General features: G+C 40.7%; 1 protein-coding gene across 7 annotated transcripts; it reads right to left on the minus strand.

Moving 5' to 3' along the window:
• Positions 1 to 29,681: 29,681 nt before the first annotated feature.
• On the minus strand, positions 29,682 to 121,279 carry zdhhc21 (zinc finger DHHC-type palmitoyltransferase 21). Of its 7 annotated transcripts, XM_069938866.1 has the most exons (10): positions 121,121 to 121,279; positions 119,400 to 119,461; positions 97,884 to 97,967; positions 94,927 to 95,143; positions 91,596 to 91,694; positions 44,652 to 44,763; positions 43,434 to 43,572; positions 42,089 to 42,205; positions 31,944 to 31,987; positions 29,682 to 31,236 (listed from the first exon to the last, which is right to left on the minus strand). In XM_069938866.1, exons 4-10 carry the CDS (start codon positions 95,078 to 95,080, stop codon positions 31,104 to 31,106), a joined length of 798 nt encoding a protein of 265 aa, XP_069794967.1. In that variant the 5' UTR covers positions 95,081 to 95,143; positions 97,884 to 97,967; positions 119,400 to 119,461; positions 121,121 to 121,279; the 3' UTR covers positions 29,682 to 31,103. The 7 variants fall into 7 exon arrangements, with proteins under 7 accessions (XP_069794967.1, XP_069794894.1, XP_069795123.1 ...); XM_069938793.1 differs by lacking the exon at positions 119,400 to 119,461; XM_069939022.1 differs by lacking the exons at positions 97,884 to 97,967; positions 119,400 to 119,461 and adding an exon at positions 104,226 to 104,367.
• Between the last annotated feature and the right edge of the window lie 4,829 nt (positions 121,280 to 126,108).

Below are 126,108 nucleotides of genomic sequence, written 5' to 3' on the forward strand. Positions count from 1 at the left end.
AGAATATAGATATTGTTAAGGGCCCCAGGCCTTAACATGTTTCTTTCATCACACATATTTTTAATGTTTTATTTTGTGACAATAATAGGAGCATTTGACCTTTGAACCTTTTGATCAAATGGAAAGATGAGCCTGAGCATTCTCAGATGGAACTTAATCTTGGCAAGTGTAAAGAGTTGCAATTTGGAAAGTCAAATGGGGTAGGACAAATGAAACAAATGATAGGGCACTGACGAATGTTGATGAATAGAGAGACCATGGTGTACAAGCTCACTGACTCCAGAAAATGGCAACACAGGAAGACAGCATGATGAAGGAGACAACTGACATCCTTGCCTTCATAGGTCGACACTTAAAATACAAAAGTTTGGATATTAACTTGAAACTTCATAAAATCGCTGGTTAAACCACATTTGGGAATATTGTGTGCAGTTCTGGTCTCCACATTGTTAGAAGAATATGGTTGTGCTGGAGAGAGTGTAGAAGAGATTCAGCAGGATGCTTCGTGGATTGGAGGTCTTTAGTTATACGGAGAGATTGAATAGGCTGGGGTTATTTTCTTTAGAGTAGAGGAAGACAGGAGAATAGCCTAAGAAAGGAATGCAAAATTCTGAGAGGCATAAATAGGGTAGGGAGCCAGAATTTATTTTCCCCTGGTAACGGTATCAAAAGTAAGAGGGACATGTTTAAACTGAAGAGGAGGATTTTAAAAGGGTATTTGAGGATTTTTAAAAAAAAACACAGAAACATATGGAACTTGCTGCCAGAGGAGGTTATGAAATCAGATATAATTGTATTTAAGAGGTATTTAGTCAGGCACTTGAATAGACAGGCTATTGAAGACAGACCTAATTCTGGCAAATTAGCAAACGGTTCATCATGAACACAGTGCTCTGAGGTGTCTATTTCTGTCCTGTAAAAATCTGACTATTTCTTTGCACACAAAGCTCAAAACGGTCAACCAGTTTACCTATCTCGGCTGCACCATTTCATTGGATGCAAGGATCGACAACGAGATAGACAACAGACTCGCCAAAGCAAATAGCGCTTTTGGAAGACTACACAAAAGAGTCTGGAAAAACAACCAACTGAAAAACCTTACAAAGATTAGCGTATACAGAGCCATTGTCATACCCACACTCCTGTTCGGCTCCGAATCATGGGTCCTCTACCGGCATCACCTACGGCTCCTAGAACGCTTCCACCAGCGTTGTCTCCGCTCCATCCTCAACATTCATTGGAGCGACTTCATCCCTAACATCGAAGTACTCGAGATGGCAGAGTCCGACAGCATTGAATCCACGCTGCTGAAGATCCAACTGCGCTGGGTAGATCACGTCTCCAGAATGGAGGACCATCGCCTTCCCATCGAGCTCTCCACTGACCACCGTGACAGAGGTGCACCAAAGAAGAGGTACAAGGACTGCTTAAAGAAATCTCTTGGTGCCTGCCCCATTGACCATCGTCAGTGGGCTGATATCGCCTCAAACCGTGCATCTTGGCGCCTCACAGTTCGGCGGGCAGCAAATTCCTTTGAAGAAGACCGCAGAGCCCACCTCACTGACAAAAGGCAAAGGAGGAAAAACCCAACACCCAACCCCAACCAACCAATTTTCCCCTGCAACCGCTGCAACCGTGTCTGCCTGTCCCTCATCGGACTTGTCAGCCACAAACGAGCCTGCAGCTGACGTGGACATTTACCCCTCCATAAATCTTCATCTGCGAAGTCAAGCCAAAGAGAAAAGAAAGATTTCTATACTGTACTAGATTTATTACTGCACAAACTGCTGCCTGGATAGCACACAAGTCAAAGCTTTACAATGTTCATCAGTAGGAATGAACAATTCATATCACATTCCAGCATGTGTGAAAAAGGCAGCCCTGGTAGCAATCTGTACAATTAAAGCAGCTGTAAATTCTTCTCAGGAAACAGGAATATGTTAATTTTATGCTAATATTTCTGAAGATGAACAACCAATCAGCTCTCGGATCAACAAATATTTTAGGATTAATAATAAACAGTCCATTCACTAGCAACTGGGATTATTGTTTGAGAAGCAAACGTGAAAGACAGGAACAGGAGCACAAGTGGGCCATCTGACCCATCAAGTCTGCTCTACCATTCAAATAAGGCAGCCTCTACAGCTTCCTTGGGGAGAATTTGATAGACTCACCCCTCTCTGGGGAAAGCAATTTAGAACCATAGAATACTACAGGACAGAACCCACCTTTCTGGCCCATCTAGTCCATGTCAAACTATTATTCAGCCTAGTCCCATCAATCTGCACCTGGAGCACAGTTCTCTATACCCCTCCCATCCATCTTTTTCCTAATTTCCATCAAAAATCTACTCCCCCAAATCCTGAGGCTATGTCCCAAGTTCTGGTCTCACCTGCCAGTGGAAACAACATTCCTGTCTCATCTCATGCAAGGGCTTCTCTCAGATCCCCATAAGAAGTGCATGACCGGTGGTGTTCCACAGGAATCAGCACTGTGACCCTTGTAAGTGTGCAGAAGCACAAAAAAAATGATGGGAGGTAGTATAGAGGGCTATCAAAGGATACAGCAGATACTGACAAATAGCAACATAGAAATGGCAGATGGAGTTTAATCCAAGCAAATGTAAGGTTTGCACTTTCAAATGTCAAATATCACAAGAAAGTATAAAGATAATCATGAGACCTCAAGAAAACTCATGGAACTGGGGGTCCTTCCACAGCTCCTTGAAATGGGGTTTGCAAATAGATAGGAAGCTGCATAGCCTTCATTAGTCAGGGCACTGAAGACAAGATGAAGAACATCATGTTGCAGCAAAGAAAAACTTCAGTAAAGCCATACCTGAAGTGTTATGTGCAAACCATGAAGGATATCAAAGCTTTGGAAAGATTTGTGAGGATGTTGTCTGCATTAGAGGTTATAAGCTGTTTTTGATCTCATGGGTACAGGGTTCAAATTAAGAAAAAAACTTGGATTTTTTTTCTGATATGTCAGTGGCTGAGAGCAGACCTGATCGAAATACATAAAATTCTGAGAGGCATAGATCAGGTAGACAGACTGAAACTTTATCCAAGGGTGAAAATGACAAGTACAAGAGAACCTGTATTTAAGTTGAGAGGGGGAAAGTTTAAAGGAAATGCACGTGGTACAGTGGTCATAGCGGAAACAACAGCAGTAATTTTGGACACCTGAATATGCAGGGAATGAAGGGATATGGATGAGGTGCAGGCAGGAGAGATCTAGTTTAATTTTTCATCATGTTCAGTGCAGATATTGTGGGCCGCAGGGCCTATCAGGTGCTGAGCTGTGTTTCCTTGTCTCCAGATCTTGGCAAATCTTTTCAGTCAACTGCAAGTGTCTGCAAGCCACTCTCATGCTAATGCAAAAATTGCTGAATAAGTTTGGTTTTATTTCTTCCATTTGGCTGCTGGAAGCCATCTTGCTCTGGAATATACATTTTGTTTTAATCTTCTACCTCCTCAAGCATTAAATATTGTGGCTAGATTGGGGCCCTAAAAATTAAACCATTGTTGAAAATTTTACATGAGCAATAAAGGACTACTTTTCCATGTTCTATAGTAATTTTGTTACAGGGCAGATTCAAAGCAGAGCTAGGCTTAGATCAAAGATTGAGGATTCAAGACTGCATGTTAATGTCCTTGTTGTAGAACAGTGAGACCAGGGGGAGCAATTCCACGAAAGTGGCCACACAGTTTGCATTTATTGGGCAGGGTATTTAATGCAAAAGTTTGGACTGTATGATTAAGCTCTACAAGGCATTGGGGAGACCACACAGAGAACTGTGTGTCATCCTGGGTCACTTAAATGAAGGACATCAATAAGAAGTGGCATAGAGGAGATTCAGCAGGATTTTGCTGGGACTAGGGGGGTTGAGTTGCGGAGAGAGGTTGGATAGGCAGGCTTGTTATTCCCTGGAGCATAGAAGGCTGGAGAAGTGATTTGATGGAGGTTTATAAAATCATGAGGTGCATGGATAAGGTGAATGCTCACACTCTCTCTCTCTCCCCCCCCCCCCCCTTCCCCAGGTAGATGATTGCAGAACTAAAAGGCTTATTTAGGGTTCTGATTGGATGGTTTTGAGACTCCTAGAGTGATCTTACAGTATGGAATGATCACAGATTGTTGGGGTATGGTACAGAGCGGCTGTCATCAAAAGCATTGAGGGCCTAGATTTTAGGTGAGAAAGGAGAGATTCAAGTGGGTCCTGTGGTGCAACTTTAGTGTGTAATCCATGTCTGGAGTGAGCTGCCACAGAAAATTGAATAATCAGCCACAATTCAGCCACAAAAGATATTTGGACAGATATATGAATAGGAAGAATGCAGAAGGATATGCACCAAGCACAGGCAAATAACACTAACCATCATGGTTGGTGTGGATGAATTGGGCTGAAGTGCCTGCTCCTTTTGTATCACTCTATGACTTATTTATTCCAAGATTTTGGACCATTGTGATACAGGCCATAATTGTGCAAGTAGGACAAACACCTCCCACCCAGGAACAGCAAACGACTTGAAAAGCCTCAGAACCTTCTCAGGAGCCAATCCTGAGGCGGTGATCGGGTCCGGTGTTCGAATCCCACATTGTCTGTAAGGAGTTTGTACATTTTCCCTGTGTCTCCATGGGTTCTCCCGGGGACTCTGGTTTCCTCCCACCATTCGAAACATACTGGGGGGGCTAGGTGGGAAGATTAATTGGGCGTAAATTGGGCGGCACGGACTCATGGACCAAAATGGCCTTTTACTGTGCTGTATATCTAAATTTAAATTATCAAAAGTATGTGAAACCCAGGGTCCCTGACCACAGGACCTGTCCTAATCCTCCCCTCTCAATTAATCTCCACCACCCCCACCATCCAAGACTCATAGTCCCACCCAGATGCACATAACATCCCACCTCAAAGAATCCTTCTGATTTCCCCAAGGCCAAGTAAGATCACCCAAGTTCAAAATACTCCACAAAATCTTGAATCCTGAAACCTATAATCTCCATGTTCCATCTGACCCGTGATCACCCCTGCCAGTCCTAATGATTGCAAACAGCCTTTCTTTTCTCCTGCATGAAATATTACAATCCAACTGAGATTACCTGACACTTGAAATTTGTGATCCCTTGAGCCCCAGGATCCACAAAACCATCACCGTCTCCAAGAGTTTGGTGCTGTCCTGACCAGCAATCACAGTGAGGCTTTCTGATTCAAGATCCCATGAGAATCTCAAATCCAAAATTCTTTAGACCAGTTTAGAATTAAAATTAGATAGATTTCAAATTACTTTTTTTTTAAAATTGGCATTAGCTGTGGCTAGAAAATGTCTGGCAATTACTTGGAAAAATGAGACTGATTTGAGTATATTCAGAGATAGCGTAAGGTCTTGTATTCCGTTGGAGAAGATAAAAAATAATTATCATGTAAATTATGTTATCATAAAACTTGGATCCCATATTTGGACTCTATGGGGTTGAATTATTAAATCCCCTCACCACACAGTAGAGGTGTTAAAACCATGGTAATTAACTGATGAATTTTGTTGTTATGGGTGATCTCTTCTTTTTTCTTCTTTTGAGGTAGGTTAGAGAGGGGTGGGTGGGTTAGGGAAGGGGGGTGGGGTTGTAGGGGGTTAGTTTTAAAATATCATATGTATTTTTGAATTGGTTTTTTAAAGTTTTTTTCATTAATTGTATGTTTCAATATACACATCATGATTCAATAAATATAATTTTCAGAATTCTTTAGACAACCATGATCCTGGAGATACAGGGCAATGCTTGAACCAGAAATCATTCTGAAAGTTGTGTTCCCTCTGAGAATATGCATGGTTCAGAATAGAAATACCCAATGATCAACAATCCTGACAGGCTTACAATTCCCATGATTTCACCTCCAGATAATCTTGAAATTATTTACTAATCGTTAAAACCCATGTTGCTCCCAGATTACCAAACCATATGAGAACTGACATCAACAGCTATCAGGTTCCTAAAAGATCCCCATAACAGTGCTATCATACTGCCCTTAATTGATGCCAATTGATCATTCATCTCATTGAAATACTAATACTCTATATCTGTGCTCTTCACAAGGCTGCATGAATGTTATGATAGCCTGTTAGATTGCTCACAGAAGAATTCTTCTCAACTTACAGGGTGTTTTGCGACAAACTTAACTGAAACAACTGCGACCAGTGGGCCTAATGATTGCTAATCTTGATCCCTTTTATTGCTCACTCCCTCACACCTGATGTCCTCCTCATATGCCGAAGATTCATGAATGATTCACATTTTGCCAACACCTCAGACCTATGAACACTAAGGTTCCCCACAGCCCATGATCCTGTAGAATCTACGATGACCCAAGTGCCATGAAGACCACAATTCTTGCTGTTGTGTGAGGAGCTGAGATCCCCTGTGAACTGCAATGAGCTCAAGGTCCATGTTATCCCCAACTCTTCTCATCCCAAAAACTTGCAATCACTCTGGAACCTGAAATGAACCTTTAGATCAATGCATTATCCTGAGAATATCAATAAATCAAAATCCTTCTGAATGGCAATATGAATTCATTACATACCTTTCATAAACATTCCATTTTTATATTATTTCCATCAGTTTTTATCAATTTATTATTCTTACTTTATACTAATTGAGTATTTAAAACAGAGCTTAGAATATTCTCATTTTTAAAAAATCCAAAAAACAATTCTACTGAATTAGGACAAGATAAAGCAATAACCTTGGGCATTAATTAACCATCTTTCTGCATTGAGAACTTCTTTAAAACTCTGTATTAAACACAGGCTTTGTTTTGGAGGGACTCAATGACCACAGACTTCTATTAAATTGTAAATAGGAATTAATTCCTCCTTGCGCTTATTGTAATTTCCTCTATTGGTAGATTTTACTCCTCTGCTGATTGAAAGTAGTCAAAAAAATGTGTGTCAACGTTAGATAAACAAGTGCAGATCTACATAAAAATCTGACCAGGTGTTCAATCCACACTGCCCATGAAGCATGAAAAAAAAATGACATGACCACAGTTGAAAACATTGCTCATAAGCAAGGCTTGTTGCATTGGGATTTACAATTAGTTGGAACCTATCTAATTGATGTACTGGGTAAATGCAAACATTTCGAGAAAGCACTTACATCTTCAGATTAATTATTACATTTGTGGAAGTTATGTCAAGTTACTTTATTTTAATCTTTCTTACTGATCTTACTGTACAAGAACGTAAAGAAGAGGAACAGGGCAGGCCATCTGGTTAATCGAGCTTGCTACACCATTCAACTCTGCTTCAATTACCTGCTTTTTCCACATAACCCTTAATTTCTCTACCATGCAAAAATTGATCTGTTTGAGTCTTAAATATATTTGGTAAGGCTGTCTCTACTGTTTCCTTGGGCAGTAGATCCACAATTTACTACTCTCAGGGAAAACCAGATCCTTCTCGCGTCTTAAATTTACTTCTCTAAATCTTGAGATTATGTCCCCTTAAGACATTTTAACTGGACCTAGAAACTACTATTAAAATAGCAAACAAATAAAAAACTAAAACTGAATATTTAAATTTGTTTTATAGTGAAAAGAACAATTTAACTGGGGTTAAAGCTAAGCAGGAAAGTCTGCAGGCACTATGATTGTAGGGCATTCAGCAGGGACCCTTTGGTTTATAAAATGTAGTTCCACCACTACGCTCAAATTACTACTGTGAGCCATTCCATCTCAACAAGGAATAAGCAAATGGTGAGTTCAAGCAGGTTTAGAAAATGCTACTTTCATTAAAGGTTTCCAAATGTTCCTTTGTTTTGAAACTCCACTACCTTTGAAATTTAATCTCCCTCATAAACTTGGTTTTCTACTGTACTTATCTAAAGACAATTTACTGATAGTGATTTTGTTTTAAAGTTGTTGACATTTTAACACAGGCAGTCTTTGTAAATCAGTCCTTTGAATTAATGGGAGGTACACTGTCTAAAGAAGTAAGAGCATTTTTAAATAAACTAAGGTGCCATAGGGTCACAGGAGGCAATCATGTGCACTTGCAGGTTCCCTGTGAAGTCCCCTGCCTTGGCTGAATCCACGTGAAATGCTGGTGAACAGGGAAAAGGTCTTTCCCACAGATATGGCGGAAGAATCAACGGACAATCATTTCCTTCATTCGCCAGGTCAATTTTCAAAGCCTTCTAACCCCTGACACAAAAGCATCATTGAAAAACTCTGGGGGAACATTATCTGGGAAATAAAGGCTAACACAGAGGTGAAACTCATTCAAAGCAAGACAAAACAAGATTTTAAAAAACTATGAAGCTTTCAATTCTATAGCACACTCCGCTCTCTCATTACAAAGCAAACAGTTTGAAGTATTATATTGTTGTCATGCAGAAAAAGGGACAAAATGTGTGGAGCAAAATTCCACATAGAACAATGATATGATCACCAAGCAATGTCTGTAAAATTAAGCTGCAAAGCCTGTTGTTTCAGGTGATCATTTGATTCCAATTTTCCTGCTGACACAGTACACAAAAAAAATTGTTGATTGCATCAGTTTTCTTACTGCATCACTGTTACTTACTTCATCAAGTACTCCATTGAATGTTGGGTGTTAATCAGGCATGTGAAGGCTAGAGTTTATCTGTGTGAAACCTAACAACTATGAATGAGCAGATATTTGAAGAGAGGGCAGCACAGTTAGTGTAGCAGTTACCACAATGCCATTAGAGTGCTAACAACCTGGGCTTGAATCTGGCGTTGCATGCAAGTTGATTGTACGTTTTCCTTGTTGACCACATGATTTCCTCCAGGTTCACCCACGCACATTCCAAAGGCATATGGGGTTTGCAGGTTAATCGATCAACTGGGTGTATTTGGGTGGGACAGGCGTGGGCCAGAAGGAACTGTTATCGTGCTGTATCTCTAAATTTAAAAAATAGAATTGTTTAACCCATGTGTGGCTGCTTAATTGTAACTTTCTCATCGCTAATCTACACATCTTTGTATGGGGATGCAAGTTCCAGTATGTGAAACAGAAAGCAATCTATGGGGGAGGAGGGGATAAATTGTTGATATTTCAGATTGAAAGGAAGTGGTAAAACTATAATGTTCAAAAGATGTTTGGACAGGATAGGAAAGATTTAGAGGAATATGGAGATAATGCAAGGAAATAGGACTACCTTGGTTTGTATGGACATGTTGGGGTGAAGGGCCTATTTCCATGTTGTAGAATTCTGGAATGCTATGGTACTTTAATTCTCCGTTGCACTCCCACAGCCACATCACTGGTTGTAAAAAGAAAAAATCTCTATTCTTTAAGCACCATCTATACTCGAGGACATGGAACTTGCTCCAATGAAGAACAGTATAAACCTGAGCAGTAGCACCTCCTCCCACCTGGACACTTGGCAGCCTTTGGACTTCATACCAAACTCATCATCAATTCCATATAACCAGCATTGCCTCAGGACTAGTTAGTGCTGATGTAAAGTCACCTGCCTCTAACATTGACTCAGCTTTTCTCTCTCCACAGATACCAGTTGATCCGTTGAGTACTTCCAGTATCCTCTTTAGATTCCCATTTCCAGCAACACCTGCTTTGTGTATCTTGCTGTTCCAGGATTTGCACCTCCCTCCTGCCCCATTCATCCCCCTTCATTTGAACATCTCCAAACAGAACGGCTGATTAACAGCATTTATCGCCATTCCTGAGAAGGCATGGACAACATTTATGTAGTTGTGTCTCCTGAACATCTTTGCTCTTCACTGTGTCACAGACAGTACCTTTGTCATCTTTTTACATCGGTGACAAAATATAGATAAGTTTTTGGGAGATAAATTGGGGCAGGTTTTAGTGTAGGTCACATACAAACACTTTAAAACAGATCTTATTTAAAATACTGGAGCTCTGCTCATGCTAGACATGTTGGGGCCAACAGTCTTTGCAAAAGCTTTGGAGAGTGCCCAAGAGACTTCACTAATGGATTGTTGTTTACAAGGATTAAATGCTCAAGTTATCAAGGGTTAGGTAGTCGGGCCAGTGAATTTTAAGTATTATGAAAACCTTTTTCTTTCCCCAGGGTTCTAATGAACCGGTGCGGACTCAAAAGGCCAACATGGCCTGTTTCCGCTCCGTAAATGGTTATATGGTTAAAAAGGCAACAGATGAAAGAGCTTTTCAGAGCCGCATTCTGTCTGGAGTGGAACTTGATTTTCTAGGAGTGTCATGTGGATTTTCAAGCAGAGAGAGTAAAACAGGCTGAGAGAGAGAGACAGAGATCAGTTCTACAGTTTTACAGTCAGCAGCAGCAATTGGGACTGGAACAGGACAAGCTGGAAAGCTTGTGGAAACCCCATTTGGAAGATGGGTTGTGAGTGCTTAGTTCAGCCTGGTCAAAGCCCTTGTGGTTCATGCAAGAAGAGAGGACTGGCTGCCTAATGCTTCACTTGAAATAGGAGAAACAAAAAAGCACTCTGTGGTGACCTGAAAGAAATAGGTTGTCATCTGGAGAACCCTGAGAGGGCAAGTTTCATCAGCAAGATACTGAAGTGGCTGATAGAAATAAATCAGTTGTGGATGTCCTAAAATAACAAATCTCTCTCAGAAAACTGACAATGAGTGGTAACCACTTACCCTTCAAGCACCAAAGCCTGGTGAATTTCATAAATGTTAAATTCTGTGCACAGTATAAGAATTGCCTGCAACCAGTGAATTTGGAGGAAGGAGAAGTGAGATTGGACTGTGAACCAAAGAACTTTTCTGAACTTACACACATATTACATACACGTGCGCTGAGAATTAGAAGGGGGTTAAGTTAGGTTAGTTAAGTTAAAGTGTGATTCTGGTTTCATGTTTAAAGATAATTAAAAGCAACTTTTGTTTAAATAACCAATTGTCTTGGTGAATATCTATTGTCCTCTGGGCTCATAACACCTCTCCATCCCTGCAACCATTTTCTCAATTTCCTAGTTATAATTAAAGGTTATTGATTTGTAATGTTAACTTTTGTCCATCTACAGATGCTGCCTGACCTACAGAATATCTTGAGCATCATCTGTTTTTATCTTATCCAAAATTCTATTGCTCCCATCCAAAGTTACACTTATGCATTGGGATTCTATATTGGCTCAATGATTTTAAAATGTTCACACTCATCTTCCCTGTCCTCACCCTTCAGAAATTGTTACCTTCTCCATGACATCTCATAGCCTCCTCCATTGCCATCAATAAAATTAATGTATTTGTTCACCTTTTAATAGCCCCATGTCTCCAGCTTTCCTGAATGTCCAGGAAACTTCAGATATTCTCTGCATTTGTATTTTAATACATGTCATTGTAATAATATTTCAACTTCCCTTCAATGAATTGTGTACATCAAACAATTTCACATCCTCTGCTCAAATACAGATGTACCATAATAATCATCAAATAAAATAGCCTCAACACAAAAATTGACATCTAACAGCATTTTAATTTTTTTTTAAATAACAATTTGATACTGGAACAGACAAAATCGGGAGAGTGTACATACTGTAGGACATGCATTTAAATAGGGGTGGAGAGTTTAAAGGAGATGTATGGGGCATAAGTGTGTGTGGGTAATACAGAGAGAGATAGGTGCCTCAAATTGGCTGTTCAGGGATGATGGTGAATAGTTGTGGTCAAGAGGCTCATTGATAGAGGCCTGAGAATGGGCAGAATAGAATATATGGATCATATGCAAGCAGCAGAGTTTTAGTTTAACTTGAGACATCATGTTTGTTTCATTGAGGTGGCCTTGTTCCACACCATTCTACTTCTGATTACCAAATTTCCATCAAGAAATTGCATCGACAGAACTTTTTTGTAATCTGTACAAAAATGCTAAGCATGTTTCTAAGTCATTTTGACATCAATTACTCTCAACTAATTCTTCCCTTCACCTGCTGGTTTTACATCATCATTGAGGGCCGGACTGATTTAGTTCCATTTAGCCGCCAGTCTAACGCCTGTAAATACATCTCTTTCTGCACCTGCACAGTTACATAAATGTCCCTGGGATCTAACCTTAGCTTCCTTCCATCAATTTGCTAACTCACCACAATGATCCAAACCTACAGATCACGGTATCTGGATCAAAGATAAACAAAATGCAGGAGGAACACAGCACTTCAGACAGCATGCATGACCTGGTCCTGAGGCAGGATTTAGACATGAAACATACACTGTCCATTTCCCTCCACAGATGCTGCCTGGCTTGATGGGTTTCTCCACCAATTTGACAAATCCATTTCAACATCACCATCAATCTCTTTGATCCCTTCAATTCTAAACTACCAGAACATAGAACACTGCAGCAAAGTACAGGCCCTTCAGCCCTTGATGTTGTGCTGAACCATATATTCCTAAAAAAAAGAACTAAACCCTCCCTTACCTGTAACCCTCCACCCATCCATGTGCCTGTCTAAGAGTCTCTTAAATGCTCCTAATCTTTTAGCCTCCATCATTACCCCCTGGCAAGGCATTCCAGGGACCCACAACTCTCTGCGTAGAAAAACTTAACCCCTAAATTTCTCTCCTTTCATTTTGTACTCGTGTCCTCTGGTGTTTGCTATTCTTGCCGTGGGAAACAGGTGCTGGATGTCCACCCTATCTATGCCTCTCATAGTCTTGTAGACCTCTATTAAGTCTCCTCTCTTCCTTCTATGCTCCAAAGAGAAAAGTCCCAGTTCTGCTAACCTTGCTTCATAAGACATGTGTTCCAATCCAGGTAACATCCTGGTAAATCTCCTCTGCACCTTCCCTATAGCTTCTACGTCCTTCCTATAACGAGGTGACCAGAACTGAACACCAGATATTTGTAGAGTTGCAACATGACATCTCTACTCCTAAGCTCAATCGACATTAATGAAGCCCAGCATCCCATAGGCCTTCTTAACTATCTTGTCAACTTATGTGGCACCCTTGAAGGATGTATGGATTTGACCCCAAGATTTATCCACACTCTTAAGTAATCATTAACCCAGTACTCAGCCTTCTGCTTTGTCCATCTGCCACTTTCAGCCCATCTCTGCAACCTGTCAATATTCTCATGTAACCTTCAACAAGTTTCAGCTTCATCCACAACTCCTCCAACCTTTGTGCCATCTGCAAACTTACTGACCCATCCTTCTGCCTCTTCATCCAGGTCATTTATGAAAATCACAAAGAGCAGGGGTCCATGCTGCACCCCACTAATCACCAATCTCCAGGCAGAATATTTTCCTCTCTTCTTTCTTCCTGCAAGCCAATTTCCTTTTATCCACACAGCCAAGGTTCCACTGCTCCAGTGCTTCATGACTTTCTGAATGAGTCTCTCATGGGGAACCTTGTCAATTGCCTTGCTAAAATCTCTGTAGACCACATCAACCACTCTTCCCTCATCAAATTTTTGTTACCTCCTCAAAATCTCAGTTAGACTCAGGAGACACCACTTTTCCTTCACAAAGCCTTGCTGACTATCCACATTGTCCAGCACACAGGCCAGTTCAATTCCAATCTCACCCTGATCAAGGTCTTTCTCTCTTGAGAATACTGAAGCAAATTATTCTTTTAGGACCACCCAACCTCCTCCTCCGGGCACACATTGCCTCCTTTCTCCTTTAGTGGACCTATCTTGATTCTTGTCATCCTTCTGTTCTTCACATATACACAAAACGCCTTGGGGTTCTCCTTAATCCTACATGCCAAGGCCTTCTCATTCTCCCTTCAAGCTCTCCTAAGTGCTTTCTTTTGTTCTTTCCTGGCTACCATACAATTCTCAAGAGCTCTTCCTGTTTCCTAGATCTAATATATGTTTCCTTCTTCCTCTTAACTAGCTGCCTCACCTGTTTTGTCAGCCACCATTTCCTACGATCTTTTCCTTATCCCAATAGGACAAACCTATTCTGAACCCAGCACAAGTGGTCCCTAAACTTCATACATATTACTTCTGTGCTTTCACCTTTGAACAATTGTTTCCAATTTACTCTGGCTAGTTCCTGCCTCATCCCTTCATAATTAGCCCTTCCTCAATTAAGCGCTTTGCCATTTTGTCTGTTTTTAAAAAAAATCCTTTTCCATAGCTATGCTGAAGCTAAGGGAGTTGTGATCACTCTCACTACAGTGCTTCCCCACTGAGAGAACCCCCACCTGCCCAGGTTCATTACACAGAATAGATCCAGTATGGCCTCTCCTCTCATCAGTCAGTCCACATATTGTGTCAGGAATCCTTCTTAAATGCACCTGACCAAGATAACCATGTATTTCCTCCAACTAAATACGCCGGACAACAACTTTCACCCCCCCCCCCCCCAAAAAAAAGGTTTGTTTCCTGAAAAGAAATTGGGGATTATGATAGACAGCTTCAAGATGAACACAGATAATTTCAGATTTTCTGTATTATGTAGGAAGTTGGAGAAATATTAAATAAACTTTTATTGAATTTAACATGTTTCACCACAAAATGATGCTGAGCCAAGCTCTCAGGTTGACTGCACATGTTGACCAAAAAAAAAGTGAGGATCTCAGAATTTGTCTTGGTCCCTAATTTTACAAATGAAGTTGAGCTCATAGGCTTTCTTAATGTGCAGTAATGTTGCATATTGAGCCTTAAGCAAATGTAACAGAATATAACGCAGCTGTTGCAACATAGAGAAGACATTTCTGCTGCATTGAATCTTCCTGAAGACAATAAATGCTACTAAGTACACTCACTATGCTATTGAATTAACAACATGCACATCAACATGCGTTCACTCTATAATCAATGTAATGCACAGCATCTGCATATGTGAACTGCTTTTATAGCTTGTCTGCATCTATTCTGACAAAGCATGCCCAAGCCTTCAACAACACTTGCATAGCACCTGCACTGAATGCATATCCAGGTCAGTTTGGAGTACCAAAATAGAATGCTTTTGTGGGCAATATATTAGTAGACTTAACATATGATCGAAAGTCACAAAAATAGATTGAATCTAAAAAGATATGTAATAGGAAAGTTTCAATGTGATTTTCATGACCAGCAGCCTAAAATCCAGTAAATCTTTGTTGTCCTGTGATAGCGGGAAACTGAAATCATCATATCTGGACCCACCACTAACTCCATTCCCTTACCATTAACACCTTCCCTCAGTCATTCAGTTACCTGGATCCGCAGCACATAATTAGCATCACGAAGGCACCAATGAGAGTAGATGCCGAGTCCAGACAGTAGATGCCAGTTGATGAAGTAGACAAAGACAATGTGGTCAAACAATAATCACGGCTTTTATTAGCAGAAACTCATGGTACAATAATGAAAGACAATAGATGCATATACAGTTATATCCAAGGGGAGTGTCCTTAACAGTAGAGATAATACACAGCCAATGTTAGTACAGCAAGGCTCGCCAGAGGGGAGACAGGCAGCTTGGCAGACATTCACCACAGTCTCCCCCCAGCAGAAGAAGGGTTAAAATCAAAAGGACAGCTGCTACTAGGAAAGACTGAAGCAAGCGATACATGGATACCATGTTTGGCATTGAGAATACTCTAACAGCCAAAATAAGCCAGTATCTAGCAAGCAATGAAAATATAATGAGATGTTTTATGAATATGTCAGCCTATCAGGTTGTTTACGAATTCTGGTGCTTCTTCTCAAAACAGGTGGCTCCTTTGCAACCTTGGGAACTGGTACAGGTCCTGGGTCTGTAGTGTGGGAAGGACTGACTTCTCGACCCACTCCAGAATCATCAGCGTGACACAGTGTAGCCTCAGTATGACCATTTGAAAGCTTACTGGGGTCACAAGCTGGGGGGGGGGGGTGGGTGAGTCCAACCTCTCAGGCTCACTCTGAGTAGGGGTGTGAGGAAGGGGTGAACCAGATCTCTTAGGGGTACAGTGTCAGTACTCCCGTCTGGGAATTTAACATGAGCGTAGTTGGGGTTGGTATGCAGTAGCTGAACTGGTTGGACTAGGGGGTCTGTTTTACGCGCCTGAGCACGGATCTTCAGCAGCACGGTTCCAGGCTCAGATAAACAGGCTGGCCAGTCCATCACAGTTCCTGATTTCCTAGGAAAGGCAAACATTTGTTCATGAGCTGTTTGATTTGTTGCAGCACACAATAATGACCGAATAGAATGTAGTGCCTCAGGCAGCACCACCTGCCACCGGGTAACAGGGTAACCACGTGTTTTTAAAGTAAGATTAACAGTCTTCCAGACTGTAGCATTAACTCTTTCAACCTGGCCATTGCCCTGCGGGTTGTAGCTCGTGGTACGGCTGGTGGAAATCCCCTTTCGTAGCAGGGCTCACCTCAGTTCAACACTCATGAATGCTGAGCCCCTATCGGTATGAATGTAATTGGGAAAACCAAAAATGCTGAAAATTCTGTCAAGTGACTTAATGACAGATGCTGACGAGACGGTAGGGCAGGGTATCGCAAAGGGAAACCTGGAATATTCGTCAATTATAGTAAGGAAATATACATTTTTGTGTTGGAAGGTAACGATCCTTTAAAATCTAAGCTAATCCTCTCAAAAGGTCAGGTTGCCTTGATGAGAGTGGTCTCCGGAGCTTTGAAGTATTGCGGTTTGCATTCTGCGTGAACAGGATAGCTTTTAGTCAGTTTCCTGACTTCTTCTAGAGTAAGGAAGGTTGTTAGCCCTTGTGTAGTGGAAAAATCCCGTGACTTCTGGGTGGCACAGTCTGCTATGGATCTCTTTTAGCCCCTCCAGCTGAGCACCAGCAGCAGATCGTGACAATGCGTCAGAGAGATCATTTTAACCTGCCCGATATATACTGGATCTCATAATTATAAGCTGAGAGTTCTATTTGCCAGTGTTCCATCTTATCGTTCTTGATTTTACTTTTGTGTTTAGCACTGAACATGTAGGCTACAGATTTCTGATCAGTGACAAGAGTAAATTTTCTGCTGGCTAGAAAGTGTCTCCAGTAGCGAACAGCTTCAATAATGGCCTGGGCTTCTTTTTTCAATGGCAGGATGTTTAAGTTCAGGTCCATGTAACGTGCAGGAGAAGAATGCCACAGGTCTGCCATTTTGATTAAGGGTTCCTGCCAAGGCACAATCTGAGGCATCAGTTTCCACTTGGAATGGGACATCCTCGTCAATGGATGAGAGTGCAGCTTTGGCAATATCAGTTTTAATTTTCTTGAAAGCCTTCAAGGCCATTGGAGAGAGAGGAAAAGATTTAATGTCAAACAGAGGGCGTGCCTTCATGGCATAGTCCTGAACCCATTTGCAGAAGTAGGAAAATAATCCCATACACCAGGGGTGTCAAACTCAAATTCACAGAGGGCCAAAATTAAAAACTTGGACTAAGTCGTGGGCCAAACTAAATATTTATTGAAAATTTTCAACAACATCTGCATGTTTTCTCTTCTTTCAACATATGTAATGTTAAACTTTTTCTTATTAAAATAAATGTTTAATAATAGTTTTGGTTAAACTTTTCCCAGAAGCATTAACAAATGAGAAATAAAATATTCAATAAATAATATTTCTCTATAGCCTTTAAGCTCCTTTTAAATGTATTTTTTTCACAAGCCAAGAAGTCAAAAAAATAACAACTTGCTTCAATGAAAGTCCAATCTTTCAACGATGAAGAGTCCAAAGTTAACCAAAGAAAATATTAATCCAAGCTTAGCTTGTTACACTGTGATTTACTCTGATGCACCTGGGTCTAAACCAGATACCTGGCATCTCTTCTTAGATGCAAGTTCATCAAACTCTGGGGTCAGAGTTTTCCTCCCACCTGTCTTGAAAGGTCCTGTTTTCTGTCTTTCGTTTGGCCATTTTCCATGAGGGGTTTATTACATGTGAGTTGGGCGACAGGTCACAGATGCTAATGAAAGTAAAGAGAGGAGGTGGAGGCGATTAGCGGGCTGATGGGCCGGCGCCAATGTATTTGCAAAGCATTCTGGGATTTGTAGTATTAGCTGTGCATGCGCTATACTGGCGCGGCGGCCAGCGGGCCAGCTCTAATACATATTTGATATGATCTTGCGGGCCAAATATAATTATATCATGGGCCAAATTTGGCCCGCGGGCCTGAGTTTGACATGTGTGCCATACACCTTTTAAGGGGTTTTGCTGAGTCTGGGGGTGGTAACTTCTTAAGGAGCCCATTCTTTACGGGTTTGGGCGGAATTTGCCCTTGCGGTCAATGTAGCCCAGAATGGGTAGCTCTGTCGTATTGAACACACATTTGCCCTCATTAAATGTAAGATTGAGTTCTTTAGCAGTTGCTAAAAATTTCTTTAAGTTGTTGTCGTGCTCAGTCTGTGTTTTCCCACAGATAGTGACATTATCCAGATAGGGAAAAGTATCCTGTAACTCATACGTCCTAACAATCTTATCCATTTCCCTCTGAAACACAGACACACCATTAGTGACCCCAAAAGGTACCCTTTTAAACTGGTATAACCCCCCATCAGTCACAAAAGCCGTATAGGGCCATTCCCTTTTCTTAATGGGGATTTGGCGATAAGCTGCTTTGAGGTCGATAGTGGAGTACATTTTGTATTGCACTGTCTGATTAATCATTTCATTGATGCGTGGCAGGGGGTAGGCATCCAGGTTAGTGTAACGGTTGATTGTCTGGTTGTAGTCAATAGCCAGCCATCTCTTAGTGTGATTTTTCACGACTACCACTTGGGCCCACCATGGACTCTTACTAGGTTCAATTACTTCCTCTTTAAGCAGTCTCTGGGTCTCTGCTTTGATAAACTCACGATCCTCTTTGCTGTAAGAATGGCTCTTAGTGGCAATCGGCTGACACTCAGGGGTAAATCACTAAAAAGGGAAGGAGCTTTGATCTTTAATACGTACAGACCGCAATAACTAGCACGGGATATGGTAAGTGTGGGTAGTGGCCCACCGAAATTTAATACTACACTGTTCATCTGAGATCTTCTATTCCTTTCACTCCACAGTTGCTTCCTGATCCTGAGTTCCCTCATTAGTCCAATTTTTGAAGATAGTTGGCAATTTCAGTTCCACATCTAAATTCTGAACTCAATCATATCCTCAACCAATCATTTCCATATCTGCGTCATGGCTAGTTTTCACCTGCTTATTAATTAATGTTTGCTAACAAAACCCCCATCTATGTCTCTTTATTTCAAGACGTTGATTACTCCAATGCACTCCAGGCTGGCTTGTTCTATCCTTTGAAAACAAAGCCATCATGAACTCTGTTGGCTGGATCCGAAATTTGTCCTTATTCAGCTTGACATCTTATTAATCAACATTGCAGTTTGAAAATTCTCATCCTAGATGTCAGATCACTCCTGGTTGCACCTTCTTCTCTTTCTCTAATTTCTCCTCGTCCTGTATGTTTCCATGGCATCTTTGCACCTTTACTTGAGATTCTTGATGAGAGCACTATGTATAATTGCTCCCCAAGTGGCTACACCTTCAACTACTAGTCGTGAGCTCTGGCATACTTTCTCTTATTCCCCCAAAAATACTGCATCTAAACCCCCACCGCATTAAGTACATTCCTAAAACCTTCTTGCATAAACTTTTGTCTTATAATCTAACTTGATGTCAAATTTTGTTTGCTGTTACTTCTGTCTTTGTCGGTGGCGAATTAACTGCCATCCAGGCCCTAAGCTAACCTTTCCTAAGGCCCCCAGGGACAGTGTCATGGGGGACAGTCGTGGCCCATGCCCACCCACTCAGTGACATATCTACAGAAATAGTACCTATGACGGGCACTGAAATTGCATCCCTGTCCAAACACCTGACACCCATCTTTCAGATAACTCTACCAACTCAACTATACAAGTCAAGCTGTCAATGTTGCGGGTTCTCCCAATGCACCAACTCCCTCTCCACCCAAGCCCACCCACCTTGTCCCTGCCAACCCCCTTCCCCAGGCTGTACCTGCAGATGCTTCTCCAGCACCACTGCTTCCAGACCAATGTTGAACAGTGCAACTCCGCAGACATCATTGCCTCGAGGTCCGGCAGCACCCCTGACCCCACAGCCCTCCTGCATCTTCGCTGCTTCCTATCTGCACCTAGCAAGCTCCTTTGCTCCCTCCCTCCTTGGTGGCACTAACACACTTTAGGCCAAGCTGCCATTTTGAGGGGCTGAGCAGCCAGCCCCACGTCGAGCCGTAACAGTACCGGAGGGCATGCTGCTTTTCCTTCTCCCCTTCCTTCCCCCTCACCGACCCACTGCTCTCCCCAGGCTGTGTGCAGTGTAGCCTAACAGCGGCCACCTGACGATCAACCAGGCAGCAAGCCAATGGAAAGCGAGCTCAGCACTGGCCCAGCCAATGGGAAGCACAGAGGGAAGAGCTGTGGCCAGTTGGAGGGATTTGGAGTCCTTGGCCCATGTATTAAGAGTGGATTTTTTTTAAAAAGAAGCATGATACATGAAGGCCAAATCAGATCAAACAATTTTATTAACATTAATTTTCCAGTACTCCCACATTCCTTCCCCTCTCCACTCATGCAACTGTATTGGAATAGAAAATAAAATTTCCTTAAATATATGGGTTATTTATACTTACCTGTGTTATGATTACAATTATTGAAATTATCATTATAACAACATTTGGGCATGTAGTTATGGATAGAAGGCAGCCAATGACAGGCATGCATGTTTCCCTGGCACTGACAGACAGAGCAGTTCCAGCTGCATGATGGATCATGGGTAACGAAGATGTCCATTGATCCCACATTAAGCTGCTATCATCCTGAGTAGGCCTGTTTTTTTAAATTTTATTGAATAGGTGAAAGTCAACCGACAGGAGCTTTGAAAGCTACAGGTTGTTGCAATTTTAAAATATTTTTAATATTGTGGCTTAGTTCCTTTTGGCATTGTTAAAGTAAATTTTCCATTATTGTATCTCATATCTACTGTGATATCTCTTATTTCTACTGTTTGATGTCGTGCCCTTAAGCTTCAGCCTACTCAGCCTAATGGCTAATTCGCCACTAGTCCTTGTACATTCTGTGATATATTGTGTCTTAGGACTCAATCTTGATGAATGGTTCTGGCCCAAATATTGGCTCCCACTGATACTGCTTGACCTTTTGAGTTCTTCAAGCATTTTGTGTTTAGTGCAGGAAAAATTGGCAGTGTAAATATCCTAGTGTCTGTAAAATAACATCCTAACCCTAAGAAAACAGCCCAGCTGGGTAACAAGGCAATGGCATTCAATGCCAGACATTAATCTGCAGCATCCAAGATTAAGGAAGAAAACCATTTTAATATAATGTTTATATTTGTTGTTACAGTGTTGTGAGCTCACTTGATACTGAAGAAAATGACACAGTAAATCATTAAAAAATCTAAACATTTAACATTTTTGATGAGAGAGGATTTATGAATACCTTTCATGAATGAATTAGCAAGACCACTGTAGGATTACATGCTATAAAATCGAAACCCCACAACTGAACGTAACATAGTGCTACAAAAGTCTGAAATTCCATCCTAATGGATTCTGTGCACAATAGCTTTATAAGAACATTAAAAATGCAAATTGTAGCCAAACGCAATCTCACTTTTCTACAATACATGATCTCATCAGTTGATGCCATATCAAACCATCAATTGTTTCATGAAATAAATGGAATCCTTCAGCACAACCTCGAATTCTGATGAACGTATCCACTTACACTTACCAGCCAGTCAAATTCGAACTCCTGATATAATGAGATCTACAAGGGGTACTCAACAAGCCAAATGGTGGGAGGCACTGATTGAAAACAGGATGGCAACAGGTTCTTTGGCCCACCATGTCCATGCTTTCCCCAAGTAGCAATCCTTACTAATCCCAATGACACTCACTGAGATCATGTTATTTGATGCCTTGCCATAAAAATCACATAATCTGAGATCATTTCTGCATTCCCACACTGTTCTCAGGTACAAGGGACATCATTGATGGAATGCAGAAGGTTCTTAAAACTTGAGTAGTCTACACATTTATTTATAATTCATACCATACTCTCCCAGTAAAGATAGCATTCTCCAGGACCATGGAGCATATATACATAAATATAGATTAGAATATTAAGGCTTGTACATTACAGACCACAGTACCTTATCCTCAGTTCAGGAGTCTGATGGCTTGAGGGAAAAAACTGTTGCCCAATCTGGACATAAGGGCCCGAGTGCTGCAGTACCTCCTATCAGATGGCAGAATGGAGAAAAGTTTACATTGAGGGTGCGTGGAGTCCTTCACAATGTTTTATTGCCTTTCACCTGCATCAAGTGTTGTAAATTTCCTTCATGGTAGGAAGCAAGCCCTAATGATTTTTTTCCCCGCTGACTTCACTATCCTCTGCAAGGTCTTACAGTCCAAGGAGGCACAGCTTCTAAACCAGGTGGTCGTGCAGTTGCACAGGATGCTCTCAATCCATTTTCTGTAGTATGTAGTGAGGATGGAGGTTGGGAGATGAACTTTCCTCAGCCTTCAACAGGAGGTAGAGGTGCTGCTTGGCTTTCTTGGCTATTGAGCTGGTGTTAAGGGGCCAGATGAGGTTCTCCGTCAAGTGCACTCCAAGGAGTTTGACTCTTTTCGATCTAATGGTGGAGCTGTCAATGGACAGTAGGCATAGTCCCCCCGGCCCCTCTTGAAGTTGACAACCATTTTGTTTTTTAAAAAAAAAATTCAGATACAAGTTGTTGGCTGTGTGATGACTCATCACTCTTACTGATCAGGGACACCACGGTTGTGTTATCAGCCAACTTGATGATGCGGTTAAAGCTGTGTTCAGTGCAGAGTCATAGGCCAGCAGTAGATTTTGGAATTGTGCAGGAATTACTTGGTTGTTGATATAGGCGCCTTCAACTTCCCTAATATTGACTGGCACTGACTGACTGCGAGAGGGATAGATGGGACTGAATTTGTCAGGTGTGTCAAAAGGATTCCTGACACAGTATGTGGACTAGCTGATGAGATGAGAGGTCATGCTGGATCTAATACTGGGTAATGAAACTGGTCAGGTGGCGGAACTCTCAGTGGGTGAACATTTTAATGAGAGTGGCCACAACTCCCTGAGCTTTAGCATAGTTATGGCTATGGATAAAGGTAGACAAAATGGGCAAGTGTTTAATTGGGGAAGGGCTAATTACAATAGGATGAGGTAGGAACTAGAGAGAGTACATTGGAAACATATTCAAGGGTGAAAACACAGAACTAATGTAGAACAAGTTTAGGGATCACTTGCATTGGGTTCAGGATAGGTTTGTCCCACTGAGACAGGGACAAGGTGGGAGAAAAAGGAAACAGTGGTTGACAAAACAGATGAGGCAGCTTGTCTAAAAGAAGCATACATTGGATTTAGAAAGCAGGAAACAGGAAGGGCTCATGAGACGAATATGGAGGCCAGGAAGGAGCTCAGAAAATTACTTAGGAGAGCTCAAAGGGGCATGAGAAGGTCTTGACAAGTTGGATTTAGGAAAACTCCAAGGCATTCTAGGCATATATGAAGAACAGAAGGATTATGAGATTAAAGGTGGGGCCGCTAAAGGAGGCAACATGTGACTGGAGGCAGAGGAGGTCCTAAATGAACACTTTGTGCTTTAGTATTCACAAGAGAAAAAGGACACTGATCAGGGTGAGGTTGGATTAGAATAGGAGGTGACAAAAGAAATTGATGAGTGTAGGGTAGATCGGATTAGAACAGGAGGTGACAAAAGAAATTGATGAGTGTAGGGTGGTAGATGTGGTCTATATGGATTTTAGTAAGGTATTTGACAAGGTTCCCCATGAGAGACTGGTCAGAAAGTCATGGGGCATGGGACCCATGGAACCTTCACTGAGTGAGTAAAAAATTGGCTTGCATGTAGGAAGCAGAGAGCAGTAGTGGATGGAATGTATTCTGCCTGGAGGTCAGTGACTCATCAAATTCTGTAGGGATCTGTTCTGGGACCCCTACTCTTTATGATATTTATATATGAGCTGGATGAAGAAGTGGAAGGATGGGTCAGTAAGTTTGCGGATGATACGAAAGTTGGAGGAGTTGTGGATGGTGCTGAAGGTTGTCAAAGGTTACAATAGGATATAGACAGGAGGCAGTGTTGGGTGGAAAAGTGGTAGATGGAGTTCAATCCAGATGAGTGTGAGGTGATGCATTTTGGAAGGTCAAACCAGAAGGCAGATGTTAATGGCTACTTAAGAGTGTTGATGAACCAAATCCATGCCTCTCTCTTGAGGTCACCGTGCAGGTTGATAGGATAGTTAAGACCTGTGGGATGCTGGGCTTCATACATAGAAGGATTGAACTCAAATCGAGAGGTCATGCTGCAGCTCTACATATCTCTGGTGTGATCAAACTTGGAGTACTGTGTTTCGTTCTGGTCACCCCATTATAGAAGGATGTGGAAGCTATGGAGAGGGTGCAGAGGAGATTTACCATGATGTTGCCTGGATTGGAAAATAAGTTTTATGAGGCAAGGTTAGCAGATCTGGGACTTTTCTCTTTGGAGCGTAGAAGATTAAGAGGAGACTTAATAGAGGTGTACAAGATTATGAGAGACATAGATAGGGCTGACAGCCAGTGCTTTTTTTTTCCCCAGGGCAGGAATAGTAAACACCTGAGGACATGTACAAAGTAAAGCACGAGAAGTTTAGTGGAGACATCGGGGTAAGTTTTTTGCAGTCAGTTGTGCGTGCCTGGAATGCCTTGCCAGGGCCGATGGTGGATGCTGAAACATTAGAGGCCTTTAAGAGATTCTTAGACAGGCACATGGATGGAAGAAAAATAGAGGGTGACAAGTTAAGGAGGATTTAGTACTTTTTTTTAGGAATATATAGGTCAGCACATCATTGATGGCTGAAGGGCCTGTACTGTGCAGTAGCGTTCTGTGTTCTAAGTTCTCTCCTCTGTTACTAATGGAGCCATTTCCCACACTTCTGTTCTCACCCCAACCCTTCTCAGATTGAACAGGTGCCTTGATGTCTCCAAGCTGAAAGGAGATGCAATTACACCTGGATATCAATAAATACATGGAAAATAATCAATTAGGTAGACATTAATATTGGTAAACTGTTTCCAGCAAGGATATGCAAATAAAATATAAACAAAAAAAATTGCAGCTACTGTCCTGTTGTGTATATATATCTACAAGGTGTTTCACTTATGGAATTGACAAGGGAGAGAAGGCCATTTTGCACATTGTGCTGCACCAATTAGCAATGCTTTTTCAATCAGTCACATGCCCCAACTCTTGATCCTGTGCTCTGTACCTTGTTAATCAAATAATCATGCCAGAGGTCTACAGAAGGAGCTCTTGTGATTTTTAATGAAACTGCAAGTGAAAAGGCAAATAAATGGAGATTATTGTAAGTTACACACACCACAGATGGGAGGATATGAGAATTAAAAGGGAAGTTTCCCTGGGCAGTGATTCAACATGACTGATGTATGTCAGGGATCAGTAGTGAGGATATTAGGCCAGAACAAGGCTTTACATTGTGTTGCAATAATTCCACTGATACCTTTTTCCGTGCTTTATTGCTAGGTTTGGAAAATCATCAATGCTTATGTCCTTTGATCCTTTAAAGAATATATTCTGACAGCAAACTCAGTACAATGGCATCTTACAATGAGATGATATTCCAGTTAAGGAATCCACAAGTTTTGATAATTTTTACTGGATCAAATCACATTACAAATCCCCTGATGTCTTGGATATTGGATGAGACTCAAGCTCTGGTTTTACTGAGTGAATGAACTTCTATGCCTCGAAATAAAAAAAACATTTTGAAAAATTGACCTGTTGTTTTGTACAATCCTCCCATAAGAATATTGTGAAGTAATGTTCATTCTACATTTGAAACCTTCACATTCTTTAAGCTTTTTAAAATAAAACAGGAAATCAAATAACAAAGGTCATTATTTTGATGCTGGTGAAATACAGTAGGTCACGTAGCATCCATGAGAAGGAAAAGGTAACCAATGTATCAGACCCGAGCCCTTTGTCGGGTACATCTTCCTCAGAAGACACTTTACCCACTTTCACCCACACCACAATGCCAAACTCTTTTTATACCATCTCTTTGCCTAATATTTTAAACAGGACACTCCACCCCACTGAAGACCCTTCCTTCCTTCTCTTAGGCACCATGTTCTAGCTTTCTGCCTGCTCTGGGTTTTTTTTATTTCCAACTGCTATCCTGGGATTTTGAGATATTCTCTCATTCTTTACTAAACCAAGTTTCCTGCTGTAGAAAATGAATGAAATTTTCAGGAATATTTTGCCTAGCATTTAGCTTTTCTGTGCAGGTAAATAGGACAATTTGGACCAGTGTTTATACAATCTCATTTGCTACTTCAGTAGCTTGATGTCATTTCTTGGCACCCTTACAACTGAAGCCTTCACTTGTTGAAGACTAACTTTAACAATCCAGTGAAACCAGTTTTTGACCTGGTGCAATTTGAATTAATTTCAATTAGAAGCTGATCAACTTGAACTGCTATCCACTATCTTATAAAGTAATGCACACAAAAAGCTGCAAGCTAACAAGGATTTTGCACATGTTACACAATCGGCAGCTGAGCATCATGTTGACAACAGTGAAGTGAATTAAGCAGGATATCTTATCACAAAGAGCTACAAACAGTAATACTCACCTTAGTAATGGTTGTCTCAGCTCAACTTAAATTAGCATAATTACCATACAACTGAATACATCATAATCAAGAGAACAGGTTCATGAGAACCAGGTATCAGGATCATGATTAATTTATCACATTCACCAAGGACAAGTGGGTCTATTCCTGTGCTGTACTAAATATGCCTGAGATTGTCTGATCTCAGAAGCTAAGCAGGCACAGGACTGGTCAGTATATGGAGGGGAGACCACCTAGATACACCAGGTTCTGAAGGTTTCTGTGAGGGGGCCCTGGACAAAGTCACAATCTTAGACAAAAGTTAAAGAATTTCATGTATGTTGCATTCTAAATGTGGTATTATGTGACAAAAATGGAACCTTTACCTTTTACTCTTTTGTGCTCTCGGTGTGCGAGTCTTTCTCAAATGGAGATGTAAGTAGAATCTTTTCATATTTTAAGATAGACATGAAAAGGAGATGCAAGACAGGAGTGGAGACATTCACAACCTTCATCCAGTATTTCAGTGAAAGGCTGTTTTGAGAGTTAAATAGCCTTCTCCTGCTTTTAATTTGCATGATTCCAAGTTAACAAGTAATCTTATTTCAATTATGTTATCACATTGGTTTTAATTGTATTTCTGTAGACTGAACTGGATTCCAGTAAAGGCATGGATTGTGGTTAAATAAGAAAGTCTTTAGATCAGTAGATCTCAACCTTTTTCTCTCCACTCACATACCACTTTAAGTATTCCCAGTGCCATAGGTGCTCTGTGATTAGTAAGGGATTGCTTAAGGTGGTGTGTGGGTGGGAAGAAAAAGTTTGAAAACCACTGTTTTAATCATCCCTAATTGACTCGTTATGTGCACGGTTTCATAACTCCAGATGAAATGGGCCAATGATAATTTTTCTCAAGCAAAATATTTCAGTAATAATTAGGTCTAGAGCAGTGACTCTCAACCTTCCCTTCCCACTCACAGAGCACCGATGGTATAGGGATTACTTAAAGTGGTATGCGAGTTGAAAGAAAAAGGTTGACAACCACTGCTGTAGATGATGGGGTCAAGTGCAATCCACTAAAGTTCTGGAAAACCTCAGCAAGCCACTCAGCATCCACAGGAAGGATAGGGTTGTGGAGGTCAGTATATTCCGAAGGGGTTAGACTGGAATAGGTGAATGGAGTGTTGACAGCAATTGGAAATAAAATAAAACCTGAGCAGACAGAAAGCTAGAACATGGTGCCCAAGAAAAGGAAGGAAGAAGGGGTCTTCAGTGGGGTGGAGTGTCCTGTTTAAAATATTAAAAAAAGAGATGGTATAAAAAGAGTTTGGCATTATGGTGTGGGTGAAAGTGGGTAAGGTGTCTTCTGAGGAAGATATACCCATCAAAGGGCTCAGGTCTGATACATTGGTTACTTTTTCTTTCTCATGGATGCTACGTGACCTACTGTATTTCACCAGCATGTTTGTGTATTGCTCAAGGCATTGATTGAACTATGGATATAATTCACTTAATGCATGTTTCAAGACTACCAGCTGAAGTGCCTCTGCTAAATGGATCACACTCCATCTCCCAGAAGGAATTTATTATTCAAATATGTTTCAATTCCTTTTGGAAGGTTTATCTTTCATTTGGCACTTCATTTTTCAGAATTCACCTGGGCTTTAGTGCTTTTATTTTATTACATGCACAGGTCAGGATTGTTCCAGAATCTGGATCATGAAGCAACTTTGTAATTTTTTAAAAAAGATTTGCATTATTTTCTGAAAGTAGAGGAGCAAAAATGCAACTGAAAAATAAAGCTATAGTAAGATGTTACTGATTCAATATAAATAACTATCATCAGGACTTCATTCAGAAATAAAGGCCAAACCATAAATGGAGAAATAGTGTTGAAAAAAAAGTTGCATGATATTTGAAGGATTATTAACACTAAACAGAAAACCTTGCACGTAATACATGACAAAACGTTGATTTCTTTCATTACATCAAGGCCAAGCACGAACAAATTTGCACATCTTGAATTTTGTGGATATCGTTTTAGAATGGCCAAAACTAATTGGTGGTTGATTGCAAACCTTATTACTTTTCCTGATGATGTAAATAACAGGCAATTTGACAATACAATTGCTGCTGGGTGCATTAAATCATAGGGTCTGTAGTTATAATGGACATAATTTCTAAATTACAATGTTAAAAAGGCTACCAGATCAAAGGAGGATCTTTCAGACCTCAACTCCAGACAAAACCTTGCGATACTGCAAAACATCTTCCTGGATGATTGAGAAAAAAAATCAGTATGAAAACTAGTCCAGTTTTGCAATGAGGTGCGAATTTTGTTTTGAAAAACTGGGTCTAACTTGTGCAACTGTGAAATTGATTGATACACTCTGCTTATGAATAGCTGCTTGGGTAAAGCGAAGACCTTGGATGGCTTAGGTGAGCAAGTCTGAAACTCTCTCACAGAAGGATCATGACCAGGCAGTTCACAACTAGGTGAGTGATGCAGTCAGTCACCAACCGCTAGTTTGTGATGCCACAGGTTTTCATGCCACTGAACAAAGTAGGTGTAGAAAATCAATTACTTTTGATGCTGACTGCAATCCTCAGACATCTGCAGGGTAGTACATCATGAGACTGTTCAGGCAGACGACAGTGTGTGATAGAGGATATATTCCTCCTGGGCAGCCTTTAATCAATGTTGATTTTCCTGATTTTATTCGACATCCACTCCAATCTGGTTCCACTAATTCCATCAACTCCCGTTTCTCTCTAACCTCTCCTCTGGCCTGGGATCTCTCCCTCTACCTGTCTCTTTGCCTCTCCCAATTTCTGTCCAATGTCCTATCGCCTCTGAGGTCCTCTCCAGCATCTTCCCACCCCATCCCCCTTGATAAAACAGATAACATTCCTTCTTTAGTTTTGATAAAGGGTTCTGGGCCAAAATATTGGCTGACCACTTTGCCCCATGGATACTGTCTGACCAATTAGATCCTCCAGCTTGCATTGTTTACTTAATGAATAACAGCAGAATTGTTACAACCTGTGAACTATTCTCCAACCTTCATAAGAGGAAGAAAACAGAGAAAAACATGATCTTATGAAATATTTAATCAAACATCAATGCATAATGGCAATGAAGTCAAGACTGTACACAATTTGTGGAGCAGATTTTCTACAATAATCCGTACCTGCTCTTTAACTCCTTGTTTGATTAGCTTCACTGTATGCCAGCATCAGTATTACTTCTGCTTTCATGCAAAATTTACACATTGGAAGATTGGCAAAAACTTACTTCTGTCGCCCACAAAACATTGTAAAGAACGTTTACTCTATATTACGATCATTCACAATCAGACGATTTCTCACAATTTCACCAATTTTAAAAGCAGACAATTGCCACAGAGATATCAGGATTAATGTACCGGCTAATTATTCGGATACAACAAAGTTACTTCAACAATTCATTTCAGGTCTTGCTAAAAATATTAATTTATCATTTGCAAGTTAAATAACATCTTTGGTTCCTGAACAATTCAGGACAAGTCAAACAATAAAAGTCTCTAAATTATAGGCACTTGATAGAACAATTTCACACTCTGAATTGCTACTTTGTAAACAGCTTCCCATAGGACTGGCCACCAAAGATCATATTTCACCACCCAATCAGGTACATCTGACATTTCATTATCCTTGATAATTGAGAATTCAATACTTTCTAAAAGTTCTGACACGTGATTTCTTTTCCCCCCTCCCGTGAAATAAATGATCTGTTAACAGTCAGTTGCACAAATCGTACATAACCAAGTCAAAAATGTTTGGTAAAAAAATTAAATATTGGTATAAATGAACTGCAGGAACACAACTAACAAAACATTTTAAAAAAAACTTGTGAAGCGACACCTTTTTAAAAAAAAATGAAACCTAACCTTTATTCCCCCCACAAAGCAGCTAATTAATCTAAAATCACTTCCTCTGCAGAAACGCTCACATTATTTTAGTGACCTGCAGAGGTTGAGCATGGTTTGAAACCACTTTATATAAAACAATTTTCAACATCCAAAATTATGACAAATCACTTGTTCATGACTACTGCAATAACCTTTCATAAACCAAGGCATTTCAAGTGCTCATTCAAAGAAAATAAGCCATAAAAAAAACTGAAGGATTAAAATGGTTATCCTGCTAATCTTCTGATACAAATCAGACCAAAATTAGTTAAGCAAAGTTCCATCATATAAACGGACCGCCAACATTTCTATATATTAACGTTGAACATTTCCAAGTCAGTTGTGTATTTTCAGTGTTGTATCCAATACTCCTTGGTGACCTTTAAATACAATTTATAGTGGTCATTAACAGAGAAAGGATATTGTTAGGATTGTGGCTTGGAAGGCATTGCTGTTGCTAGGAAATCAAGAGTCAAGTTTCAAACTGAATTTGAGGATAGGAGCAATTCTGATAGGTTGCTAAGTACTTCCACACAGGAGGACTCCTCTTTGCAGTTTCCATCTATTAGACGTGATTGGCATGATGGTAGGAGATGCGCAGCGGTTCCCTCTGCCTGAATGGAATGAACCACAGGATCTTCCAGCGAGTGCCAAACACTTCTGAGAATGTTTGTTGCCAAGGCTTTCTGGGCTTTAATCTACAGATAACAGTATTAGTCAGAGGCTGCACTCCTACTGAGTTCTGCAGTCAGATTAGAACAATAGTTTGACCAATATAGTGCTACTGGCTCATCATGACTTCAAACAGATTTAAAATTAAATCCCAACATTTTACCAGGCTTGCTGAATTCAATGGGTTTCCTCATTCTTTCTTTCGAAGCATCAACAATGAAAGCAATATTTTCTAATTATGCAATGAAAGTACAGTATTTATGGCTGCACATTTCAAAGGTGCCTTTTTAATATACTGGGGCAATGATAAATGGTGCCCTTGAACAAATCAGAGCAGAATTCTATTCACTTATGAAGGAGTTGCCACCATTCAACCTAAGCCACTAACCTTATTTTTTTTTCACAAACTATTTCAGCATTAGGCAGTGTGTATTGTTTATTCTCTGGTGTAATCTCTTCTTGGTTAATCGGAAGTTGATTCTGTACATAGAAAGCTAAATGTACCCAGTTTTGTTAACGCTGTTTTAATTTCACTGATTTCCAGGCACCAAATCATCAAAAATACAAAAGTGTGATGTAAACTATGTCGTTAACATGGTGAAGTGCTCAAGGTGCTGAAAATGTAATCAACAAACCATTTGAATTAAATTATACATCTTCAATATTCAACGACTTCAATATACAGTATTATGATTTCCCCACAAAGTTATAAAATATACAATTCTACACTCACGTCTCCTCGAGGCAATTTGACATTTTTTCAATCGTTGTCACATCCTATTGGCAAAAATGGACAGTACTAATGAGTCATTCAAAAATTTCAGAAGCAGAACTTTATCATTTACATTCACAGTAAATGGCAATAAATCTATTTGCAGCAACTTGCTTGAAATCAGTCTCTGTTCCAAAAATTCTTATTTGACAATGCTCAGCTTCCAACATGAAGGCATTCTGAATAATTGCTCCAAAATTTAAAAAAAATGATCGTGCATATCCTTGCTGTTCAGATGTTGGCTTCTTCGTTTATTTTCACAACTTATGCCATCAAATCCTCAGTGCAGCTCAGGCAGCTTTTATTCTTCAGCAACACCTCTATTTACGATGCCCACCTGCACTTTGCATAATGTTCTGCCAATTCTCTTCAAAATGGGAAAAAAATAAATAGCATAGAGCAGCAAAAGAAACATGAACACACAAAACATGAAGGCTAAAAATGCACTTTGGTCATGTTATTTTAGAATAACCAGTTTGTGGCAAAGGGAGAATGTCACAAGCATTGCGTACATTCCCTTTGGCCTCGTGTCTGCATAGAGCATCACACCCATTCATTCTAATCTTATTTTATTCTCATATGTCCACTATCTCTCCCCCTCCCCCCTCGATTGTAGCACTCATTTACATGCTCAGGGTGATTGAACTACCAACCCATAGAAAGGAGCATTCTCTCCCCATTTAGGAAATTGTCTCCTTCCTTATTCTTTCTCCCAAAGTTCATTCCCATACATTTTCTGTACTCCGTCTGCCCCTTATTTGCCCATTCTCGTATTCAAGTCTATCTGTAGTCTCCTTGCTTTCTCAACACAACTTGTCCCTCATTTATCTTTGTATCATCTGTAAATCTGGCCACAAAGTTAATCAATTCTGTCATCCAAATCATTTACATACAGCATGAAAAGTAGTGGATCCGACACGCACCCCTGCGAAATACTACAAGTTACTGGCAGCCATCCAGAAAAGGCCCCTTTTATACCTACTCTTTGCCTTCTACCAGTCAGCCAATCTTCTATCCACGCTGGTACCTTTCCTGTAAAACCATGGGCTTCTTTAAGGGAGTGAAATATGGAAGTCTGTAGATGCTGTGACTGTCATCAAAACACAGAAATGCTAAAGCAACTCAGCGAGACTCGCAGCATCCATAGGAAGTAAAGATATATTACCGACGTTTCAGGCCTGAGCCCTTCCTTGAGGTATGAGTCATAAAACACAGCATCTGAATTAAAGGTTGGGGGAAGGATGGGAGGGGCTGGAGTACAGACCAACAAACAAAAGATGTTAATTGGAGAATAAGAGAATTCAGTTCTGGATCACCTCGAAAACAGCAATTGATACATACGGCTGCTCTTCATCAACTACAGCTTAGCCTTCAATACCATTCATTATTCCCTCAGTGCTGGTCAAGAAGCTACAAACTCTAGGCCTCTGTACCTCCATCTGAAATTGCATCCTTAACTTTCTCATAGGAAGACCTCAGTCAATATGAACTGGAAACAATATCTCCTCCTCACTGACCATCAACAAAGGCGCACCCCAAGGATGCGTGCTTAGCCCACTGTACTACTGTGTGGCCTGGCACAATTCCAATGTCATCTACAAGTTTGCTGATGACACCACAGTTGTTGGCAGAATCACAAACGGCAATGAGGAAGCGTCCAGGAGGGAGATAGATCAGCGCGTTGAATGGTGTAACAACAAGAACCTTGCGCTCAACATCAGAAAAACCAAGGAGGTGATTGTGGTCTTCAGGAGGAAGTCTGGGGAATATGACCTAGTCCTCATTGTGAGCTTAGTAGGGGAGAGGGTCAAAAATTTCAAATTCCTTGGTGATAACATCTCTATGGATCTGTGCTGCAGCCTCTACAATGATACAACCACAAAGAGGGCTTGCCTGCAATTATACTTTGTGAGGTGTCTGAGGAGATTCGGTTCGCCACCGAAGACTCCCGTAAACTTCTACAGGTGTACTGTGGAGAGCATTCTGGCTGGTTGCATCGCTGCCTGGTATGGAGGTGCCAACTCTCAGGGGACAAGAACAAACTCCAGAGGGTTGTTAACTCAGCCTGTGACATCACGGGCACCAGATTTCACACCATCAAGGACATCTAAATGTGGTAGAGTCTTAAAAAAAAAAGCAGCCTCTATCGTCAAAGATACCCACTACCCAGGCCATGCCCTCTTCACTCTGCTACCTTCGGGGAAAAGGTACAGGAGCCTAAAGACGAGCACTCAGCGGCTCAAAGACTGCTTCTTCCCCGCTGCCATCAGATTCCTGAATAATCAATGAACCAGAGACACTGCCTTACTTTTTGTCCACTATTATTATTTTATTTTTTATAGAAATGTCATAAGATGGTTATAATATGAATGTTTGCACTGTGATTCTGCGGCAAAACATCAAATTTCATGACTTGTTCATGACAATAAGGGTGACAATTGATTTTGGCTCTATGAAAGGAGACAGAAATGGGAACAGAAAGAGAGATAAAGTTAGAGGATGGGAGATGGGGAAGAAGATGGGGGAGGAGTTTAACAAAAAACTAGAGAAGTTGATAATAATGCCATTCGATTGGCAGTGATTCCCAACCTTTTACTTTCCACTCACATATCACTTTAAGTATTCCCTATGCCATAAGTGTTCTGTGATTAGTAAGTGATTGCTTATGGTGGTATGTGAGTAGGAAGGGAAGCTTGAGAATCACTGCTCGAGACCCAATTATTACTGAAATATTTTGCTTGAGAAAAATTGTCATTTGCCCATTTCCTTTGGAGTTATGAAACTGTGCACATAACAAATCAATTTGGAATTATTGAAACAGTCGTTTTCAAACTTTTTCTTTCCACCCACATACCACCTTAAGCAATCCTTTATTAATCACAGAACCCTTATGGCATAGGGAATACTTAAAGTGGTATGTGAGTGGAAAGTAAAAGGTTGGGAACCACTGGGTTAGAGGATGCCCAGGTGGAAGATGAGGTGTTGTTTGTCCAATTTGCGGGTGGTCTCGCAATGCATGACACCATGGACAGACATCTCAGCAAGGGAATGGGATGGGGAATTGAAATGGGTGACCACTAGGAGATCCAAGCTTCTGTGGCAGTTGGAGCCGAGGTGTTCTTATCTTGTTTATTCTTGTCAAAGGCCTTCTGAAAATTCAAGTGAACAACATCCAATCACTCTCCTTTGTCTGTCCTGCTTGTGACTCCCTCAAAGAAATCCAGGAGGTGTGTCAAGCATGATCTCCCCTGAAGGAAATCATGCCGATTTGTCTGATTTTACGTTGTGTTTTCAAGTACCCAAAACCTCATCCTAAATTACGAACTCTAGACTTGTGGAGTATTTCCAGCATTTATCACTTCATTTTCAGATATCCAGCATTTGTAGTTTGCATTAAATAACGAAGACTACAGGGAGGGAAGGGTTAGATTGATCCTGGAGTATATTCAAATGGGTCAGCATGATATTGTAGTCCAAAGGGCCTTTCCTGCATTGTACTGTTCTATGTTCCATGACTGTTTTCTGCTTCAAACTGCCTCCAAATTCTTCCCTCACCCACACTACTGCCAAATTAATATTTGATGTTTGGATAAATCATCCTATTTGTCTATGCCGAACATGATGTCCAAATCAAACTAAAACTCTGCTGCTTGCACCTGATACTTATCCCTCCATCCCTTCATACGTCAAACACATTCTCATCCAAATCTTTGATAAAGATGATGAACAATGAACTCGGTACTGGTCCTTGTGACACTCCACTGGTCACAGGCCTCCAATCTGAAAAACAACCCTCCACTAACACCCACTGACTCCTACCATCAAGCCAATTTTGTATTCATTTGGCTAGCTCACCCTGCATTCCAGGTGATCCAATTTTCCAGACTAGCTTACCAATTTGAGATCTTGTCAAAACCCTTGCAGGAATACTGCTGATAAAACTGGGGATCTTTACCAGTCTGATTACAGCAACATAGCTTTAAATATCTCCATGGTTAAGAGAAAACAAATGACCACAATAAGGATGCCTAATGCCCTTTAATAGAGGATATATTCCATGCTAACCTGGTGTGACTATTACGTGCGATGCCAGCACAGTATTGCCTTTTGAAAAGGCTGGACAAGTCACCTTGTTCCAGGACAATTAGGGATGGAAAATAAATTTTGCCTCTACCAGAGATCTCAGACCCCCAAAAGGTTGATGTAAAGTAATGATCAATGTAATATTCACATTGCCACTGCCTCTTATCAAACTTTTGCGTACACACTACACTTGATTAGAGTTTCAAAATCCACATTTCTTCATTGCATTAATCCACACGACGAAGAGGCTGAAAGTGTTCTTTATCCTTTCTGAGCACTTTCCTGTCACCAAACGGAGGCCACTTTTATCTTTATTCCATTTGTCAGCAAACCCTCCTCATTCTTAAGTATCCAAGGAGAACTGAAAGGTGTTGATTGGATGTGATAAGAGGCGAGGTAAGAATTTATCATGTCTGTGTGAAAGGAGATGGACCACCGAGGTATCGTGTGCAGTTCTGGTCACTGCTAGAGGAAAGTTATCATTAAGCTGGAAAAGATAATAGGCACTTTCAAGCAGGGAAAATACCAGTCGAAAGGTGGCGCCGATTGCAACTCTTCTCTGCCACCTGACCTGAATTTACAGCCGCTACAAGCGGCTGGTTAGGGGCGGCCTGACACCCATCTCCCCACTCACTCCTCTCCCTCCAAGGCAGGGCAGTGGGGGCCAATGGGGCTGGCAGAAGCCATCAGAGTGTGGCCTGTGTAGGCTGAGACAGCCACACCCGGGCCGATTCGGCCTTTGAGGCCATTCTCTGCAGCTCAAAATGCGAAAGAGCAATGGTCGTCTTCCCTCACCAAAATCCCCCACGCAACTGGAACTGTTCTGGGAACTACAGAGCGGTTCCAGCTGCGTGGGGGATTATGGGGAGGGAAGACGGCCATTGCTCTGCCGAGCATTTATAATGGGTGGCCCTATAGCACCAGTTGCCCTGCCTCCATCGGCAACGGAAGGTGCTCCGAGCCACCTATGGATCTGAATGGGACGCTGGAGTAGCCTTTTAGGGCTAGTGTCTGAAAGGTAAGTTTTAGATCTGCTCTTATAGCCGGCCTGCAGCCGGAGGCCTGCAGCCGAAGGCCTGACATGAAATGGCCTAGAAGTTTGTTAGCAGGTTGCGCAGACTTGCAAAACAAAAGGCCTTTTTTAAGGTGAAACTCCACATTATAGCTCTCGCTTTTTTTAAAAAGTGATTTTACCTTTTATGCTGATGACCAATAAGGTGGATCCCACAGTCCCTTTATGTACAGCAAAGTCAGGAGCTGGCTTCTAGAGCTGCAGGAGGTAGGGCGAGTGGTGCAGTAGTGCTGCCTGCCCCCGTGACATCCAATTACGCACCAATAAGGGAAAGTGGCCTATACTTAACAATGGCAACCAAAGAGCAGGTAAGAGCACTAGTAGAGATCTATGCAAGCAGTCTTAGGACTCAGGCAGATCTCCTGCGCAATGTAATAGCCACTATTAACCATATAGGCTTTTTTAAAATTCACGCTCCTGCTGATGGCATCATCAGCCCTCTCCTTTGCAGCTGCTCTCAGTGGCATTCATTTTATGGAGGAGGTGGAGTGACTACACCCCACCTTTAAGTGTACCCCCCTAAGCAGATGGAAGCTAGAGAATATTCCAGCAGTCCATCCACCTTCAAATCTTTAATGAAGGTCAGTGCAACGATGTAAAGATGGAGAATCTGTCTTTACATTCACCTTTATTTCCTTCTCTAAATGATAGGCTGGATGGGCTGGGACTTGTCTCCCTGCAAAATAGTGAGGGGTGTAGGCAAGGTAAATGGTCTTTTTCCCTGAGGGTGGGACAATTTAAAACGAGAGGGCATGGCTTTTGGATGAAAGATTTAAACGTAAATTGAAGGATATCTTTTTCACAGAGGGTGATGGATGTATGGAACAAACTGCCAAAGAAAGTCATGGAAGTTGTACAAGTATAAAATTTAAAAGACATTTAGATAGATATATAAAGAGGAATTAATTAGAGGAATAGAGGGCGAATGCATGCAAATGGAATTAGTTTGTCAACGTGGACAAGATGGAACAAGTTTTAGAACTTCAAATTGTACATTTAAATTATATATTGTTTTTAACACAAGAATATAATGCAAATTTTTTTCCCATCATAGCATCTGAAATCTTCATCATGGTCCCACTCATTTTCGTTCTGGTATGAATATGCAGTCATTTTACAGTGCTATGACCCACAGCTATCCCAAGATTCTCAGCAATCCCATCAAGTTACCGAACATAACTGGCCTTGGTAACTGGCAAAATATCACATCAAACAAATCAAACGTAGTCCTCTCCACAGCCCCTCAGTTTCGCTCCCATCCTTCGGATGAGATGTGTTATGATTGGGGATCATCATATTCCAAAGTCTACACGGCATGCACTGGCTGGAAATGCTCTCAAACTTCACTACACTTAAGGTTAAAGCAAGAAGGAATTTAAACAGAGATCCCCTCTCTGACTGGGTCTTTTGTTCAACGCATGGTCAGGATTGTTGTATAATACATTTTTGTTTCAATCTTGACAAAGGATTCCAGCCCAAAATGTTGACCCCACTGAAATGTTTTTATCCCCTGATGCTGCTCGACCTGCAGTTCCCCTAAGATTGTTTGTTGTTTCAGAATATTGTTTTCTAATTTACACTTATTAAAAAAGTCATGCAGCACAGTAACAGGCCGTTCCTGCCCACAATACCCCAATTAACCTACATCCCTGGTATGTTTTGAAAGGTGGGAGGTAACTGGAGCACCTACTCAGGCATTTGGGAGAAAGTATAAACTCCTTACAAGATTCAAACTCTGGTCACTGGCACTGTAATGGCATTGCGCTAACCATGCTGCCCCGAAGATAGCTAAATCAAAATTTTCCCCTGGCTGGTTCTTTCATAAAATCAAAACTCCCAGATTTCATAGTCTACCCTTTCCTTTTACTGAAAAAAAGTTAGCAAGATTGCAGAAATCGTTAAATGCATTCAAGGACTGAGCATTAGATGGCTCCACCTTGTGGGAGGACAATGGCTTGCCATCTCTTCTGATATCTGACCAACTTTTGAAACATAGTTACCTTCATGCAGTTCACTACTCAATAAAAAGTTCCAAGTACAAATTACATGATTGTTAACATGGGAAGCAGCTGAAAAAATTAAAGTGAGGGCTTGAACGTGTCACTAACAGAGCAAGGCTGTCAGATTCCAACCAGAGTGCCCTTTTACTATTAAACCTCCAGATACTGCCAATCTGATGGAAGTCAGTACTCAGTCTCGGCTATTTATGGGACTAGCTCAGTGATAAAATGATGGAAGGTGTTTGGAGGGATAGTGGTTGAGATGGTCAGAACCAGTGCATGTTCAGTTTGGATGATCAGCTGGAGGTGGCATAGAAGCGCAGAACATTACACCACATAAAAAGGCCCTTCAACCCTTCTAGTCTGTACTGAACCACTTCTCTGCTTAGTCCCACTGACCTTAGGTGTTTGGACCAAGTCCATAGCCCTCCATATTTCCCTCATTCATGTATCTGTCAAAAATCTTTTTAAATGTTAAAATCAAATCCGCATTCACCACTTCAGCGGCAGCTCGTTCGATACTCCCACTACTCTCTGTATGGGAACCCTCATGTTCCCCCTAAACTTTTCCCCTTCCACCCATAACCCATATCCTCAGCTTTGTATCTCACCTGCCCTCAGTGGAAAAAGCCTACTTATATTTACTCTGTCTATATCACTCATAATGTAAAATACCTCTGTCAATCTCCTCTCATTCTTCTACACTCAGGGAAATATGTCCTAACCTGTTTAACCTTTCCCTGTAACACCTCACTGACAAAAGGCAAAGGAGGGAAAACCCAACACCCAACCCCAACCAACCAATTTTCCCCTGCAACCGCTGCAACCGTGTCTGCCTGACCCGCATCGGACTTGTCAGCCACAAACGAGCCTGCAGCTGACGTGGACATTTACCCCCTCCATAAATCTTCGTCCGCGAAGCCAAGCCAAAGAAGAAGATAACTTAGTTCCTGAAGTAACAACATTCCTAGTAAATGTTCCCTTCACTCTTTCAATCTTATTATATCTTTTCTTTAGTTAGGTGACCAAAAGTGCACACAATACTCCAAATTTGGCCTCACCAATGTCATACAGTTTTACCATAACATCCCAACTCCTATACTCAATACTTTGAGTTCTGAAGGCCAATATGCCAAAAGCTTTCTTTACAACAAAATGGCATTTTGCAGCAGTGAACAGAAACAGGTTAAATGCCGTAACTCTTCCCTTTCCACCAATCGCCCCTTGGCACCTACCCCCGTGACCACAGGAGATGCTCCATTTGCACCCTCATCACTATTTGGTGCCCTTCCAAGTGTCGTAACACTTCACATGTGGGTCTGCACAGGTCGATCGCTGTGTCCAGTGCTCCCATTATGGTCTCATTGATATTGAAGGGACTGGACGCAGACTGGGAAGTCACTTCGTTGATTGCCTCGGCTTTATCCGCTAAGGTGGCGGGGCTCTCCTAGAGGCCACCCATTTAAATTTCCTGCCCCATTCCCTTGCTGTCATGTCTGTCCATGGTCTCATGCACTGCTGGACTGAGGCTATCCACAAATTGAAGAATAATATCTTATATTCCATCTGGGCACCCTCTAAATGGATGGCATTGACATAAACTTCTCCAGTTAGCTCCTCGCCCCTCCCTCCCCCAATCTTTCCCTGTTTGCTTTTCCCAGCTCTGCTTCTACAGAGCCCCAAACAACACCCTCCCCTGCCAATTCTCACCTTTCCTCGAAGCTGTGTTCCATCCATACCCAATTAACACCTGTTGGTCTGTACTCCTTATCCTGCCCATTCCTCCCTCCCCAGCCTTTTAATTCAAGCGCCTGTCTGTTTTTTTTTACTCATACCTTGAAGAAGGGCTCAGGCCCAAAACATCGGTTATACATCTTTACCTCTACCTCCTATGGACATTGTGAGACCTGCTGAGTTCTCCCAGCATTTCTGTTTTTACTACAATCACAGCATCTGCAGATTTTTTGTGTTTAGCTCAATGTTGCCAGCACTGTTTACTGCACAGCTTCTCACCTACACCTCTCTAACCTTCACCAACCTTGTTTAAAAGCACGGTCTCTCACCTGCACCTCCTTCACCTGCAGCAACCCTGCTTCAATGCACCACCTCTCATCCTCATCAGCAACTCTCAACCCCTCCTTTTCTCCATTTTACAATCTAATAATTTATGCAACACCCTCAATGTTCAGCTATTTTTCTAGGTTATCCAACACTTTGCTAAAAACGCATGTACACAATTCTCTCCTTCTGTAAATTAAAACAGGAAGGCAACGAAACAAATGAGAAAGAGAATCAAATCCACATAATTCAATAGTGGCTTTAACCACTTGGTCGCTTTACAGCCAAGAATTTGGATGTGCGGTCAATTTCATCTGTTTTTTGAGTGCTAAATATGAAATGAAGGGCCTCGGGCTCTGACAACTTTTTAATCACGTTGGGTGTTTGAAGCCAGGTGCCAAATAATAATTTGGCTTCACCACTAGAACGGACAGGAGGCCGTGCGGTTACGGAGGTTATGGGAGTGAAGGAGGCATTGAAGGAGGTGGCAGGATCCATGGACATTCGGTGTCTCTGAAAGGGCTCTCTTTTAATTTTCTTTCTCTTCTTGGTAGGGACACTGGATGAAAGGTGTCTCTGTGTGCCTTCACAGGTCTAATTAAATTAAACAAATTCTCTGTATTTATGAACACAACAATAAGAGAACTTTGAAATGGAATGAAGCTGTACATATTGTTCACAGAGAAGATTTATTAATACTAATTATATACATTTTTTTTATAGTTCAGGTAGAAAAGCTTATACTTGGAATACAATAATGAACATTAGGTAATAAGTATCTTGGTTCACAAAAAGACCAAATATTAGTATGGGTTTGGAATTCCACATTTGAACTGCACTTAAGTAATAAAACAAGTTGAAATATTCTTTACGATGTCAAGAATTTTACTTACTGCTAGAATGTTTGTCAGCTGACTATAAAAGAGGCCAGACATCCCACCAATCATCACTAAGGCCATTAAGGTGGATATCCGCAGCAAGGCTAATTCATGTTGAAACATAAAGAGCTCCTTTTTGGAAAGGAAACAAAAATTCAGTTTTGTCAAGATTGCGTATTTGGGTTGAAAAGTGGCTATTATGAGAACATTAAACATTTTAACATCCAAAGTTCCAACATCCATGTTCCAAATTACAAATTTATAGAGTGCTGGATTTGTGTATCTTGATTCTGCATTGAATATTCAAAAATGATTATTTTTGTAATATTCTGATCCATGCTCTGTGAACCTGGTGATATGCAAAAGGATTATCTTTTTAAAAAAAAACGAAAATGTGTTGAGGATGAGATTGCGAAGTTTGAAAGGTGCAGGTTTCAGAAAATGAACAGAAAATGCCCTAGTTTAAAAAAATCAAATATACAGTACATGAAAAAAAACACTTTAATCTAATTACAAATAACCTGTGCACTCAATACTAGAAATTTTAACTAATCTATTTTAATCTTAGTCTGATTAAGTTTTTTTTTGAGAAGAGGGAGATTTTAATGTATTTCATGCTTTAAATTGCAATTAGATTTTGAAGCAGCTCATCAATAAGGTGACTCGTATTTTGCAGGTTCCGCTGGAGACGCTGGGGAAACCAGAACCACTCTCTTTGATGAAACTACAAAATACTTTGACATATACTATAGGTTGGAAGTTTCAACTGCAATTTGGTACCAAGCCAACAATTCCAAATCTCTGCACCTTCCGACCATAATTCTTTAAGGAAAAACAATGCTTAGCAGTGTGTAAAATAGGAAGGGTCTAACTGTGCCTGCGCAGCAACTGAGAGTTGTTTGAAAAACTGGAAATCATTGCAAGGTTATTGTCTCCAGCAGTAGATGCAAATGGAAAGCATGTCATTGTAAGACGAGAGCAGAATCACTGGGGAGAGCACTTCCTGGCAGTTGGCCATCCTCTTGGCCTATGCTACTATACAGCTCAGTTCCTATAGCAACCTTACTCTGTTCCTTCTGCCATCAAGGCAGAATTGGCAAAACCATTCAGGAAGCGATACTATTGGTATATTGTTCCAAGCTACACATACATACTCATCTTTCTGTAGTCTTTAACAGTGATAAGTAGCTCTGAATAACCACAAGCCAAAGAAATTTGTCACAAGACCTTAAGAAGAGAATTGTTTTTTTTGTGCAACATTTTAGGTAATAGGAAGAACTGCATTGCGATGATTGTGTTCAATGTATGGCAGCTCAGAGTAGCTCACAGTTATGTTTACACAATGAATCATTCATCTTACCTTTTTTGTTTTTGTGAGAGGCTGGAGGTAGTAATATTGACAGAAATTGAACATCAACGTTAGGATACTCAAAAACTGCGTGTAGAAACACAGCAGCAGGAAGAGCCAGTGATTGTCTTCTCCTACACAATTATTTATCCTACAAGAAAATATTTCACCTGTAAGTATAAAGAAACTGGAGACAAGGGTGGGTGGAGTAGAATCATAGAGTCAAACATCATGGAAATAGGCCCTTTTGCCCAACTTGTGCTCACTGACCATAATGTTCCGCACTGGTCCCACCTGTTTGCATTTGGCCCATATCCTCTAAACTTATCCAACCATGTATCTGTCCAAATATTTCCTAAATATTACAATAGAACATGCATCAACCACCTTCTCCAGCAGCCCGTTCCATACACCCATCACCCTCTGGGTAAAAAAATGTTACCCCTTAAGTCTTGTTAAAACTTTCCCTTCACCTTAACCCATGTCCTCTGGTTACTGATTCCCCGACTCAAGACAAAAGACTGCATGTTCACCTGATCTATTCCTCTCATGATTTTGTATTCACCCCTCATCCTCCTGCACCCCATGGAATAAAGTCCTAACCTGCTTAGCCTCCTCCTAAAGCTCAGACCCGCGAGTCCTGACATCCTCTCTGCACCTTCCAACTTGACATCATTTTTCCTGCAGCAAGGTGTCCAAAACTGAACCCAATACTCAAAATGGAGCCTCACCAACATCTTGTAATAAATGTAGCAAGATGAGGCCTCTCAACTTCTGTCCTCACTACTCTGACTGATGAAGGCCAACATGTCGAAAGCCTTTTTTTGTCCACCCTATCTACATGTGGCTCCACTTTCAAGGAACAGTAAAATCCCTGGTATTTGGCACCTATGGGGAATGGTAAAAGCCAGATAGTGAATTTTCTGGTTACTAAGACTGGATGTTGTGTGGTTGGTGAACCAACCACTAGGGAGCACCAATTTTAAACATGTATTTTTTACTTGTTCATTATCCAATTTTTTTTTCCTGGTTGCTTGAATTCTGGATAAAAGGGATGTTACTGTACTATGTACCGGCAGTTCAAGATTGTTCTACTCTAGAGAGGAATATAGATGTGGAAGAACAAACACAGCAAAAGCTGCATATTCACAGGAAGAAAAATATAACCAACAATTAAATCATGTGTGTGTACGTGAACACGCTTGAATGAAAAGCTTAGCGAAAACTTACCATGGGCAATGATGATCCATTTTTCGAACACAGTGCCCACATCGACTGCAGTGATGAGATCGCTTTGGTCTCATCTTGTTACATTTATTACAGATTTCCCAGTTTTGCCTTTCTGGAAAAACAAAGATAAATAGACTTTAAAAATATTCAAATTATCAACCATTCCAATGTTTTTTAAAAAGTATTTTTGCAGAGACCCATTTCCTTATCAAAACAGGGAATGATTTGGTGCAATATATTTGCTCTAATTGCTGAAACCACATTAAAGAGTTATAGACTGCCTTCAACAGAAAAGGATTGTAGTTCCTGCCAAATAATTATTTGATTAGCAGTAGCACCAGTACAGCTGGACACCATGTAATAATGAGAGGGGGAGAGGTAGGTAACAAGAATCAGCCCCCATCATCAGATCAACACGCAAAGTGCTGGAGAAACTCAACAGGTCAGGCAGCATCTATGGAAAACAATAGACAGTCAATGTTTTGAGTTATAAACATTTAATTGGGAATTATCCTTTGATTCCCCATCCATTTGTGTGTTTCTCCAGTTCCCCCCCCATCTGCAGACTTCTTGTTTCCCCCTATCATCAGATCCCTGGGACAATCCCACAAAGTTACTGAAGGTTAGCACAACACTTTTACAGTGCCAGTGAACAGAGTTTGAATCTGGCATCGTCTGTAAGGAGCATATACTTTCACCCCTTTTTTGCATGAGTTTCCTCCAGGTGCTCTGGTTTTCTTCCACCCTTCTAAAGAATGTACAACAGTTGTAGGTCAATTGGGTGGTATGGGCTCATGGGCCAGAATGGCCTGCTACTGTGCTCCATGTATAAAAAGAATGCATTCATCCTTTGGTTTCTCAATGCAGCATGTGATTGGGTGATGACACCACTAGAGGGGGCTGGTATACACGACTTTGAGGAAATAGAAAATGCTCAGCTGATTCACCAAGTGAAAATTTTAAAAAAACTGCAGGTGCTGGAAATCTAAAATGAAAAACAGAAAATGCTAGAATTACTCAGGTCAGGCTGCATCTGTGGGAAGAGAAAACCCAATAAAATTTCAGGTTGAAGACCTTTCTTTTGAACTTAGCAATCAACAAAATTAAGAGTAGAACCACACAACCACAGAACATTACAGCACAGAAACAGGGCCTTTAGCTCTTCATGTCTTGGTCAAACTATTATTCTACGTATTTCCACTGACCTGCACCCAGACCATATCAATCCAAAACCCATGTACCTAACCAAAAGTAATAAATAATGATCCCCTGATTTAGAAAAAAAAAATGTCTGATATCTAGAGTTCGATACAATAATAATTAATGGACAGATTTTTTTTAAAGTGAAATCAATTTACTTTATTTTAAAAATTTATTTCTATGGCATCTCCAGTTATATAGTTGTTATGAGGATCCCAAAACCCAGCAGCAATAGAAATTCATCAAGACAAGTGGTTCCTTAAACAAAAATTGCTTTGAATTATCTTTAAACATGAAAACAGAATCACACTTTAACTTATCTATTATTAACGTAACCTAACTTAACCCCTTTCTAATTCTAAGTGCACGTGTATGTAATGTGAGTATACAAGTTCAGAAAAGTTATTTGATTCACACTCCAATATCACTTCTCATTCCTCCAAGTTCACTGGTATCAGGCAATTCTTATACTGTGCACAGAATTTAACATTTATAAAGTTCACTAGACTTTGGTACTTGAAACGTAAATGGTTACCACTCAGGAAGATTCTTATCGGTTTTCATAGAGAAATTTGTTGCTCGTTGGACACCCACAACTGATTCCTTCTGATCAGCCACTTCAGTGTCTTGCCGAAGAAACCAGAGTTTTCCAGATGATAATCTCTTTCTTTCAGGTCACCACAGAGTTCCTTTTAGTTTCCCTTATTTCAAGTGAAACATTATGCAGCCAGTCCTCTCCTCTTGTATGGACCTCAAGGGCTTTGACCAGGCTGAACTAAGAACTCACAACCAGTCTTCCAAATTTGGTTTTTCCACAAGCTTGACAGCTTGTCCTGTTCCAGTCCCAGCTACTGCTGCTGAACTGTGGAACTGAATTTTCTCACTCTCTCTCGCTCAGAGAAAACCACATGACCCTCTTAGAACAGTCAACTGCACTCAGACAAACTGTGGCTCCAGACCTAATCTTCCGAGTTCTTTATCTGTTGCTTTCCAAATCATTAATCCATTACTCCACAGCATGTCCAATTAACACCTGCTTGTGAAGTCCTTATAGGCATTCTTCAAAGTTTCTGCAAAGGCACCCGGAGCCTGGATTGACTGGCTTGAGCAGAGTTCTGGCATTTTAAATGAGATCTGTTTGTATGTGACCAAAACTAAAATAAAACCTGCCACAATTTATCTCCTATAAAACATGTCTATATACAATATAAAATCTAACAATATGTCACATAGTGAAAATTTGAATTAATTTTTAATTTGATTTCGAGATACAGGACAGTAATAGGGCCTTTACGAGCCTGTACCACCTAAATATACCCATGTATCTATATATCTTTGGAAAGTGGTAGGAAACCCACGCCTTCATGGGGAGAATTTACAAACTCCTTACAGCCAGTGGCAGATTTGATACCAGATTGCTGGCGCCATGATAGCATTAAGCTAAATTCTACGCTGACCATCCCACTCATATTGCCCAATCCTCAGAACAATTCAACAGAACCCAATTCATTTCTTAGTGCTGATAACATAACACAAAATATTGCCCAGAACACTTTTGCCCAAATGTCACTATGGTAATTGGAAGCAAGGAGAAAGCAGATGGGGCTTCATCTGGAATATGACACAAATTAAGAATGCTACCCTCTCTCAACTGTACAGAACAAATGAAATTTAAACCACCTTCTGAATTACTGTAAGAGGTGATAAATTTGACAATATAGGTCTTTTTGCAAGCTTTTCTGTCCCCAAGACCAAGTTATCCCGGCACACAACATGTAAGCATGCTCCTTCCACTCTCAGAGACTAATACTGTATCCGAAACACTTGGGACCAGACGTTTTTCAGTTTGGGTTTTTTTTTTGGATTTTGGAACTACGCATTACAGTGGCATCATCAAAATGCCTGTATTAGCAGTTAAATAACAAACAACGCAGGCCTTTTGAGCACCAACATAACACCACAAGTGGAAATTTCACATTTAGAATTTAGCAAAAAAAAACTTGATCTCTGCTTAAATACAACTCCAAACATTAGAAATTCTATTCTTCATCAACGTCTGTTCATCACTTTCGGTACAGAGCTTCAACAGTTTATCCTTCTGTTTCTTCAGGTCATAGATTGTGGTCATTCCAACACCACACTCTTCTGTAAGACATTTCACCCCACTGTCCAGTTTTGCCAACAGCTTGACAAAAGATTAACATAAACCCTTCCTCTTTTTTCTTATCACTGTCATTCATAGTGGTATCTGCAGGCCTTTTTTTTGCCATTATCAACTATGTCTTTGTACACCAGAGCCATGTTGTTATCAAAATAGTGCCAACAGAGCCCCACATGGGTGAATTTTTTTCAACTTGTTATGTCATGTTTTTTTTTGTTTTTGGATCTTTTTAGTTTTCTGATCTTTGGATACGCGGCACTCGAACTGCATAGCAATATCCAGCTTGGAGTTGTCTCATTTTGTGATTGGACCTCTATTTTCTCACATATGAACAATGTTTCTGGGCTACTTTCATCCTAGAATCCATGTGCTCTCACAGATCAATGGCTGTTAAACTCATTTGCAGAGTCTGACTACCTTGTGCACTAACTACAAGATGCATACAAAGTACTGTAGATACTGTGTACTGCAACAGGAATGACATGCAAGCAAAACATAAAACCTTCAGAGATTGCACAAAGCATTTCATGTCCTTTGGGGTTCTTGGGATAAATACAAACCAACGTGGTAAAAATGTGGAATGTGTAAAGCTTGGTGACTGAGAGAAAACATAGCAGTATTGTTCAGTGCATAAGTAAGTTGCATAATGATTAACAGAGTTAAATCCATGCATGAGGAAGTGAATATTAATTTTAAAACAAGATTGCTGCAGGCATTTTTCACCCCAAAGACTGACAATCAGCAAATCAAAAACCAATACAAACAAAATATGCATTTAATACGTGGTGTATAATCTTGTTCTTAATAATATGATACTGGGTGTGAACAGATTTTTACTAGCATGGTAAGTGCAATGTTTTCTGACTGAGCTTGTGGGGAGGGACTCAATATTCACTATATTATTGGCCTTTTTCTTATATTGCAACCCTCTTAAAACCATAAGATGAGCAGAATTAGGCCATTTTGCCCATTGGGCCTGCTCCAAAATTCAAATAATGATTCATGTATTTTTCCTCTCAACACCATTCTCCTGCCTTTTCCCCATAACATTTGTCACCCTAAATGATCAAGGATCTGTTACCCTTTGCTTTAAATATACCCAGCGAAGGCCTCTACAACTGTGCACAGCTGTCTGTGGCAACAAATTTCAAAGGTTCACAGCCCTCTAACTGAAGAAACCTCACCTTTGTTCAAAAGGGGCGTCCTGTTCTTCTGAGGTTGTGCCCTCTCATCCTAGACGCTCACACTACTGGAAGTATCTTCTCCACATCCACTCTCTCCAGCCCTTTCAATATTTGGAATGTTTTGGTGTTTCTGAACCCAGCAAGTATAGGTCCAGACTCCTCATAAGCTAACTCTCTCAACCCTGGGATCATTTTTGGACCCTCTTCAATGCCAACACATCCTTCCCTAGATCTTGAGTCCAAAATTGCTTGTAACACTCCAAATGTGGTTTGACCAATGCCTTACAAAGCCCCAGCATTACATCCTTGCCTTTCTATTCTAGTCTTCTTGAATTGAATGCAAATATTGCATTTGCCTTCCTTACTATTGACTCAATCTGCAAGTTAAGCTTTAGGGAATCCTGCTCCAGGACTTCCAAGTCCCTTTGGACTTCTACTTTCTGAATTCTCTCCTCATTTAGAAATAGTCTACTTATTTATTCCTTCTACCATGTGCAGGTAGCAAAGGACTAGCATAGACTTAATGGGTCAAGTAACATTATTGCATGCAGCAAAGGGATGTCCTTTCTTCGTTGTTTTCTTCATACATTGTTAAATAATTAAACAGTTAGTACCAGAAGGAATAAATGTCCCCACCCTCAAAGATGGAGATGCTGAGCAAGAATACAAAAGGCAAGGGTCACCAGTGTTCGACAATCTTCCATTGTGAACAACCATCTTGGTGTTTCCCAAAGGCCTCAACCTCTTAGCAGCCCTTCTTTACATGGTCTCAAAAATGCCTGTGTCTTTGCAAAACATCACCAATAAGCGCGAACAATATCACCGCTCTGATACAGAAAGCTTACACTCCAGACTAATCTGCAGCTTGAAAGCAACTATTTCACTGCAATATCAGCGTCTGCCTAACAAAGAAGTGAATTGCCCAGGGCTTTCCTGTCCACAGAGCTGAACTCTCCCCTCAATCATGTGTTGAAAAAGCTCAAAGCCATCAACTTTTCCATCACTTCGTTGACAATACCAAGCAGCTCTTCACAAAATTGGTGGTATGTGAGTGGGGAAAAAAAAGGTTGAGAATCACTGCTCTAGACCCAATTATTACTGAAATATTTTGCTTGAGAAAAATGGTCATTGGCCCATTTCCTTTGGAAACCATGCAGATAACAAATCAATTAGGTACGATTAAAACAGTGGTTCTTCCCACCCACAATACACCTCAAGCAATCCCTTACTAATCACAGAACATCTATAGTATATGGACTACTTAAAGTGGTATGTGAATGGAAAGAAAATGTTTGAAAACCATTGGAGAGGAGCAAAATTCCATAAGTACGGCAAGAGCTGCTACCTTTGCCATCAGGGCAGAACCTGACCAAGAGGAACATCTGCTAAACGTTCAAGTTATTGTCACCTGGATGAAGATGCAGTGATAGAGGCCATTTGACAAGACAACTTACACATTGGACAAGAGTCCAGAGATACAGAGAGAGATCAGTTGATATGTAGCAAAAGCAACATGATTTCACTATTTTGGGGTTCAAAATTGGCTGTCTCTCGCAGTACTGAAGAGAGACCACAGGATTCATCATTCTCCATAGTTTCCTGAATTGTCTCCCATCTTTCCGTAGACCAAAGATCCTGCCCCACCTTGTCTGCTGATGAAGCTCTCATGATTCTTTAGGACCAAAGCTTCAGCAGAGAGCTGCAGAGACAACTTATCAGAATGGTCTCACTCCAGCTTGTGAGGCACCATTTGAGTGTGGAGAGTCAGCTCAAAAAAAAAAGGCCAAATCCAAAATTGCCATCAGCCCTGGTAAGTGTGGTCAGCTTAGAAGCACAAGCATCAAACCAAGTCCAAGTTGTTTCGGTCCCATCAAAAGCACATCATGGCCACAGGACACACCATCTTCAAGTGAGAGTTTTGTTATCATTTTATATATGGATTCAGAATTGGCTTGCCTGATGAAGGTAGAGGTAGAAAATATTCGGCCTGCAAGTAAATGACTATTGATATTCTGCAGGGATCTGCTCTAGCACCCCTGATCTTTATTGATTTGTTATAAATGACAAAGTAGAGGAAAAGTAAAACTCAAGCATCTGCAGGGCACAGTGATGGAAATACAAATGCAACGCTGCAGAAACTCAGCCGGTCGAACAGTGTCCTTTATATAATCCAGATAGATACATAACTGATGTTTAGAGCTTGAGCCCTTCATCGAGGTATGGAAAAATGTCAGCAGGCATCCGAATAAAAAAGTTAAGTGGGGGAGCACAAAGGGAGGTGCATAGTCACAAAGGCAGGAGAAGGGAGGGAGGACACAGCAGCAAGCGGGGGAGGACGGATCGCTAGGTGAATAAAGAGAGCTGAGGGAAAGAAGACAGGGAAGGGAGGGGGAAAGGAAAACAGGTCAGCAGAAACCAGAGAAGTCAATGTTAATGTCCTCCAGCTGGAGAGTGTCCAGATTGAAAATCAGGTGTTGTTCCTCCAATTTTCAAGTGGTCTTGGTGGGATAGTACATGAGGCTATGGAAAGTCATGTGAGAAGTAGAGGGATGGGCCAGCAGTTTGCAGATGATACAAAGGGTGGAGGTGTTGGAGATAGTGCAGAAGGTTGTCTCCGTCACAACATGTTAAGGACAAGATGCAGAGTTGGGCGTAAAAGTGGCAGATGGAAATTAATTTGGGAAAGTGTGAAATGATGCATTTTTGAAGGTAAAACTTGAAGGTGGTTTATATGGTTAATGGCAGAATTAACAGAGTGGAGGAACAATGAGATCTTTGGGACCAGGTGCATAGATCCCTCAAGTTTCCGTGCACGTTGATAGGGTGGTTAAGAACGTGAATGGTGTGTAGTCTTCATTAGTTTGGGGATTAAGTTCAAGAGCAGCAAGGTAAGGTTGCAGCTCTATAAAACACTGGTTGGACCATACTTGAAGCATTGTCTGTCAGCCTGTGCTCCTCCCCTGCTGCTCCTTTCTTCCTCTCCTCCCCCCTTTCCCCCAGCTTTTTATTCGGGTGCCTACCTTTTCCTTGTACCATGACTAAGGGCTCAGGCCCAAAATATTGCTTATCTTGACTTCCTTTAGATGCTGCATGACCTAATGAGTTCCTCCAGCACTTTTGTGCATTCCATTCCAATCCCAGCATCTGTAGATTTTCCTGTTTAACTGGATTAGAGCATACATCTTACGAATCAAGGTTGTCAGAGCTATGACTTTTCTCTTTGTAGTGACAAAGGAAGAGGGTGAATTAATAGAGTGATACAAAATTATGAGGGAGGTGGAGGAGCAGCTAGGGTAGAGGAAACACAGTGACTTAAATTAGGAGAATGGCAGAGAAGTGGCATATGAGATAAAACATTGCAAAATGCACGACCATGTACTTTGGTAGAAAAAAAACCAAGCAGAATATTTTTTTTAATGGGGAGAAAATTGAAAATACCCAGATAAAAAGGGCCTTGGGAGTCCTCATGCAGGATAGCCTGAAGGTAAAACTTAAATGCTGAGACGGTGGTGAAGAAGGCAAATACAATGTTGGCATTCATTTCAAGAGGAATAGAATATAAGAACAGGGATGTGAAGTTGAGGCTTAAAAAGGTGAGACCTCACTTGGAGTATTGTGAGCAGTTTTGGGCTCCTCATTTAAGAAGAAATATGCTGGAGAGGGTTCAAAGGAGATTCACTACGATGAATCAGGTAATGAAAAGAATATCCTATGAGGAGCATTTGACAGCTCTTGGCCTGTATCCATTAGAATTTAGGAGAATGAGGGGAGATCTCATTGAAACATTTTGAACGTTGAAAGGTATGGAGAGAGTAGATGTAGAAAAGTTGTTTCCCATGGTGGGAGAGTCCAGGACAAGAGGGCACAACTTCAGGGCGTCCACTTAGAACAGAGATGCATAGGAAATTCTTCAGCCTGACAGTGATAAATCTGTGGAATTGGTTGCCACAGGCTGTTGTAGAGGCAAGAGTAATGAGTGCATTTAAGATAGATTCATAGGTTCTGGATTAACCAGTACATCAAAGGTTTTTTGGTGGGGGGGTGGGGAGAGGAGAGAAGGCCAGGCAATGGGGTGGTGGGAAAATGGATCAGCTCATGATTAAATGGCAGGGCAGACTTGATGGGCTGGTTAACCTACTTCTGCTCCAAAATCTTCTGGTCTTATTCTTATTTTTTTCCTTTGAGGGATGTTAAGAGTTTGAGACTTTGAGTCCATGTATTCTTTCAGTCTTTGTGAACTGTGAACATTAAACTTTCAACATCTTCCAACATTCTTCACAAACATTTAGAATCCCACATTTGGCACGTGAAGAACATATCAGAGTAAACTGGTTCCCTTTGCTCACTTGTTACCCACAGGACCGCAGTGTTCTCACAGAATGATACAGATAATTCACTCCCATTACTAGAAGAATAAACACTTTATATTCTGTCTGGGCTCTCTCCACCAGATAGCATTAACATCAACTTCTCCAATTTCTCTCCCTTTCCCTGTCCTCTGTCTCCTCTCCTCTAGCTCCACACTCACTTTCCTATCAGGGAGCTCCCCTCTCCCCCTTTCATTCTCAGCTTTTCATTTCTCTTCAAAGATCAAGTTCAAATTTATTTATTGTCAGAGTACATACATACCATCACATACAACCCTGAGATTATTTTTTTCCTGTGGGCCCAGCAGAATTTTTAATTACCAGTTGCTGTAAACTATACTCAAGAAAAAAACAAAACAAATTGACTGCAAATTCAAGAGTATAGATATTGTCTTGTCTCTTTGGCTTGGCTTCGCGGACGAAGATTTAGGGAGGGGTAAACGTCCACGTCAGCTGCAGGCTCGTTTGTGGCTGACAAGTCCGATGAGGGACAGGCAGACACGGTTGCAGCGGTTACAAGGGAAAATTGGTGGGTTGGGGTTGGGTGTTGGGTTTTTCCTCCTTTGTCTTTTGACAGTGAGGTGGGCTCTGCAATCTTCTTCAAAGGAGGTTGCTGCCCGCCGAACTGTGAGGCGCCAAGATGCACGGTTTGAGGCGAGATCAGCCCACTGGCGGTGGTCAATGAGGCAGGCACCAAGAGATTTCTTTAGGCAGTCCTTGTACCTCCTCTTTGGTGCACCTCTGTCACGGTGGCCAGTGGAGAGCTCGCCATATAACACGATCTTGGGAAGGCGATGGTCCTCCATTCTGGAGACGTGACCTACCCAGCGCAGTTGGATCTTCAGCAGCGTGGATTCAATGCTGTCGGCCTCTGCCATCTCGAGTACTTCGATGTTAGGGATGAAGTCGCTCCAATGAATGTTGAGGATGGAGCGGAGACAATGCTGGTGGAAGCGTTCTAGGAGCCGTAGGTGATGCCGGTAGAGGACCCATGATTCAGAGCCAAACAGGAGTGTGGGTATGACAACGGCTCTGTATACACTAATCTTTGTGAGGTTTTTCAGTTGGTTGTTTTTCCAGACTCTTTTGTGTGGTCTTCCAAAGGCGCTATTTGCCTTGGCGAGTCTGTTGTCTATCTCGTTGTCGATCCTTGCATCCGATGAAATGGTGCAGCCGAGATAGGTAAACTGGTTGACCGTTTTGAGTTCTGTGTGCCCGATGGAGATGTGGGGGGGGGGGGGGCTGGTGGTCATGGTGGGGAGCTGGCTGATGTTAATTAATAAATAATAAGCAAAGTAACAAGCACTTGAATGAGTCTGAAGGTTGAGGGGTAGCAATTATTCCTGAACCTGGTGGTATGAGAGACCTGGAGAGAGTTTTGCCTGTGATGCTCTGGGCCGCGTCCACTACCTTTTGCAGGGCTTTCTGGTCTGAGGTATTAGTGCCCCCGTACCAGGCTGTGATGCAGCCCGCCGGTCAGCACACTTTCCACTACACTTCTGTAGAAGTTTGCCAAGGTTTGCGATGTCACACCAAACCTCCGCAAATCCTTAAGGAAGTAGAGACGATTATGTACTTTCTTCATAATAGCATTAGTAGGATGGGTGGATGAAAGGTCCTCCTGACTCCCGGGAATTTTAAGTTTCTCACCTTCTTCACTTCCGATCCCCCAATGATTACTGGATTATACCCCACTGGTTTTCCTTTCCTAAAGTGTACAATCAGCTCCTTGGACTTAGTGACACTGAGGTTGTTGTTAGTACACTTCCTGTGTGCTGACTTATCACCCTCTTTTATACAGTGACTATTGTGGCATCATCAGAAAACTTGTAGAGGGTGTTGCTGTCATAAGTGTACAGCGAGTAGAGTTGGGGGGGGGGGGGGGGCTAAGAATGCAGCCCTCTAGTACAGATGGAGATTGTGGAGGAAATTTTCTTGCCCATCCACACTGACTGGGGTCCGGAGGTGGGGAAATCTAGGATCCAATTACACAGTAGGGTATTGTGGCCCAGGTCTTGGAGCTTGCTGATTAGCTTTGAGGTGATGATGGTTTAGAATGCCGAACTATAGTCGATAACAAGCATCTTGTTGTATGCATCTTTGCTGTCCGGGTTAGGTCAGGAGCCAGTAAGATGGCATCTGCTATAGATGTGTTGCTGCGATAGGCAAATTGGAACAAATCCATGTCACTGCTCAGATTGAAGCTAATATGCTTCAACACCAGCCTCTCAAAACATTTCATCGCTGTGGATACAAGTGCCACTGGTCAATAGTCATTTCAGTAGGGCACCATGCTGTTTTTGGGCACAAGTACAATAGAAGCCTGTTTAAAATGGGAGGGTACCAAGGTCTGTCAGAGGGACATGTTGAAGATATCTGTGGATATACTAGCCAGTTGGTCGGTGCAGGTTTTCAGCACTCAGCCAAGAACTCCATACGGACCAGATGCTTTCCATGGACTCACTCTCCTAAAGTCAACACGCACATCATCTTCAGATACTGACAGTAGAGGGTCATCGGGGATGTTGGGGTGCGCAATGGTTCCTCCTTGTTCTGGTGGTCAAATCAGGTGTAGAAGACATTGAGCTCATCCAGGAGTGAAGCTTTGCTATCTCCTATTGCGCCAGATTTGGTCTTGCAGCATGTTATGTCATTTTAACCCAGTCACAGCTGTAAGGTATCCTTGTCCGGAAACTCCACTTCACCAAGGAGATGGTCTTCTGTAGATCCTATGTAGTGTTCTTGATCTCTGGACTTGAAATCACTGATCAGGCTCTCAGCAGGCTCCCGCCCTCCCACCAATTTTTGATTCGCATTCAGTGGCCTTTCAAATCATCTGCTCCAGCATCATCCAAACACAGCAAAAAAGAAATTTTGTGCATCTGAGGCTATTTTCGCAATCAACCTAATTCAATCAGTATTCTCTGGTGACAGAACATCCTAGTAGTACAAATGATTTATTTTTATTTACCTCATTTCTTGATTTTGAATGCCTCTAAAGATTCATCCCTTCAACAATCTCTCTTCTGAAGAAGAATTATTTCAGCTTCCCTGGTTTCCTTTTATGTCCTTTGTCCCAGGGACCATTCTGATAATCTTCTCCACATTGTACAAGAACCCCAAGCAAGCACCCAGCATGAAAATTAGAACATGTGATGAAATGCAATATTTCAGAGCCTCATTTGTATCAAAGAGGCTTAATTTTACCTGACATTTTAAAAGCAATTTTGATCAGAGATTTTACAGTGTCAGCCAAGCTTATAACTGGAAAATTAATATTCAAATCCAGATACATAATGGCAACAAGAGCCCCAAGCAATTATTTAAATGCAATATTGCGGTATTATCCTTTTCCAACTGTAGATTTGCACATTTGTCCTGGATCATCCTGCTATTTAATCCAAAAAAAAAGTTGGCTTGTAATTCACCTCCCATCTTTACACAGCAATCAATTATATCATATTACAAATGGGCATCGGTATTACACCCAATTAGAAAAAGGTCAAATCAAACTATTGTCTTCAAAAATTTAAGAAGGAAACATCCTCCCATGACAACAGACAAATTATACTGAATTTGTCTATTTTCTTGACAGAAATTATTTGCAGACATAGAAATGGTAACACACAGCAGCACTCTGCATGAATATGATCATAGCCCTTGGATAATGCACACATGCACCAAAATCCTCACTTGCTGCCAGCTGAATAGCAAATCTTTAAAAAAAGACTAGACAACATACCAAATGCTTAATTGAATTAGAAAGACAATAAATACACAAAAACAGAGAATCTGCAGTTCTCCCAGTGCAAAACAAAAAGTTACTTAGCAATTATGCAGACAGTCCTTCTGTGATGTTGGAGCAGAGCATGATTAGTGCGACAAGGGGAGATTCAAGAGCCTAATAACTGTTTTTTTTTTGTACCTTGAGGAGCTGGTCTTCCAGCTTCTTCTGCCCAAAGGTAGCAGTGAGAAAAGGTTGTGATGAGGGTGGTGAGTCACGATGTCTAATGCAGCCAGAAAAGGCAAGAAGTTTGAAGGGCTCTCCCTGCCTTTTCTTCAAACTGGGAAAAGGCAACGAGCTGCAACACTTGCCCATTCTCAAAGCAGTTGGTGAGAGCTTAGCAAATGCTATTGAGGGATTGAATGCCTCTGAGGTTCTCCATCCAACAGTGATTCTTCCAAGTTCCAAAAATAACACACAGTGGTTTTGTACTGAGGCCAAATGCTCCTAGTTATTCAATGGTGAGAATAAAATGGCTCAAAAAAAAGTAAGGGAAAAAACAGACAATTAAAACACTCTCTATAATGAGAGAAGCTTATCATATGCACAAAAGCTCAGTGAAGTGTGGGAATTCAAACAAGGATCTGCCATACCCAGCATTCTGTACACTCCCTAAAGTAGCTTTAGAAATTAAGGCATTAAGGTACCCAACAGAAATACTTTGAGATAATCAATCCAGAAAATGTGAATCCTTTGAAATAGCTTCACTCGTAACCATGGAAATGTGCACACCATACAATTACAATTAATTTACTCTGTTTTCTTGAAATAATATTTCTGATATTGACAGTGGTACCATTGATATGAAAACATCAATGACTGTGGAATGTAATCAGCTTAATATTTACCAGAATGAACAATTTATATTATTTAAAATTATTACAATTAGATTTCACATTCAGATTTATTGTCAGAGTACATACACGACAACCAGGATTGGCGCTACCATTAGGCAAACTAGGCAGCTGCTGGGGCGCAAACCTCAGAGGGGCACTGTTGAAGAGAGCAAATTGTGCCCCACAATTCAGGTAGGCAAAGGGGAAGGTTCGCAATCAGGCATCGGTAGCTCCGGTGTGTGCCTGTAGGCTGACTGCCGGGGGGCAGGTTCAGCCTTCGGAGTTGGGCGTTGATTGCTCCAGTCACCGGAGCCAGGAGCTCCCAACTCCCAACCCACCCAGCCCCCCACCCCAGCATACACCGGAGCTCCTGATAACCAAGTCCCAACTCTCCCCATGGTCTACTATCACATGTGACCACTGGACGCCGGTATGCATGTGTGGTAGACCAAGGGGATAGGTGAGGGTTCAGACTTGGGTGTCAGGAGCTCCAGTGGGTGCCTGTAGGCCAAGTGCCGAGGGGAGATTTAAGTAAGCCTAAGTGTGTATTTGGCTGTTTGAATATTTACATTTATTGTTCCAATTTTGAGCAATTTATTAACACTTCAAGAAAAGTCAGTTGGCCCATGATTAGCCCTTTTTTAGAGGATCATAATTCATGAAAAGAGGAACCAAGCAGATTTTAAATGAAGATGGTCCATGGTAACTCATTAAGGATAGCTCAGGACAGGTACTAGTTGGTTTCTAATAATAGAATAACTATCAATATTCATAGATGAGCAATAAAAATATAAAAATTCTTAAAATAAATCAATTCAGCAGTTATTCTGCTATTTTTGTTGTTATATTAATGATTTGGTTATCCTAGTTGTCAAAGTTTCATAAAACATGAGAACTTCAAAAGGCAGACTTATAGAAAAGCATTCTTGAAATTCCGTGCGTAAAGCCATGCTGAAATTATATGGTTACGTTTTGCTCAGGGTTCTCTATCAATGTATTGCAAGTTCTCAGTTGTTCTTGTTATGCAATATGGAGATACTCTCCTTCCAGGCAGTTATTAAAGAGACGTGTAATCAATTTTATTATTGCTATGGTTGATGCGGTGGTGCAATTAATAGAGCTACTTCCTCACAACTCCAGTGATCTGGCTTCTGCCCTGAACTCTGGCCCTGTCAGTGTGCAGTTTGCACATTCTCCCTGTGACCATGTGAGCTTCCTTGAATCTCAAAGATGTGGACAGGTAGACTATTGGCCATTGCTGTAGTGTGTAAGTGAGTTGTAGAATTTGGAAAAAACTATGGAAAATTTTTAAAAAAAGGAATAGCATAGATTTGTAAGTCATAGCAAACTTGAATGGCCAAAGAGGCATTTTCATTCTGTATCATTCTTGTGGAAAAAAATAGATTTAAAGGTTTTAATGTTTCCACTGGTGGAGGTATGCATTCTACTGAATGCACTTAAGTTCAAAAAGATTTGTGTGCCAAAGACTTTCTTTTGCATTTGAGAAAGATAATCCAAAGTCCCTTTCACTCTTTCAAGTGGTCCCAGGAATTAATGGCCAATTGGCCTAAAAAGGGTCTAGTGTGAAAGGAAAATTCTCTTAATGCTGGAGATGACGTCATGTCACACTGGGGATTGACAGCCTTGACCCCTAGTACAATCCCTGGCATATGCAGATGGCAGCGTTGCAATCAGGCAAATGTAGAATGGGCAATTGCTTTGTGAGATTGAAATGATCCAAATTTTTGCGTGAGTGCAGGTATGTGAAGGAAGATTAAAATGAAGGTAGAAACTTTTCTGTGGGAAAGTCGCAGCAGAGAGAGAGAGGAAATAAATAGCAATAAGTAGCAATAGTGGACAAATTTTAAACAGCATGGGAAAGATGGTAGTGCTAAGGTGCACAATTTATAAAGACCGTGGGAAAAAGCGATGGCGGACTGACTTCCCAGAATGCCATGAGTCAGAGAAACCCCTCCATGAGAGCTCTGTGCATGCAGCCATACACACAGCTCTTTCCCTGTTGTACAGAATTCTGGGATGGCATGTCCGCTATCGCTTTTCCCACAGTCTTTATAAATTGTACATGATAGTGCTACCAACTTGCCCTTTCTGAATAAATTGTATGCGATAGTGCTACCAACTTTTCAATGCTGTTTAAAAATTGCCTGCTATTGCTATTTATTGCTAGCACTTTCCCAATGTCCCTTATAAAGGTTTATATAGGTTGGCACGACAACAACAGGGCACTGTGCTGTACATAAAGCTTAATTATGTTATAATTAGGCATGATTAATTTTGTTTGAATATAAGGTCAGGATGTAGGTCAGGTCCACCATCGCTCGATGTGTCATGATGTCACCGGTAGAAGGTAGAACAGTCTTAACTCCGGGGATGGCTCCTTGCAAATGTAAAAGTGTTCAGTGTCCCATTTAGGAACAGTCAAAGGCAAAAAGCCAAACACCGATTCCTATCCCGGGACACTGAACGTCTGATTTAGTGGGACGCGTGTGAAAGGGGCTAAAATTTGATGTATTATTTATTCTTGTAATTTAAAATAAATTTAGCAGTTTCAAGGTTTGTGCTTTTCATTTTTTTCTACAAAACATCTGTTTTTGAAAATCAAAGTTGGCAATTTTTTTTGGGAGGTGCAAGTAAGTTGGCATTGCCTAGGGTACAAAATCATCTGGCACTGACCCTGATGACCACACATACAACCCTGAGATTCTTTTTTTCTGCGAACGAGGCAGGATTAACCATTAAGACAAATTAAACTTCAAGGCAGTCATTCTCTCTTGGGTTTTAAACAATCACTTTGGATTATTAGAACATTTCTTGATGGGTGTTCGGGACTAGTGACAATGTACATCAGTAAACAAAACTGGATTCCACGACTAAACCTCTTAACATAATCCTCAGGAAAATTAATGTGTTGTCTTAACATTGATATTAAAGTCTTTTTCCCGAAGATATCACTGAGAAGTGGGGGCTCAGGACATTTGCTCTTCAGGACGATTATGAATTGCAAATGCCATGCAAATCAGTCCTCTAAATCAGCCATTCTCAACAGGGAACATATGCCCCTCTCCAAGGGCCACAGCACATTTAAGGGGGGTGGGGGGGGGGGCAGGGATTGAAATCATAAATTTTTAAAAATGTTTTTAAGTAGTTTGTAGGACAGAAGGATGGAAGAAACCAATTAAACCTGACTGCTTCACCGGGAAGGGGGCCTCAAACTTTGAGCAGAGTCCTAAAGGGCCACCACAGCCAAAAAAATCTTTGAGAATGGCTCCTCTAAATTTTTGCCAGCAATGCAGCAACTTGAAGAGAGTCATTCAATATGAATCGATTGGCACTGGAAAACTGCACAGAGTGCCAGCAGCACATTACTTCCAGCAAGAGATCCCTCGTTTTAGACAGTTCATTACCCCCAAGACTCTAAAGGATGTCATTCACTTTTCAAGGCACCTTCTTAAATGCAGCTATTCCCCTCCCCCCCTTACATCCCAAAATCACTCCTGTGCAACGTTTAATCTCATCATTCACAGCTGATAGAGTGGGAGGCTGCTCAAAGGTATTGTTCATGTGGCAAAAACAATTCCTGTTCCAGCAGAACAGCATTCCAGTGGCACAGAGGATGAGAGTTCTGCCACCTCACGGCTCAGCTCTCAGTCCTGATCTCGAGTGCTGCCTGCATGAGTTTCACCTCTACTCTCCAGTCTCCAACCTCATCCTAAGAGTTTACTGTCATATTCCTTTCCAATGTACACATACACTGAAATTCTTACTTGCTGCAACTTTACAGCGCTAGTGATTGGGATGGGGGGGGGGGGGGGGGGTTCGAATCCCGAGCTGCTGTGAGGAGTTTGTACATTTTCCCCATGTCTGTGTGGCTTTTCCCTAGGGGTTCTGGTTTCCTCCCACCATTCGAAACCTACTGGGGGTGGAGGTTAATTGGGGTGTAATTCGACTCCTGGGCCGAAATGGGCTGTTACTATGCTGTATGTCTAAATTTAAACTAAAAGAAAATTAAATTTAATATTTAAATTTTTACTACATACAAAATACTTAATTGAATTAAAAGGACACATACCAAAAAAAATTAATATGCAATAATCCTAGAATAAAAAAAAGTGATTTAGCAATTGGGCAGATAGTCCTTTTTGTAGTTTTGTAGCAGTCACTGATGAGAGTGTAAGTTTTCCTAAGTGCAGTTGGATGGTAGGAGAAAGAGTTGGGAAGTGTTACAAGTATGAAAGAATATGTTACAGCAAAAAAAAGGGATTGATGCAGCATGGGCCAAGTGGCCTCCATCCAGTCACATAAGAGAAAAAAAACTTTAAAAAGTCATAGGATTTAAAATGTAATTTATATAATGACTGAGTTTTAACAAAAATTCAATACTAAATTACCCCGGGCATAGCCACAAACATTTATTGTCAGCTAGAAAAAATAAACTCATCAATGGAAGCCAATAACCTTCCTTTGGAACCAATATGACTGAATTTTGCTGGGATTAGGTCCATAACAACCATCTAAAATTAGATTTTTCTTTTTCCGTTCTGAAATTCAGCCTTGGAACATTGTGAAAATTATACTAATGATATCATTTCGCCAGTTGATGGCCCACATTCCAAATATAACCCAGCCGTTTCCTGAAAACACCAAGTTGTGTGCAATGATGCCAAGCAACCCTTGGGGCAATTGGTGAATTTATTCCAAATTCACTGCCCAGTTTTAATCTTAAAAAAGAAAAGACAGATTTCATCTAAAGAGCTGAAGACAATAGCAGTAGAGTACAGAACCAGAATTACCCACTCAGCAAGCTTCTACCATGGGGCTTAGTATTTAGATCAACTATTCAAAGTCTGAGTTGTATAGCAAAGAAACAGGTCCTTCAGCCCACCATGTCTGTGCCAACATTTTTACCCATCTACTCCAATCCTATTTGTCTATTCAGACAAGAAACTTCAAGACCTCACTCATTCACGTGTCCAAAAGCTTCTTAAAAGTAAGGAACATTTCTTATTCCATCACCTTCACTGGCACACATTCTGGATATTAACTGCACTGTGCAAACAAATGGACCTTTCAGATCCTGCTTAAATCTTGTTTTTTACCTTAAAAGTATGCCCTCTTGTTTTAGATATCCTGACCATGGAGGAAACTTTTTTTTTTAAAATGGGCTTTCGGCAGTCCAAATCTTTAGCCCAGGGTCAAAATGTCAAAAACTAGAGGACAAGCATTTAAGATGAGTGGGGGGCAAGTTCAAAGTTGATGGATAATGATAGGTGTCTAAAATGCACTGCCTAAGATTGTGGTGTTAGCAGATACACTGTTGGACACTGAGTATATACAGTATAATACAGGCCCTTTGACCCAAATTGTGCTGTCCTATAAAGACCTACTCCACATTAATTGAACCCTTCTCTCCCTCAGAGACCAGAACCTCCATTTTTCTTACATCCATGTCTTTTACACATCTTTTATTTCTGACAGGAGGATTTAAGAGGCTTTGAAGTAGATACTGGAATATGCAAGGAATGGAGGGATATTGATCATGTACAGGCAACAGATATTTAGTCTGCATCATGTTCAGTGTGGTCATGTAGGCCCTATTCCTGTGCTGTACAATTTAATGTTCTATGAGTAATTTGGTATGACAAATCTCTCAGTGGGGATTCCATAAAACAAGAATGTAAAATAATAAAATGCAATTTGATTCAGGTTAAGAAATCCAAGTGTTCACAACTCCTTCACTGTCACACATACCGAGATGCAGTGAAAAGCTTTGTTTTGCATGCTATCTCAGCAAGTCAACCCATACTCAAATACAGAACTCGGTGCCACAATAAAAAAGTCTATGGTGTCATTCAGCTGACAAAATGTCATCACCTTCTGGTATTAACTTGACCTTTTATTCACTCCAAGCAGCAGTCATCCAGCCTTAACTTCACTGACAAGATAAAACTCCAATTCTCCTCCCATCTCAAATGAGGGGGGGGAAATAAATTTGTCACCTTTCCCTTCAGGCGCAGCTTTCATTCCACAGAACAAAATGGAACATGGAAATCTTGGATTTTAAGAGCAAAGTTCCTGATTAATACATTTAAATGTTAAAAAGATCAGGGACGTATAAAGAGAAAATAAAAGGAGTAAAGAATCCCAGAGAACGGGGACTTTTAAAATGAAAAGGGACATGTTTAAAGAATCCCAGAGTAGAGGGACTTATAAAGAGAAAAGGAAGATGAGTAAAGAATCCCAGAGTACAGGGACTTATAAAGAGAAAAGGAACATGTGTAAAGATTCCCAGAGAACAACGATTTATAAAGAGAAATGGAACGGAGTAAAGTATCCAAGAAAACGGGGTTTATAAAGAGAATCTATGAGGACCTGGAAAATCTCAGGATGTAGCGACCTGAGAGAGCCTCTGCTTCCTCAGCAGTTTGCGGAGGAGCTAGTGGAGTTGTTCAAGTCAACCGGTATGGACTTGAAGGGCCGACATGGCCTGTTTCCGTGCTGTAAACGGTTATATGAAATGCTTCAATGAACAAGTGCACACTGCCATTTGCATCAATGTTCTTCAGCTTATTCCCTCATCTCAGAGGAAGCAGCAGTAATTGCTTTCAAGGGCCCGGGACCAGAAGTTGTTCGGAAACAAAAGAAATCTGGTGCAGTTTCTGTTCCACACCACTGCCCCGAGCTCCATATTATGAAAGGTCTGAGTGCAACCATTAATGACTGCAACATCGTTGCAGGACAGCAATTGAAATCTGCAGCTGACTGAGCTTGAACATGAGAGAACAATAAGCATGATGAAAAGTGTAAGATGTCACTGAGAGTTTCAAGGACAAGCAGGCAACTGGTAAATGAAAGGGTGAAGAAATTAATTTTGGTATCCAGAACCAGGATAAACAACATAGACTGTATGGTCGTTCTAAAGGGAGCAGAATAGTTGGAACTGGGCACATAAATGCTTGAGAAAATCATAAGGACACAAGATCCAAGGCTTCAAAAACAGGGATGCAAAAGACAAAAGTGGAAAGGATATGTTCAATGTGTATGAAACGTTGATTAGGCCGCAACTGGAGTATTGTTTCCCCAATTCTAGTCACAACTTATAAGCAAAGGTCCTGATGAGAGTGAAGAGGAGACATGTAATGTAATATATTGATATATATTATTATAACTATTCAAGGGATGAAGGACTTTAGCCAAAATGTTGGACTAGAAAAGCTGGGTTTCTTGAGCAAAAGGATCTGAAGTTTAATTGTATGTATACAAGATCACAAAAAGATAGAGCAAATAAAGAGAAACTGTGAAAAATAAAAAAAATCTGCAAAGAATGAAAACACAAATAGTGGTAGCTGTGAGTGTGGCAGTTGGCCCAAAGCCATCATGAGGACGTAGGAAGTCACTGTGTCAGCAGACTGGAATTCTGCTCCAGACAACTGCCATATGCTCCAGGGAGTAGCTTGGAGATGTGGAGAGCTTTTGTCATTCAGGGCTCAATATGTTAGTTAAGATGTTGCTGAAAGATGTAAACCATGGGAAAGGTGGTACACTTTGGATCTTGGGCAGTTCCTTTATGCCTCCAAACTTTGCTCTTACCATCACTCTAATAAAGGTTAATCTTCATCTCATCTTTCCACAAGACTTTTTTCCATAATATTTCTTGGCAAACAGTAATCTGGCCATCCTTTTTCTGGCTAACTAGTGGTTTGCATCGTCTAGTGTGGCCTCTGTATTACTGCTCATGAAGTCTTCTACAGACAGTAGTCATTGATGCATCCACACCTGCCACCAGAAGCGCGTTTCTGATCTGTCAGACATATGTTTGGGGATTTTTCTTCATTATGTTGAGAACTCTTCTGTCCTCAGCAGTAGGGGGGCGGGGGGCCTTCCTTGGAATACCAGTTCATTTGCGATTATTGAGGTCACCAGTGCACTCTTTCTTCTTAATGCTGTTCCAAACAGTTGATTTGGCCAATATCTCACTATTTTATTCTTGTATGTTAGACTCATAATGGCTTTGTTGACTTTCATTGGCACAACTCTGGTCCTCATGTTGAAAAATGGCACTCCAGACACCAAAGAGGATCAAAAGTTTAGAATCAAGCCTAGCTCTCTTATACATGCATCAATTAGGCAATTAAACATACCCGAGTAATCACAAACATCTGTGAAGCCAAATTCCCAAACATTATGGTGCCCAGAAATGAGGGGATTAGGTGTAAAAATGGCTGTAAATTCTACATGGTCAATCCAAAATGCATACAAATAATCTTGTATAAAATCTGGAAGGTGAACTTTAATTACACATGAATTATATGATTACAAATTTAAAACTATGGAGCACAGAGGCAAATTTAAAAAAAATGTCTTTGTCCTAAACATTATGGAGGGCTCTATATATCAAACTGTGGAGAATTTTACAGTCTGCAACATATCTTTCAACCAATAAATAATGGGATTTATGAATCTTCTTTCAAATTAGATTCTTTCACTTGATCAACATTTCTTTCTCTGACCCAGGTACATTGCAAATGCATCCATGATTTCACCCATCACTTCTCAGCCTTTTTTGCTTCAACACTCCCACCTGTATCCACCAAATCCAGAGCAGCAGAATACACCAATGCTTCATTTCTAGATTAGCTCCTTCTACACCGATTTGACCACCAGAAAAAGGAAGAACCACTGCGCACCGTGATATCCCCTGATGATCCTCTACTGTTAGTATCTGAGGATGATGTGTGGGACCCCTTTAGGAGAGCGAATCGATGGAAAGCATCCGGTCTGGTCGCAGTACCCAGCTGAGTACTGTAAAACTGTGCTGATCATCTGGCCAATGTATTCATGGATATCTTCAATATCTCACTCCAGCAGGGTGTGGTATCCACATTTCATACAGACCTCAATTGTACCATGCCCGAGAGGAGTGTGGTAACCTGCCGAAATGATTACTGACTTGAAATAAGGGAAACAAAAAGGAATTCTGTGGTGACCTGAAAGAAAGAGGTTATCATCTGGAAAACCTTAATGGAGCAAGTTTCTTTGGCATGACACTGAAGTGGCTGATCTAAAGGAATCAGTTGTGGATGTCCAACAAGCAACAAATCTCTCTGAAAACTGAAAAGAACCTTCCTGAACAGTAACCATTTACTTTTCAAGCATCAAAGCCTGGTGAAATTCATAAATGTTAAATTCTGTACTCAGTATAAGAACTGCCTGCAACCAGTGAACTTGGAGGAATAAGAAGTGAGATTGGATGTGAATCAAATAACTTTTCTGAATTTACACACACATTACATACACGTGAGCTTAGAATTAGAAGGGGGTTAAGTTAGGTTGAGTTAAGTTAATAGTAATAAGTTAAAGTTTGATCCTGTTTTCATGTTTGAAGATAATTCAAAGCAACTTTTGTTTAAGAAACCATTTGTCTTGGTGAATTTCTATTGCTGCTGGGTTTTGGGGTCCTCTGGGCTTGTTACAGCAGATTGTTGACTTTAGGAAGAGAAAACCAGAGGTATATGATCCAGTGATCATTAGGGGATCAGAGGTGAAGAGGATGAGCAAATTTAAATTCCTGGCACTCACCATCTCAGAGGACCTTTCCTGGACCCAACATTCTAATTTCATTGTGAAGAAAGCACATCAATGCCTCGACTTCCTCTGGAGTTTGCGAAGGTTCAGTATGACATCTGAAACCTTGGCAAACCTCTACTGATGTGTAGTGGAAAATGTTCTGAGCAGTTCTGTAAAAGGTAGTGGACACAACCTCGTACATCATAGGCAAAAACTTTCCCCACCATTGAGGAAATCTGCATGGTATGTTGCCATCCAAAAACAGCAGCAATCAAGGATCCACTTCACGCAGGGCATGTGTTGTTCTCGCTAATGCCATCAGTAATGAGGTGTAGGTGCCACAAGACTTGAACCACTCGGTTCAGCAACAGTTACTATCCCTGCACCGTCAGACTTCTAAACAACTCTCACAAGAGACACATTTATTATTATTGAGTATATTTTTTCTGTATTGCACAGTTTGATTACATTTTTTTTCTTTGCTTATGTTTGTCTCTTTTGCATACATATATTTTTTCTTGAGTACAGTTTACACTACCAAGAAGTAGAAATTCTGTCTGGCCCATGTGAAAAAGAACCTCGGGGTTGTATATGTCATGTATGTACTCTGATGATAAATTTGAACTTTGACCTCATCACCAAGCCTGTGCTCTTCCCCCTTTTCCTTATAGAACCCCCAAAGTGTTCTATACATACGTTAAGAACAGAAAGATGACAGGAGTGAAGGTAGGGCTGCTTAAGGATAAAGGAGGCAACATATGCCTGAAAGCACAGGAGGTTGCGAAGGTCTTAAATGAATACTTTGCTTCGGTATTCACCAGAGAAAATGACCTTGATTATGTTGAGGTCACAAGCTTGTGCGCTGAACCATGACGAGATTAGGAAAGAGGAAGTACTGGATCTTCTTAAAAACATTAAGATTGAAAGGTCCCCAGAGCTGGACGAGATATACCTAGGTTTCTGTGGGAAGTGAGGGAAGGGATAGCTGGGGCATTGGCTATGATCTTTACATCCTCCTTCACCACAGGGGATTTTCCAGAGGATTAGAGAATGGTAAAAGTTGACCCTTGTTTAATGAGAATCCAGGCAATTATAGACCAAAGAATCTTTTGTCAGTGGTATACAAACTATTGGAGAGGATTCTTTTTATTTTTCTTTCTTTTAAAAATATTTTTATTAAGTTTAATTTAAAGAAAAAATATACATATAGATCTAATACATAAACTGGAATATTAGAAAAGACAGATAATTTGTACCCTTCAAATAAAACCTTGACATACTTGGTACAAATTGTGTGGACCCTTCCCAATCAAACTCATTATATCAAAATATTAAAAAAGAAAATTGAACAAAAAAGGAAAAAAAGCCCCTTCCTCTAAACAAGGTTAACTTGAATATCTAATATACATAAGAAATGAAGGATGACATTCAGAAACCAGACAGCGCTGTTCAGGAACATCCAAATACCCTCATTCTTTAAATTATGGTAATACTCCATGAATGGGCTCCACGTCTCATAAAAGTTCATCTTTACATCTTTAACATTATGTCTGATCTTTTATAAACTTAGGAAGGACACGATCTCCTGTAACCATTGAGTGCGAGTCGGTGGAGTGCTGGCTTTCCATTTCATCAAGATTGCCCGTCGAGCTATCAATGAGGTAAAAGGTAAAATTTGCTTCTGAGATTAAGTCAACAGTATTTCCTCTTCTTGAGAAACACCAGATAGAGCAATTAAGGGGCCAGGTTCTAATTTGACCCTAAAAATAACTGATAAAGTTTGAAAATATTGTTTTCCAAAATTCTTCTAAACTAGGGCAATCCCAAAACATATGTATCAATGAAGCCTCAAAAATTTTATGTTTATCACATAATGGATCAATATCAGAATAAAAGTGAGATAGTTTCACTTTTGAAATATGTGCTCTATGCACCACTTTGAACTGCACAGAGGATTCATTAATTAAATTTAGAACAGTTTCCCAGTCCTCATCTGTAAGTGACAAATCCAAGTCATGCTCCCAATCACTTGATCTTAATTAGTGAAGATCCTTTCTCAAATCCATCAAATTACTATAAATAATTGATATTGAGCTTCTATGAGAAAGTTTAAAATCAAGAAGTAAATCAATAATGCTTGCTTCAGAAATCCATGAAAAAAATCAGAAAGTTTAAACTGAACAAAATACCTAACTTGTAGATATCTGAAAAAATGATTATTAGGTAATTTAAATTTTACCCTCAATTGTTCAAAAGAGGCATAATTGTCTTGAATAGAAAGATCTTTAGGATAGGATTGGAGAAGGATAGGGAGGGAAGGGATTTATAAAGGGAACGTTGTGCATCACAAGCCTATGTGAGTCTTTTTTCAGGAGGTAACAAAAGAAATTGATGAAGGTAGTGTGGTAGATGTGGTATATATGGATTTTAATAAGGCATTTGACAAGGTCCCCCATGAGAAACTGGTTCATCAAGTCATGAGGCATGGGATCCAGAGAACCTTGGTTGTGTGGATTAAAAACTGGCTTCATTGTAGAAAGAAGCGTAGTGGTGGTGGATTGAAAGGATTCTGCCTGGAGGTCAGTGACTTGTGGAGTTCCGCAGAACTCTTTTCTGAGACCCCCGCTCTTTGTGATTTTTAAAAATGACCTAGATAAAGAAGCAGAAGGATGGATCAGTAAGTTTGCAAATAATGCAAAGGTTAGAGGATTTGTGGAGGGCGCTGAAGTTTGTCGTAGGCTACAAAAGGATATAGACAGGATGGAGAATTGGGAGAAAAAGTGGTAGATGGAGTTCAATCCGGATAAGAGTGAGGTGATGAATTTTGGAAGGTCAAATCTGAAGGCTGGGTTAATAGTCAGATACTTAACAGTGTGGAGGAACAGAGGGACCTTGGGATCCAAATCCATACATCCTTCAAGGTTGTCACACAGGTTGATAGGATTGTTAAGAAGATGCTGAACTTCATTAATGGAGAATTGTGTTCAACAGTTGAGAGGTCATTTTGCAAGTTTACAAATCTCTGGTGAGATCACACCATGTGTTCAGTTCTGGTAACCTCATTGTAGAAAGGATGTGGAAGCTATTGAGAGGGTGGAGAGGAGATTTATCAGGATGTTGCCTGGATTAGAAAATGTCTTATGAGGCAGGGTTAGCAGAGCTAGGACTTTTTCCTTTGGAGCAAAGGAGGATGAGAGGTGAATTAATAGAGATCTACAAGATTCTGAGAGTATAAGGTAGACTGCCAGGCTGAGAACAGCAAACACCTTAAGATATCTGTAGAAAATGAAGGAGGAAAGTTTAGGGGAGACATCGGGGGCATTTTTTTTCTCTATTTACACAGAGTTGTGGATGACTGGAATGCTCTACCAGGAGTGGTGGTGGAGGGTGAAACATTAGGAGCATTTAAATGACTCTTAGTCAGGCACATGGATGAAAGAAAAATAGAGGGCTATAAGGTAGGAAGGGCTTAGTTTTTTTGGTCGGAAAATTATAGGTTGGTACAACATCGAGGGCCGAAGAACCTGTACTGTGCTGTCAAGTTCTGTGTCCTCTCCCCCATCCCATCTTTTTATTCTGCTTTTGTTTAAACCTGACAAAGGATGCAGGCCTGAAACGTTGGTTACTCTTTATTTCCTGTGGAGCTACGTGACCTGCTGAGTTTCTCCAGCATGTTAATGTATTGCACTTGATTAATGCATCTTTGTACATGTGACAATAAAACGGATCTTGAACTATTCTGTGCTTCCACATTTACACACTGCTCCCACCCATTTTTTTTTAATCTGAACTAGTTCATGCACTTAGTTATAATAATCTTCTGCATGCTTTCTTCTCCTCACAAATTGAAACATTTTCACTGTACTGGCCTCCTTAGACAGCTCATTCATTTTGTTCTTCCATCAGAACACCCACACACTTGGTTTGCTCAATATTTTCTGACAATCAGGAAGTAAAGTACAGCTTTGAGCTTCTAAATGTTTCAGAATTCTTTGTAACATGCAGCTTTGATCCTGTTGACTGATGTTACTTTTTACTCCATTGTATAAATGATAAGGCGAATTCCCTCCCCCCAACTCCAACACCCCCCCCCCGAACATTAATAACATAGTACAGTGCAGGAACAGGCCCTTCACCCACGTGTCTGTGTTGAACACAACGCCCAAATCAAATGAAAACTGCTGCTTCTACTTGATAGATATTCCTCCATTCCCTTCATATACATCTATCAACCTTGAAGCATTTTAAATGCCATGACTGTATCTGTTTTCACCACTACTCTCGGGCCACCCGATCCACGCACCCACCACTGTGTGTTAAAAAATTTGCTGTCACAAACCTCTCCCTCCCCTCACGTTAAATATCCCCCCTCAAGTGTGCAATGATTTTATCCTGGCAATAAGATTCTGATTACTCACCCTAACGATGCCTCTCATGACTTTATAAACTTTATCTGGTCGTCCCTCAGCCTCCTAATTTCTTGTTTTATTTTTCACCAGTCTCCAGTAATTTCATGGTCACTACTTAGCTAAAATCTCAAGTGTCTCGGTTGTGCTTTGCACATCAGGAATACAGAAGAAGGAACCAAACATAACGTGCCAGAAGAACTCAGTACGTCGAGCACCATCAGTGGGTGATTTACAAAAATTGAAAAAAATATATTATTGGGCTCTTAATAGTCGTTATCTAGTTAATGTTAGGTATAGGTTGGTGATGTATAATTTTATACACCAATTATATTTAAGTCCAGAACATTAGAAATGATATAAACTGAGTGCTTCAGATTTGTGTTTTTGTGATAATGAGCAGAAGGGTACCTTTTTGCAGCATTCAGTTTGGTCTTGTGATAAAGTTAAGGGTTTTTGGGCTAGATTAAGAGACTGTCTGCAGGATATCCTGAAAATATAATTTTCTCTAGACCCAAGGATCTTTTTAAATGGAGAGCTTACTGAAATGGCTTTGTTAAACAGATTAGATAAATTTCAAATGGTATTTTTGAGATTAGCTCTAGCAGTAGCAAGGAAATGTCTAGCTGTTTCAAGGAAAGATCAGAAGGAGATTAATTTACAAAGATGGCATTCAGAAAGGAGGTCTTGTATACCAATGGAGAAGATAACATAATTTATGGGATCAATATTATATATTTTAAAAGATTTGGAGCCCATACTTGGATTATTCTAATTTTAAAATCTGAGACTGAATTTTTTATTTTGACAAATTGTTTCATCAATTTATGGACAGATTTAGAAATGAAATCTATATAGCAGTATTCAGTGGCCTCGTTATTGGGTACCTCTCTTCTATTTAGTTTTTCCAAAATCAATAAGGATCCAATACACAAACATATATTGCAAATCTGGTTCCAATTTAGGAATTTTTTTAATTAAAAAAAACTGTTTTATCTCGTGCTATCTATCATAATTTTTGACCACGAATCAAATTTTTTCTGTTTGGAAAATCAAAGATATTATTTCTTTTGCAAATTTATTTAAAGAAGATTGTTTAATGTCAGCAGACAAGAAAATATGACTCACCAAATATTCACATTTTTTAAAGATATTTACAGATAAGAAATTTCTTAAATACCATATGATTGGACTTTCCATTTGAATATCCGTCAGATCTAGCTGATGATATCTTTCAAATGAATCCTTCTCAGAAAGGATTAATTGGAATTATATATGATAGATTATTGAAATTAGGACCAATACTTAACAATAAGATTAAAAAGCTTGGGAATTAGAACTAGCAAGACCCTTATTGGAGAATTTATGGGACAAGATTCTTAAACTGTGAATACATCTTCAATATGTGCCTGACATTCATTAATCCAATTCAAAGTGGTGCATCGTGTTCACATTCCAAAGATAAGATGACTTGTTTCTTTTCTAATATTAACCCTACTTCTGGCAGATGCAAATCTGGTATTGCTACATTGACACATGTTTTGGTTTTGCCTATCGTTAGAAATCTATTGGAAAGAAATGTTTATTATCTTTTCAAATGTATTTCAGGTGGAGTTGCGACCAAACCCAATATCTGCTCTTTTTAAGGTTATTGAAGCAAAGATAGGAAATTTTTCTGTACCTGCGCAACAGGTTGTGGCCTCCTCTACATTGTTGGCTAGAAGAGACATCTTATTCAAATGTAAAGACTCTAGCCTCCAACAGTGTTTCAAAGGTTCTCTCATATTATGTCACGTTTAATTTAGCAAAATTAGATATAATGTATTTGATTCATCGGTGAAATTTGAAGATACATGGTGACCTTATATGCCTTGATGAAAATTTTTTTTTTTTTAATGTGATTAGATGTACTCACTCTTCCAGTTGAGATATAGTCTTAACTTTATTTTTTTATTCACATTATGAATCAAAATCTACAAAATATATGTAACCAACAGGATAAGGTGCTCAGATTTTTTTTGGTTAGTTTCTTTTTTTAATAGAGTAGGTTAGGTGGTGTGTGTTTGTGTTTGTGAATACAATATTTTTTGATGCCTTTTCTGTCTTCACCCAGTGCAGTGGAAGGGGGAACTGAGTTTATATATGTGATATTTAATTTTCAGTTTTGTTCCCTTTTCTTCATTGAACTGTATTTATTATATAACAATTTAAAAAAATTGAAAAAAATGGTCAGTGTTTCGAGCCAAAACCCTTTATAAAAACTGGTTAAATGTAGAAGAGAGGCCAGTGTACAGAGGACAAGGATGGCAGGATGGAGTAAAATGCAGGTTGGAGTTAGTGATGAAAAGACAAAGGCTCCCAGTGCTGGAATCTAATCAGAGAAAATGATAATAGTAGTATAAAGATGAAACTAAAAATGAGGGAGGGGGTGGGGGAGGCGGGGGAAGGAGGTGATATACAGCAGAATTTGTTTAGGTGCAGATTCCAACATCTGAAGTCACCTTTGTTTCTGCAGAAGATGGGACTATTCCTATGGGGCAACTGGGGTGTGCAGTCCTGGTCAGTTTTTCAAAAAGCTAATCAACTGTGTTGATGAGCATATGATGCAGTTAATGTGGTCTGCATCAATTTTCATGCAAGATCTACAGCATAGCCTCGCGTGGGAAAATAATTCAAAAGGTAACAGTTCATGGGATCCGGGGAGGCAGAGGGACCACACACCTATCCAGAATGATGGGATAGAAGAGGAGAAGGTCGAAATCATCAAGTTGTAGGGAGTTCATATTTCAGAAGACCCCTCCCCGAACTAGCACAGGGGCAACAGTGAAAAAGGCACACAATCTTCTAAGAAGTAGAAGATTTGGCATGGTAATCAAACCTCTACAAGTGCACTGAGAATGTAAGTGCCCAGGAACAAAGTTTTAGAGTTTGAGTGCCCAGGAACACAATGGCTGCAGCAGCAGAAGTTAATACACAAAGTTGAGTCCATTACAGACTCTGATCTCCCAACCATTGAAGACAACGATTTGAAGCGCTGTGTCAAGAAGGCAGCCAACATCATAAAGGACCTCCATCACCCTGGTCACAACCTCTTCTCGCTGCTACATTCAGGAAGAAGGTATAGAAGTCTGAAGACCAGCACTTCTAGGTTCAAAAAATAGCTTATTTTCAATAGCTATCACACTCTTAAACCTTTCATTACTACTCCAACCAGAACCACAATAAGACCAGTCTGCACTATTACATTTACTGAACCATTTTTGTTGCACCTACTGTAATTGTGAATACTTATTATCCATCTATTTTTTATTTATAAAATCTCTTTCTGTACCAAGGTAACTTTACATGTATTTATGGCAGTTTTTTAAAAATAAAAAACAGTTTGCAAGCAACAAGTAATTTTGGTGCACATTTACAGTGTATTTATGTATATGACTAGAAACTTATCATTTTCATTCCAAAATTTGTGATAGGAAGCAGAAGTGAGAGTGGAGAGAATTTTCAGTGAACATGCTATTTAAGAGGAAGATGAAGTACTCAAATGAGCACTTGAAACAATAGCATAGAAAGCAATGGACCAAGTGCAGAGAAATGGGCAAGTATAGAGAGGTGCCGTAGCCAGTGTGGACATGGTGGGCCAAAGGACTTGCTGCTGCACTGTACAACTCCTCTCCTGATCGCTCTCTACAAATACTTGGCTCTGATATAGCCTTTCATCCCAACTAGCCTTGGAATTTCAGAGAAGCAAGTTTTTGACCTGAAGTCAAACTTATGTTAACTGGGTTTTGGAAGTTGGGAGTATATGGCCAAACCAGGCAGCAATGTCCACACCTGCCTTGCAGAGTGCCCTTCAAATTGCATTAAGAATTCCAGGCAGGCTGGTTTAGCAAAACTGTTGTAACAATCTGTTCCTCAAGTTATAAACCATTGTGCTTCCTTCACATTTTAGGAGGTAAAAGATTTTGTGAATCCATTCCACAGATTCTCTGCATGCCCATTCGATTCAACCTCCTTTTCCAAAGCTGCTGGGTGCTAACAATCATGTCTTTGGTTGAAAATTCCAATCACAATCCCACGACAAAAATTATACTCCATCAATCACATGCAAAAAAAACCATCACTGCTTTCTGTCAGTCATTTAACACAGTTCCCATTCTTCCAAATATCTATTTCTACCTACTAAACCATCTATTCCCCATTCTCCTGATGTGCACAAACGCCTTTGAGACTGATCTTTCTACATTTTTTTGTTTCATACTTGCTTCCTTTCTAATTTAATTGCCTTATTTTGTATTGCTATTATTAGCCTCCCAGGCAAATACTAAGCAATTAAACTGCCCATTTTACATTCATTAGCTAAACTTATCCTGTTCACCATCAGTGCATTATTAATTTAAATGTTATTTAGTATTTTTTGTGCCTACTGATTACTTTGTTTTCTTACATTTTTTAATTCACATTTGACTCTTCTAATTTAACAAAAGTATTTTTAAATTTCTTTTCTTAAAGTTTTTTTTCCAATTGAAAGATGATACTTTGTTGGCAGCTTTTGTCGATGAAACTTTAGAAATCCCAAGTGAAGCTCAACAGTCCTCAACTTCCAATGAGCGGGTGATTAATTTCAGATTAATTCAACTCTGCCAGAGGACTCCTTAGAAGTATGCATTCCCTGGTGATATGTTGAGGTCCTCTTACACCTAAGGTAAGGAGTTTGCCTACTAAACTCTCAGGAAAAAGAAAATTAAACTGGGGAAGTTCTCAACTTGTCAGGCAGTATATGTGGATAGAAAGTGAAATTCAATATTTCGGGTCAAGACCCTGAATCAGGACCATGAGTGAAAAGGGAGTCAGTATGGAAAGGTGAGGTAGGATGGTGGGCTGGTGAGGCAGAAGCTAGCAAGTGGCAGGCGAATCCAGGTGATGAGAAATACATGGGCAGATGTGGTAGAGAAGTGCAGAGACAGTGGCAGAGGCCGGTAAATGGTAAGGGCTACAGTTTCCGGAATCTTATAAAGAAGCTGAGTGGAACCAGATGAGGAAGGATGGTGGGCAAATCAAGGCAGGAGGAGGAGGAGAAGGAAGGGGGTGTTAAAGAGGACCTGAGTGGATTTAAAAAAAAGAGGGAGAAAGGAAACAAGAGGTTTGGCAGTTTATTGAAATTGGTGAATTCAGTATTCATGCTGTGGGTTTGCAAGGTGCGCAGGTGGAATAAAAGGTGCTGATCCTGCAGAATGCAGTGGAAAGGCAGAGTCCAAAAGGATGCTGTAGGAATAGGGAGTAGAACTAAAGTGATTTGAACCAAAAGTTCCTGACTTATAGTCTGTGTATAAAATCACAAATACAAAGTAACTTGTTTTTCAAAAAATCATTGAATTTATAACAACTTTCTGAATTTTTAAATTTTTAAGATTTTTAACTACTGTAAAAATTTAATAGTTTCTTTGATGCTCAGTGTTCATGAATGTCTGCAAATGTCATGACAACTTTGATGGAAAACAAAACTGGGGTCCTAGCTTAATTAAATCTCAAAAAAATTGTCAGGTGAGTTCAGGAAGGTCCTGGTCAGTACTGGGCTTTTACTGCACCCACCGGACCTCTGTACCTGTGGAGATGTGTAGGTTAGTCAAGTTCATTGTCATCTGATTGTTTTGACGGGTTGTACTTGTGCAGCGCTCTCTGATCCTCCTTACAAAACATGCAGACATAACACACAAAATGGATAAGCATGACTAGTATTTTTTTTTGTTTCATGAATGTGAGAGTCTGGGAAGGATAGTGTGAGCAGTTCTGTTGGTTGTTCAGCATTCTTACTGCCTGTGGGGAAAAAGCTGTTCCTCAGTCTGGTGGTGCTGGCTTTGATACTCCTGTACATTTTTCCTGATGGGAACAGCTGAAAGATACTATGTACTGGTGGAAGGGTTACTCAATGATTTTGCACTCTCTCTTCAGACAACGATCCCAGTAGATCACGTCAATGGAGGGGGGAGGTTGAGACTTCAATGATCCTCTCTGCTACTCTTATGATCCTGTGGATTGACCTCCAATCCATTTCTCTGCAGCCACTGTACCACAAACTGTGACGCAGCTGTCCAGTACACTCTTGTAGAGCTCCTTTACAAGGTTGGCATAATGGTGGCCGGTAGCCATGCCTGCTTCAGTCTTCTCAGGAAATGCAGTTGCTGTTGCGCCTTCCTGACAAGTGAAGAGATGTTGAATGTCCACAATAGGTCACTAGTTATGTGAACTCCAAGGAACGTGGTGCTCTCCACTCTCTCTACTACAGAGTTGTTGGAGTGGAAGATGGGCACTCCAGGTCCTCGATCATCTCCTTTGTCTTGTCTATGTTGAGATTCAGGTCATTACTCTTGCATCAAATCATGAGATTTTCCACTTCTTCTCTGAGGTGCGGCTCATCCTTGTTGCTGATGAGGTCGACTACTGTTGTGTCATCTGCAAACTTGATGACATTGTTGGGAGTTGGATCTGGCAATCCATTCGTGGGTCAGTAGCATGAATAGGGGTGGGCTGTGCATTCAGCCCTGAGGTGTGCCAGTACTCAGCCAATCAGTGGAAGACTTGGCCAGTACTCATTCCTTTTGGTTCACTCTTGTCTCTAATTTTTTTTAAAATTTTATTCAGCTTTGCTGTTATCATTAGTCATTTTATACTATTCACATGGCTTCCTTCCCTCATACTTTGCACTTCATCTCATAATGGTGATCTCAGCCAACATCTCAAATCCTCTGGTGCAATCACTTCTTCGATGTTCCACAGAATGTATTTCACTTAACTGCTCTGGGCAGATCTGTGAACAATTCCTATTCACCACCCCTTCGAAAATGCTTTGGAATTAGGTGGAATTTCCCTTTGTTAAACAATATATTTTGAAGATTTGCCTTCATTTTAAAATTGTAAATATTTATTATTCATTATAGTTATTATTTATCTGAGGATTTATTTTTTTAAATTTCACGCCATAATATAGTAACTTAATTTATACTATTATTGTATTTTGTATACCTGTGTGGCTGCAGCAAGATGGGATTTCCATATATCCTTATACTTATGTGTATGACAATAAACTCTTGTACTCCTCCTTCTCCCCTCCTCTTTAACTATTTTGTCATCTGTTACATGTTAGTGCGATCAATAACTTTCTATCCTTTGACCCAAACCATCTGGATTTCAAGGCACCAAACTAGAGTAGCCAGGTCCTTTCATATGATGTGTTCTTCCTGACACCATCATGTTCTAAGCCAGATATTTTCTGCATTCTGCAACAAGGGTAAATTTTAAGATGGATTAATTCAGGTTGGGATATCCACTGCAGTACACTGCACAATTGATGTCAATTTGATGATAATAGTTAAAAAAATCTCCTCCCTCCAGTTGAAATCTATCCAAAATTACCATGATAGAATTTAGATATTTAAACCGGTGAGCAGCTCGGGATGGAATTATGGAGAGACATGAAAATAATTACTCAAAGATGATTTCAAGTATTCCGAGGTGCAAAACCTCCCACTGCAGAGTCAAACTGCCAATTAACACCTCACTTATTTAAGGAACCAAAAACACTAAATCTTCTAGGCAATGTGCCACCAATAACAGATCCTGAAGTGATGTCAGCACTGAGCCTTAACTACAGGCTTATGGTAATATCTTCAGCAATTGGCTTCTTCAAGATTATACACCAGTAGCAAACATTCAACCAAAACCAGCGATATATTTCAGTCCATGTATAAGAAAAGTAATCGGAGGGTCCAGATTGAAGAAAAGAGGTCAATGGAACAAAAAAAAAATCTATTACTGGCGACTGCTTTGCTATGGAGGGGGCGGGGGTGGTGTTACATGGTTAGAAACTGTTCCGTGCAGTGATTTTTCAGAACACAAAGCCTCTTATTTGCACAAGCTTCAAGAAATGGGTTAGCCCAGCTGGAGAGCATAAGGCAAATGCCAGTGGGAAGCAGAGGTTTCATTCATTACTTCCCCACATCTGGAGTCAGTTCCATTGCAGGTGGGCACCATGCTGCCATTTCTTGAGACCCAGTCTGAATCAATCAGGCTCTCTCTTACCACTCAGCTTATCCTGAAAACGTTTCTGCATCTGGCTGGGGCCAACACTTGCTTCGGGTACACACACCTTAATATTGCACTCTTTTCCTTGCCCTATCTGTAACTACTTTCCCTACCCTCCGCGTCTCTCCATTCAGAGAGTTACCCCTTCCCCATCACCTCAGCATTTTTCTCTTCTTACCTCCCAACCATATCCACCTATGGACTCTTACCTGTTAGCCTATACTCCTCCCTTCCTTCTCCCCCACATTTTATTCAGGCACCAGCCCACATTTTTGCTCATACCTTGATAAAGGGCTCAGGCCCAAAACATTGTTTACCCTTTACTTCCTATGGATGCTGCATGACCTGCTGAGTTTCTCCAGCACTTTTGTCCATTACTTAACATTGCTTCCTGCCGTTTCTTTTTTTTTAAACTTTATTTAAGATTTTATAACATGAATAACATATAGGATTACATTAAAAAAAATTAAGAATAAAATAAAGTTACAATACAGTATCAGTAATCTAAATAAACTATACCCTCCCCAATAATTATTACACGTTAATAACCCAACTCAAATTAGTCCAACCCCCCCTTCCCCCCAAAATAAAGAGTGAAGAATTAATAAAGTTAATAATATATGTGAAAAAAAGAAAAACCCACTTATAAAAAAAATAAAAACATAACTGATTAAAATACTAACAAAAAGAAAAGTAATTAATACTAAGATATCAGACTTAAAAAACATTTAAATCAAACTTAAATGCATATATTTAACAAACAGAATTAAGATGAAACATATATTTAACTCAAACTTAATATAAAAAATTAGTAAAGTTAGTAACATTATCTATCAAAAATTCTTAAACAATAATCAATTCTTAAAAAAAAATTGTAGCATGGAAAAAAAAGATGAAAAAAAACTCTCTATAGAGATAAACCTTCACCAAATATCAACTAACTTCACATCTATCATCATATTAGTCACATAAACCACCATCTTAAAACAAAATTCAAACCTCATTAAGCATTGTACAATTCAATTTTAGTACTCTTCCACCATTTTTCCCTTTTACTCTTGAATAGTTATCCAATAAAAGCTCCAATACCACATTTAAATATCCCCAATCATTACGTTAAAATTCAGATATCCAAATAATAAAAACACATCTACAACAAAATCTATATCTTCAACAAATGGAGCATAAACCACAAACAAAATTCAAGCCTCATTAAGAATTGTACAATTCAATTTATAACTTTCACCATTATTCCCTTCATTCTATAACTAAAATAGCAAAATAATATACACCAGAATTACCACTTCTTTCACCTTAAAGTTAAAGAAAAAATATTAAAAAAAATTATCCATCCTATTCACATTTAAATTTCAAATATTCCTTATCTACTGAATAAACTTTACAAAAAAAACCACATCAATTTTTAGTTTTTTAAACAATCAAATACTTTCTTATGCTTTTTTTTTTAAAACAAAAAAAAACCCCTTCACTCTTTAATCTAATAATACAAAAAAAAAGGAAAAAAAACGGGTAGGAGGTTAAAAATACCCCCTCCCGTCTAAACAGCGCAATGCAGTAACTCCCAAAAAAAAATGGGTGCGAGATAACTTACACGTAGCAGATGACTTTCAGGAAATAGTGCCTATCCAGTTCTCTCCCCCAACTCTCACTTCATCTTAAACTAACATCCTCATTATTTAATATCCCTTTCTTTTAAAAAAAAACATTAGAAAAAAAAGGACAACTCTTCTTTTAATCAGCTCCAACTGCCGAGTCACCATTACAACCAATCCTTCTTGGAGCACGGCTCTTTTCTTCCATCTCTTGTCTCCTTAGAGATCGCGGCGGACTATGTCTCTGTTCAAACTGAGTAATTGGCAGCTCTTGAGCAAATGCTATAGCTTCCTTTGGAGAATCAAAGAACTTTGGTTGGCAACCATCTTGGAAAACCTTCAAAACAGCTGGATATCTAAAGGTTGCCTTGTAACCTTTCTTCCACAACAACTCTTTAGCAGGATTGAATTCCCGTCGTTGGAACATAACTTCTTGACTCAAATCCGCATAGAAGAAAACTCGATTATTTTGAATCATCAAGGGTGATTTTCTCTGTTGTGCATTTCTAATAGCCACTCGTAAAATTATTTCTCTGTCGTAATAATTCAAGTAACGAACCAAAACAGGTCTTGGACTTTGACCTGAAATAGATCTTCTACGTAAGGCTCTGTGAGCACGTTCCAGTATTATATCTTCCGGGAAATGTTCTTGACCCAGCACCTGCGGAATCCATTCAGTAAAAAATTTTCTTGGGTCTGGTCCCTCCATACCTTCCGGCAAACCAATAATCTTTATATTGTTCCGTCTGGATTGGTTTTCCAAATAATCAATCTTTTTCACCAAATTTTTATTTTGAGTTTGTAAGTCTTCGACCATTTTGGTCACATCAAAAACTTGATCCCGTATTTCGTCTATATCTTCTTCACACGAATTAAATTTATCTCTCACTTCAAGCTTAAAAGCTCCAAACTCAGCCATCTGTTGAGATTGTATTTTCACCAGAGTATTAAACCTAGTACCAAGTTCAGTCATAATCTTGGATAATCCCTGCATTGTATAAGATAATTTAGATTCAAGATTCACAAAAATCTTTTCAATTGAAAGAGATTTTCGCTCAACAGATTCCTGCTTCTTCTGCATAACCAAAGGATCTTCTGTTCCTTCCTTCATTCTGGTTGCCTTCCTTATAGTATGACTGCGTGTGGAAACCCCAACCACAGCCTCTCCAGCAATGTCCATAATGTATTAAGTTCTCCCAGTACATCAAGTTGTATAGGTTCTTCTATTTCAAAAGATGCAGTTTGCAGCACCACCTCTACATTTGACAAATGCCTTTGAGTAACTCTTTGTTCTAAAGGCTGTTTGGCGCCCTCTTTAGGGGGCTCTACCGATGTAACATAGAGCTCTACATCCGAACACTGTACCTCTCTCCTGGGATCCATTTCACGCTGAGTCCCAGTGTCTTTCCTGTAGGTAGGCTCCAAAACTTGAACTTTTGGAAAATGTAGTTTTTTGATGATCTGTTGTCGTTTTTTTTTGCTCTTTTCCACCAATTGTACCATCATAAGTTAAATTAACAGCACTGAAATTATCTAAACTTTTAAAGAATTTTAACGGGCATTTCTAGACCAAACAATAAGATAGAGTCAGGAGAGGACTGGAAGGCACCTCTGATCCTTACGCCATCTTGCCACGCCCCCCGCTTCCTGCCATTTCTCACACCAAGCTTGCCTTCTTCATTAACCCGCATGCTGTATGGCTCAAGTGCAAAGTGCTCCAAGGTTCAGCTCCAAACTGCTGACAGAAGACTCCTGCACAAACCCCACATATGACTGCAGCTTCCGACATAATGTTGCTGATCCACCCAGTAACCAAAAATACAAGTAGACTGCAGTTGTAGAAGCGGTTGTTAAGTGATTGATACAAGCTCACATTATTCAAATTCAAGTTCTCCTAAACCGGGTGGCAGGTACATAAATGCTAATTATCCAACCACATTTACTTAACCATTTATAAATTAGACAGCTGGGTGAGCCTTGGATTGGGGCTTCACTCATGTCAATGCAGGGATATAATTGCCGATTTACATTCTAAAAATGAATCAGTGACTGTTATTGGGGAGGGGAAGTCCATAGGTATCAATGGAAGTCTCTCATCGGAGAGGAAAAAAAGGCCAGAATATTACCTAACCCTTCTAACTGAGAAGTGTTAAGAGCAGAATAACGCAGCCAGTGGTGGTCAGAAACACAAAGGCCTCCATCAACTTATAAGAGGCAGTTGGGTGTCAGTCTCCTAGCCCTGTTGGGATATCTCTGTGTGAGAGATTCTTGCTATCTCACTCATTTTTGAAGATACCGATTTGGAGGTGGTTTGGGAGGAATGGTTAGAGCAGCGTGCACACACACACACACACACACACACACAGTAAAACACAGCATATTTGCAGGACTTTTGCAGAGTGCTTTTTGCAGGAGGCCACAAAGTGTCGACAGCAACTTGCCTGGGAGAGCATGTGACCCTTGCAGGCAGAGGGGAACAGTTTTGCTCTCAGAGAGGGAGGGTGCGAAACAGAGAGAGAGGAGACAGAAATCAGTTCCAAAGGGACAAGCTGGCAAACTTTAGAAGGCTGCCTGGTCAACGCAGAAGATTGGCAGTCTGAAAGAAAGAGGATCATCTGGAGAACCCTGAAGGGGGGCAAGTTTCGTCAGCAAGACTGATTGAGAAGGAATCAGTTGCGGATGTCCTGGAAGAGAAATCTCCCTCTGAAAACCAGCAAGAACCCTCCTGAGTGGTAACCATTTGCCTGTTAAGCACCCAAGACTGGTGAACTTTGTTAATACTAACTTCTGTGCACAGTACAAGAAATGCCTGCAACCAGCGAGATTGGACTGTGAACCAAAGAACTTTTATAATCTTAAATATACGTTACACACATCTGTGCTTAGTGTTAGAGGGAGGATTAAGTAGTTAGGTAGGTTAAGTAATAAGTTAGAGTTTAATTCTGTTTTCTGTTCAATTATAATTAAAAATTACTTTTGTTGAAGTAACCCTGTGTTGTGGTGCATATCTATTGCTGCTGGTTTTGGGCGTCCTCTGGACTCCGTAACAATATAATTCACTCAATTATATTATTATGCTAAAATCACTCGCCTGGGAAAAAAAAAGGCAATCGAGAAAAGGCGGAGTTCAAACCTTCACCTTCTCGCTGCTCACTTTAGGCAGAGGGTACCGAAGCCTGAAGCCCAGCAGGTGTGGTGCAAGAACAACTTGTTATCGTCCCAACAGCCACCAGGCTGTTGAACCTCCACTTATCACCTTAAAGACCTGAACACGACAAAGGATCTACTACTGAAGTGTCATTTCTCAAGGCAGCAGTCCCTATTGTAACCATCAATGACCACTTATGTTTGAGTCTGCATTCCTCCCCTTGCTCCGTCCCCTCAACTGCCTGTCAAAAGACTTGAAGACATGATGAACTTTAAAGTGGCAAAACTTCAAGATCGGGTTAGAGATACATACAATCTATCTTACAGTTAAGAAAGAACAGGAATAAATTCTGGGAGCACATCTATGAGTCAACTATGGTCGAGCTAATGTTTCTTTTGCAACTATCAACTGACATGTTGGTGGTGCTGTTTATAGTCAAGGAAACAGATGTCTTGCTCATACCTGTTTTGCTTATACTATACCTGACAATGGGCCATGGCCCGAAACATTGGTTATCCTCCAATTCCTATGGAGCCTGCGTGACCTGATGAGTTTCTCCAGCACATTTATGTAGTACTATAGCCACAATTATTTTTTAAAACCAGCCGTCTGCATTGCAGCAAGGTGGGTATGGGAGGTGAAGTTAGACAGCAGATGGTGGGTAACAGGTAGGGGCAGGGAAGAGAGGAAGGTGCAGATGGTGGCAGGTTGGTGGGGGGGGGTGAGACAAAGGCTGGAAGGTGAGGTTGTGACACAGGAGACTGCAGATGCTGGAATCTGAGAAGTTAGGAAGATGATCAGTGGAATGAAAGAGGGAGGGATGATGGGCAGATGAAAACAATTAGGGAAAGAGGGTAGGAAATGCTCGTAGGTCAAGTGTTTGGACCCAGGTTTGGGGGAGGTGGTTGGGGAAAATGAGACTTGTTGACAGAGGGGTGGGGGAGAAGTGGTAGAAAAAGATGGGGGGGAAGGGAACCTGGGTGAACCAGCAGGAGGGGAAGAAGCACAGGAGATTCAGGCTACCTGAAATTGGAATATTCAATGGTGATTCCGCAGGTGGAATATGGGGTTGTTGTTCTCAATGTGGTCTGGGTGTGGAGCACAAGCCTCAAGTTAAGCTTTAATGCAGTGGTTTTCACCAACCTTCCCCTCCCCACAACACCTTTCTCCTGCAAAATTCACCAGGTCTCCAAAACCCGGCTTCAATTTTCCAATATCCCCAGTGCAATTATGATTGAGTGTTTCCAAAGTCAGCTCAGACGAGTCGGCATCTCAAACAACGCAGAGCTTGCCAGCACAGCACGTCTCAGACTTGATGACCTAATCACAGCCGTAGCACCTTCCAATTATTTTTCTCATATACTCGAAGGCACCATTTTCATGGAAACCTTTGTCCGCTTTAAGATGCTGACCCAATTATATTGTATCATGCGTCAACTCGTGTTTATTGTATTTCTCATAGTTCTGGAGCATAGCTTTTCCCATTTTTCATTTTTATCTTTATGTTTAGATCTTGTTCGCACTTTTGTTTGGGTTTACAGCTTAGTTCATTGTTCTCTTTCTCTTGCAGCTTGATGTACATGTTTGTTACAAATCTTTTAATTATCATTGTGTCTGTAATCACATATTCAAAGCTGCTTCCTTCTGATAACCTCAACCTGCTTCCCAATTTGTCCTTTAAGTAGGTTTTCAGTTGATGGTATGCAAACATTGTACCATGAGTTATACCATATTTGTACTTCATTTGTTCAAAAGATAATAAATTATTTCCCAAAAAAACAATTTTCTATTCTTTTGATCCCTTTTCTCTCCCATTCTCTAAAGGAAAGGTTATCTATTGTGAAAGGGATTAGGTGATTTTGCGTCAATAATCATTTTGGTAGTCGGTCATTTGTTTTTTTTCCTTTCTACTTGAATCTTCTTCCAAATGTTGAGCAGATGGTGCAGTACTGGTGAACTTCTATGTTGCACCAGTTTTTCATCCCACTTATGAAGTATATGTTCTGGTACCTTCACCCCTATTTTATCTAGCTCTAACCTGGTCCAATCTGGTTTTTCCCTTGTTTGATAAAAATCTGATAGATATCTTAATTGTGCTGCTCTATAATAATTCTTAAAGTTTGGTAGCTGTAAGCCCCCTTGTTTGTACCATTCTGTTAATTTATCGAGCGCTATCCTTGGTTTCCCCTCTTTCCATAAGAATTTCCTTATTATTTTCTTTAGCTCATTGAAGAATTTCTCTGTTAAGGGAATTAGTAACGATTGAAATAGATATTGTATCCTTGGGAAGATTTTCATTTTAATGCAATTTACCCTTCCTATCAGTGTTAGTGGTAAATCTTTCAAATGTTCTAAGTCATCTTGTAATTTCTTCATTAATGGCTGATAATTTAATTTGTATAGATGGTCTAGATTATTATCTAGTCTAATACCTAGGTATCGGATTGCTTGTGTTTGCCATTTAAATGGTGATTCTTTCTTAAACTTTGTGAAATCCGCATTATTCATTGACATCGCTTCACTTTTATTTGCGTTGATCTTGTACCCTGATATTTCTCCATATTCAATTTCGTATGTAAACCTTTTATTGATAATTCTGGTTCTGTTAAGTATAATATGATGTCATCTGCAAATAGATTGATTTATATTCCTTCTCTTTTATTTTTACGCATGATACAATATAATTGGTTACACAGACTATATATCACGTCCCAAAAGTTACATAAATGGGACCCAACAGTATCAGATAGATGTTTTCACTGTAAGAAGGAAACAGGAACAACAGTGCATGCAATTTGGGCATGTGAGAAAGTGGAAAAGTTTTGGGAAGATCTAAATCTGGTATTAAATAAAATCACAAAAAGCAACATACCAAAAAATCCAGAGATCTTTCTTCTAAGTAATATAAGAAGTAAAGAATTAGGCCTCAAATTGGATGAAGCACAAAAAAGATTTATTATGATAGCCTTAGCTGTAGCAAAAAAATGTATAATGTCAACCTGGAAATTGGAAGAGAGCCTGAGAGTACAGCAATGGTACATAGAAATGAATAAATGTATTCCATTGGAAAAAATAACATACAATTTAAAAAATAAAGTCACAGTATTCAAGCAAATTTGGGAACCATAAATGGAACACAACAGAGAGGGCCTACCGTGGACCTCCACCCCCTAAAATGATAGAATGAGAAGAAGACGAAATGAACTGACCCAGTGTGTAAAAGTAGATGACACAATTTTCTTGTTTATTTTCATTGTGTGATGACATTGTTTAATGGGTTTATTGTATTGTATATGTTGAACATTTAGTGGGTAGGGAGGGGGTGGGAAGGAGGGAGGGAAGGGAGGGGGCAAAAAGGGGAGAAAAATGACACTATGTATATTCAAGAGGGAAATGTTTGTGTGTATTTTGGTTCATATGGTTCATAGCGTGAAAAATTTTTAAAAAATTTTAAAAAGATGCTGACCCGACATAGATTCTCGACATCAGTATCCAACAAAAAAGTTGCTGAAATCCAGCTATTGATTTTCCAAGTTTCCAACTTAAATGCTAAACAATGCTCAATGATATTTGGTTGATTGAACACAAAGAGTAAGCCTAGAATATTAAAGATTCATCACTTTCCAAGCTCCTTCCTTAAACTTGTATCTCAAATGGGGAATGAATCAATCCGCTCAGCCCATCATCAACTGGCACAATTCAACATTCACTATTTCTACCATAACCTATCCCCACTAATTGAAGGATTATTAAATTGACATCCAGGAAAAAATATCCCTGAATGGCTTTGCGGGGATTTTACCATGATCCACAGCCACTTACTCAGCATAAATGTACAGCAGCAGTTTGTTCCAGTTTGCCTACCGTCCAAACCAGCCCACAGACGATGCTATCATCTTCCCCCTCAGCTCGGTCCTGAGAATGGCACCTCATACATCGAGCTGCTGTTCATTGACCAGCTCAGCACTCAACGCAATTGTACCTCAGAGGTTGGTGGATAAACTGTTCTTGCTGGGACTCAACACCCCTTTCTGCAACTGGACGCTGGTCTTTTTGACCGCAAGGCCACAGTCTGTCCAGATTGGCAGCAAAATCCCAAGTCTCTTCACGCTGAGCAATGGTGCATCCAAGTGCAGTGTGCTAAGCCCGCTATTGTCCATGCTGCTGGCTCACAACTACGAGCCATATTCAATTCTACCAGAATCATCAAGTTTGAGGATGTAGTTTGCAACATTGGCAACAATGATGAATCAGCTTACAGAAAGGAGATTAGGAGGCTTGAAAAATGGTGTGTGAACAATAAACTGAGTCTCAAAAGGCAACAGATGAAAGATCTTGTTGGAGCCGCAGATCGTCTGGAAGAGAGCTTGATGTTCTAAGAGGGTCATGTGGTTTTGCAAGCAGAGAGGGACAAGATAAAGGAAGTGATAGTGAGCTTCAGGAGATGGAAGGTCAATCTTTCTATGGCTCCACTGTGGAGAGAATGGAGAGCACAATGTTACTTGAAAGAACGAGCTATCCTGGATACACAACATCTCTTCATCAGTCAGGAAGGCATAGCAGCGCCTATATTTCATAAGGAGCCTGAGAAGGGCAAAGCTACTCGTCTTGACAACCTTTTTACAGGAGCACAATTGAGATTGTGCTGTCTGGCTGCATCATTGTGTGGTGAGGTAGCTGCAAAGTCAATACAGAGGATCATCAAAATGGCTGAGAAGATCACTGGGGTCTCCCTTTCCTTTACTGATGATATTTACCAGGAGTATTGTTTAAATAGAGCTCAAAGAATTTTTGAAGGCCTTTTCCATCCAGCAACAGTATCTTTGATCCACTACCTTCAAGAAGGAGGTACAGGACCATCAAAATCAGGACTGCCAGGATGGAAAATATCTTTTATTCTTGCAGGCTGTGAGATTGATGAACAGTACTCTGAAACTGAGAGTACTGTTCATCAATATTATTCAAAAATATTTATATGAACTTTAAATTATATCTTCATGCACATGTTGATGATTATGTGCACGTCTCCATCGAGCACACAAAACTCAAAACGGTCAACCAGTTTACCTATCTCGGCTGCACCATTTCATTGGATGCAAGGATCGATAACGAGATAGACAACAGACTCACCAAGGCAAATAGCGCCTTTGGAAGACTACACAAAAGAGTCTGGAAAAACAACCAACTGAAAAACCTCACAAAGATTAGGGTATACAGAGCCGTGGTCATACCCTGTTCGGCTCCGAATCATGGGTCCTCTACCGGCATCACCTACGGCTCCTAGAACGCTTCCACCAGCATTGTCTCCGCTCCATCCTCAACATTCATTGGAGCGACTTCATCCCTAACATCGAAGTACTCGAGATGGCAGAGGCTGACAGCATCGAATCCACGCTGCTGAAGATCCAACTGCGCTGGGTAGGTCACGTCTCCAGAATGGAGGACTATCGCCTTCCCAAGATCGTGTTATATGGCGAGCTCTCCACTGGCCACCGTGACAGAGATGCACCAAAGAAGAGGTACAAGGACTGCCTAAAGAAATCTCTTGGTGCCTGCCACATTGACCACCGCCAGTGGGCTGATATCGCCTCAAACCGTGCATCTTGGCGCCTCACAGTTCGGCGGGCAGCAACCTCCTTTGAAGAAGACCGCAGAGCCCACCTCACTGACAAAAGACAAAGGAGGAAAAACCCAACACCCAACCCCAACCCACCAATTTTCCCTTGCAACCGCTGTAGCCGTGTCTGCCCGTCCCGCATCGGACTTGTCAGTCACAAACGAGCCTGCAGCTGACGTGGACATTATCCCTCCATAAATCTTCGTCCGCGAAGCCAAGCCAAAGAAGAAGAAGATTCCTTGTGGATGGGTGTGTCTCATGGACTGGAGAAATGCTGTTTCATCTGGTTTTTGTCAGATGATAATAAACTTGATCTATACGATTCATTACAGCAACTCACCAACACTCCTGAGAAAGCATCTTCCAAACCCATTATCCTTGCCAGTTAAAAGGGTGAAGGTGACAACTAATGGGGCCACACCATCTTTGGGTTAAATCCCTGAAACTCTCTCCTTCACAACATTGTGGGTATACCCACACAAAGAAGGCAACACATCATCAAGGCCAATTTGGGAGAGGCAAACAGATGCTGACTCAGCCCAAATTAAAAAAAAGTGACAACCAATAAATTTTGGTACATTGTTTAAAAAAAGATTACCAGAAAGTAACTGTACATTAAATCAGCATGTGTTGTCTCTGGTGCTTGAAGATGATTCACCATCTGTAACATGGCCCTATCATACAGCAGTTTTCATAACTAACCTTGCAGAATTCATCAGATGAATCAGAATCACTTTGCTATAACATCAATGTTAAAAGACAAGCAAAATGCTCAGATATCAAGACAAGTAAATGATTGCAACTGAAAAAGGTAGCACTAATCCAGAAGTAATGTGATTGACAGGTAGATGGCACATTATGCATGATATATTTAAATGAGTGGCAGAGTTAGGCATCACAAAAACAGGCCATTCAGCCCATTTCATCCATTCCAACACAGCAGAGCCTACATCACGAATCCTACCTGAATATGGGATTTCTGGGTCCTGCGGCAGTCTCCCTGGGTCGGCAATGGAGGCTCTCACCAGAGAGGTCACACACAAGAAAGACACCAAATAATAAACTGGAAAAAATTCATCAATTTTGAAGTTAATTAATATATCATCATCCTTTTTATAAGGTTATTTATGTATTTCAGCTTCAAGCTGATTGCAGAGTTGTATTATGTGCAGCTTTTCCCCCACTGATAATCACCTAGTTTCTTTCCAAACAAAGACCATAAACCACTCCAGTGCCAGTCATTATTCTTTGCTAGTTTGGTCTGAACATTTTTTTTAAAATATGCTCGTTTGTCAGTATGCCAAATTACCGTCAGGTCAGTTACAGTGCTAGATTCACTATGATCATTCATTCTTTCCCACATTCTGCTCTGCATTTTCACTAGGAAATAGGATGCATCACCCTTTCTGGGTAGAAATGGAATTATAGTTTACTGAAAAAACCCTCGATGTTTGCAATTTTAGGATCCTTTTTACCATTTTCCTTTTCCAAATGAACAAATAATCCATTGATGAAAAATAGATTGAGAATTTGGGCTCAGTTTAGGAAATTCTTTGGAATTAATGGTTTTTCACTGGCTAATCCAATTATAGATGTCCATCTTTCTCAACTGTCGTTGAATGACATAGAAAAAATATTCAAAGTTTCAAGGATTTTTTATTCAAAATAATTTTGCATCTTTTAAACAACTATTTTAATCTTTCCAATAGACATTTTTTAGATATTTACAAATTAGACATTTTGTTCAGTCCAAGCTTTCAGATTTTCCATGAATTTCTAATACTAAAACTCTTGTTCTGTTTTTTTTAAACACATGATATTATTTTCATGGTAGATTTAATAGTATGTACTTAAAATAATTTGCTGGACTTAAATTCAGTCCCAATGCTGGGATGGGAAAGAGACTTGAATATAACATTCTCAGATGAAGATTGGAACTCGACTCTCAGCTTGATTAATGATTCTCATTTTCTGCAAGACGTTGCTCATTACAATTTAAGGTGGTGCACAAAACTCATACGTCTACACTTAAATTATCCCATTTCTTTGCAAATATTGATCCTTTTTGTGAGAAGTGTAAAATTGTTGAGGCCTCTCTGATTCATATGTTCTGGGAATGGCCAAATTTAGAGAGATTTTGGAAAGAGTTTTTAAAACACTATCAATAATTTTCAAGAGTAACTTGAAACCTTGTCCATTAATTGCTCTATCTGGTTTTTCTCATGACTCAGATGAACATTTATCGGTATCTCAGAAAAAGTCTTGGCTTTTACTACATTGATATCGAGACGAGCAATTTTATTGCAATGGAAAGCCAATTAATCCCTTACTCATATGCAGTAGCTAGATGATGTAATGTCCTATTTAAGTTTAGAGAAAATCAGAAATAATATTAAAGACAGAAAGTTTCAATTTATGAAATTATCAGGCCATTCTTAGATTTTTTTATAACTGGAAGAATCAATCATTATTATATATTCCGGAAATTCTTGGTTCGTTATCCAGAGTCGCCAGTGATTCCACATCATTATTGATTTATTTTTTCTCTTCATTATGAAAAAGGTAACCTTGATTAGAGGGGGATTGATCGGATTAGTTTAGTCCATTAGTTTTTAGGTTTTTTTCCTCTTTTAATTCTTGTTTTATCTTTATTATTTTAATACATCAGTCTAATAAATAGGTCTGACATGGTTGCATACATTATGTTTATTACTAGATTGAATTATTATAATGATCTATTTATGTAGTTATGCATATTTTATTATTTACCCATTATTTTTTTCTCTCTCTTCTGCATGTATTTACTTGTAAATTATTGATTCATATTGCAATTGTCATTTATTATGTATGCTTATATGTTAAGCTCAAAAATTTTTTAAAAAAAGGAAATAGGATGCACAAACGGGAAGATACAGATCTACTATTTAACAGCTGGCAATTCTCCAGAAAGTAAATGTGCCAAGTTATAAGCTTCTGTGGCAGAGTATATCAATATGTTTTTGGGAGATAAATTGGGAAAGGTTTGTTAGAGTAGGTTACATACAAACTTTTTGAAACAGATCTTATTTAAAATACTGGAGCTCTGCCCCATGCTAGACATGTCGGCTTCACAGCTTTTGCAAGAGCGCTCAAGAGACATCACTAATGGATTGTTGTTTACAAAAGGCAACAGATGAAAGATCTTGTTGGAGCCGCAGATTGTCTGGAAGAGAACTTGGTGTTCTAAGAGGATCATGTGGTTTTGCAAGCAGAGAGGGCCAAGCAGGCTTTCTCTCAGAGAGAGAGGGAGAGAGAGAGAGACAACCACACAGAGATCAGTTCTACAGTGTTATAGCCAGTAGAAGCAGCTGGGAGTGGCAAGCTTGTAGAAAACCCCATTTGGAAGACAACTTGGTCAAAGCCCTTATGGTTCATGCAAGAGGAGAGGTCTGGCTGTCTAAATGTTTCACTTGGAATAAGAGAAACAAAAAGGAACTCTGTGGTGATCTGAATGAAAGAGGTTATCATCTGGAGAACCCTGAAGGGGCAACTCTCATTAGCAAGACACTGAAGTGACTGATGGAAGTACATCAGTTGTAGATGTCCTGGAACAACAACAAGAACCTTCCTGAGCAGTAACCATTTACCTTTCAAGCACCAAAGCCTGGTGAACTTTATAAATGTTTAATTCTGTGCACAGTATATGAATTGCCTGCAACCAGTGAACTTGGAGGAATGAGAAGTGAGATTGGACTGTGAACCAAAGAACTCTTCTGAACTTACACACACATTACACACATGTGCGCTTAGAATTAGAAGGGGGGTTAAGGTAAGTTAGTTAATTTAAGTTAAAGTGTGATTCTGTTTTCATGTTTAAAGATAATTAAAAGCAAATTTTGTTTAAGGAACCATTTGTCTTGTTGAATATCTATTGCTGCTGGGTTTATGGTTCCTCTGGGCTAATAACACTTCACCATTATCATTTTTTTTGATAAATGATTCACCATTTAGCAAAATAAAACTTTCAATCCAATATTCTGTGTAAAATTTCAATAGTGCTACAAAGTATTCAGAACCTCAAGATTACCAAGCAGATCTACATTTTGAAACAAAAATTTGCATGTGTAAATTTAATAATTTTTTTCTCCCCATACATAAACAGTGTCTGGTCCTTTCTCACATGAATACTCAGCATGAATAATTCCCAATACAGGATCCAATTGAATGGAAATAACTCGTGTTGTCACTATCATCCCATGAGTGCAATAACATTCATGTCCAAGTACTCTACGGTAAACAAAATCTTTGCTACTTACCTACTATCAAAGCAGCTGGAATATGTTCTTCTTCATAGTGAGGAATGAGTACAAGTTTGGGGATGTAATATGTGTTGTACAGCCAAATGAAGGTAATTACACTGACGAAGCACCAGCCCTGCGGATCGTAGACTAAATGAACTTGAAGCCCCATCACTAAAACGTTGTCTTAATGGTCATCAGTTGGACTATCATGATCCGTCTCTATGCATTGTTCCTGGTAAAAAAAAAAGCTCAAAATGAAAAATCAAAACATTTGCTAACTCTATATTAATGCATCCTGCTTTGCTTGCATGTATTTTGATATTATCCATCAATAATTATTTCTTATATATGGTCATTCATTGCAAGACTGTCAAGGAGAAAACTTGGATGATCATTTGCAAGATAGTTTTGACTTTAATAATTACCCAGAATATTTCAGTACATTTGCAAAAGAATGCTTTGGAAACATTAAACTTGTCCCACACTCAGCATGGAAACAGACCCTTCAGCTCAACTCATCCATGCACATCATGTCTACCTGAGATAATCCTACAGTATTTGCCTAGGTTTGGCCCATATCCCTCCAAACATTTCTAATCCATGCACACATCTAAATGTTCTGATTAATATTTAATATTTTTACATGACAAAAAGAAATATTTATGCATATTTTTCATTAGAAATTTCCCCAGTATTCTATCACATTGTGTCCATTGCTTTATGGGTTTCATCCCATTCCCCACACCAATTTTCATACACTTTAATATTTCTATTTCAAAATTACTAATTTCTATCAAAAGCATGGAAGCTGACTCAAAAAAAAGTTACACCTTTGAACAAGGGCAGCACAGTTAGTGTAGCGGTTAGCACAATGATGTTACAGCACCAGAGATCAGGACTGGCGTTCGAATCCCACGCAGTCTGTAAAGAGTTTGTATGTTCTTCCCATATCAGTGTAGGTTTTCCCTGGGGGCTCCAGTTTTCTCTCACCCTTTAAAATATATGTGGGCTGTAGGTCAATCGGGTGTAATTGGGCAACACGGGCTCGTGGGCCGAAAGGGCCTGTAACTGTACTCTATGTCCAAATTTGAAAATTTAAATGCAAGAATTTTGGCACTAAACAGATCATTCAGCTCCTTTTAAGTTTTTATAAAAATGCTGTAGAAACTCAACAAGTTTTTAAAGTAGCAAAATTAAAGATACTGTATATAACCAACATTTCTGACATGAGGTGTGTAGTGATTGAGTGCTAGTGATCCTCCTGTCCACTAGAGGGAGTCAGAGACTAGTTTGTTGCAGCTTTGGACAGATTCAAGATATCTGCCTCCACATGGTCTTGAGTGAGTCCTTTAACTAATATAGTTGTTTTAAAAAAACCTTAATTTCTTTATTACAATAAAAGAAACATCAAAAACCATTCATCAAGGTATGAACAAAAAGCAGGCAGGCACCTATATAAAATGTTGGGGATAGGAACAGGGGGTACCAACAGGCAAGAAGTCATTGATGGATATGACTGGAAGGGCAGAAGAGAAAAAACCTAAGAAGTGTTATGGGGAGGGGATAGCTCTCAAAATGCAGAGGGAAGGGGGAAAGAAGACAGAGAGACGTAGAAGTGAACGAGACAAGGGAGCGGCCCAACGGAAACTGGAGAAGTCGGTTAAAGCCATCAAGTTGGAGAGTGTCCAGGCAGAAAAATAGGTATTATTCCTCCAATTTATGAGTGGCTTCAGTTTGGCAGTGTATGAGGTTATGAACAGACACATCGGCACAGGAGTAGGCATGGAATTGAAATGGTTGGCCAGTGGGAGATCCCCACCATTGCTACAGACAGAGCAAAGGTGCTCTGAGGTAGAGATGGCAACAAAAGGAGCACCAGATGCAGTAGATCAGCCATTTTCAATAGGGCTACAGCGTATTTAAGAGAGGCCACAGAGTAAAATTCTTAATTTGGGGGGGGTGGGGTATCTAGAGGTCATGGACACTGAATAAACATTGGGGAAGGAAAGGACTTTGCTGCTAGGCTTTGCTGCATTATTGCAAAGCAACACTAGACTTTTTCAAGGTTGGAGGCATTTGAAGACAGAGGAGAATAACCTTGATAAATGGGGAAAATTAACAATGTTTTCAGAGTGCTCTTTGTTTCAACATGATTGTGTTTGACATGGAACCAGTTTTGGTTATGAATTGCCTTCTGTGTAGTTTTCCTCTTGTTCTCTCACCTCCAATTCCAGGAAATAAGCGTGCAGGACAAAAAGCTTTGCTCCATATTTCTTGTGCCCTCATTTTGCTTTGAGTTTTTATGATGCTAGTGTATGTATGTCTCCTTCTGCTAGCTTTTATTTGAGGTATTTTCCATAAAATTTAAGCTGACTTTTGAGCTCACCTTCTTAAGAAGTGCTTTTATTTCATAATAGTTAGTTTTTGTTGCTTTCAGAAATAATTTTACCCACAAGTTCCTCGGAAAAAAATGTGTTGGCAGTATTCTTATCATATGGTTCCATTACATCTTCGCAAAACCTCTGCCCATGTGTTTGATTTGTTTTAATACATTTTCAAATAACAGCATAAAACATAGAACACCAAGTACAGGCCATTCAGCCTCAATGTTGTACCGAACTGTATATTCCTTAAAAAAAGTATTAAACCCTCCCTACCCCATAACCTTCTATTTTTCTTCCATCCATGTGCCTGTCTAGGAGTCTCTAAAATGCCCCTAATATTTCATCCTCCACCACGATCCCTGGCAAGGCATTCCAGGCACCCACAAATCTATGTGTAAAAAAACTTATCCCTGATGCCTCTCATAAACTTCCCTCCTTTCATTTTGTACACATGCCCTCTGGTGATTGCTATTCCTGCCCCACGAAACAGGTTCTGACTGTCCACCCTGTCTCTGGCTCTATTAGACCTCTATTAAGTCTCCTCTCATCCTTCTACGCTCCAAAAAGAAAAGTTCCAGCTTTACTAACCTTGCCACATACGACTTATTTTCCAATCCAGGCAACATCCTGGTAAATCTCCTCTGCACCCTCTCCATAGCTTCCACATCCTTCCTGTAATGAGGTGACCAGAAATTAACACAATACTCTAAATATGGTCTTATAAATCACATGACCTCTCTACTACTGAAAATGCCCCTATTAATGAAGCCCAGCATCCCATAGGCCTTCTTAACTATCCTATCAACCTGTGCGACAACCTTGAGGGATGCATGGATTTGGGCCCCAAGGAACCTCTGTTCATCCCCACTCTTAAGTAATTGACCATTAACCCTGTTCTCAGCCTTCTGATTTGTCCATACAAAATGCATCACCTATCATTTACCTGGATTGAACCCCATCTGCCACTTTTCCGCACAACTCTGCACCCTGCTTATATCCTCTTGTAACCATTGACAATATTCAGCTCCATCCACAATTCCTCGAACCTAAGTACCATGTGCAAACTTACTGACCCATCCTTTCACCTCTTCATCCAGGCCATTTATAAAAATCACAAAGAGCAGGGGTCCCAGAAGAGATACTCCCCTAGTCACTGACCTGGGAAAAATACTTTCCTTCCACTACTACTCTCTGCTTTCTAGCTGCAAGCCAATTTTTTACCCACACAGCTCAGGTTCCATGCATCTCATGCCTCAAGACCTTCTGAACGAGTATCTCATGGGAGCCCTTGTCAAATGCCTTAATAAAATCCATGTAGACCACATTTTATGTCTTAACCTTGTAAAATTCTTTTAGTGACCTTCTCAAAAATCTCAATTAGTCTTGTGAGGCATGACCTTCCCTTCACAAAGCCATACTGTCTATCCCTGAGTAGGCGTACTTCTCCAAATGTTCATTTATCCTATCCTTAAGAATCCTCTTCAATATTTTCCACACGACTGACGTAAGACTCATGGGTCTATAATTCCCAAAATTATCCCCATTTCTTTTTTTTTAAATATACAAAGGGACTACATTTGTTATTCTCCCATTCTCCTTCACATCCCCTGTGGCCAAAGAGGATTCAAAGATCATAGCAACTGCTCCAGCTATCACTTCCCTCACTTCCCACAGAAATATAGCCTATATCACATCTGGCCCTGGGGACTTGTCAATCTTAATGTTTTTAAGAATATCTAACATTTCCTCTTCATTATCTCAACACTGTCTAGCACACAAGCCTGTTCTATTCCAACCTCACCCTGATCAAGGTACTTTTCTCGAGTGAATACTGAAGCAAAGTATTTATTTAGGGAGTCCCAAACTTCCTCCACCTCCAGGCACATGTAGCCTTTCCCTTTAGCAGCCCCTCCTTTATTCTCTTTATCTTTCTGTTCTTCATCTACACATAGACCGCCTTGGGATTCTACTTAAATCCTACATGCCCCCTTCGAGTTCTCCTTAGTCCTTTCTTAGCTCCTTCCTGGCTACCATATACTTCCTATGAGCCCATCCTATTTCCTGATTCCTATATCTATTATATGCTTCCTTCTTCCTCTTGACTACCTGCTTCACCTGTTTCATCAACCATAGTTCCCTTTTCCTGCCATCTTTTCCTTGTCTCAGTGGGATAAACCTATCCTGAACTCAGCACAAGTGGTCCCTTAACTTGTGCTTTCTCCCTTGAACATCTGTTTCCAATGTACTCTCGCTAGTTCTTGCCTCATCCCATTGTGATGGCCCCTTCCCCAATTTAGCACTTTCCCATTTTGTCTGCTTCTATCCTAAAATTCGGGGACTTATGGTCGTTCTCACCAAAATGCTTCCCCACTGAGAGATCTGCAACCTGACCAGGTTCATTACCCAGAACTAGATCCAGTATGGCCTCTTCCATCGTCAGCCGGTCCACATACTGTGTCAGGAATCCTTGGACATACCTGACAAATTCAGCCCCATCTATCCCTCTTGCAGTAAGGAGGTGCCACTCAATATTATGCAAGTTGAAATCACCCATAATTTCCTGCACCATTCCAAAATCTGCCTTCTTATGTTCTCCTCAGTGTCCTGAGGGCTATTTTGGGGGGGGGCTAAAGACTACTCCCAGCACAGTGATTGCTCCCTTCCTATTTCTGACAGCAAGCAAGATGAAAAGGTTTAGAGACTGTACTGAAAGAGGAGTAAGACAAACCCTTTGATTACTTTAAGGCCAACACTCAAACAGATGATTACTGAAATATCACAGAAATTAGAAAATGGTCTTCTTGAATCATACAAGGCAACTGAATTGATTGCTTTAAAAAAAATGTTGACATAGGTCCTTCCAGCCCATGCCACCCAATTATATCCAATATGACAACCCCAGAACATATTTGAAAGGTGGTAGGAAACTGGAGCACCTGGAGGAAACCCACACAGACACTGAGAGAATGAATAAACTCCTTCCATAGATACTGAGAGAATGAATAAACTCCTTACGCAGATACTGAGAGAATGAACAAACTGGACAAGATCTGTAACAGCGCTGTGAAAACCACGATGCCAACCATGCCATTGCTACATGTGGAAATGTTAATAAAGTCATAGAGCCATTTGTTTTACCTTCAGTGTTTATAATAATCTCTGACATCATGAACTTAAATGCCCAAAAAAAACTATTCAGGCAATCCTTTAAGTAATTCCACTGGGGGCAGAAAAACTGATGAGATGGCAAGGGACACTGAAAAACAATTTGTCATTTCATTATAATCCAAGAATCCTCTTTTCACTGAGATGAATCCACTCTCTAAGAAAACGATGCCAGGTTCTGGGATGGAAAGGAGTTGTTGGAAGAGATGTTTGCCAGAAGTATGGAAACAGATTCTAAAGAGGCTGACCATTTTTGAATTCAATTTATTGAACAAGGCTTTTCAGGGTAAACGTAATAACCTAATTGATAGTAAGAAAGCCATTATTTCTTTTCTTAAAAAGCTTAAAGCCTATAAGACCAATATCAGATGTCAGGAATTTTTGCAATTTCCAAATCTGAACACGAACACAGAGTCAATGAAAGATGGTGACATTACTGTTTATGTGGAATACTTAAAGCAAGTTTACACAGATTGGCAGAAAAGATTCAATTACCTATTAAACTTCAATATCCTGTATTGGATATTAGATCCATTTTAGGAACAACTTACTGATGTTATCACAGAAATTCTAGAAAGGTTGATGGATCTTCAGAATGATATATTGTAATTGCACTCCATAAGGCAAATCAATTTTAAAAGAAAAGAACAGGCCAGGTTGGCATAGCGGTTAGCATAACGCCTTTACAGCACCAATGATCAGGACTGGATGTGGGTTCAAATCCTGTGCTGTCTGTAAGGAATTTGCAAATTCTCACCCACCCTTCAAAACAGTGGCCTGTTACAGTGCTCTATGTCTAATTTAAAATTGAATTTTAAATGAAGAGCTTTGAATCCTTCTGCATGGGGGAATTGGAGGTGTAGAGAGGTGTGAATAATAGGCAGCCAACTTCAGGGAACTTGAAGTTATTGAAACATTGTGAGATCTGTGGATATAGATAGGGAGGGACTGGGGGAAAAAATGGAATCGAGGTAAGATCCTGATAGCTCAGTTGAGGGTAAGATCCTGATAGCTCGGTGAGGCAGGAGCATGTGGAATCAATGGGTTTACATGGATAATTGGGTTTGTTTATCTTGGGTAGGAGATAGAACCAGGCAGTGCAGGGATGGGGAACAATGAGGTTGGAAGCACTGAGAGGGAGATAACCAGGTTAGATATGATACATTAGGTGATGTTTTGATTCCATATATTGTTAACCAGTGAGTCTGAATCTCAATCTTTTTTAATCAGCAATGCATGTCTGCCTCCCCACCCCTTCTGCAGGGCTCTACTCAAAAGGTTTATGAGCCCCTTCCATGTGTTTATTCCATACTTTTCTCCAACTAATATTTGTTATGTGAGGTAAAAAGAAAATAAGATTTTTTTACTTAAATGTATTGAAGCAGAAAGTAAATAGCTTCAAATTCTTGGAAGTGAACATTTCTAATGAATTGAGATAATCCACCACAGTGACCTGACAAGAGTAAAACACAGAAATCTGCAGACACCGTGAATGAAATAAAAACACAAAGCTGAGGAAAGTCATGTAATTACATTTTGCTCATACCTTAATGAAGGGCTCAAACCCAAACGTTGGTTATGGATCTTTATCTTTGCAATACAACGTACACTGTTAGACCTGCTGACTTTCCCCAGGTATGTGTTTTTACATTGACCTGACAGTCAAGAGAGCACACCATCGCCTCTACTTTCTTGAAGGCTAAGGACGTTTGACACATCCCCCATGAAAATCAGTACACCATTCAAAGAAAACTGGCCAATTCATACTGTTTCAAAGAACCTGCAGAAGGTGGTGAATGCAGCTCAACGTCATGTAAACCATCCCATCAGCTTGATCCACACCTATCACTGCCTAGGAAAGGCAACCAACATATTGAAAGACCCATCACACACTCTTGTCTCCCTCCTACAACCAGGGAAAAGGTTCAAGAATACAAAATCATGCACTAGTGTTAAAGACAGTTTCTTCCCCACAGCCAACAGGTTCCGAAATGAGCCCCTAATGCTCTCGTGCTGCACTTGCTATACACCAATTGGTCTTTTTCACTGTAACACAATTCTCTGTAACTTGTTCCCTTGCTCGTCTACTTTTTTTTTTCATGGCTGAATGCATGTTAGAATTGACTTGCTATACTGCTTGGAGAAGAACCCTTCTCACTAAGCTAGGTAATATGTGACAATTATTTTGACTTTATTTCAAGCTTATTTGTAGCTGTTACCAAAAAAAAGCAGAAAGAATTGAACATGAAGAAAAAAGAACTGAAACCATTGCAAGAATCTACAAATCAAAAGCAATTTTTAGTGGAAATATTTGCAAATGCAAAAACACTGAAGCAGGAAATCGAATGGGAGTGCAGTACAGATCTCCACTCCAGTGACTGCTTTGACTTTGTTGAAGTTAGGTGGCAGATAGCAACCAAACAAAATTGGCTTGATTCACTAAAAATGATTACTATTCAGCCTCCTGTTTCCTTCCCCCTCCACCATCTACTTCATCTTCCCATCACCCACACATTCCTCCCACTGGCAATTCCTATCATCCTTCCCTCATCCCCTAATCTGCCTCCACACATCACTTCATTGGATTCCATCATCTACAGTACTTTCTTGTCTCCATTCACACTTCCCAGCCTCTGTTGCTCTCCCCAGCCTTCCTTTACCACATCTGACAATCTGCCCAACTGCTCCTCTCCCAATTCCACATTTCCAACTCCTGTCCCACCCTTCCCTCAACACTTTATAGAACATACAACAGTACAGTTCAGAAACAGGCTATTTGGCCCATCTAATTTTTGCCAAATTATTATTTCACCTAGTCCCAATGACCTGCACCCGGACTAGAACCCTCATATACTTCCCATCCATGTACTCTATCCAAATTTTTCTTTAACTTCAAAATGGAGCCCACATTCACCACTTTAGCTGGCAGCTCATTCCATACTCGAACTGCAAGAAGGTGTTCCCCTTAATGTTCCCTTTAGCCACTTCACCTTTCACCCTGAACCCACATCTTCTTGTTCTCTTCTCACCTAACCTCTGAGGAAAAAAATAACGTTTGCATTTACTCTACCGATACCCCTCATTTTTAGTGGCCATTTCCCCTCCTCTTTCAGTCCACATGAAGGTCTTGACTCAAAACCTTGATTGTCTTTATCCCTCCACAGAAGCTGTCTGACCTGTTGAGATCTTCCAGTGCTTGTGTTTTGCTCCTGTTATCACTCAAGCTCGGCCAAATCTAGTAAGTCTGAGAAGAACCTCTTTACACAGGCATTGGAGGGGAGGACGAGCCATCAGATTGGTAAGAGGCAACACAACAAAATCAGGACAGAAGTAGGAATTGCACAAAACTACTTTATTATTTTACATTTAGTGGTTTTTACGTCCCACTTACAAAGAACTGGGCATGACCCCTATAATGCTACTACCTCATTTATTTATCGGACCAGATCAGAGGTGAGTGGGAGAAACAAGCCCGTGGATTGGAACATAAAAGATTGACAGGATGATATTCATCGTGATTTTCGGAAAGAGATCAACAGCTGCAAACAGGCACTCCCTCCCTATAACAGGGAAGAACCTGGTCATCAGGTGTGAAGTGCTCTTGTTGTAGTGCCCCATTCCCCGTATCTGCACCCTGCCAGTCACCAGAGCAGTGTTAAGATTTATTTGGGGTTCCAAAATGGATAAGGTCAGAAGGAGCACCACATACAAGTCAATGAAAAATGGGGGAGGTGTACCCAACATAGCGCTCATCCTGATAATCACCTTCATGTGTGGCTGCATCAAGGTGTGCATGGAACCAAGGTACAAGGGCACCAAGTACTGCTACGTCCTGAAGTTCTACTTGTCCCAGGTGTTGCGAAGGATGGGCCACAAGACCATTAGCCAGTGGTCAGTATGGAACATCCTGCAGAAACGAGAGAGGAGGACTCGATGACTGTCCAGGTCAACTGGCAGAATGCCTCATCATCAGGGCTCACTAATAATCACCAAGACGGCCTGGCTGGTGGTGAGAAGAGTCCTCCCAGTGAGATCCTTCCTGCACGACCAGAACATCACCCTCAATGCAAGCTGTCCTCAGGACAGCTGTGGTGGGGATGGAGACTGTCACCCACCTCTTTGCTGAATGCAGATTCATGAGGAGGGTGTGGAGAGGGAGGCAGGGGTCTCTGTAATGTTTCATCCCATCCCCAGCAGCAGCGTGATACAGGACTCCCTGATTTGTGGACTGTTCCCAGTGACACACTCATAGTATATATAGAAAGAAACATCCAGAACTGCTGGAAGGATTCCCTTTGGGCAGTCTGAAACCGGATGGACTTCCCCACACTGAGATGTTGGGGAAGTACAGTTTAGGGCCCCCTCCATTACTCTGAGGGGAAGCTCCTTAAACCAAGGCGGGGGTGGGGGGAAGAATAACTAGGTGCCATAGGGTGGTAATGGAGCAGTGGGATAAAATGTAAAATGTACTGTGATGAGATGATTATCACCATGTAAAAGCTATTTGAACAGCTTATTTTTCTGATATTGTAAATCATTTACGCAATGGGATGGAAACAATGAATGTAAGTCCTTGAACAGTTTCTGTTCATTTTTGCATGCTTAATAATGAGTTGAGTCGGCGGGTAAGGTAAATCAAATAAAAGACTTTACTGCACACAACCAAACATGAGAGCCCACAGTGTGGCATCTACTTCCTGCTAGCACTCAATCAACTAACACATCTTCATGGTGCTTGTGTATATGTAGTGTGCTGTGGCGAGTACGATGGCTGCAATGCAATTGCAGTGGGTGCAGGGTAGTCGATGGGAGTGGCTGTCTATATCCCCTTCCTTGAGCTACCACCTCCCCCCAACCCCCCCACCCCCCCCAGCATGATACAGTGAATATGTACACAACTTTCACTAGTGCAACAACATATACATTCAACCCAGTTCAGTCCCAGTATTTCAGGTTCAGCTCACAGACATGTCTATCACGTGTTTTGTAATAGCCCTCTGCTAATGTGGAGGCTTACACACCTTGTCCTGATTTCTCTCCCTTCCATAGTCTCAGGGGCATTGTCCATCACCTCTCCTGTGGTTTCCGGGAGGCTCACGTCGACCCCAGGCTCATGTTCTAAATCCAAAAAAGTCGATTTGTCTGGGTTGATTTGTGTCGTCCATTCCTCCTGCTTATTTCCCCCCTTGAATAAACTAGGTATGACCTGGGTTCCTGGCAGCTCATTTCCACTATACCCGGGCAGTCATAACCTTGTGATTTGCATCCTTACGACTTGCCCTTCAGTCAATGGGGCGAGTGGCCGGCTGGTTTTATCATAATTTTTCTTTTATGCCAGCCTTCTGTTTAGCAGCTGGGCCCTGACATCTTGCAAGTCATTTGGTTTGGGCTCCAGAAGTCTCCTTGCCACTGGTAGGGTAGTCCTGGTCTGCTTCGACATTAACCGTTGCGCTGATGAGCCCAGGATGGTGTTGCAAGGGACGTTTCTTAAGTTGAGTAGGCTGAGGAAAATGTCTGTCCTCTCTCTCTATGGGACTTCTCCATTAGCTGCTTGGCACTTCTCACCCCTCTTTCAGCCAGCCCATTTGATTGTGGGTACTCTGGGCTGCTGGTAATGTGGGTGAAGTACCATGCAGTCTTAAAGTCGAGCAACCTCTGCCTGGTGAATTGTCTGCCATTGTCTGAGAGAAGTGTATGAGATGCCACATGTACTGAAAAATGCTGTTTTAGTTTGGTGATGATAGCCGCAGAGGTTGTGTCTCGGAGCAGGTCTAACTTGAAAGAGCCCGAGTATGAGTCTATTAGTACCAGGTACCAGTAGCCAGGTTAGCCAGAGTAGGTCGGGTACCGGGTGTAGCTGCAGTGGCTCTTTTTGCTAGTGTGGTTTGCTACTGTTGCACACCAAGAAGGACTCTACCTCTTCATCTATGTTCTATGTCATACCTGGCCAGAAGACAATGTCCCTCACACTGCATTTTGTCACTTCTGTGCCAGGGTGCCCTCTGTGCAGGATCTCCACGCACGTATTCTGCAGTGTGCTAGGGATGACCGCTGTTAGGCCCTTCACGATTACCATGGTAAGGAAAGAAGGGTTTCACCCCTGGTGACAGGCTGTGTTGCTTGGCCGGCCAGCCACCATTAATGAAGGTGCCCAGGGTGTTTAGGGCTGTGTCTTCTGCTATGTGCTTTCTTAGTTCGTCCAGGTGGGCTGAAGATATATAGGTTACCGAGCATTTTCTGGGGGCCCGTGATAAAGCATCGGCTAAATGCATTTCCTTGCTGCATTTGTGTACAAGGGTAATGTGGTATTTCTGAAGCACGAGTGTCATACGATGTAGTCTTGCCAGTGCAGCGTGAATTGGCTTATTTATTATGGTCATCAGAAGTAAGTGGTCAGTTTCTATAGTGACTAGTCTGCCATAGATATGATCATTGAATTTTGAGCAGGTGAAAACCACCGCCAGTAGCTCTCTTTCAATTTGAGCATACCTCGCTTCCACATCTGTAAGTGACCGGGAAGCGTATACCTCTGGTTTTCAGTCCTGCAGGCATGCCGCCCCTAAGCTGTACTGCGAGGCATCACAGGTCAGTATCAGAGAGAGAGCCCAAGCGTGGTGTTTTCTCCCTGCGAGGACTCAATTCAACTAGTACACCCTCATAGTGCTCCTGCATGCACAGTGCGCTGTTGGAAGTACAGTGGCTGCAATGCGGCTGCAGTGGGTACAGAGCAGCTGATGGCAGCAACTGTCTACAGTTTCTTTCCTGTATTCTATATATTATGAATAAAGTGGACTCACGGGGAGAAAAAAAACAGCTGTAAACAGGTTCAGCGTGTAATCCCTGGATGAGTTGCCACCCGAAACCAGCACCATGCACGTGTTCTACATTGCTGGGGCTGAGGGGCCTTCTAATGTCACAAAGGAGGTCAGCAGATCTCTCTGATCCAATGCCATAAATATTTCGAATCATTGTCTTGGTCATGAAATCTTGTTGGTTTAATAAGTACTAACACCAACCCATTACCTCCCTCCCCCCCCCACCCCAACTCTTGAGACCAGACACTTTGCAAAAAAAACAGATAACATAGGAGAACATATGAATGGAGTCTAGAGTCTACAAACTCCATACATATACAGCTCCAAATTCCCAAAACATTCCTGCCGATTCCTGGAATTCCCACATCCTCTCAAAATGGAAAGGACCTTTCGGGTGGTATGGAGAAATATATGCCCAATGTTTGTGAGCACACAGAAAGAAGTCCAGTGTAAATGCCCGAGGGAACACCCCACCTCCACCCTTCCAGATAGGAACCCTCCACTTCATTTGTAGAATGACAAGGGCCTCATCTGCCAGATTACTTGCAAGGCAGCAAGTAATCCTCAATCCCATTGGTTATCTGAAATAGATATTGCTGGGGTGAATGAAGAGAGGCAATATAAACCAAGTGGCAAAGTGGGTCCAGATGCTGAGACACGTCGAGGCAGGGGGTGGAGGCGGGTGCACGTGGGAGTTGGAGATTTAAAAAAGAGGTGTACAAATTTTTAAAGTGGCAGGTTCATATATCAAAAAGGTCATTTTGAATTATTTGTAAATAGGCACAGAGTGAAAAAGGATGTCATGCTAAAACATGAATTAACTTGTTTTACTTCAGATGGACCTTAATCAGCTTCAACAATAACTTTTAAAGGCAAGTAACAGGCTGGGGAACAGAAATGCAAACAGAAAGATGCTTGAAATAGCTTGAAGAGAACACTAAATGTAAGGTTTAGGAAAGGTCATCACATACTCTGTCAGAAATATCATCTTCCAATTTATTCCAACTCCATTATTTCCTCTGAATCTATAATCCAAGGATAGTTTCAACATCTTCCAACTCTATTGGCAAGATTTTACTACACCTGTCCCTACCCCTCCCCCCATTCAACTTCTTCCTCATAGCCTCATCTCTAGACCCTTGAAAGAAACCTTCCAAGTGGATGCTTTGATAAGTAATGGAAGGGAGGATTTTGAAGTGATTTGAGAGAGATCATGAAAATAAGAACTTTTTAATGGCATTCATTTTTAGATTTAAATTTATTTCTTTTAAATTAAATTTAAATTTAGACATAGAGCACAGTAACAGGCCCTTTCAGCCCATGCTGCCCAATTATACCCAATTGACCTACAACCCCCAGTATGTTTTTGAACGGTGGAAGGAGGCCGGAGCATCCGGAGGAAACCCACGCAGACACGGGGAGAAGATACAAACTCCTTACAGACAGCGTGGGATTCGAACCACGGTCCCGATTGTTGGTGCTGGAACAGCATTACGCTAACCACTATGTTAACTGTGCATATTAAATTTTTTATTGTCACATGCACTAAGGTAAAGAGTAAAACTTTATTTTCCCTGCTATTGAGGCATGTTAACTAATACAAAAGTACAGCAGGGAGTGCAATAATAAAACAATACTGCAAGGTGTAGTGTTACAGCAGGTTAGAGTGCAGGGTATAGTGTGACACAGAGAAAATGCAGGGTATAGTTAAAACAGTGCAACAACATCGTTGTTTACCAATGAGAGGATCATTTAAAAGTCTGATATAAATGTCCTTGAATCTGGAAGTCTATTTTCAGGATCTGCCCACAGAGAGATGGGCCAGGGGTGGAGGGAGTAGGAAGAGGTAGAAAAAAAGGAATGTGACTGGGGTAGGATGGTTCCTTTAATGTGCTGCCTGTTTCCTGGAGACCTAAAACAGCACAAGTGTGTTATGTGTGTATACTGAAGAACTACATTTCCCAGTAGGCAATGTGCACGGTTGGCACTGGAACAAAAAGTAGACTACAACAAAGTCAAGTGCGCCATGAGTTCATGCAGCTCAAAAAATAAAGCGTTAAAACCACACAAGGTTGTTCTTCTTCAAGGACCAAACATGACTTGGTGTCAGAAGTGTGTGAGTAAGACAATAGTTCCTGTCATAGATAAGTTAAGTCCTCCCACACCAATACAGTTTACTGGTAATCCAACTGTTAATTAGAAATGCTTCAAACAGCGATTCAACATTTATTTAGAGGCTGGTGGAGCTGGAGCAATCGATGGAAAATTAAAGCCTCTACATTTCTACACATGATGGGTGAAGATGCCTTGGACATCTATGACAGTTTTCAAATTGATGAGACAGCTTTCACGTTGACAACATAGGAACATAGGAAGTAGGAACAGGAGTAGGCCAAAAATGGCCCATCGAGCCTGCTCCGCCGTTCAATACGATCATGGCTGATCTAATTTATGACCCAACTCCACCTACTTGCCTTCTCCCCGTATCCCCTAATTCCTCTATCATGTAAAAATTTATCTAACCAAATTTTAAATATGTTTAATGAGGCAGCCTCAGCCACTTCCCTGGTTAGAGAATTCCAAACATTCACTACTCTCTGGGAAAAACTATTTTTCCTCATCTCTGTCCTAAATCTACTCCCCCGAATCTTGAGACTGTGTCCTCTCATTTTACTATCCCCGGCCAGCTCAAAAAACCTTCCTACATCTCTCCTATCCATACCCTTCATAATCCGATATGTTTCTATAAGATGTCCTCTCATTCTTCTGAACTCGAGCGAATACAATCCTAGACGATTTAATCTTTCATCATAAGTCAACCCCTTCATCCCAGGGATCAACCTAGTAAACCTCCTCTGGACCGTCTCCAAAGCCAGTATATCCTTCCTCAAATATGGAGACCAGAACTGGACACAGTACTCCAGGTGCAGTCTCACCAGTACCTTATACAGTTGCAACATTACCTCCCTACTCCTGAATTCAATTCCTCTAGCGATGAAGGCCAACATTCCATTTGCCTTCTTAATAACCTGCTGCACCTGCAACCTAACTTTTTGCGATTCATGCACAAGCACTCCCAAGTCCCTCTGCACAACAGCATGCTGTAGTTTTTCACCCTTTAAGTAATATTCAGCTCTTTCATTTTTCTTGCCAAAGTGGATAACCTCACACTTACTAACATTGTACTCCATCTGCCAGACCTTTGCCCACTCATCCAGCTTAACTATATCCCTATGCAGACTCTCCACATCCTCATTACAATTTGCTCTTCCACTCAATTTGGTGTCATCCGCAAACTTGACTACACCACATTTTGTCCCCTCCTCCAAGTCATCAATGTAAATGATGAACAGTTGTGGGCCTAACTCCGTGCGGCACTCCATTTACCACTCTCTGCCAACCTGAAAAACTCCCACTTATCCTGACTCTCTGCCTCCTGTCAGACAACCAATTTTCAATCCAGGCCAATATACTTCCCCGGACTCCACTTTCCAGTAACTTACTGATAAGTCTCTTGTGCGGCACCTTATCAAACGCTTTCTGGAAATCCAAATAGACAACATCAACCTGTTCCCCTCTATCTACCGCACCCATTATATCCTCAAAGAATCCTAACAAGTTTGTCAAACAAGATCTTCCCTTTCTAAAACCATGCTGCATCTGCCTGATTGAACCCTTACGTTCCAAAAGTTTCACTATTTCATCTTTAATGACGGCTTCAAGCATTTTTCCAACTACAGACGTCAAGCTAATTGGCCGATAATTTCCAGTCTTCTGCCTACATCCCTTCTTAAAAAGTGGCATGACATTTTCTGTCTTCCAGTCTGCCGGGACCTGCCCAGAATCCAAGGAGTTTTGGTATATGACCACCAATGCATCAACTATAACTTCTGAGGAGTATTTTGTTTCAAATAAAAATGTCATGTTTGAGAGATTCAAGTTTTTCTCCTGTGACCAGAAACAAGGTATGAGCTTTGACCAATACTTAGCTGAGCTTCACACACTGAGTAAGTCCTGTGAATTTGGAGATTTGAAAAATTCACTCATTAGAGACAGAATAGTTTGCAGTATCCCAGATAACGGGCTTAGAGAAAGACTGTTGCGTGAAAAAGATGACACTGTGAATATGTGTAGGGCAGCAGAGACCACACGAACAAAAGCTGAGGGGCTGCACAGGATAGATACAATAGTGCATGTGGTGAAAACAAAGAATCAGAGCCCCAGGAGTTTCCCAAAGCTTCAGCAAAACAAAGAGGTGGGATCAAATAGCAAATGCAGCAGGTGCGGAGGTAGACATATTCCAAAGATGTGTCCTGCCTAAGGAAAGTCCTGCAATAAATATGGGATGAAGAATCATTTTGCAAAGTGCTGCAAAACAGAGGACACCAAGAGAAATGCATAAACAGTGAACAAAAAAAATGGTGGGTTTTTCGTGCATTCACTGTAGACTCCTGGCAAAATGGGATGGATTGTTTCAGTGACTGTGAATAAGACAGTAATTCCATTTAAGCTTGATACTGGAGCCCAGTTCAATCTGTTATCTATAGACGATTAGAAGACCCTCACCCTAAAGAGCAAAATATATCCTGCGAAATTAAAAGTGACAGTTTACAGTGGAGGGAACGTTCCAGTGAAAGGGATCTGTGTAGTGAACTTCAAACACAAAGGGTAGTATCGAAAGTCAAAGCTACTTATTGTTGAAAAGAGAGTATAGCCAACATTATATCTGAGAGCATGTAAAGAGCTCAACCCAGTGAAAAGAGTTTTCATGGTGGCTTCACAGACCAAAGATGAGCACTCAACACTCCTGGAAGAGTACGGAGATGTCTTTGATGGGCTTGGATGCTTACCTGGTGTACACAAGATCCATGTAGATGAGACAGTGGCTCCTGTTGTCCCTTGCATGCAGGGAAGTTTTGTTTCCACTGAGAGAGAAACGTAAACAAGAACGAGCACGCACAGAACAGCACAGAACAGGAAAAAGTCATACAGAAAACTGAAGAGGCTACAGATTAGGTCAGATCACCAATCATCATGCAAAAGAAGAATGGAGCATTGCGTATATGTTTGGACCCAAGAGAGCTCAATAAAGTCATCAAAAGAGAGCATTTTAAATTGCCAATATGAGAGGAAATTGTTATGAGCCCAGAGGACCCCAAAACCCAGCAGCAATAGAATTTCACCAAGACAAATGGTTTCTTAAATAAAAGTTGCTTTTAATTATCTTTAATCATGAAAACAGGATCACACTTTAACTTATCACTATGAACTTAACTGCCTTCTAATTCTAAGTGCCAGTGTATGTAATGTATTTGCAAGTTCAGAAAAGTTCTTTAATTCACAGTCCAATCTCACTTCTCATTCCTCCAAGTTCACTTTTTGCAGGCAATTCTTATACTGTGCACAAAATTTAACATTTATGAAGTTCACCAGGCTTTGGTGCTTGATAGGTAAATAGTTACTGCTCAGGAAGGTTCTTGTCAGTGTTCAGAGAGAGATTTGTTGTTCCTGGACACATACTGATCCCTTTTAATCAGCCACGTCAGTGTCTTGCTGAAGAAACTTGCCCCATCAGAGCTCTCCACTGATAACTTCTTTCTTTCTTTCTTTCTGTTTCTCTTATTTCAAAAGAAACAGTCTAGCCAGCCAGTCCTCTCCTCTTGCATGAACCACAAGGGCTTTGACCAGGCTGAACTAAGCACTCACAAACTGTCTTCCAAATGGGGTTTTTCCACAAGCTTGCCAGCTTGTCCTGTTCCAGTCCCAGCTGTTGCTGACTGTAACACTGGAGAACTGATCTTTCTCTCCCTGAGAAAAAAACCTGTTCAACTCTCTCTGCTTGCAACAACCACATGACCCTCTTAGAACAGCAAGCTGCACTCCCAGACAGCCTGCGGCTCCGAACTACTCCTCCAGTGTCTTTCATCTGTTGCTTTTCAAAACAACAATCCATTAGTGAAGTCTCTTGGGCACTCTTCAGAGTTTTTGCAAAGGCCCGCAGGAGCTGTCCTGTCTAGCTTTTGCAGAGCTCCAGTATTTTAAATGAGATCTGTTTTGAAGTGTTTGTATGTGACCTACACTAAAAAACCTGCCATAATTCATCTCCCAAAAACATATTAATATACAATGCATACACAACACAATCTGTCACAAAATCATGTTCTGGTTTACAGGTGCCAAGTGGTTCAGTAAGGTCAATGTGTCATCAGGGTTTTGGCAGATGAAGTTCAATGAGCCAAGTTCACGTCTATGCATTTTCAATACTCCACAAGGAAGGTATTACTTTCTTCAGCTACCATATGGGATCTTGTCCGCACCAGAAGTCTACCATGAAACCATCCACTTGATCTTTGAACATATACCTGGAGTTGAAACCATGATGGATGACATCATTGCATGGGAGTCCACCAAGGATGAACATGATATGTGACAAGCGCTTGACATGACACAGAATTTGGTGTAAAGACACTGACCTTCATAGGAGATGTCATATCTGAATAGGGAGTGAAGCCTGATTCAAGAAAGTCATCAGCCATCGAGAGTTTTGTCAGGGCCCAAACCAAAGAGGAAAACTGAGTGGATCTAGTCACTCGAGCGAGAAGAATGCTTCCTAACAGAAAAGCCTATAATAAAATTTTATGATTCAGATAGGCCCACCAGGATGCATCCTAACATGGTTTGGAGCAGTACTACTGCAGCAGCATGAGGACACATGGCTGTCATGATAATGAGTATGTATGAGATGTACCGGAAGTCCGTGGTATGAGAGGGAGATAAGAACACAAGCAGGAGAACAAAGGAAACGGGAGAATAAAGCCAGTGGGAAGTTTACCTGATAAAACTTGTGTTTTATTAACTTCACATTTCGGGCCACAAATGTGACATTGGCGACGAGGATGAAAGAAGCTTGAAGAAAATTAAAGACTAAACAAGATTACAGAGGATTACAGACAACTTCAAGGTGATAAGAATTTTCTCTTTGACTCAGTACTTTTGGGGCTTGAATATTTCCTCATGGCTGGTGCAGACAGCGACTTTCTAACACATAGTGGAATTGCTCATTTTGACCCGACTAGTGATGCAAGCACTGTAAGTGTGAAGTGGAAGGCATGGCTGGAAGAATTTGAATCCTATGCCGACAGTCGTGGCCTATTTCTAGATACCGGTACAGTTGAACAAAAAGCGCAGAGAAGGGCATTACTTCTTTTCACTGCAGGACCCGCAGTTCGGGAAACATTTAAGACAGTTTTGAATACTGGAAGAAAGGATGAATACCGGAAAGCGGTAGATGCATTAAATGCACACTATGTAGTGACACCGAATGCTACATTTCAACGCCATTTGTTTCGGAGAACGAGACAAGAAGATGGCCAGACAATTGCTCAGTACGTGACGAGACTACGCCAGCTAGCTGTTGGATGCAATTACATGCCAGCTGATTTGGACAACCAATTATTGGATCAAGTCGTACAGCACTGTAGATCAGATAAACTCAGAAGACGTCTACTGGAAAGAGGGAGTGAGTTGGAACTCACCGATGCTTTAACCATTGCTGCTGCATTAGAGGCTGTTGAAGGGCAATTTCATACCATGACCCTGAAAGACAACTCAAACCAGCAAATTAAGAGGCTCTCACATCGCCATAATCAGCCAAGATATACGCCGACACATGACGTGGAGTGTTATAGATGTGGAAACCGAGGTCACTTTGGAAAAGACCCATATTGCCCGGCCAAAGGCAAAGTTTGCAGAAAGTGTGGAGGTAAGGACCATTTTGCAAAGAAGTGTAAAAGCAAGTCCAATGCAGACCAGAAGAGGAGGAGTACAACTTCCAAAGGCAAAGCCTGGGGGAAAGAAAAGTATCCTGGAAAGAAAGATACCATTCGCCAGATAGACGGTGACAATGATGATACCCAGGAGGAACAGAGTTGTTACCAATTTACGTTGAATGAAGTACATCATGAGAAAGTCCCAGTGATCATTGGTGGAGTGACAGTGCAGGTCATTGTAGACTCAGGCAGTGACAGTAATGTGATTGATCGACATTTATGGGAGAAGTTGAAAAGGAAAAAGATCATCTGTACCTCAAAGAAGTGTTCCAAGAAACTGTATCCATACACAGCAACCAAGCCATTGCAGACCATTGGATGTTTTACTGCAACTGTTGAAGCTGGAGATAAGTACACCGAAGCAGAGTTTATGCTCATAGAAGAGAGGGGAGAACCATTGCTGAGTAGAAGCACAGCGCAAGACCTGGCAATACTTCATATTGGAGCTTGTGTCAATTCAATTCAGTCATACGAGGATATGAAGCAAGAATTCCCCGCAGTCTTCCAAGGAGTAGGAAAGCTAAAAGGTCGACAATTGAAGCTAGCGGTAGATGAAACGGTCAAACCCAAGGCACAACGAATGCGCAGAACTCCGTTTGGACTTCGTGGGAAAGTCGAAGCCAAAATTAAAGAATTGATCGAACAAGACATTATTGAACCGGTGGAACATTCGACGCAATGGGTCAGTCCCATAGTGATTGTGCCCAAACCAAAGGGTGACATAAGACTATGTGTTGACATGAGAATGGCCAATGAAGCTATAATTAGAGAACGACACCCTATACCAACGGTGGAGGAAATACTTCAAGAACTAACTACCAGCAAGGTATTCTCAAAAATTGATCTGAAATGGGGCTATCATCAATTAGAGCTGGATCCGGGTTCCCGAGATGTAACTACATTTGTGACTCACTGTGGATTGTATCGTTACAAGAGACTATCATTTGGAATTAATGCAGCTTCGGAGATCTACCAGTATGAAATCCATCGAGTGATTCAAGGCATTCCTGGAGTTGCCAACATTTCTGACCACATCATAGTCCATGCACCATCGAAGGAAGAGCATGACAAATGGTTGAGGCGTGTACTATCTAGACTACAGGAGGCAGGCCTTACCTTGAATGGAAACAAGTGCCAGTTCGGTGTGTCAGAAATGGACTTCATGGGACACAGACTTACATGGAAAGGACTAAACCCTGCAGAGGCCAAGGTGAAAGCTATTGCAGAGGCACGTGCACCTCAGAACGCAACAGAGGTGAGGAGTTTCCTGGGATTGGTCAATTTTTGTGCAAAGTTCATTCCTAATTTCGCTACAGTGGCAGAACCACTAAGGAAACTAACCAGGAAAGGTGTACTATTTCATTTTGGATCTGAGCAGAAGAAAGCGTTCACAGCGCTGAAGCAAAGCCTGACAGATGCAAAAACTCTTGGATATTACGATCCGGTGGCATCAACCAAAGTCATAGCGGATGCCAGCCTGGTTGGTTTAGGAGCCGTGTTGGTCCAGATGCATGATGGAGGACCAAGAATCATTGCCTATGCCAGCAGATCGTTATCAGATGTGGAAAGAAGATACTCTCAGACAGAGAAAGAAGCACTCGGACTTGTATGGGCCTGTGAGAGGTTCCATGCATATTTATACGGCATTGAATTTTAACTCATCACAGATCATAAGCCATTAGAGGTGATCTATGCACCTAGATCCAAACCATGTGCCAGAATAGAAAGATGGGTACTCAGACTACAACCCTACAAATATAAAGTAATCCACATTGCAGGGAAAACAAACATTGCTGATCCGCTGTCCAGATTGGTGAAGGTTGGTGGTCCACAATCCAAGTCAGAATTGGGAACAGAAACAGAGAGCTTTGTATGCTTCGTAGCTATTCAGTCGACACCGAAAGCTGTGACTACGAAGGAAGTCGAGAGAGAATCCGAACGTGATCCAGAACTCAGGGAAGTAAGAGAATGCATACAGAGTGGACAATGGGACAAGTGTACTCACAAGGCTTACCTTCCCATTAGAGACGAACTTTGTTGCATCGGATAGTGTGTATTAAGAGGTTGCAGATTGGTGATTCCGCAAAGATTGAGACCGAAGATCGTATCCTTAGCGCATGAAGGACACCTAGGCATTGTTGGTACCAAGCAAAACCTCAGGACCGAGGTATGGTGGCCAGGTTGTGATAAAGACGCAGAGAAATTTGTTAAAACTTGTCACGGATGTCAAATCACAAGTAAGAGTAATCTGCCAGAACCGATCCGGAGTACGCAACTCCCGACAAGACCATGGATCGACGTAGCTGTTGATTTTCTTGGACCTTTACCGACGGGTGAATCAATTATGGTAGTGATAGATTACTACAGCAGATACTATGAGTACGTGGTGTTGAAGTCCACAACCACTGAAAAAACAATACAAGCATTAGCAGAGATATTTGCAAGATATGGAATACCTGTTACATTATACTCTGACAATGGTCCACAATTCATTTCAGAGACATTTACGGAATACATGAGAACCACAGGTATCCACCATCATAAAGTAACTCCGAAATGGCAGCAAGCCAATGGAGAAGTAGAGAGACAAAATCAGTCCATTGAAAAACGATTGAGGATTGCACATGCAGAAGGACAAAATTGGCGAGAAGCATTGCTATCTTATGTGGCTGTCTATCGAGCAACGACTCATGCAACCACTGGAAAAAGTCCTGCAGAAGCATTTTTTGGGAGAAAAATCCGCACAAAAATGCCAGAAATAAAGGAAATCCGAGACGACCAGGAGGAGATGAGGGACCATGATGCTGAAAAGAAAGGTGCAGCAAAGCTGTACACAGATTCGAAACGTGGAGCCAAGTACTCAGACATCATGCCAGGAGATAATGTTCTAGTGAGGCATGAAACTGGTGGTAAGCTAGACACACCTTATTACCATCAACCCTATACTGTCGTATCCAGAAGTGGCAGTATGGTGACAGTCAAGTCTCCGACTGGAGTCCTGTATAAGAGAAATGTATCAAGTGTAAAAAGGTACCAGTCCAGAGATACATCGAGCGAAGAGGTTGAAAGGCCAATACGAGATGCTGAAACTGAGAGACCTGATGATGTTCCAGAGGCAGTTACCAGCACTCTTGATGAAGTGACTAGAGCGCCAGAAACACTCGAAGCCGTGGCGAGCAATATTTACGACGCTGAGAGTGAACAACCGAGAAGCGACGACAATATCGCAGGCAGGCCGAAACGAAACCGGAAAGTGCCCAAACGATACAAAGACTTTGTGCCATAGTTTTAATAAGAACTTTGGGACAGTATTTTAATCTTATATCATAAAGTGCATGTATGAGTGCTGTAGGAAGTAAATTTTATGTAGTTGAGTTATAGTATTACCATTAGTTACGATGTTTGTATGTTTCCGAGGGATATTGGTAAGTGAAGGTAAAGTTTATTTCTGATTAAAGGAGGGATGTCATGATAATGAATATGTATGAGATGTACCGGAAGTCACGTGGTATGAGAGGGAGATAAGAACACAAGCAGGAGAACAAAGGAAACGGGAGAATAAAGCCAGTGGGAAGTTTACCTGATAAAACTTGTGTTTAATATTTTATTAACTTCACATTTCGGGCCACAAATGTGACAATGGCCACCTGTGATCTAAGCATCAAGGGCTTTAACAAGAGCAGAAACTAACGTTTGACAGATAGAGAAAGAGCTTCTTGCCAGTACTTATGCATGAGAAAGTTTCCATTAATACATGGAAGGGAGGGAAGTTGCTTCACTGATCACCTCTTCCCCATCCACAACAACGGCGACCTCCCAATAGCCAACCATTTCAATTCTGAGACACACTCCCAGACTCACATGTCTGTCCATGTGCGCCTTATGCACCAACCCTGTATCAGACAGGCCATACTTCAAAGTTGGAGGATATTTGTTTGACTGAAATAGGGAAAGTCATATAGTAGTAACAGATTATTTTTACAATTACCCTGAGGTCGCACTACTGCAGTCAAAATCCAGCAAAGCAGTTATTACTTTCATGAAAAATGTGTTTGCAAGACATGGAGTTCCTTGTGAAATAGTTTCAAGCAATGGTCCATAATTTTTGAGCAGTGAATTTGAGTCCTTTGCCGTACTTGTGGTTTTCAACATACAACTTCAAGTCTGCATCACTCAAAGTCTAATGGGCTAACTGAGAGTTCTGTCAAAGTGGTGAAGAGCCTCATGAAGAAAGCACATGATGGACGAGAGGATTTCTGCAGAAGTTCACTACTATAGAATAGCTTTTCTCCTACCCAAATGCTGATGGGTCCACGCTTACGGATCAGCCTTCCAATGCATGAAAATCTGTTGAAACCTAAAGCACAAGGGAAAACAGGGTAAAGTGGAAGAGAAAGTGAAACAGAAACAGTATCATGACAAGACAGTGAAAAGCCGGCCAGTCCTGAAGCCTGGAGTCCAAGTGCGAATCTGAGATCACAATTCTGGCACGTGGTCCATGCAAGGATATGTGCAAGAGGAAATAGATCCACATTCCTACCAGATCCAGACCAAGGGAGGGACACCTCTGAGAAGGAACCGCATGGATCTTCGACCACAAGCTCAAACCCATGGTCATGACCCGTCGCCTGCCACCACATGTGGAAGAGGAACCTGTGGTTCACCGTTCACAGAAAGACACAATACTAACACAGCAAATGCAAGCAATACTGTAGTGATATGTAATTACACCACTAGGTCATCCAGTGACCTTGTATATAAAGCAGTCCAGAGCTACAGTCTAGTCTTCCAGGTTTGTCTCGCAGAGAGACGAGACCTCTTAGTGTACATATTAGTTTATTAAACCTGTCTTATTCTCGCACTGCTGGTGTGGTCATTGTCAGTACAAATAGACTGGTGGAAACACATACCAGAACAAAAAAGAACTGTTAAACCACCTCAGAGACTGATTGAAAGCTGCTGAGTCAAAAGAGACTGGCCACAGAACGTAGATACCCTTGTTATGTGGGCATAGTATTGTGGGGTTTTTTTAAAAAAGGGGGCAAGATGTGTTATTAGGTTTGTATAATTAAGAACTACATTTCCCACTAGGTAATGTGTGCAATTGACGCAGAAACCAAAAAAAATAGACTACAACAGAGGTCGAGTGGGCTGTGGGTTCAAGTGGCTCGAAAAATAAAGATGTTTGGGCGTTAAAACCCTGCAAGGTGGTCGCTCTTCAAGGAACAAACATCACAGAGGGAAGATGACACGAGGCTGAAGGGGCCGGATGCCCTCCCACTGCTGCAGGCTTCAGTGATGGAAATGACTGTTACACGGGTGGCTTTGGCAGGGGGTGGGGGGAAAGAAGGGTGAACAACAGGAAAAATTCTGCGAGAGCGTTCTGAGGCATGGTGAACGAGCCGACTGAGCAATGAGCAGGGCTGTCATCAAATCATGCGTGTGCAGCCAATTCAAAAGTCCAACTTTGTGCTCCACCCGCTGGCTTGTCCGGGGTGGGGGGACGACACCTAGTTGATATTAAATCGCATCTTGTTTTGCGCCCCGGTTGCAGGAAACAGCAGGAATTGCATTCATAATGCAACTTGGGAGAGGGTCCGACTGTTCTGCGTCCTCCAAATTGACCAACAGTCTGGGGCAGTCCCCTCCATTGTGCTTCGGGCGCTTGGATTGGGAAGTCGGGGAGGGACGAGCATCGTCCTCTTTGAACGCAATCCTTCCCCAGGTAAGAACGACCATGGACTGAATCAATGCCACTATCCGGCCGCTCCATTAGCTCAATTAAGAAGATTAAAATCAGAATCACCCAACGTCAAGTTTATGGACTATTAACTATTCTGGGCCGCACGGCTGCTGCTCGCCCAGTTGAGTCTTCCCAGTGCGAGCATTTCTCCACGTCCCGCGTCCGCAGGGTGATCTGATCGAAGTGAAGCAGCCAGACTCGAGAGAACACCAAGGTTGCGGCCAACATTCACTCAATGCACGACAAGAGAGCACGGCGTGTATTGTTACTCACAGTTCCTACTTGCGTCTCTCGGGATTGCGGGTGAACCGAGGGCGGCTCCGCTTCCACTGGCTGGGAGCGCCTTCCACCCGGGGCACTCTCCCACCTCGCTTCTGCGGCGCTGGCCCGCTCCCCCTCAGCCCGGCTGACTGCGGAAACCACCGGCGCACCATCACTTCCTGCTTTCGCTGCCCCCCCCCCCCCCCATCCCCGCCCCGAGCGAGAGCCAGCAGGAGGCGCAAAGACTGGCCTTCCCTTCCCGGGAAGGGGATGCCATCCGCACCGGGCACTGAGTTCGAGCCAAGCTTCCAGCGAAAGGAAGAGACCTCTCCATTCTGCACCGGCGTTACAAACACGCAGGGCGGAGCTGACAGGCGGGGAGCCCCTTGTCTCACCTTCACGACTTCTGTCTGAAAATTTTCCTTGTTTATTCCAAACGAGCATGATCTCACTTCTAAAAAGCAGTCATTTTCAACATTGACCAATTCCCCTCCAAGCAGCCAAAGAAAAAGAACTCAAAGAGATGAAAAATAGTAACAAGGAGCACACCGCTTGTCTTTCTCATCTACTTCCATTCTCTGAGCGATTTCCCTGCTGTTGTATATTTTCTCCAATTTTTAAAACTCAGCTGTTCAGGGTGCCGTATTTTGGCAGAATTTCTTTCTTAGATGATAGGTTCTCCGTGTGTGCCGTTGGGTATCTCCATGGACCATCCAGGGATGAGGGGGGGTCGGACTTGCAGATGATCGCAATACATTTTTTTTTCCCTCGACTGACAGGGCAATATCTCCAAACTTTATTTGGAATTTTGTTCATTTTCTGCCTACATCCACCAGGTTTAAATACAACTACATGTCCGGCAGGAAGTCTACTCCCCATAATCCTAGTTAATGTATTAGATCATTCAGTCCAAAAGGGTTTCACCTTTGTGCAGGTCCATGTGGAACCCAATTCCCAAACCCACACCTGAAGCACATTTCCGATAGCCTTGGGTTTCCTTTATGTAAAGTTTGTGCTGTGAGATATAGTGGGTTTAACAAATTGTACTGTACCAGCCTAAATTTGGCGTTGATCACTGATGTCATGCTCTCCCTACATAAATCTGACCAACGCTCTTCATCAGTCACGATTTCTTAATGGATTATATATTGTAATACCTTTCACAATTTCCTAATGGATTATTGCACTATGGGAATCTGTAGCAACAAAGGAAGTCAGCGGGTCGAGTCGCATCAGTGGGGGAAAAAAAAGTGGAGGTGTCAGACAAGGCTGAGGAAGTGGAGAGAAGTTAGTAAAAGGTGGGCAGGGTGAGAGGAGTCAGACAGAGGCCAATGGCGGATTGGACAGCCAAGGGCAGAAGCAGTTGATTGGCAGGAGCCAATTTTGACCTCCTTTACGTTCCAAGATATCTTCTGATACCTTTTCTACATCCCCATGTCCAACATGGCATTTGCATATTCCAAAGGAAAGGGAGAATTTCTCTTACATGCTGTTCTGCAATTTTTTTTTATTACCTGGCATACAAATTTCTGTTTTCTTCAAAGGTTATGTTATACAGTAATGACCATCAGCATACTTAACAGCTTTTGAAACTACATCCAGAAGCTGCTTGTCTTCCTTTGAAAGTTCTTGAATATCATTCAAGAAAATCTGTTGTTCCCACAGATCATTAAGTTTCACCACTGAAATTCTGTTGACATTCACATATAATGTCTCCAGATCATTAATCATTTTTCCTCCTAATGGTCCATTAATCGTCCATTCAAGCAATGTTCGCAGAGCATAAAGTCCATCATTTTGACTCCTTATGACTTCTAGAGGTTCAAGAGCTTTTGATACATCTAATCTAATTAACATCTTGATCTTGACGTCAATCTTAGGTAAGCAAATGTCTTTTAGATGATCCTAATATTTTATATCATCTTGATAGGGAATATTCTCCTTATTCACAGGACTAGTCTTAGTATATACTCTTGGAAGATCGCAAAATTCATTGCAATTCAATTCAGCAATCTCTAAACCTGAAACTATTTTAGTTTCAATATTCCTTTCATCATTCATTCATCGACTTCAATGAGATCATGATTTTTTTAATGATTATTATGATGGCCTAAAGGAGATTACAGTAAAGACATGATTGTATAGAGAATGACAGTTCATCTATTTGGAGCAATTTTGTCACTGAGTTGTGCAAATTTTGCTCTTAGGAAATGTGGTGAAGATAATGAAGAGCAATTTAGTTCTTGATCTATAAACATCATCAGAAATAATTTCTATGTTGATGATTGTCTTCAGTACTCTCAGAAAAAGAAGCAATCGATCTTTATCAAGAATTAAAAGAGATCACTAATAAAGGAAGTTTCTTCCTTAAGAAATTGATTAGCAGCAGTCAAGATGTGTTGGCTGTTATTCCTGAGGCAGAAAGAGCAAAGGAGATAAAACATCTTGATTTGGATTGTGCTAGGGGTGCAATGGTGCATTCAATCTGACCTTTTCACCTTCAAAATTGTTTGATATTATGTCCTTTAACAAGAAGAGGTATTATTTCAATCGTAAATTAAATATACAATCCTTTGGGAATATTGGCATCAGTGGTATTCTTAGCCAAGAAACTACTGCAAGAATTGTGCAGAAGAAAATTTGAATAGGATGAAACTATACCTGAATCCATCGCATAAGATTGGATAAATTGGATTGGGAGTCTTAAAATGTTAGAAAATTTTGAAGTCAACAGATGTTTTAGACCTACATTCTTTGGAATTTCCACATTTACTCAGATGCACCATTTTGCTGACACAGATGGAGGTGGTTATTTAGTACTACAAAATAATCAAGAGCGAGTACATTGGGGATTTACAATGGGAAAAGCCAAAGTGACTCCACTAAAGCCAGTCATCATATCTTGAATTGAATTGACTGGTGAGCAAAATAGACTCTGTGTTAAGAAGAAAATTACAGATGGAGTTAGCAGACTCTTTTTGGACTGAAAGTACATCAATGCTTAAATACATTAATAACAAATAACTTTGTGACTAACAGAGTTAATGAAACCAAGGTTTTGCATGCTAATCAATGGAGATAAGTTAAAACAGTGGATAATCTAGCTGATTTGGCTTCACAAGGATCAAAAGTCTATCATTTCAGAAAGACCCAATACTTGGGTGTTGGGTTCTCAATTTCTTTTGCAATCTCAAGAATGACCTCAAAATACAGAAGAGGTAAAAGAAATTTCAACAAAGGATCCTAAAATCCAAAACACTATGTGAATACTATTAAATATCTAAAGAAAATGATCCGATCATGCAATTAATTTGCTATCACTCTTAATGGTTTCATTTAAGAAAAGCAATAGCATGGATTCTAAGGTTAAAACTATTCTTTTAAACAGTATTGGGAAATAGAATCTAAAGTCTCAAAAGAGCTGTTACAGTTGATGAGTTGGCAAATGCTGAATTGGAGATCATTTATTTTTGTCAAAAAAAATGCATTTGATAATGAGATATCAAAATTGAAGAAGAATTTGAATGTTACAAAAACAAATCATGTTTACAAATAAATCCTATTCTTGTAACTGATGTATTGAGCGTAGGAGGAAGATTGGAAAAAGCAATAATGCCAGAAGAAGTGAAACATCCCATTATATTAGCTAAGGAATTTCATATTTCTGATTTGATTGTTCGGCATGTGCATGAGAAAACAGGTCATAGTAGTTGTAATCATGTGTTATCAGAATTACGCCAGAAATATTGGATACTTGGTGCTTCACCATTGATCAAAAGAATATCAAAATATGTTGATTTTCGATGTTCAAATTCTAAACCTGGACAACAACAAATGGTGGATTTGCCACAGGACAGAGTTTCATCTGATGAACCCCACCATTTGCAAATTTATTTAAAGAATATCTTTCGTTATTATAAGAAGGACAAAAAATAGTCTAAAGCTAAATGCAATTTTGTATGAGGAGACATTGTAATTATCATCGATGATTCTTCACCAAGAAATTCTTGGTTGCTGAGGAAAATCGTGGATACAGTTCCAGGCAAGAAAGGATTTATTTGGCAAGTGCGGTTTAAAACCAAGACTGGTTACTAAATAACCTATTACTAAAATCTGTCTTTTACAGGAAGCTGAAAGTTTTATTTCCTATTCTTATACTTACTAAATTTACTTTGTGTTTCTGTAATAATAATTATTCTATATTAACCATTAATATCTTTTATTGTGGGCTGGAATGTAAAGGTTAAACTCTTGTGTTTTTATCTCTTAGTTAATTTTATGCCTGTCTCTTTAAGATAATTATTGTTTGTAGTGTTACCATAGTGACTATGATGTGATATGTTGTAATATCTGCCCAGCCATAAGTGCTTATTCAACCATATATGAAGAAAGCGCGAGCACAAGAAATTTTTCTTTGAATTTTTGTCTTTTTAAATACTGGTATGTATCTCATTAAAAGCTTTTCATATACTTTTTTTTTCTCTATTATACAGTAAATGTTTTGTTATTCATTGTTATGAAAATCTCATTGTGAAGCTATGCAAAATATTTATCCATTTTTATCAACAAATTAAAACTACATAAAGCAGCAGCCACAGTGTTTGATTTATTGGATTAGAGAGATCTAAATTCAGAATATCCTGCTGGAGATAAGTGTTGTCTATTGAGAAAATGACAATAGTGGTATACATTGGGGAAGAGGAGAGAACAAATGGGACCAGATCGACAAGCACAAGTGGGAATCCAGAGTTTGGCACAGACTAGAAGAGCCGAAGTGCCTGTTTCTGTGCTCTTGGTTTTTATGGTTCTATAGGAAATGTGGGTGGAAAATAATGGAACTAGAGAGGAAGGGGGATGAGAATGGATAGGAGAGCATTGTGGGGAGTGGGTGCCAAAGGGGGGAAATAGGACAGGGGAAGCACAAAGTAGCTCAGAAGAGGAGAGAGGGAAACTTGTAACCTGAAATTTGGACATTTCACTGTTCATACCATTGGACTGAT

This window comes from Narcine bancroftii, chromosome 1 (genome assembly GCF_036971445.1).
Source record: "Narcine bancroftii isolate sNarBan1 chromosome 1, sNarBan1.hap1, whole genome shotgun sequence".
Classification (NCBI taxonomy): Eukaryota; Metazoa; Chordata; class Chondrichthyes; order Torpediniformes; family Narcinidae; genus Narcine; species Narcine bancroftii.

Excerpts from the sequence above, each read along its gene's own strand:
- zdhhc21 (XM_069938721.1), bottom strand. The coding sequence starts at position 95,080 with ATGGGGCTTCAAGTTCATTTAGTCTACGATCCGCAGGGCTGGTGCTTC. Across the intron at positions 91,695-94,926 it reads TCCAGCTGCTTTGATAGTAG|TTTATTATTTGGTGTCTTTC; the intron begins GTAAGTAGCAAA and ends AATTTTTTCCAG. Across the intron at positions 31,237-31,943 it reads TCAAATTGCCTCGAGGAGAC|ATTAAAGCCCAGAAAGCCTT; the intron begins GTGAGTGTAGAA and ends TGTTATCTGTAG.